This window comes from Hypanus sabinus, chromosome 18 (assembly GCF_030144855.1).
Source record: "Hypanus sabinus isolate sHypSab1 chromosome 18, sHypSab1.hap1, whole genome shotgun sequence".
Taxonomy (NCBI): Eukaryota; Metazoa; Chordata; class Chondrichthyes; order Myliobatiformes; family Dasyatidae; genus Hypanus; species Hypanus sabinus.
This window is the reverse complement of record NC_082723.1, coordinates 28,287,850-28,432,028: the sequence shown is the minus strand read 5'-3', so window position 1 is coordinate 28,432,028 and position 144,179 is coordinate 28,287,850. Positions and strand designations below refer to the sequence as shown.

Sequence of the window (144,179 nt, the reverse complement as noted above, 5' to 3'; positions counted from 1 at the left end):
TGTAAAGAGATTGCAGACTGGTGCAAGAAACATAAGGTTGTGTTAGTAGGTGATTTTAACTTTCCACATATTTTCTGGGAATCCCATACTATGAAAGGACTAGATGGGATAGAGTTTGTCAAATATGTTCAGCAAAGTTTCCTTCATCAGTAAGTAGAAGTCCCAATGAGAGAGCGTGCGATACTGAATCGGCTATTTGGGAAGGAGAGATGGCAGGTTACAGAACTTTGTGTCGGGGAACACTTTATATCCAATGACCACAATGCCTTTAGATTCAAAGTAAATATGCAAAGAGATAGGTCTGGTCCACGGGTTGAGATTCTAAACTAGAAAAAGGCCAACTTTGATGGCATCAGAAAAGATCTGGCAAATGTAGATTGAGACAGTTTTCTGGCAAAGGTGCATTTGGAAAGTGGGAGGCCTTCAAAAGATAGCATGCAACAGAGAATCTAGAAAGAACAGGCAGGAGATGAGGCTTAATCACAGCCAGTGGTGTGACTTACAGGGCAATAGAGGCATAATGCAGTTAAAGCAGGAAGCAACAAATACTGGACTGAAAGTGTTAATATTTGAATGCACGCAGCATAAGGAATAAAATGGACGATCTTGAAATTCAGCTACAGATTGGCAAGTATGACATTGTGGCCATCTCTGAAACTTGGCTAAAGGATGGCTACCATTGTTTGGATAGGTTCATGGATAATAGGGATATAGAGGCCTGTGGTCCCTGTGTCTGTCATTGGAAGTAGACAGTTTAACTGGTTTTCAGCATGGACTTGATGGGTCGAAGTGCTTGTTTCTGTGTCATTGGGAGCGGAACGTCCAAGGATATGTGGTGTATCGGAAACATAGGTTAGTAGGCAGAGGGGTTGGTGTGGTCCTGTGTATAAGAAATAATATTAAGTCATTGAAAGAGATGACATACGAAGCTGTAGGGTCTCTATGGGTTGAGTTAAGAAACACCAAGGGTAAAAGGATCCTAATGGCAGTTGTATACAGGCCTCCAAACAGCAGCTGGGATGTAGATTACAAATTACAATTGGAGATAGAAAAGGCGTGTCAGAAAGGCAATATCATGATATTGGGAAAACCAGGTCAGCACTGGACCGCAAGAGAGAGAATTTGTAGAATGTCTAAGGGTTGGCTTTTTAGAACAGCTTGTTGTTGAGCCGTCTAGGCAATCGGCGGTGCTGGATTGGGTGTTGTGCAATGATCCGGAAGTGATAAGAGAGCTTAAGGTTAAGGAACCCTTAGGGAACAGTGATCACAATATGATTGAGTTCACATTGAAATTTGAAAGGGAAAAGATAAAATCCAATGTGTCAGTATTTCAGTGGAATAAAGGAACTTACAATGGCATGAGAGGGGAACTGGCCAAAGTTGACTGGAAAGGGACATTTGCAGGAAGGACAGCAGAGCAGCAATGGCTGGAGTTTCTGTGAAAAATGAGGGAAGTGCTAGACAGGTATATTCCAAATAAGAAGAAATTTTCAAAGGGAAGAAGGACACTACTGTGGCTGACAAGTGAAGTCAGGGCCAAAGTAAAAGCAAAAGAGAGGGCATACAAGGAAGCCAGAGCTGGTGGGAAGATAGAGGATTGGGAAGCTTTTAAAAACTTGCAGAAGGAAACTAAGAAGGTCATTAAGAAGGAAAAGATGAAACATGAGAGGAAGCTGGCAACTATTAACAAATAAGCTTTTTTAAGTATATGGAGGGTAAAAGGGAGGTGAGGGTAGATATAGGGCCAATACAAAATGAAGCTGGAGATATTGTAATGAGAGACGCAGAGATGGCAAAGGAACTGAATGAGTATTTTGCATCAGTCTTCACAGTGGAAGATGTCTTCAGTATACCAGACATTTAAGAATGTCAGGGAAGTGAAGTTTGTGCAGTGAAAATTACAACTGAGAAGGTGCTCAGGAAGCTTAATGGTCTGAGGGTGGATAAATCTCCTGGGCCTGATGGAATGCACCCTCGGGTTCTGAAGGAAGTAGTTGGAGAGATTGTGGAGGCGGTAACGATTTTTAAAGAATTGATAGATTCTGGCATTGTACTAGATGACTGGAAAATTGCAAATGTCACTCCGCTATTTAAGAAGGGTGGGAGGCAGCAGAAAGACAGTATTAATGGATTTGTGGCTAAATATGCCAATGATACACAGATAGGTGGAGGAAACAGAGAGACTTAGAGAGTTTAGGGGAATGGGCAAAGAAGTGGCAAATGAAATACAATGTTGGAAAGTGTATGGTCATGTATGTTGGAAAGTTTATTTGGTGGAAGAAATAAACAGGCAGACTATTATTTAGATGGGCTGAGAATTCAAAATCCAGAAATGCGAAGGGACTTGGGAGTTCTTGTGGAAGGTACCCTAAAGGTTAACCTCCAGGTTGAGTCGGTGGTGAAGAAGGAGATTGCAATGTTGGCATTCATTTCTAGGGGCATAGAAGATCAGAGCAGGGATGTGATGTTGATGCTGTATAAGGCACTCGTGAGTATTGTGTGCAGTTTTGAGTTCCTTATTTTAGAAAGGATATACTGACATTGGAGAGGATTCAGAGAAGATTCACGAGAATGATTCCAGAAATGAAGGGGTTACCATATGAGGAATGTCTGGCAGCTCTTGGACTGTATTCCCTGAAGTTCAGGAGAATGAGGGGGGATCTCATAGAAACATTCCAAATGTTAAAAGCCCTGAACAGATTAGATATGGCAAAGTTATTCCCATGGCAGGGAATTCTAGGACTAGAGGGCATGTCTTCAGGACTGAAGGACATCCTTTTAGAACTGAGATGTGGAGAAATTATTTTAAGCAGAGGGTGGTACATCTGTGGAATTTGTTGCCACGAGCAACTGTGGAGGCCAAGTCATTGGGTGTATTTAAGACAGAGATAGATAGGTTCTTGATTAGCCAGGGCATCAAAGGGTATACGATGAAAGCAGGGGAGTGGGAACGACCGAAAGAATTGGATCAGCTCATGATTGAATAGTGGAGCAGACTCGATGGGCCAAATGGCCTACTTCTGCTCCTATATCTCATGGATCTTATGGTCTTATATGCAGCATTAACGAGGTAAACATAAACTTATATTTAAATTGTTCTCAATTTTTACAAGAAAGAACACAAAGTAGTAATTCCATTTTCAGTAAGGTGGTCAAAGTGCTGATAGTGTTTTTAAACTTGATCAGGGTTGCACACAAAATTGCTGGAGGAACTCAGTAGGTCATGCAGTATCTATGGAGAGGAACAAACTGTCAACTTTTCAACCCTTCATCAGGCCTGGAAAGGAAGAGGGAAGAAGGTGGGGGTGGGGAAGAAGGACAAGCTGATAGCTGAAGCTGGGTGAGTGGGGGGTGGAGAATGAAGTGTGGAGAAGGGTGGAGGTGATAGATGGAAAAGGCAAAGGGCTGAAGAAGAAGGAATCTGAGAGGACAGGAGAGTGGACCACAGGAGAAAAGGAACAAAGAAGTAATTAGGGTTGTACTGGTTGTTTAAGGAACCAACTGGTTGAATGGAAGTAGCTGTACTTGAGCCTGGTAGTGTGGGACTTCTGGCTTCTGTACTTCCTACCCATTGGTAGCCTAGAAAAGATGGTCAGCCGGCATATGTGGGGGGGTGGGAATGGACAGTTGACATTTCAGATCAAGACTCTTTATCTGGAGTAATATCCGGAAAGGTCAACTATCCATTTCCCCCCAGAGATACCACTCTGCCCATTGCATTCCTGCAGCTGATTTTGTTTTGCCCCAGATTCACACATCCGCAGTCTCTTGTGTCCCTATGTTACATGTAACACTTCAGCAATGTACAATTTGAACTTCAGTCTCCCAATGATTCTACAAGATGCAAAAGATCCACTCGCTCTTTTAAATAACCCGTTGAAGATTCAGCTTCAGAGTGAAAAAAGTAGCCTTGCCAATGGGAAGCAAAGGGGGTGTGACAGGATAGAACACAGAGCACTACTGCACAATGTATGAGATGAGCATTTAGGGCCTGTGCAGGGTGCCAGGTTGGCCCTGAGCTTTTTCAGAGCACCTGAATTGGTTAATTGTTGTTTTACAAGAGTTATTGATTGTTTAGAGTTCCTTGTTTTTTCTCCCCTCAAACAACTCGTTCTTTGTAATGCTGTCTCCTGGTGCTTTCTGTTTCAGCTTATTAAGTTTATTTTGATAGGGTTTCCATTTTAATTGTATTATTTAAGGGGATGCCTGATTAGCATTTATCGCAGGGTCTTTGTTTCGAGAATGATTCATATTACAGCATTGTTTGATATTGTGCCGAACTTTTAACCTGCTCAAGCTCTCCTACATAATCCTCTATTCTTCTGTAATCTATCAGCCTATTTAAGAGTCCCTTAAATGCCCTGGATTAACTGCCTCTACCACCCGTGGTAAGGTGTTTCATGCAAATACCACTCTCTGTGGGGGGAAAATCTTACCACTGGCATCTCCCCCTATACTTTCTTCCAGTCAGTGACATTTTCTCGGAGATTTCCACTGTCACTCAGATGTCCCTTTTCCAATTTGTGTAATATTTATTCTGTTAACCCACTCTGCAATATTGTACCTTGCCATTCGAGTGGAAGACAAAGATGTTCATTGATAAACTGCAAAATAGAAACAGGCAATGGCAGCAGTAGAAAATATGCTACATCCCGGGAATCTTTCTGAGAGCCGATGCGACTGTAAATTTATTCGCAGTGAGAACAAATTCACTGCCATTCTTCCCACAATGGAAGGACATGGAACAGGGAGGCAGAATAACACACACAAAAAGTGCTGGAGGAACCCAGCAGGTCAAGCAACCTCTATGGAGAGGAATAAACAGTCTACGTTTTGGGCCGAGATCCTTCATCAGACCTTTGCAGAAGGTAATTTCTAACTATCTTCCATTTGACTTGTTAGGACTGCTCAATATCCATGCATTTGAAACACAGGAGATTCTGCAGATGCTGGAAATCCAGAGAAAAACACACATAAAATGCAGAATGAACTCAGCAGGTCAGGCAGCGTCTATGGAAATGAATGAACTGTTGATGTTTTGGGTTGAGACCCTTCGTTGGGATTGTAAAGGAAGGGGGAAGAAGCCAGAATGAGGTGGTGGGGGTAGGAGGAAGGAGTACAAGCTGCAATGTGATATGTGAAGCCGGGGGAAGTTAGGTGGCTGGTGTAGGGTGACAATAGCCTGTTGGTCTGGAAGGGGTCCTTTTCTAGGGGTAAGTAAAAGGAGGTTTCTGAGAGTTGTCACTTGGCCTCAGCAAGGTAGATGTCAGTCTGCCAGACTACGATAGTGCCCCTCTTTGTCCGTAGGTTTGATGGTAAGATTGGGATTGATATGGAAAGAGTTGAAAGCAGTGCGTTCAGGAGGGGCAAGGTTCAAATAGGAGACATGAGTACTGAAGTTGAGACAGTTGATGTCTTGTCAGCAATTACAAATGCTGAAATTGGGCCAGTTGAAATTGGCCATCTATCTTCCCTCCTGGCCTTACCAGCTGGCATTCCTTCTCCTCTCCCAACTCGTTATTCTGGCTTCTTCCCCTTTCTTTTTCAGCTACGTCTCTTCAACTAATCAGTTCTTTAACCAAACTGGCACGACTATCATTACCTCCACCTTCCCTTTCTCCCTTTGGTTCACTCTCCTCTCCAATCAGATTCCTTCTTTTACAGCCTTTCACCTTTTCCACCTATCACCTCCCATCTTCTTACTTCATCCTCTCTTCCCCACCTTCTTATTTTCGCTCCTTTCCCCCTCCTTTCCAGTCCTGATGAAGGGTCTCAGCCCGAAATGTTGACTGTTAATTTCCCTCCTTCAACGCAGTCTGATCTGCTGAGTTCCTCCAACATTTTGTGTCAATTTCAAAGTTCAAAGTAAATTTATTATCAAAGTACATCTATGTCACTATATACAACCTCTGAGATTCATTTTCTTTTGGGAATTCACAGTAAATACAAAGAAACACAACAGAATCAATGAAAGATCACACACATACTGTAACAAGACCAAAAAATGAGTAATGTGCAAAAGACAACAAACTGTGCAATTGCAAAAAGAAAAAAGTAATAATGATAACTACGAAGGAACAAACATTGAAATCATGATATGAAGACTTCTTGAAAGTCAGTCCGTACGTTGTGGGAATAGTTCATTGAGTGAAGTTGAGTGAATAGGTTTGGACCCCTTATTTTAGGAAGGATGTGCTAAAATGCAGAGGTTTCAAAGGAGATTCACAAAAATGATTCCAGGATTGAACAACTTGTGGCCCAGGGCCTTTGTTCAATGAGGGGTGACTTCACTGAAACCTATCGACTAATGAGAGACCTTGATAGAGTGGACATGGAGAAGGTGTTTCTAATGGTGGGAGAGTCTAGGACCAGAGGACCCAGCCCCAGAATAGAGGGGCGTCCTTTTAGAACAGAGATGAGGAGGAATTTCTTTAGCCAGAGGTGGTGAATCTGTGGAATTCGTTGCCACAGGAGGCTGTGGAGCCCAAATCTTTATGTATATTTAAGGCAGATCTTGATTGGCCAGGGAATGAAGGGTTGTAGGGGGAAGGCAGGAAATTGGGGCTGAGAGGGAAAATGGATCAGCCATGATGAAATAGTAAAGCAGACTCAATGGTCCAAATGGCCTAATTCTGCTCCTATACCATATGGTCTTATGGTCTAACAATATGGATCTGTGGTACTGCAGTAAGCAAAGTCCAACAACTAGAACAATTTGCAATCTACACTGGGGTCAGAATGAAGTATGGAGCTGATAGTGGTTGGATTGATGTCAATTTCTTGCACTAATGTCTTCAGTTATCTGACTGCTGTTAACTGCTCTGTAATAGTGTCTCTTTGTGTTTACCACTATACATACGATCTGAAAGCTCAAATAGTTCGACATAACTAAACAAATACTGTATATAGCAAAACAACAGCTTGCAAAACAGCAGGGTTGGGAACTGTGGTACCAGTACTGATCTTAAAGTCAGACTACAGCAATTATTTTACAGTTTCACATCTAATGAGTTCCTTTATACAATACAACAATTAGCACTTTCACTACTACATGGCATGGGATATTTAAGCACCCATTTCTTGTCCTAGAAATAACACCTTACTTTCAAAATTTGAAAAGAAAAGCAGAAAATGCAGGAAATATGGTCAAATGGTCAGCCCACATCTGTGGGAACGGAAACAAAACCTGAATCAGGTTTATTAGCACTGGCATTGTGAAATTTGTTGTTGTGTGGCAGCAATTCATTGCAATAAATAATAAACCTGTAAATTATAGTCAATGTATATATTTTAAAAGTTAAATTAAGTAAGTAGTGCAAAAAGAGAATAAAGAAACTAGTGAGGTTCAATGTCCATTCAGGAATCTGATGGCAGAAGGGAAGAAGCTGTTTCTGAATCGCTGAGTATGTGCCTTCAGGCTCCTGTACCCCCTCCCTGATGGTAGCAATGAGGAGGGCATGTCCAGGGTGATGGGGGTCCTTAATGATGAATCTCACCTTTTTGAAGATGCCCTGGGTGCTGGGGAGGCCGGTGCCCATGGTGGAACTGACAGAGTTCACAACTCTCTGCAGCTTATTTTGATGTTGTGCAGTAACCCCTCCATACCAAATGCTGATACAGCCTGTTAGGATGCTCTTCATGGTAGTTCTGTAGAAGTTTGCAAGTGTCTGGTGACACACCAAATCTCCACAAACTCCAAGTGAAATACAGGCAGACAGACATACTTTATTGATCCTGAGGGAAATTGGGTTTCGTTACAGTCGCACCAACCAAGAATAGTGTAGAAATATAGCAATATAAAACCATAAATAATTAAATAATAATAAGTAAATTATGCCAGGTGGAAATAAGTCCAGGACCAGCCTATTGGCTCAGGGTGTCTGAGACTCCGAGGGAGGAGTTGTAAAATTTGATGGTCACAGGTAGGAATGACTTCCTATGACGCTCAGTGTTGCATCTCGGTGGAATGAGTCTCTGGCTGAATGTACTCCTGTGCCTAACCAGTACATTATGGAGTGGATGGGAGTCATTGTCCAAGATGGCATGCAACCTGGACAGCATCCTCCTTTCAGACACCACCATCAGAGAGTCCAGTCCCACCCCCACAACATCACTGGCCTTACGAATAAGTTTGTTGATTCTGTTGGTGTCTGCTACCCCAGCACACAACAGCAAACATGATAGCACTGGCCACCACAGCCTCGTAGAACATCCTCAGAATCGTCCGGCAGATGTTAAAGAACCTCAGTCTCCTCAGGAAATAGAGACGGCTCTGACCCTTCTTGTAGACAGCCTCAGTGTTCTTTGACCAGTCCAGTTTATTGTCAATTCGTATCCCCAGGTATTTGTAATCCTCCACCATGTCCACACTGACCCCTTGGATGGAAACAGGGGTCACCGGTGCCTTAGCCCTCCTCAGGTCCACCACCATCTCCTTAGTCTTTTTCACATTAAGCTGCAGATGATTCTGCTCGCACCATGTGACAAAGTCCTGTACTCAGCCTCATCTCCCTTGCTGATGCATCCAAAAAGTCATCAGAAAACTTCTGAAGATGGCAAGACTCTGTGCAGTAGTTGAAGTCCGAGGTGTAGATGATGAAGAGAAGGGGAGACAAGACAGTCCCCTGTGGAGCCCCAGTGCTGCTGACCACTCTGTCTGACACACAGTGTTGCAAGCGCACGTACTGTGGTCTGCCAGTCAGGTAATCAATAATCCATGACACCAGGGAAGCATTCACCTGCATTACTGTCAGCTTCTCACCCAGTAGAGCAGGGTAGATGGTGTTGAATGCACTGGAGAAGTCAAAAATCATGACCCTCACAGTGCTCGCCCACTTGTCCAGGTGGGTGTAGACACGGTTCAGCAGGTAGACGATGGCATCCTCAACTCCTAGTCAGAGCTGTCAAGCCTTCTTTGTAACTGCATCGATATGTCGGGCCCAGGATAGGTCCTCTACGATGCTGATACCCAGGAACTTGAAATTGCTCACTCTTTCCAGTGATGATTCCTTGATGAGGATTGGTGTGTGTTCCCTCATCATATCCTTTCCGAAATCTACAACCAATTCTTTAGAGAATTCCATATCCATACTTTAACCTCTAACTTCATTCCTTTATTTCTTACAATTATTTTTGTTACATGTCATGCCAACAGGGTGGTGAATCTCCGGAAGTCATTGCACAGGTGGCTGTGGAGGCCACGGCCAAGGTATATTCAAAGTGGAAGTTGATAGGTTCTTGATTAGAAAGAGCATTAAAGGTTATGTAGAGAAAGTAGGAGAGTGAGGTTGAGTGGGATAATAAATTAGTCATGATGGAGCAGACTCAATGTGCCAATGCTCTAATCCTGCTCCTATGTCCTGTGCCTTAGCAGACTGTAAGCAACCTTCAAGAGGACCACAACCTTGTCATGGTTTGGATGCTTATGTGCCTCAATGATCCAGAGGGCCATGTTGGCTCGAGTCAGGGTTTTATGCCAAACAGGTCAAGATGTAGAACCCAAAGGCAGTGGTCCACCAGTCCTCCAGGTTCAGGGGTTCAGCTCAGGGTTAACAACCTCGACTGGTAAAACAGAATTGTTACGGGAACAGCAATGAAGAATCCTTCTACATCTGAGTGCAGCGATATTCCTGCACCCGGGACTTGCATGGCTGCCAGTAGTGAAAACCAAGAGGAAGCTATTGATCCGATGAAGGAAGCCCTGAGCACCAGTGACATTACAGGCGGTAAGAAGATAGTACTGTACAGAAAAGTCCCAATACACGTAAGTGTATATGGTGCATAAAGTTGATAAAGAAACAATTGGTACTTTGGGCTGAAAACACTTGATCCGGACTGGGAAGACTAATCATATAATGAAGCAGGGGGGTATGGGGAATGGGGTAACTTAGGGGAGAATTCAGAAATAAGGTCAATGAATTGTGAAGTAACTTTTGTTTTAATTTAGATTTCTTGTTTCTACTGTCCTTATTTACATTATTTCTAAATTTTGGCTGGGAAAATTGTAATTTTTGGGTGGCAGGATGGAGATATGTATCTACCAAAGGAGGTGTAAGGCATTCTTTTCTTTTGCTGCCTGCAAATCACCCTTGGACAAGGTGCAGCACCTGCTTAGCACCCCCCCCCCAACCCCCAAAATCAGGGTCACGTGAAGCCACGAGAGCCGGTGGTGTGTGGTTGTATGAGCAGCCAGTGCAGATCACAAGTCCTGGTTATGTGACCACCGATTGTCACCAGGCAGACAATCTCCAAAGAGTATTGATAATGGCTGGGGTCACCCGTCTTGTAAAGACACTGCCCAGAAGAAGGCAATGGCAAACCTTCTGTAGAAAAAATTGCCGAACAATCACATTCATGAGACCATGATCACCTATGTCAAATGACATGGCGCATTATGATGAAATTGCAAATTGTAACATTATTACCTGATCGATGAATGAATACAGCAGATATATACGTGGATGCATACATAGATGGATGGGTGGATAGATACATAGGTGGAGAGATAGATAGATAGGTAGGTAGATATATAGAGAGGTAGATAGATAGATGAAAGGAACAGTACAACTCAGTTTTAAGGAGATTATACAAATTATTACACAAAAATATAATTGCTTCTACCCTATTATAATAAGCTGGTCTTTTGACCTCACAATCTGCCTCGCTATGATCTTGCATCTTGTTGTTTACCTACACTGCTCTTTTTCTGTAACTGTGACATGTTATTCTGCATTCTGTTGTTGTTTTGCCTTTTATACTACCGCAATGCACTTTAAACAGATCAAACAGATGTTTTCACTCTACCTCAGTGCACGTGGCAATAATAAACCAATCTCTCAGCCTGGCTTACTATTGTCACATATCGGGGCAACATGGTGTAACTCAGGTACAATGCCAGCAACCCGGAGTCAGTTCCTGCTGCTGTCTGTATGTTCTCTCCATGATCACATGGGTTTTCTCCGGGTGCTCCAGCTTCCTCCCACATTCGAATTGGTGTACCAATTGGTGGATTAGTTGGTCACATGGGTGTAATTGGGTGGGGCGGACTCATTGGGCCAGACGGGCCTGTTACTGGGCTGTATCTCAAAGTATGATTCGTTTGTTATGTGCCATGTTGTATGACGTGGGCAATTGTGGTCTTTCCATGACCATGATTGTTCTTGGCAATTTTTTCTACAGAAGTGGTTTGCCATTGCCTTCTGGGCAGTGTCTTTACAAGGCGGGTGACCCCAGCCAATATCAATACTCTCCAGAGATTGTCTGTCTGGCATCAGTGGTCACGTAACCAGGACTTGTGATCTGCACCAGCTGCTCGTACGACCATCCACCACCTGCTCCCATGGCTTCATGTGACCCAATCAGGGGGTTAAGCAGGTGCTACACCTTGCCTAAGGGTGACCCGCAGGCTAGCGGAGGGAAGAGCACCTTGCACCTCCTTTGGTTGAGATGTATTTTCACCCTGACACCCAGATCTCTAAATATACTGTATTAAAATAAAATAATTTACCAAATGCCAGATTCAACAAGCAAACTCCTGGAGGAACGCAGTATCTGTGTTGGAAAATGGACAGTTGGGATTTCAGGCCAAGACCTTCACCTGGACCGTTGTCCATTTCCTCGCCACAGTTGCTGCTTGGCTGGCTGAGTTCCTCCAGAATGTTGTGTTTTTTTAAAAATCCAAATGCCAGCGTTTGCCACCTCTTGTGTCTCAATAATGTCAAGTTCAGCTGCATGTCCACTATTGCACCTTGTCTGATATAAAGTCTAGTATATGTTGGGGCGGGTATGTGTGTTCAGACCTGCCAGCTCCCCCAGCACATCATCGGGTGCGTTGGCTGTTAACACCAACAATACAGTTCACTGCCATCCTCTCATCACGCATGAAGCCCAATCACTTTTAAACTTGTGTCGTATATGCAACTAATTACTAGTTAATTTATTTGTGGTAATATTACTTTATGTTTTATGTGTGTGCAGTACATGTACTTGGGCCAGAGGAACGTTGTTTAGTTTGGCAGCATGGATGGGGATAGTTGAATGACAATGAACTTGAACTTAAATCTTTTGAAGTACATGTGATAAATAAATAAATCTGAATCTGACTCTAAAGTTGAATCTTGCACAAACGCAAATGTTTGGTTGGAAGTTCTGAATTTTAGAAGTACTGGGTATTTCTACACCCTTTCTTGCGTGGTTTTAACGTTGACCAAAGACTGATGATATCTGCCACTCCAGGAAGTAGTTTTGAGGGCACAGTAAGAGTGCATTGTGAAGCCCCGTTCGGGGCTCTCAATCTCCGCGCTGACCAGAAAGGTTTAGAAAGACCACAACCCAATTCAGTCTGTACAGAGGGTTCTGGCACAGACAACGGTACAGAGTATTCAAAGGGGTATTGCTAGATGGGATGCTCTGTCATTGTAAATATGTAATTCTGAAGATTTACTTGACTCCTTTTGAAATGTTAAAGTAGATCAACACACACACAAATAAACAGTCAACATTTCAGGCCAGGACCCTTCCTCAGGACTGGAAAGGAGGGGGGAAGATACCAGAGTAAAAAGGAGGCGGGTGGGAAGGATGACGAGCTGGAAGATGTCAAGTGGGTGGGAAAGGTAAAGGGCTGGAGAAGAAGGAATCTTGCAGAATCTTAAAGTAGGTTACTATAGCAATTAGAACCTTCATTAATTGCTTATTGTTATCTTTGTGTTGAAGAAGTAATGAGGGAAGTAGGATTTTTTTTACACAGTTTGGTGTTTGAGAGGAGTGCACTGCCATGGGTCCAGATTTGAGGCAGATACATGAGGGACATTTAAGAGGCTCTTCGATAGGCACATGATGAAAGAAAAATGAAGGGCTCTGTGGAAGGGCAGGGTTAGATTGAAACATGAGGAAGTCAGCAGATGCTGGAAATACAAAGCAAAACACAACAATAACCAATGTGGGGAGAAAAAAAACAACAAACTATAGAAATAGAAAAAGAAAGAGAAGCAAAGATTAGATAGACAGACAGATAAGCAATAAATATCCAAAAGGTGAAATGAAGAGTCCTTGAAGGTGAGTCCATAGGTTGTGTGTGAGAACATAGCTTGAGTGAAGTTATCTCCTCTGATTCAAGAGCCTGATGGTTGAGGAGCAATAATGTTTCTGAACCTGGTGGTGTGAGTCCAGAGGCTCCTGGAAACCTCCTTTCTGATGACAGCAGCAATAAGAGGCGTCAGATGGATAAAAAGGTCATAGCTTCATAGAGGCATTTGCTGCAGAGCCCTTTCAGCCCACTCATCCCTGCCCATCGAGGTGCACATACAGACTACGTTGTTCTGCCATTAGATCCGAATCCTCTTTCAGACCGTGGAGAAACTCTGCGAGCAGCATCTGCGGAAAGAAAGGAGTTGTCGGCAGTACAGCTCGAAACCCAGTATCAGGTTACCCCCTACAGATGCTGCTCGACCCGCTGAGTTCCTCCAGCAAATTGCTTTGCTCCTCCAGATTTGACTGTCTGCAGTTTTTTGTGCCTCGCTTCACAACTTCCCTATCCAAATGGCGAAAATATGATTGACAGCCTCAACAGTTGGAGCTTAAAACAATACTTGCATTTATGTAGCACCTGCATCGTCTCAAAGCACTTCAGGGTTATGTCTTGAAGTGTTTCGGTAGTTTCTCAGTAGAGAGCTGGGGCCGGCGGTCTCCTGTGGCGAAAGTCAATGCTATCCTTTGCATTTTCTGAATTGGGGTTCGTCTGCTGGGGGACTCGCAACACATAGAACTTGGCTACTTTTTGCAACTAACAACAACTCAACAAATCGCTTCCCCGTTGTGCACTTCAGTAATATCACACCGTTCAGTGCGTTGTCAGCAGAACCAACTTGATGACAGCAAGGCTGTAGAAACACTTGTCAACACTATTCAGGAGTACACACAATCACACAACAAGCTTTAGAAGTCTGCTTCTCACCTTATTTATACGTACAACATATTTCCCTAATACCGAGACCGACTTCTAATTTAACATCTGCTTAACTGGGCAAATGCTGGCTGATGTTATTAATCACCCGAAAACAAATAGAACTGCAGATCCTGGAACTGCGACAAGAAATTGGCTTACTTTTGTCACATCTGCCAAGTTACAAAGAAAAACTTAAACACAAGAGGTTCTGTAGATGCTGGAAATCCACAGTAACGCACACAAAATGCTGGAGGAACTCAGCAGGCCAAGTAGCGTCTATGAATGAGAACAAATCGTCAACATTCCAGGTTGAGGCACTTCATCAGGACAAGGAAAAGCTTTTGCAGATCATTCCATTAGGGCAGCACGATAGGCGACAGCACCAGCTGTAAGATAGGGGTTCGATTCCTGCCACTGTCCATAAGGAGTTTGCAGGATCTCCCCACGATCATGCGGGTTTCCTCTGAAGCTCCAGTTTCCGTCCCCATTCCAAAGAACTACAAGTTGGGGTTAGTGAGTGGTGGGCAAAACGCGTTGGCGCAGGAAGTGTGGTGACACTTGTGGGCTGCCCAGCACAATCCTCGCCGATTTGATTGGATGCAAACGATGTATTTTACTGCGAGTTTCGATGCTTCTATATACACTACATGTGACAAATAAAACTGATCAACCAAGTACAACGGTGCATTGAAGCAGTACAGGGGAAAACAATAACGTAATGCACAATAAAATGTTACAGATGCTGTACAGCTAGGTGCAAACCATAACAAGGCAGATTGTAAGGTCCAGAATCCATTTTACCATATTATGGAATTGTTTGATACTGCTAAAACAGCAAGATAAAAGCTGTTTTGGGGTTATGGGGTATGGGGGGGTAACACCTCTGGTGAAGGAGCTTGTCATGTCCATTCTGGGATATGCTCACCCATCTTTGGTCCCCACCAGACACTCAGCTCTCACCCGTGGCTCTAAGTAGCAGTTTACTCGTGACGAGAGACTGCTCCCCGGAATACTGCTTCGACAGGCGGGCTAAACCGGGTGAAGGTAGGCGGCACCCCAGTGAGACAGGGACATGTCTACCCTGGCATGTGAAGCCGGCTCCGGCGGACGAGGCTGACGAGGTCCAGCAGCCGGGAAGGTGGTCACTTCGTGGAGAGCAAAGGGCAAGACGAGGCACAGAAGTCACTTTGACCATCTACTGCAACCGAGGAGGACCCCAGTCTGTGAAGATTACTCGTGCCACTGTACCCGGACTTCCTAGGTCTAGAGAGTGGAACTGCCCCAGTGCAACGACTTTTCCGCTTTAAAACTCTCCCGCGCAGGTCTCCTGTCATCGTTGAATAAGATTGCCAAATATGTGTACGCACAGGTACAACAAGAAACTTACTTGCAGAAGCACTTAGATTATGTTAGATTTGATTCATCACATATACATTGAAACATGCAGCAAAATGCATCATTTGTACAGACGTAAACTGACCTGGGGGCAATCCAGTCCGCAAATGTCGCCACACAGTTCTTTAGATTATTGAGATGCAGCACGGGGCCTTCCTGCCCTTCGAGATGTGCCACCCAGTAACCCCCTGAATCAAGCTGAGTCTTACCAGGGGAAAAATTACAAAGACCAGTTAACCAACTGGTATGGCTTTGGACAACGGACAGAAACCTGAGCACCATGCAGTCACAGGGAGAACGTACAAACTCCTTAAAGTCAGCCGAAATTGAATCCGGGTTGCCTGTAACGTAAAGTGTTGTGCTAACTACTACGCTACCATGCTGAACAATCTGGTGCCAACGTAGCATGTCCACATCACAGGCACATAACATCAGGTGCACAACGTTCACAAGGAAAAGAAATATAAACGGTGGAGAATTATACCAAAAGGACATAATACAAAAAACCATTGTAGAGCACAGTGATCAAAGTGATGGAAAGTGGTGTCGCTATGCTGTATGATGAAGAACTGAATGGTTGAAGGAAAGTAGCTGTTCTCGATCCTGGTGGTTTCTGTGCCTACCGCCTGCTGGGACTGTGAAAAATATAGCATGGCCCAGATGATCAATGTTTCAGGAAATGTAGAGGAGGCTTGATCCAACAGCAGAGTAGTAGAGAATATTCAATAGTGAATGATAACCTTAATAATAGACAAGTGACGAGGGGGTCTCAGAACGGGGGAGAACAGAAACTAACCACAATAGGCAATAAGGTGACTTTAGGCAGGGAAAATTAATGTTAGAAACAATAGGTTGTGGTAGGCTGGTTCGATTAGTGAACAAGGACTGCGGATCAGCACTGGGGTTAAATAGGCTGTAGGTCAGGAGTGTGGAACAAGCCACTGGTGAATCTTATTAGCTGGGTGGAAAGTGGGAGGTGCCTGCATGTGCAGGCTGGAAGGTATCAGTGGTAGCAAGTCTGACGCTAATCACATATAATCAATACAGGAGCGTGCAGAGAGAAGGGCTACGTTGAGAGAGAATGGGCCAGTAACAAAACAAGCGGCCTTTTCTCCATCACTGTCCATCCATTACCTTGTCGTCGTCCCCCACATCCAGTTTAATCCAACCATCTTCAAAGCTTAAAGTTCAAAGTAAAAGCACAGTGGTTAGCGCAGCGCTTTACAGTTCCACTGACCTGGTTTCCGTTCCCACAGCTGCCTGTACGGAGTTTGTACATTCTTCCCGTAGCTGCGCAGGTTTCCCCCAGCTGCTCTGCCTTCCTCCCACAGTCCAAAGACGTTCCAGTTGGTAGATTAATTGGTCATTGTAAATTGTCCTGTGATTAGACCAGGGTTAAATCAGGGGTCACTGGGCTCAAAGAGCTGTAAGGGCCTATTCCGTGCTGTATCTCAATAAATAAATAAAATAAATACATTTATTATTGAAAAAGGATCTAGTGCTTTTATCTTTTTCATTATTCTTCACACATGGTAGGAATTATAGTTCGAGGTGTCAGAGTTCAGAGTTCAATTCCGGCTTTTAACTGATTGTAGCACTGACATTTAATCGAGACGGGGGCTGCTATACCCAGGCCCAACCCTCCTACTTTCTCAGCCGGGGCTTGGAACTGTCCATGGTGGAGTTACGTTAAAGTTCAGTCTATTGTCATTCAACCGTATACATACACATCTTCAAACGAAACAACATTCTTCCCGAACAAGGTGCACAACACCGTACATACAACTCACACGAACACCTAAAATAATATTACCACAAATAAATTAACACATAATAAGGTGCATTTACGATACAAGTTAAAAAGTAACCAGTTTAACACCACTTGTTCTTCATATATAATGAGCTCTGGGTGGTGACAGGGAGCTCAGTAGTCTCACGGTCTGGGGTCTAACGGTCCTTGTCCTAATGCTTCTGTCTGATAGTAGGTGGTGGTGGGGAGGAGAGGGAACAAAGAGATTGTCGGACACTATGTTGTAATGTCATACAGTACGGGAATAGGACCTTCCGCCCATCTCGCCCATGCTAACCTGGGCTAGTCCCATTTGCTCGTGTTTGCCCTACATAAACCTGTCTTGTCCATATATCTATTCAAATATCTGGTAAACAGTTGTAATTGTACCCTCCTCTACCCCTTCCTCTGGAAGTTCGTTCTCCATATACACCTGTCCTCTGTGTGGTTGATCTGCTTTTGCTGCGAATGCTGCTGCTGTAATGAGATGTGCCTGTGATGATGCTGCTAGAGGGATTTTCGTACTCGTGTATCCGACTACAAATTCCTCTTTGAGTCTAGAAACAAATATGCCCGTTAAATCTTTCCTCGCTCACCTGAAGCAATACTCTCTAGTTTCAGACTCCCATGCCTTGGGAAAATGAGGAATATTACTAATAAATAGCCGGTCTCCCCAAACTATCCACCACCTGCCATTGTGCCCGACACCCGCAATCCTCCAGACATCGCCTCAAGGGCCACGTTAGTCAAGAAAAGAACCGTGACGTGGAAAATTATTCATAAGGCAGTGAAAAGTCAGTCTACAAGATCCAGATCCACAATAATTATTTCTCTCTCTCTCCCCCCCCCCTTTCTATCTCCCTCTCTCACTCTCTACTCCCCCACTCTCACCGTCTCCCTTTCCTCCTCTGCACTTCACTCCCTTTCTCCTACTTTCCCTCTGCCCTCCCCTCCGCCTCTCCCCCCTTTCTCCCACCTCTCACCCCTCCCTCCTTCCTCCCCACCCCCTCAGGTTAATAGCGGAGATGGTGACCCGGACGATTTATATTGTTTTATACAAAATAATTGAAACAATAAACTGGATAAGTTTCATTGGCTGCAATGTACAGCCAGTGTTCTCTGTACAGCGAAACAGGGATAAGATCAGTTACAGTGTGCCAGCCAAACAGTGTGAGGTTGTAACAGAGTCTAAATGGGCTCCTAATGCCCACTGGGCAGACTTTTAACAACATGCTAATCCGGTGCTGTGGCAGCCATAGGTGAGGTTTATGGAGCTGTGGCGGAGAGGATCGGATCTGAGTTTAGGACGCGTTCGCGGCTGTGCTTCACTCTCTGCTTGACAGGGCAGTCACGCCAGGAGTTCTACCTACCAGCTAATCCGAACCGGGGTGATTTAGGTGACGTAGAAAACTGCAAATGGTGTAAATCCGGAGCAACACACAAAACGCGGGGGAACTCAACAGATCTGGCAATATTCATGGACAGTCGGCGTTTCGGACTGCGGCCTTTCATCGGCCCCAGAAAAAAAGAGGCTCGGCCCGAAACGTTCACTCCTCATTTCCCTCTGCAGTTGCTGCCCGAACTGTTGCGCTCGTCCAGCATTGATTTAGTGATTAATTTGTTCGCTCCAACAGTCTAGCGAGGTGGTGAGTGAAATCAATGGACCGCCAACTCCCCTGTTGGGGGGGGGGGGAGCAGACGGTCAAGGGTCAAGGCAAGGGACGAAATTTATTTTAATTCAAGAACAAGAGGCGGGGAAGAAATAAACAAAGAAATTGGCAATTTGTAAGTGTTTATATTGTTCAGTGGCCACTTTATTAGGTACAGCTGAACACCTGCTCATTAGTGCCAACATCTAATCAGCCAATCAGGTGGCAGCAACTCAATGCAAACAAGCATGCAGACATGGTCAAGAGGTTCAGTTGTTGTTCAGACCCAACATCAGAATGGGAAAGAAATGTGATCTAAGTGTCTTTGACCGTGGAATGACTGTTGGTGCCAGACGGGATAGTTTGATTATCTCAGGCACTGCTGGTCCCCCTCGGGTTTTCACGCACGACAGTCTCTGGAGTTTAGAGAGAATAATGCAAAAAAAACCACACACACACACACAAAATCCAGTGAATGGTGCAAAAACACCCTGTTAATTAGAGGAGAATGGCCAGGCTGGTTTAAGCCGACAGGAAGTCGACGGTAACCCAAATAAGCGCACGTTACTTGAGCAGAACAACATCACTGATAGATCACCTGCGTTTATCCACCAACACAGCCCGCCCCGAAATACCTCGCAGCCAATGAAGTACTTGTTGAAGTGCGGCCGCCGTGGAGAGTGGCGCGGCGACTCCGATTCCACTTGCAATTCCTACTTTAAGGCTTTAGAAATGATTGTCGTGGAGAAAACGGGAGATTCGGGAAGGGAAGGTGACAAGGAATTTAGCGATGAAAATATGAATTTTGTTTTCTAGGAAAGTGAGCACGGGATCGCTAGGCGGGGCTGATCGCAGTCTCGCTCTTAGTTCGCAGAAACTAAGCTAAACTACATTGAACACAGCGAGCATGATTGTACCTTAAACTTGTTCACTGAGTTAAGGCTGGCGTTCAAAGATACCTTGTATCCGTCGCTTGCTTACACATGAAACACCCGTATTTTGAGAAATGATGGAATTCAATTAGTTACATTCTTGCTTCTAGATAATTGCTCGTCGGTGAAAACGCTAAATGTCAATAGCGTCTTTTACTACTGAATTATCAATAAGTCCAAAAGCAAAATCCTCCCAAACCAGTGCAAAGCATTCGTCTTAAGCATTCAGGATTCAAGATTGTTTAATGGTATTTTCAGTACAAAAGTGTAAAAGAGAACGAAATAACTGTTACTCGGGATCCGATGCAGCACAAATAACCACAGTAAGGTAAAGGAAACAATAGTAAAAAGACAATGAATATAAATACATACATATACACTGAGTGTCCATAAAGTGATAAGGTGACAGGAAATGATAAAGTTTTGCGGGGATTCTCGTGAGGTGGGTCAGTAGGGGAGCCTAGTGATCAGAAACAACCCAAAAGTTTAGAGTTCAAAGTAAATTTATTTATCTAAGTACACAGATGTCACCACATGCGAACCTGAGATCCATTTTCTGGCGGGCATTCACAGTAAATAGAAACACGATAAAATCAGTGTTAAACCTCGCACCACAGAGGCAGACAAACAACCGACTGTTTCTGACAGTCGTGTTATTAAAGTACGGGGTGGTTAGTGATTGAAAGGGAGATCTTCCCTAGCCGTCATTTGTAAAGATACATTTAGGAACAATTATAAGTTATTTGCTGCTGGGCGGTTGAATTTTGACGAGGTAGAGGTGGTCTGGCAGGAGCGGGAAGGATTTTATTGATGAATGGGGAGAGGTGGCAGACAGTGGGGAAGGACATTGACAAACAGAACTGCTGGTTTTAGGGGCCAATAGAGGAAAACCCCTAAAGACCAAGCGGCCTGCCCATAATGAAGTCCCTGGCTTTTAAATCCCGTTCAGACTCCGAGAAATGGTCCCGGCCTTTGGCGATAATTTAACCGTCAGAAACAAAATACCATAAACGCCTGGAGATCAGGGAGTACTTGCAATGGGATTTATTTTTTTTAAATCTCCTCCCACTCGTTATTTGTCAGTGCATTGTGTAGGCTGAGAGAGGGAAGAGGGTGCAGTAAAGGCTGGCATTGTGTGGAGATTTCGTGTTACGGACTGCCTCGTTGTACTGACCCGCTACCAGAGCTGATAATATATTCATGGTGTAGGAAGAGCAGTTCCTCAGAATGCGATACTTCCAAGTACGAAAAATATTCATAATACTGCTCGTAATTCTGTTCTGGCATCGGCTATTAAGTTTAATGCAAATTTAGTACGAACATCACTAAAGCTCCCTGTAGCTCACGGGAAGATTGTCCCGTATTTTTTTAAAGAAATAATTCATCTTAATCCCTGCTGTTTCCTATCGTTCAAGGATTTTGGTTTTTTTTAATATGTATGTTTGTATTAAACACACACACACACACACACACACACACACACACACACGTGACGATGTAATTCCTTTCTGATGGACCCTGGTGCACCCAGCTTTGTTTAATGAGCGCATCCTCGGTGACAGATTCATTATTTGCATTCAGTTGCTTGAAGTCAAAACACATTAGTTACACTTACATTGCAATACAGATTTAATGATTTACTGTTTAACACCAATTTATTTTGATTAACATCTCGCTATTGGCAATTGTAAGTCCAATTAAATGCAGGACAACAGCGATTATGCGTTGTATAAATTAAAAATTCCGCAAACAGCAAATGTTACACGTTATTAGTATAATTTTGCCTGTAATTTCACATAAGAAATTGTATTCAATGGAATGTTGCAAAGGGCGTCGAATAAAATTAAATCAGCGATTATTAAATATGTTTTTTAAAAATACCGTTTCAATATCCGACATATGCAATTTGTATTTCCAGTGTGATGCTTAATACATTAACGGGACATGAATAGTTGATCGTTTTTGTAAAAATTGGCGAGGTATCTCCCGGTGCCAAGATACCGGGCGACGCGCTGTTTTGCAATTTATGAACTTCGAGCCAGGATTTCTGAAAATGTCAATCATTATAATGTCATTTTTAATATATCATGTGAAAGATTCAGGGTCACCAGCGCCTACACAGGAGAGCTGGTGGTAATTTAAAGCAGAGAGTCCTGCTGCACGGTGTATGCTAATGTGGGATGGGTGCAGGTACCACGGAGTGAGCATGAAGCTGCCTCTTACATTACCGCTTCAGCGCTGTCATACGTTGTGACTTTAAGCGAATTCATGTAATATGAATGATGTAAATGCAGAAGGTGTTTACCATTCTTGTCACCTCCAAAGAGACTGTTTTCAAAATAATGACACTTCACAGAACTTTCGGAAAGGCTATGTTGGAAAAAACATATGAAATGTTCATTTACATTCTAAAAATGTGGATTGTGACAGCGTGTATTTAAGACGGTTCTCGGGGCGGAAAATAATCTAATTGCGTAAATAAAATAAAAACTGTTACAAGATTAAGAACCAATACCAATTACAAAGTCCCCCAAAGGAAAAGCTATTTTGCCCATCAAGTGTTGCGTGTTATAGCAACAGCGGCTTCTATTCAGTTCCGTCTTCGCTCCCCCCCCCCCCCCACCCACCCCAGCCCCCACACACAGACTCCACTAATGCTCAAACTCACGGAGAGCCCTGCTCTTCCGCCGAAAGTTTGCGGATTCTTTTGCAAAGGCGATACTTTGTCACCCACAACGACTTATTTGTCCTTAGGTCAACGCTGTGGTATGGAAGAGGCGCCGGGCTTTCAGTGGGTTCTGCTCGATGAGGTGACTAGCTGTAAAAGCTAATCAGAACCATTTGTTAGAGAGAGCGAACAGGACTTTTCCGACTAATAGACGTAACCGACGTGGAAGAATAGTTATTCGTTTCCGGTATAGCACTTCATCGGAAGGATTTTATTTGTACTGACTAAGGCCAGGGGAAGTAAAGGTAACGGGCATGTCTTGAACTTATTAAACGGGCCGTGTAAGGGGTCCTTTGCAACGTCCAGACAGTCTGACTGTGAAGCAATCATTCAGAGGATTTTGTCCGAGGTAGTTCCCAACTCTTCCGATACTCCCTGCAACCTATACGGAGCTCGTCAAGTTAATTAGAGAGGGTGATAAAATCGTCTTTTCCTTTGTCAAAGAATTCGCAGCCGTTGCGACCGGGAGAGAAAGAGAGAAGGAAAAAAGTATCTGACGAAAGCGAAGGATGTTGCAGTTGGCGATATCAGATCACGATCAAACGTGATTGACTTGTCACGGGGCATGTTTAACAAGGAAAGTCAGCCAGCGCTCAACAACAAGAAAAAAAGTTCAGAAATGGAAGAAGAATTGATACGGCGGCGGAGTTTGACGCTGCAGGTGGGTCAGAGGTCAGATATACACAAGGATTATAAAGGGAGTGGGGGCTCTGGATTACAGCTGTATGTGGCGTTCCGTCTGGGTTACTGGCGATCGAATACAGATTCTCCAATTGTTCGTAAACAATTAGGTTACAGTCCTGCCAGGAGAACAGGTCTGGCGGTGTTACCGCAGTGGCGAAACTGGCTGGCGGTAAGACATGATTTATCCTGTGACGGCGTAATATTGTTCGAACCAACCTCAAATTTATTAGACTGTGAAAATTTAGTAGGCTGATTAATTTATGCTCGGTTGATGCATTAATCGCTTGTGAATGTTGCAATATCATATTTCATACACGCCTGCGGACATCCTGTGTATAAGAATGATGTATAATGTATAACCCAAACATCTAGACGTTATAATGCCCCGATAACATGCGCCTATATTAAATATGTATTTATTCAATTAAGCATTCTGCATGTTTTAATTTGCATGGGGCCCGAGTAAGCGGGAGCCGATCTTTAAGCAGTTGCTGTTTATTATGTAGATCCGTAGACGCTTTAAGGTTATTGATTTTAATCTTAGCAGCACGAAGCAGAGTTGAATAGACAGTTAGACTAAATAGTGTACAGCGATTTCAATTGCAATATATATATATGACTACCACTATATACTGGATTTATACGCTTCATGTACGTTAGGCAGAAATAGTTTTAGAACCTCTTGTGTTTAAAATATTTTAGAGGGATGATTCTGTGCTTTGCTCGCGTGGTGACCGATCCGTGTTGCGCGACGTTGAAAGAAAATTGTACATGGTAATTTAAATCTGGTTGTGTAGTGGGGATCGACCCTTACGAATATAACAACAGACAGATCGTTTTGGAACGGTTAATCCATGTAAGGTTGAGGGTTCTTTTGTTTTGGAATTACACTGTGGATTTTTGTCCCGTTTTTAATACCCGCTTGACGGACCGTTCGGTGGTGGCTAATTATTCGAATGTCGCTTGAAGATAGTTTGACTTCCTCTTACAGCGTTTTCCCTGTATTGACAATGCCATAGATAGTGTCAGGGCTCATCAGACAGCACGCCACCCTCGTGTGCTTCTGTTCATCAGCCGAGCTCTATCCACGTTTTAACGTGTGGGCTTTTTAATGCCCACATTTTGTGATCTATTTATTATCATCGATTCTAACATGGTGTGGTCAGAAATACAAATAAAGCGAATAGCTTCATAGGAAATCCTGGATATATTTCATAGTGATATTTATGTTAAAATAAACTAGCGTTATAAAGACTGATGTACAACGATTATTTATTCTAGTTTATGAAATTACTATGCCTATTGTTTAAAATGTGAACGCATGTAGCCGAAATAATACCGCAAAAACAATGCCTACAAGGTTGCTAAGCATTGTTTTTGTGCTCTCCGAGATCTTGGGTATAATCTGATATTTTACGCAATACTCTGGATACAAACTATCTTAATCTTGACCCCCATGCAAGGTAAAACTGGTCTTTGAAAGTAAACATTCTGGGTTTTTTTGTAATCTCCCCTCTATGTACACATTGTTTTATGTAGAAATTTTGTTTTCTGCCTTCGAGCTAACATTAGTTACGAAGTTAGAAGCGAGCCTGTGTCTGAAAGAAATTCTAAAACAGCCCTCACAATGTATGGCCGTTTTATAAACCACTTCCTATTGAAGTATTCAGTCCAGCAACCAACAGTGTTAGTTAAACTGGTTAGGATAAACAAAGCGCGATTGTTTAGTTAAACTAGTTAGCATAACACAAAGCGCGCTGGTGAACTCAGTCCTGTAATATCCTCATTATAAACGTAGAGTGTAAATATCTGACTTCTAGGCATCAGCGATACATATAGAGTCTATATGTATCGCTGATGCCTAACTTAAACCGGACGGACAAGTCTGTTGAAGAGGGGGTGGGGCGGTGGAGGTGGGGGGGGGGGGGGGAAACAGGTCCGGGCTGCTCTGCTTGTTGCCCAGAGTAAACCATACAATGTCTCGTACAGCAGGGCTGTAGTTAATTTGGCAGACAAGTCAAGTGTACCATCAAATAATCAATCGGCTTTAAAGTCGTCAGAGCGAACTTTCCCTCGTGTGTTCAGATTTTGCGAATGCTAATTCATTCCCCAGCGTAAGTTTGGAAATCAGGGGGCCAAGTTGGCAAGATAGAAACGTATTTCATCCTCTATTAATTGTTACTAAAACTGCCCTAACTCGGGTTATTTGTCTTTCTCGCCTTAATGCAATGCTCATTCGCAGGATGAATTTTATGTTGTTAAAATTGGGTCGTATTTGTCCGCCAGATAGTCTATAAAATAAAGGGAGCCGGAACCATGGAGTTAAAATAGCCGGCACTTTGAGTAAGCTTAGTCTTTGACTGATGAAAGGTCTCAGCCCAAAACGTCGACTGTTTATTCCTTTCCATCGATGCTGCCTGTTCTGCTGAGTTCCTCCAGCATTTTGTGTGTGTTTGTCTTCAACTGTGTGACTTGTTCACTTTGTAGTTATAAGCGGGTGGGAGAAATTCTGCTGATTGCACTAGAAGGTAGTTCTGGAAAGCGATTAGAAGATGGGAATTGAAATACGATGGGCCAAGGAGGCCGGGGATAGCGGATCGGCAGCCTGCGTTGTAGATTGATCCACAGACCGTGTTAATGAATCAAGCGAGGAATGAATTGATGTCACGACTAAAGTGTACAGCATAGATCAAATTATCAGACAACATAGGACACGCCAATTGCTGACAGCTTGCATTCGCGTGTTGATAGATCGGAAAGACGCTCATTCACCGTCATGAATTATCAAGTATGATTGTAAGGCAGTTAACCAGGCGGAAACCGGTCCTTCGCACTGGAAACCTCTCCAGCGACTAATAATTTAATTGTAGTATTAATATTAGTGTTGGTTGATACTTGTATTCCATTCATATAAATATTTCTCACGTGCTTTAATGTTTCAGTAGATTATAAACATTGCCCAGGACTGCCCAGTCTGACTAAAATTAAACAGGGAGTCCTGTCGAAACGTTGACTGTTTATTCATTTCTACAGATGCTGCCTGACCTGCTGAGCTCCTCCAGCAATTTGTGTGTGACTGTGTGTTGCTCCGGATTTCCAGCAGAAGCTCGTGTTTTAAAATACCTAGGATCCGTCTACTGACGCGGATAAATTGCCGGCGCCACCAGTGCTTGCGAGAACAATATTCACCGCCTACCCTCTAAATTTTGAGCAACTATTTTAATCTGAATCGTTCATAGTTTCCACTTTAATCTGAAATGTTCTTGGTTTCCACTGACAACGAGGAGAGAGGTCTCGGGCTGTAATAAATGACATCTTTTTACCAGAGCACGAGGGGGCAGGTGCAGAATAAACTAGGTATCCTTATGCAAATTAAGGAATGCAAATATTTACAACATGCTTTCTAAAACTGTGTTTTCTCGGTGTTTGCCACTGGATTGGTTCCCGCCACGCCAACCTGTACTTGGGGAGATCCCAATAGTTCTTCTCAATATTTGTCAATACATAGGAGCCATCGTTAACTCAAGCACCTCCTATCTATTTTACTCAAAGTAAATTTATAACCCAAGGTACATGTATGTCACCTTATCCTACCCTGAGATTCGTTTTCTTCTGGCCATTCACAGTAAATACAAAGAGAACAATAGATAAATATCGACAAAATGAAATGAAGAGTCCTTGAAAGTGTGGGAACAGTTCAGTGTCGAAGTTATCCCCTCTGGTTCGAGAGCCTGATGGTCGAGGGGTAATAACTGTTCCTGAACCTGGTGGTGTGGGTCCTGAGGCTCCTGTGCCTCGTTCCTGATGGCAGCAGTGAGAAGAGAGCGTGGCCGATGGGGTTTAAATCGTTATTCCGCTGTGGCAATAAATGTAATGGGGAGATGTAGCTCAGACCCCTGGTGCCCAATTTCATGGACTACCTATAACATCCCATTGGCCAGAATCCAAACCTAAATCTATCACTGGCGTAGTAATGTTCAGCACAGTTGACCCTCTCACCCTCGCAATGTTAACAGACAGTATTAATTATTCTGGTTTACTGGTTTGACCGGCCAAGTCTTCCCAATCGATTAACTAAAGTAACTAATGATTTAGGGTCCAATATGCTTGAACTGTTTTTAATCGGTCCAGCCGCCTTGTTAGGGTGGAGAGGGAACAACTGGACAACAGATGTCAGTCACGCTGATATAATGATTAATCTGTTGTACAGCAGGGAGTAGTTACTCCGGCAGAGTGCGAGCACGTCCGGCACCAGACGCCGTCAGTGGACATTTTCCAATACAGAGTACAGCTGATACTGGTGCCTGGCCCGTGCCTCCTGTAACATCTACTCCGGTGTCAAGCGGACTAAACAAGCCAATGGGTTGACAACACACACAGAATGCGGAACTCCTATTTCAGAAAGTGGGAGGAGCCGAAAGAGCAATTGTTGAGGATGAAGACCAGTTCCGCCGGACGGTGGAGAACCGCATGGCTCTGTTGTCAGGAAAGAAGTCGAGAGCTTTAAGGCCTTCTTGATAGGATGGGGTGGGGGGGGGGGTGTATACTGACCGGAGATGCATGCTGAAAATGAGGCGACCACGGCTATGGAATGCAAAGCTGTTGAGGGGATCGTGAGCATGTGATGTGTCGCGGATGTGGGCGGGAAGAGACTGAACCAAAGGGGATTAGATGGAGTCGAGGTTTTGCGGACACCAGTTCAGTGGGGCAGGAGCAGGCTGAAACAATGGGTCTACCGGGACAGGCAGACGCTGCCCGACTTGCTGAGTTTCTCCAGTGTCCTGAGTGTTGCTCTGGATTTCCAGAATCTGCAGAATTTCTTGTGCCAACGGGGTGTCGGTTGTGCCACGAGTTAAACTGCTTCGCCAACAGTGGCGTGCAGTAAAACTCAGCGCAGGTTTCATAGTCCACGTGGGCTTAGGGGCGAACAAGTCAATTTCACAGAATGATCCTTGCGGTGGGCGCGCTATTTCCAGAACTCTACTAAGATTCAAGATTGTTTAAAGTCATTTCCAGCACACAAGGACGAAATAATTGTTACTCCGATCCGGTGTAGCACAAGAAGATAAAGAGCACTGTGACCATGAAAACACAATAAATATAAACACTGTGTGTGTGTGTCAGAGTGAGAGTGAGAGTGAGAGTGAGAGTGAGAGTGAGAGTGAGAGTGAGAGTGAGAGTGAGAGTGAGAGTGAGAGTGAGAGTGAGAGTGAGAGTGAGAGTGAGAGTGAGAGTGAGAGTGAGAGTGAGAGTGAGAGTGAGAGTGAGAGTGAGAGTGAGAGTGAGAGTGAGAGTGAGAGTGAGAGTGTTTATAAATTCACACTAAGCACAGGAGTGTCCGTACATAGGTGACTGACAGGAAGTGATAAAGTAGTGGTGGTTGGGGGTGTGGAGGGGAGGGTTGGTGGGTGCAGGTGTTGATCAGCCTCACTGCTCGGGGGGAAGTAACTGTTTTTGAGTCTGGTGGTCCTGGTGTGGATGCTACACAGCCTCCTCCCTGATGGGAGTGGGACAAACAGTCCATGCGCAAGGACTCATGGGCATTTACTAAGTTAAAGTAATGAACACCATTCAGTAATCTCACAAACAATAAGAGCTTCTGTTCATTTTAGATAAACTTGTGATATATAATTTGAGACATTAGCTGTCTTTCGGCCCGGGGCGTCTTATAAATTGTAAACTGAGTTCGCATTGATGATCTAATATGTACACAGGTGACGTTTCGTGCCGAGACCCATCCTCAAGTCTTAAGGGTCTCTACCCAAAACGTCGCCGTTTTCTGTCTTTCCATAGATGCTGACTGACCAGCAGCCTGTCCAGTATCTTGTGTATGTTACTGTGAATTTCCAGCTTCTCTTCTGCTTCTGATATTTAATTCGAGTTGTTAGCCGTCTCCGGGCCTGGGGCGTCTTTGAAATTGCGAATTGAAACAAAATAAAACCTTTAAATTTCTGAAGCGAGAATTTGGTGCCTGTATTTCTCTCAAAATACAATGAATTCCTGATGAATTTCAGATCACAATTAAAACTGAGTTTGTGCCGTCTAGAATAACACAAAAAGACACTAAACTTGATGCTTGCTGGAGCTGATTAAATGATAGACTCCACTCCACGGTCCTCGCTTAAAAACTTAATTTAAACAATTGGAATAAAATACCGTGTTCGATGTATTTTTTTTCGAAATTGAAATGGACAGAATCATCAAGTTCCTTAATCTAACTTTTAAACAAATCACTACAAGACGGGCCCTATCATTGGAATAGTACAACTTGACCAGCAGAATTAGTGAAATGCAAACACAAACGGAAGCACCTCCCAATTTCTTTTTTTTAAATCTTGTTTTAGTACAAACTGATTCTGCTAAAACATACAAAAACAAAACTCCGCCATGGACAGTCCCAAGCCCGGCTGTGAACGGTGGATGGCTGGTCGTGGGGCTGGCAACTCATCCCGTGAAGACCCAGAGCTACAGAAACTCCAAAGAACTCATCCCTGGGTGAGGGAGGATCTTCGAAGTTGGGCTACACCTGGGGGCAACTTGAAAGACTGGCCCAGGCCTGAGGACTCTGGCGAGCTGCTGTTGGCGGCCTTTGCCCCAGTAGGGAGATGGCTAAACACAACGACATAATGTGAATAAGAGAAACGAGTGCGTTGCGAAATACAGAATTTGTCGCTACATCGACATGTATAGTAACACAAAAAAAACACATTGCCTTCTTACGTTTAACTTCGAACTTCTTACATTTAAGTGAGCAGAGATGGTATTTTAAAATATTCCACCATCACTTCAAATTGGCCTCAGAAAACGTTTGCAATCTTTCCCAAATTCTTCTTAGTTTCATGAAATGTAAGTCTAATCAACGAACCAATCAGGTTAAACAAAATGAGGCCAAAATTTAAACATACCTCTGCTTGGATTGAAATTGAACTTGCGAATGACAAGACCCGTTCTTACGAAAGCAACGTTTAAGTAGCGTTGGGGCTCCCAGCGAAAGATGGGGAGCCTTAAAGTCGTCACAATCAACTCGATTAACTGACCTTTCACCTTGTTATGTTTGACCCGGCACTTAATTAATCTGCTTTCTTGTAGAAGATGTTGACGTGAAGATCAGAACTAATCTCATCAAACCAGCAGTTTTTTATTTTTAAAAGACGCAAAATCAGTGAATTTCCAGCTTCTCGGTGAGAATTATGGAGAAAGTTTGCTCCTGTGAAAAGGGCGCAGTGGTCTGTCCTCAGTGAAAATCCGCCAGGAGCACTTAATTAAAGAAACGACCAGCTAATTGCTCCTCGCGTTGATACGCAGAGATGTTAAAGTGCGTTGGGAGTAAGGTCGGTTCAATGTGTGAAGTGCGTACTTTTAAATTTTGTTTAAAAGCGTTTATGTGTGTGCGTGTGTGGAACCCTGAGCATTTTGGCCGCCGCCTTCCGATCATGAGGCAAGCGTGACATTTAAGTGTTCAATTGAGTTTTAATTAATGGAACTTCTGCAGCCCGACCTATTAGTGTCATGACCGATATACTGAAGCGTTTTATTTAACTTTCGGCAGGTGGCTCCGTTAATGAGAGAATGAATCATAGACTGGTTAAAAAAAGGCGATTAAATTTAAAATGGGAACCTAATTCAATATAGGCGTTCGGTACTTACCATCAAACTGAGGAAAACATAGGCATTGTAAAGATTTATCTAACCTCTCCTGCTGCACGGATTCTAAACCAACTGCAGAAGACAATGGCATCTTGACATCTTATTTCCTTGCTTCTCATGACGCTATATAGTTAATAGCACAGAACTCGCGTTGCGCTGGTTTCTGGTTATTTATCTATTACAATCGTTAAACTGCGTGTGTCGTGCCCAACTAATTCTGTATACTTCCACGCTCATCCCCTCCCCCCCCCACCCCACCCCGCTTAGTTCCCGAGTCCGATCACAAAGTTTCACATCCCGTTATCTACCTGTAAAAGTAAATTCTCAAATATTGCGTATTGAGTATTCAAGAAAATGCTTGAGTATTGGGAGCACTCACCCAGTGAACACCCCCCCCCCCCCAGAACAGCCACCCAACAACGTAAAGTTAGCGGGCAGAGCGTATGTCGTTAAATGCCAACCTGAAGTTCGGTTTTTAAAACAAATCTCCGGCTGTAACTCCAGAATCCTTCTTTTATCTGCTTCGGATATATTCAGATCAGGTCGATCTCTCTCAGGCTGCAGTTATTTTAGTAACCTTTTACAGATGTTTCATGCTAAACAAAAGGATTTGGGACTACCCCTCTGAATTGTATTTACTAGATTTCCGCAGGACAGAAATTCGCGTACAATCACATATGTGTATATTATTTCTACAAATGTAAGTATAAATGCATATAAAGGCCCATGCAGTACATATGGGCGTACCTACATGAAACATACACGTGGGCGACACAATAGCATAGTGGTTAGCACAATGCTTTACAGTACCAGCAATCCGGGCTCATTTTCCGCCACTCTCTGTAAGGAGTTTGTACTCTCTCCCTGTGACCCTGCGGGTTTCTTCCGAGTGCTCCGGTTTCTTCCCACAGATCAAACACTTGATAGAAATTGGTCATTGTTGATTGTCCCATGATTAGATCAAGGGTTAAATCGAGGATTGCTGGCCTTGAAGGGCCAGAGCGACCTATTCCGCGCTGTATTTCAATAAATAAAAATAAATAGAAACTTATTCAAGCCCATATATATTAAAACACACACAAGCACGCTCATAAACACATACATACAAAAAACTCCGACTAAAGTTGAAATAACATATACAATTGCACACGCATGTAGACCACATACACAGCGGTGCGCACATACACACGCACTCACATTCAAACTCGTATACATACATGCATCTACTTTAATTCCGGATGCAAGGGAAAACTAAAGACAATTTCGCCCTTTTGTTGTGATTTCTAACCGAGCCGGCCCCTTGCGTTGGGGGCCAGCCCCGCGGAAGTAATGCGATACTGGGCTCTGCTGTGCTAAGAAGAATGCGGATACATCCAACACTCCAAAAACACTTCTGCGTCTAAAAATTTCATTTGCAGACAGATTTCCCGCAGACGAATACCCCCTACAGCCATCCTCATAACCTACTCATAAAAATGGAAACGTGCAGAAACACATCAAATAAAAAGAGATTCTTTACTTAATATTTCCCTGAGAGGAGACGTTAAGTGTGTTGAATCCTTTTGATGTGGAAAGAAAATTATGAGAAATGGCCAGTTCCTGCAGTCTACAGTAAACGCGTCCAAAAGTTTCTCTCTGAAAAGTCTGATGGTTGTTGGAATCCCAAACGAGTAACATGCCCAGCAAGGGGGTGTTTGGGGGGAAATTGTCCAAAACCAGGCACCGTTCGCATGCGTGTTCTCTGAATAGCTGCTTCGTCCTGCACGCGTCAAAAACTCGGCTCCAAGATCAGTTCCAGCTCCTCGCTTAGTTGCCACGTTTACCCTACAGGGGCACTGTTTTAATTGTGAATTTGATGCTGAGGAAGCCTGTATTATCCGGTAAGGACAAATTGTTACTGTCCCGGTAACAGCCAAAGCGGCTAATTAATTCAGGTCCGGGCTCTCCACATTTTGCAGACGGACAGCAGGGAGAGCTGGGTGGGGGTGGGGAGGGAGGGTGGAAGGATATGCATGTATACACACAAACACACACACAGACAAACACATACACATATTCTCACACACACAAACACAATCACATTCTCACACACACAAACACAATCACATACTCACACACACAAGCACACACACATACTCACAGACAACACACACACAAACAATAAAACAAGTGCGCGTACACACACAGAAACACGCCACAGACACTGTTCACACACCAATACTTAAATTTTTACACTCATCGCCCCTCGCAAAAACGCACGAGGTTCACACTCGTACACGCTCACACCAAGGCGCACACTTGCGCAAATGACGTAGATTCGCATTTTGACACAGCCCACAAAATCGGACACACAAATACAGACACAAACACACCCTCATTAGATGCACATCTCTCTCTCTCTCTCTCTGTCACACACACACACACACACACCCACACAAGGATTTGCATTCATACCTGCGTACAGGCAGAGACATATCTACACTAAACTACAATCAGTCTTTTCTACAGATTTACATTAACACACAGAGTGCCGAAGAACTCACACTCACAAACAAAACAGGTCCACACATACATTCAGATTTACAGAGACTCTCTCTCTCTCTCCCTCAGTCTCTCAAGCACAGAGACACATCTACACAGATTTAGTTATATATCTACATACTCATACACACCCAGACAGCACACTCAGACATGTAGAGATTTAATCACAATACCTACACACAGACACACTCATACGCCACCATATACACAATCTCTCTCCCACTCTCACACATGCATACTCACTTTCACAAACACGGGAAATCTGCAGATATTGGGAAGCTTCTCTCTCTCTCACACACACACACACACGGTTAACGAGGATAGGTCAGTTCAAGACGACCTGATTGTGTAGCAAGAGCGTGCGGTGAGTTCAAAGCTCACTCAGGAAAGGGGCTACTGGCTTATAAGGAGGTTGCACTGTCGTTTGTAAGTTTACCCCCTCAACCATCAGGCTCTTGAACCAGAGGGGATAATTGCACGCAACCACACTCACCCCAACACTGAACTGATTCCACAACCTATGGACTCACTTTCAAGAACTGTTCATATCATGTTCTCGTCATTTATTAGATTTAATTTATTCATAATATTATTATTTTGCGTTTCTTTTTTAAACTGTGAAGGTCCACAAGAAAACGAATCTCGGAGTTGTATATGCTGACATATAACTAATTTCGATAAGAAATTTACTTTGAACTTTGTGTGAAATTGGCGCCCGTTATTTACTAACCAGATATTTACACGGGGATCTTCACAGTCACTGAATAGGGCGTTTTGAACACGGACCGAAGCAGCCCACGCTGTTCCAAACGCAAAGTTTAACACAGGAGAAATGAAAAGAAGCTTTCAAGGTCGGGTCACATGCTACCTTCCTTGCGCTGAGGTTTCACAATAATGCGTCGATATTTTGGACAAAATAATTCAGTTTATATTTACTTATGATACTGCGATCGTGAGACCCCGAACACGCTCTCGCAGATTTCCCATAGCATGTGTTCCTCGTGTCCAGGGAACCGGTTTGTGCAGTGAAATATTGGCGCTGAAAACTCGACAAATGAGCTTGTCAGTAGGCAGTAACTTCTGTTCAATTAAGGCAGGTAGATTTTACGCCCCTCCCAGATATATCGTGACATCTACGCGCTATCCAATTTAAATCAAGTCGCTGATATTTACCAGGAGAGGATCGTTCAAGTGTTTTACGACTATTTAGTTACGAAAGAAGCCTCTCGCTCTCTCTCTCTCTCTCTCTGGGATCAAATGCTTACAGAAACCTACATTCAATTCGAGACTTTCCGAGGGGATTGTAACATCTCCGGTTGTAACATTGCCGGATGAACGAGGTCTGCTTCAGCTGGTTGGGCGCACCCTCGGTCCGTGCTCGGCAGCGCCTCCTGCTGGCAGACTGCGCGGCGTCTCAGCACTGGAGACGGGACAGTACTGGAGGGGTGGGAGTTCTAGCGGCGGACAGGGCCCGCGTGAAGGTAATAGGCCTCGGGGTTTTGTAAAAGAAAGACTCTGCTCCAGCGCCCACCTCTGCAATTATTTTAAGCAATGGGGACAGTGAATGAAACGTTGCTGATGTACCTCGGGATGTTTCTGTGACATTATCACGTTATTGAAGTTTGGCCATTTAGCAGGCAAATCGACTTAGTGTTGACAACACTGAAATCTTGCCCTCCTACTGTCTTTCAGTGTTGACAGTTCCTTCCCCTATTCCCCCGTGCTTTTACAAACTTCAGCTCACTGTCAAAGAGCAGTACAGCACAGAAACAGCCCTTCGGCTCCTCTAGTCCGTGCCGAGGCCCATCGACCTGCACCCTCCATTGCCCTCTCATCCATGTACCTACTCAAACTTCTCTTAAATGTTGAAATCGAATCAAAGCCACCTGTTCCGCTGGCAGCTCGCTCCACACCCTCATCACCCTCCGAGTGAAGACGTCCTCCTCCCAACCCCACCACCGGCCCAGGTCCCACTGTTTTTAGATGTTATAATCAGATTTTTTTTCATAGAAAAAGAAACAGCCAATCTTCAGCAAAGCAAATCGCGTCGGCGTGAAACAGCTCGTCCACAGCTGAAGGGGACTTAGACAGAGCAACTGGCCCGCACGCAGTCGGTCGGCGGAGGTTTCAACTGATCACAGTTTGACATCAACGCGCTGTTAAATCATTAGAATAAGCACATTACATGTAATTTAATCTAATATCTCGTATTTTCATTTGGAAAAAAATACCACGTGGAAATAAAATGGTGGATTATTGCACTCGAGAAAATTGCTGATGAGGGTTACAGAATAAACCCATACTTACAGCAGAAATAACGATGATTAATTATACCTTGTCAATCACTGTGTATGAAGATATAAAGCCACCATCAAGCAGTATATTAAGCGCCTAGAGCAATTACAGGTTTTAATTCGCAGTTCAATTTATATCAAATTAAGTACTTGAATTTTAAATTCAGATAAAATCATTTAAGTGAAGAGTAATATGGTGCTGGTTCAGTCGCTTAATAATATCAAGAGATTTGCTGGATCACAGTATCTAGATTACAACCTGTCATTTATCAGAGCGGAGCTCGGTCACGTAGATTAAGCAGTCTGCGCCTGGAGTTTTATTGTTTGGAGTTAGTCACGGTTGCTGGCTGGTGGTACCTTTGTGTGTTGGTGTGGGGAGCGGCTGCTAACAGATGGTAGCGGGGAAGGTGACGTGTTGTTGCTGAGGTTGCATGCGGCCTCTGCAGTCAGCTATTCAATTCACCTATCAACTCTTACCCCGCGCAGGAGACACAATCTGCGATATCAGCAGCATTTCCCGAACAGCCCCGCTGCCCTGAGCGCGTGGATAGCAATGTCTTTATCAACCGCCCCCACCCCCCCGTTTATTTAAATCCGAGGAACCGAGTCTAATTCGGTGCTTTCCAGAAGTAGGTAGAACGTGCATGTCACACACGTGACAAAATAAAGTTACAGGTATTAAAGTTATAAAGATTTATCTTTCACATTATTGGGAGAAATGAGTAATAATCCCCCCCCCCACAACCTCCCACCCTCCACTGAGTTAAGCCGCTGAAACTAGCAACACCGCCAAGGCCTACCTGTACTCGTGAATCCCACCCAACCTTGTAAACTGCAGAAACAAATGCGATACGGAGGGTAAATGGACGGATACTTTATATAACACCTCAGGACCTAAGAGACAAATTGAGCCACTCGGTCCATCGACCCTGCTCCGCCATTCTACCATGTCTGGTTTATTGCCCCTCTCAACCCCATTCTCCTGCCTTCTCCCCATACCCTTACTAATCAAGACCCTGTCTTTTTGACTGCGAGTTAGGAGTGGGTCCGGCGAATTGCATCTGGGTTCAGGGTGCCGCTGACTCCTTTGTGACCGGGGTAGAATGCCTTGATTTTCAAGTTTAATCTTGTTCTGATTGGGCACCGTGCGCTCCCGAGACTAACAGGATTATTCCTGTTTTCTCAGGCGATCTTGTAGTTCGTATTATTCGAGGCGCCCAACACCCACCCACCTACGTTCCGCTTAAAGGCGAACCCTAACAGCTATATTTCAAATGCATGCCGTGAAAATATTCCAATAGGAATTATTTTAATTGCAATCCAGAGAAGAAAAAAAGATCAGACGTCACGCCTGGCATCCACGTTCTGGGGATTTAATGATAACATGGCACTCGTCCAATACCTGGTTCATTCATCAGTAACCTCAGGATACAAAATCTTGACTGTTATGGGAAACTCAGTATACGGCTCATACCGCCGTTAGACGCTGCTAAAATTGATATTGCGGAGAAATTGGTTCCCGACATGATACCTAGACCAGGATGTACTTCACAAGGTGGGTAAGGGGAGGGAGGAAGAGCTCTCAACTGTAGAAAGCGCGTCCGCCACGCTCATTTGCCTCAGATCACTCCCGCGACGGTTTCAATGCACCCCCTCTGCCGCCCTTAGTCACTTACAGGGAAATAAACCTTCTTATCAAAAATGGTTTGCAACGGAAGCACAAGTAAGTAGAAAAGCAACCTGTTTATTTTTAGATTGTTCATACATGCGTTAACAACTTTGTAGTGTATTTACAGACAAATAGACTGTGCATTATATTACTCCCGGTACACCATCTACGCTGTGCACTAGGGCTATTTGCATTTCACGTTTGCAATATGCGGTCCCCACCAATGGCGAACGCTCATTCACACTTCCAGTTTATGTAGAGTTAAATTAAAGACGCAGCGCTTCGGTTTATTAATCTTCTTGTGACCATCCAGTTGAGAGGAGTAATCTTTTCCTTTATCTGTCAACTTTCTCCGGTGTTCTGCGTTTAATGTCGAGAATGCCAGTTCGGGGATTGTCATCTGAGAGAGGTCCCGTTGTATTCGGTAGCGGGTTTTGTTTTCAGAATTAGTCCTCCCCCATAACCGAGCGGGCGTCATCAATACCACCCGCAGTAAAACAGACGTCGCTGGAGAGGGGCAAGGATAGTAATCGCGAGATTGTTATAAACGTTTTATTTATGGGCTCTATAATGTAAATTGCTGAACATTCAGCCAAACAACGATCTTCTCTCCTCGCTGTATCACATAAACAAAATATACATGTACTGATTGTTCAGGAGCTGTATGTTAAGCAACAAGCGGCGTATCCGTGTTCGTAACTACACCCCACTCTCCGGGGTTATACAATCAGAATCTGAAGACTTGTGCGATAATACTCATAGTACTTTATATATAAAGCTCCTTCATACACACACGCGCATGCGGTATAAAGAACGCTGGGCCTATGTATAGGTGTGCGTATATGTATACATGTGTGTATACTGTATATTTCCTATGTACATATTAACAACGCTTTGCCCATTTTCCTTTCTCCGAACGATATTATATCTACTTGTATAGTTTTAGTATGGACAGCTGGTCTTCGTCCTTGCGTGAAACCAATTGACTGACTAGGCCAAAGTGTCAGTGACTATCAAAAACCTCTGTGCCACGGATCATTCGCGACCCGCGTTTATCGCAGCCCAGGCCAGCAAGACAACCCTCTGCCAGAGGCGAATTCCGTCTCTTGGCTGTTTTCGTCCCGACGTGGAGCTCCATGCAGCGGAGCAGGTCCAAGCGGTTATCTTTGTATGCGTTCTCTCTGCTTACAAATATGCAATTTGACAACTGACTCCGGCCGCCGTGTTCTCCGATAAAACAATTATATAAACAAATCGAATTCAGCATATACACCTGAACAACTAATCAGTGCCCTTCACTGTACAGGACAGCAGCGTGGCGGGCAACAATTAGTGGAGCCCGTTATCTTTCTCAGAACTAATAATAAATCGATATGAATGAGCAAAAATCGTCTGCAGATAAACAAATTTCGAGCACTGTTTAATTGCTGCCAAGTATAGAGATTGAAAATCTCTGAAGTTGCACCATTCCTTGCCACGGGGATCGATTAGATACCTGGGATGTTTAGGAATAAAGTTGCGGTTATTTGATACTCGATTTCCGGCAAACTTACAAACCTTGGGCATTACCAGTGGAAAATGAACTTCTTTCTGCATTTCTCCAAGATGTACTGACAAAAATATCTGTTTAAAAAAAGGGATAAAATTTCAATGGCGAATATTTGCCGTTTGTAACGACAGCAATCAGGGGAATAAAACTGGGCTTGTGGTGCTTGGTGTGTATGGGAAAGGGCCAGAAATGCAAGGCCAGTCTTTCTCATTTGGGGTCACGCCTCTTCCCGCTCAATCCACAAATCCCATTCCACTTCAATACAATTCATGATTGTAAAGTTTTGGTTAAACCCCATTTCGCCGCCGCATGTAGTATCACTACCGATTTAAATGTTGGATATAACGGGAGTCCATAGTTCAGGAGCTTCGCTGCCAACTGGTTTTCTTAAGTCCGAAGCTCTGCCTTACATTCTGAAGCAGATGCTTCTTTGCAAACCAGTACTTTCGAGTTAGTCAGGGTAATTATTGCAATGACCCGAACGCGTGTGGGTAGGTTTGCGATTGACTTAATGGGGCAAACTAATTAGGATTCTGCGTCTTTAAGGGAAAAATCGTTGAACTTTTAAAAATGTTATTTTTCCATGCAGTCTCCCTTTAAATTTGAAAGCCCCCAGCACGCGTTGCTATAATAGGAAGGCGGTGGCGTGGAGACAGCCAATGGGCGCACGCGGGGGGCGGTGACGTGTCGTCCCGGTAGAAAAGGCGCGGAGCCGGCGATGGCCGCTGCTGTCAATCACGGAGAGAAAACCGGGTGCAACAGAGCGGCGTTAAAGGATTACACCAAATTCAGAACTAACCCCTCCTCCCCAATTACTCACACAAGACTTCGCTTTGCACAAGAGTAACTTACTAAAAACAACAAGCCATCAAGTCTGCAGCTTTTTGCATCGAGATCAGACATTGTAAAAAAATAACCTGTGTTTTTTACCCTCTGTGATCGAGCCTTTGTACATCTTGATGCGAGCTATTTAACAGGAGCGGGGTACCTTCCCCACTTAAAAAAAAGTTGCAAGTGACGTGATTTTTTTTTGATATTCTTATTTTTTTTAAACCGGTCCTGTGGTCTGACCTCGCTTTTGTTTCTGTTGCTGAGAGAGCGAGAGCGAGAGATTTGGGCATATCCGCGTATAAATGCATGGCTTAAGTCTCCGGCTTATGGAAGTTCTGAGTTCGAAGCCTGAGCAAGACACGTGTAATTTCCGCCGCTCAGCGATGCTTTTCCACGGAATCTCGGGGGGTGAGATGCAGGGAGTTATAGAGGAGATGGAAAGACGGTCGAAGATGGAGCCAGCCAACAGTGCGGGGATAGAGATGGGGGAAAAAGACACGGTAGGCACCACGGGTTTAACTATCCTAGAGGACTGCGCTGGGATTGGGCAATTGTTATTTAAAACAAAATCGTTTTATGCACCCACGCCTAACGAAGTAAGTTATTTTTAAGATTAGTTTTCTTGCTATAATCTTTTTAACCGGGTGCTAGAGCGACTGCTTTGAATCTGAGTATCACAGACTCGGTCGTGGTGGCGGGTGACTGATGTCTTCCGGAGTATCCATCAGATGGAAGGCTTTAATCAAACGTTATCATTAATCAGATTTTTAAAGGAAGATGCCTGCGCTTGTGAAATCAAAACTTTGGAGAAAGGCAGACAATGTGTCGGACCCTGCCCACGAGCAGGTCGGGTGTGTTCCGCGTGATAACCTGGGCTCTGCCGCTTGTGTTTAGTCTTAAAATTTCACCAGGCAAGCAACAGAAAAAAAATTAAGAAAAACTAGGGGCAGCTCGATTTCGTAGTCTGAGTAACTTTATTTTCGAACTGAGACAGACATGACTGCGCACGGATTAAACAGACGGTAAGAAATTGCAAACACGGGCTCAAGGTGTCCGGCTGTCCTGGTGAGAAGTCGCCTGGAATAAGTTGTGGAGCAAATGAGTCTTAGAGGGGATTGCTGCGAAATTAAACCCCACAAATTACCGATCGGATGGTATTAAAACGTTCACAATGATTTTCTGGAAAGGAACCGATGTTGCCTTTCTTTTTAAAGATGGGGTTGTTTCAAATCGCTGGTATTCAGGTTCCAAAGTACTACCCTCAAAGAGATGTTTCTGTGGGATTGCAAAATAACGGTAGGCCTGTGTTCATAAATAATAAAACTTGTCATATAAACAGCGACTTTAAACCTGACGGTTATTGAAACAGAATGTGATTAATAGTTTGGCAAAGGATCAGTGATACGTGTTTGTGGAAATGAAGGCGCCCTTTGTATTGAGCGAAATTGTTAGCAGGAATATTTTCATTAAAGCGGAGATGAGGTGTTTTAAACAGTGGTTGTGGTGGCGGATAGAAGAAGCAGAAAGATTCTGTGTGACGAGGCTGTTAGCCCGCAGCTGCTTTGAAGGTTGGCAAGGATTCGGAAGACAACAGGACAAAAAGAGCCGCTTCGGTAATATTCAGCAGCAATCAAGTTCTTGTTAACCACGTAATTTAGTCCAAGTCAAGAATCAAACAGGGCAGCATCTAGATAATAACCATAGTGGCGTGCATGTAACGTATCAAAAGTACAACGCTGTAGTGGAATTAATCAGACCGTAATCCGTGTTTGAAATATATATGGTGTGAGCTCTTCCCCGGCTGACAAGGTGTAAATATCTATCGCTGTTTCTGGTGCGTGGTAGAGTGGACGCTGACGGGGTAACCGCTTCTGTTTTTCAGACTATGCCGTCTCTTAGCGGCGACCGGCCCGCTCTCTGCGCCGGCTGTGGGGGCAAAATCTCAGATCGTTACTACCTCCTGGCCGTGGACAAGCAGTGGCATATGCGCTGCCTTAAGTGCTGCGAATGTAAGCTGGCCCTGGAGTCCGAGCTGACTTGCTTCGCTAAGGACGGCAGCATCTACTGCAAAGAAGATTATTACAGGTACCTTAAAACACAATGTTAAAATCGCGGCCAACACGCCAATCCCAGCCCGCAGCAACACGGGGGCTACCGCACTGAAAGAGAGAAGACACGAATTTCCACCTAATTAGTCGGGATGGTCTAACTTGGAATGATATAGCCATAATTAGCGTTAAACATTATTGTCTGAATCACTGTGCGTCAGTTAAAGACCTTTTTTTTACACAAAGTGCTTCGAAATAGATACCACGCTCAAGCAGAGGGCACGAATGCCTTTTCCTTGATAAGTAAATGCTTTAATTCCATCGGATACTTAGATACTTTTTTGCTGTTTCCCTGTCAGAGGGTCAGAAGTTTAACAGTGAGATGATAATCCGTCTATGATCAAAACGGAATATTAAATCCAAACAAGCAATTAAATTGTTTTGCGATAGTCGAAGTTGTTTGAAACCTGTTATTGGGTGGACGGTGTATAAATAAAATCACATTAGCTCTTGTCACGCCGTAAGTAGACCACAATAGAAACAATAAAACGAGGCTTGTGTTAATACTCTAATTAAGTTTAATTGTGTTCTAACTGTGTTAAATAAAATTTAATACCAGCGACAGCGATTCTTGCAGTTAAATATAATGGAATGAACGACATCCAGCAGTTACAATAACCCGGCTGGGCACGGTGTCTTCCCACTGTACCAGGCGAAAGCGCTGTTTCTGCCGCTAGTCAGTTTCCTGGTATCGGGGTCTTAGCTACGGAATTAATCCGAATCGGAATCAGGTTTATTATCACTGGCATATGTCGTGAAATTTGTTATTTTGCGGCAACACTACAGTGCAATACATAAAACAAATTTCACGACATTGTGCCTGTGATATTAGTGCTAATTCTGATTTTGATTAAACGGACTTGTGAATTTAAATTGGGGCAAATATAGGCAGTCCGGTACCGGAAAGATCTGGGCTTTTTGCTTTTAGCCAACCGTGTGGTTACTGGGCACGAACAGGGAGAAAAGAACAAGCTGGAGAAGTTTCACACAGGGGAGGTTACTACGAGTTAACGATGTTTATTTTTGAATCTTGGGAAGGCATATTTGCCGTATTTTATTGCAAGGCCGCGAGACAGTGATTCTATCTGGCATTGATAGCGAGAGAGAAAAAATACCCTTTGCAAACCTTTGAAACGCTTACAACGACGGGGAAATGATCCCCTAATCCGCATTCGGCGCGAATAAGTGTAGGTTTAAAACAGGATTCTGCTAGTAATAAGATTCTGCGGCGCTTCAGGACGGAGCTGGTTAGTTGAGATTTCACGCCTAGTCTCGACTTGGTCCGTAAGCTATTTCTGCAGAGCACTCTTATACTTACAAGGGACATATAAATAGTTAATGTTTTAAATCATGCAGCGTCATATTTTTCCAACGATTTTCTAATTTAAGACCCGCAACACAGTTTAAGGCAAACGGACCGAGATATAACACGAATATTTATTTCGGTTCGCGTGCTCTCGGGCAGGCGAAACGTCAGCCAGCCAAGCTCAGAGAAGCAGTTTTACGGGCGTAGTGATTTCCAAGTGGAATATGTGGGAACAAGTGCAGGGGACGCCAACGAATTATCATAATTTTTCGGATGGGAGGGGTTGCTAAAATGTGTGGGATATAATGGAGTCTAAGGAATTGTTTTGCACTATAGTTCCAATTGTTAAACTCCCTCACCCAGTTTGATTAGCGGTTAACGAAGGCGGAAAGGTGGCGGTTTAAATGGAGCTCACCCGTTAACCGGTATCCAGCACCCCCAAGTTTTAAACCTTCAGTTTCAAGGAGGTGGGAATCCTTCCTGAAATAGCCCCCCTGCTGTAAAACGAACCATTTGCCCTTCTGCATGGAACTGTGGCCTAAAGAGGTATAATATTTCTAAAGTTAAGCCAAGTCTCATTGAATAGAAAAGGAGATGGAGTGTGTCAGGCGCCGCTGTGAAGATGTGGCTGACAATCTTTTCAGCGGGGACGGGCAGTATTCTACAACTTCACGCTCAGTCCAACCAAGAGTGTGCAGGATTCTTAAAGCAGGGAGACGGGACGTTTTGAAAGTGGAGTTCAGTCATTTTCTTGATATGTTATTGCAAATATGACGGTACTGCCAAAACCCCAAACTCTAATAATTCCTGACCAAAACCTTTCTGCAAACCCGACCTTTGCTGGAGAGGGGAATGTGGTTTAGTGCATTGTTTGTATGAATGCTTATGGGTAAGAGTAGAGGTGTGTGTGTGTGTGTGTGTGTGTGTGTGTGTGGGTGGGGGGGGGAGGTTGAGAGAGCTAAAGACAGTGTCTGAGAAACACAGTTGGTGCGTGTGTGTCAGATTGGCGTCTGTATCTGTGTATGAGTGCTGACAGATGTGTGTATGTGGGTATTTGTGTAAGTGTCAATGTATGCGAGAGAGAAGAGAGAGTGTGAGAGAGGTAAAGGCTGACTTAGGAAAAACTGTTAGTGATCGGTTTAGTGTGTGTGTGTATTCGTGTAAGTGTTTAGCTATTTGTGCATGAGGGAAAGATAAAGACAGAGACTTTCAGTTCATGTGATAGGTTTTGTGTGTGTCTATGTGTATGAGTGCTCGTCTATCAGTGTGTGTATCTATATTCCAGTCTGTGTGTATTTTGTATGGGTGTCTACCTGTCTGTGTGCGTGTACCTGTGGTTTGAGGCATACTCTCCAGACAACACCACCACCTTGGTTCTTCACGGGAAGTATCTGATTGTAATTAGATTCCACACCACGGACGAAGCGTTAAACTAACTTATGAACAATTGACATAAGACACCAACAGGTTTTATGTGTAACGTTTCCCTTCGCACTCCCCGCAGGAGATTCTCCGTACAAAGGTGCGCCAGATGTCACCTCGGGATCTCAGCGTCGGAGATGGTGATGAGAGCCAGGGACTTGGTCTACCATTTGAACTGTTTCATATGTACCACGTGCAACAAAATGCTGGCGACCGGAGATCACTTCGGCATGAAGGACAGTCTGGTGTACTGCAGGGTGCACTTCGAGACACTGATTCAGGGCGATTTTCAGGCGCACTTCAACCACGCGGACGTGGGCTCCAAGAGCGGCGGCACTCTGGGGTTACCCTTCTACAACGGCATGAACACGGTGCAGAAGGGCCGGCCGCGGAAGAGGAAGAGCCCAGGGCCCGGGGCTGACCTGGCGGCTTACAACGCAGGTAGGAACCTGGCAATACTCTGTCTGGGCTGGTTATATCAACTGGTGAGAATGTCAGCCAGATGGGCGCTTCTTGTGAAAGCAGCGCCCACTTCTACCACAAATAGGATGGAGGTAGACCCATGTCTGAATGCCACTTTTGCCCCTTGTGTTGCTCTATGGCAGGTGGCTGTAATTGCGAGCACCCGTGGTTGGTAACTAAGTCCTGGACTTAGAAGTCGTAGAACATTAAAGCACAGAAAGAGGCCATTCTGCCCGTCTAGTCCGCTCCAAACCATTATTCTGCCTAGTCGCCTCGACCTGCACTCGGACCATAGACTTCCACTCCACATCTGTGTACCTATCTAAATCTTCCTTAAATGCTGAAATCGAACCCGCATCTACCAGTGCTGCGGGCAGCTCGTTCCACACTCTCACCGCCCCCGAGAAGGTCCCCCTCAGGTTCGTCTTCAGCATTTCATCTTTCACCGTGAACCCGTGACCTCTGGTTCCGGTCTCACGCAACTTCAGCGGTGAAAGCCAATCTATACCCTTCATGATCATACACTGTGTGAGGTGGTACTGTCCAATCACAGAAAACAATGCCCCACACTTTAAAGTGGGGCGCACAGCCTTCTCCTCCTGGGGAAAGGGAACAGGAGAGATGTGGTTCCACACCCATCACCTGCCCTTCCATGGCAGGCTATTTGTCCAAGATGCGCCTAAGCTTGGGGCAAAGTTCCTTATGAGAAACTTATAGTTTTGCTGTCTGTAGTTGCTGGGAGCCGCTGGTGTCGACCCAAGATTCCCTCCCACGTGTGTGCGTGTGTGTTTGTGTGAGACAGAGAGAGAGATCGTGTTTCTGTATTAAATGTGTGTACGGTTGTAGTGTGTGTTGATGTGTGTATGTGAGTGTGTGTGTGTGAGAGAGAAAGAGGGGAGGAGATTGTTTATGTGTGAGAGATAGCATTTGTGTGTGTGTGTACGTGTGTGTGTGTGAGTGTGTTTGTGTGTGAGTGTGTTTGTATGTGTGTGTGAGTGTGTGTGTGAGTGTGTGTGTGTGTGTGTGTGAGTGTGTGTGTGTGTGTGTGTGTGTGTGAGTGCGTGTGTGTGTGTGTGTGAGTGCGTGTGTGTGTGTATGTGCACGTGCATATGTTAGGGCTTTGTGCTTTCCAGCTTTCTGGAGCGACCTTTCACCTCCTGTTTACTGAGCTATTTTTACACGTCAATATTCTTAAAGAGACACTCTCTCAGTTCAGGCCCAACTCTCCAGTGACGTTCTGGGAACAGTCCTGAAGACAGTTTGCAAATTGTTTCAACCACTTTGCAAAACACATACTAACTCAAGAACTGAGGCAAAACGATGAGGTACGGGAGTGGTGGGGGGGGGGCGGAGGGCCGTATTGATGAAGGAGGCGATTGATTTGGAAGACGGGTTCTGTGCGGGTGGTGTGGGGCGGAAAGGGAGTGATATGGGACGCGTTTTCCATCTCACTCCCTCTAGATGCCCCTCATAGTCGATAAGTACTTAATATTTAGGGGCAGAATTAAGCCATTCTGCTCGTGGAATCTGCTCCGCCGTTCGATTAGGGCTGATTTACTCTCCTGCTCAGCCCCATTTTCCTGTCTTTTCCCGGTAACTCTTGACGCCATGAGAAATCAAGAACCTTTGAACCACTGCTTTCAATAAACCCGCTGACTGGGCCGCCAGTTTGAGGAGGACGACCTGACAGGGGTTCATTTGCCCTGTTCTTGGATAAACAACCCCAAACCCTGTCCAGCTTGCTGGCGAGGTGAGCGCGGCGTTTTCCTTCGGGTGAATAGGGATCAGGAGAGATGTGACGCCACAGCCCAACCATGGCAGGGCATTTTACCAAGACGCGTCTAAACCCGAGGTGAAATTGTATGTCGGGAACTGTTAAATTGGTCTATTATTGTAACAGATACCGAGATACAGTGAGGCCCATCCGTTCAGGGCAGCAGCGAGCGGATAGTTTCTCGATTAGTAAGGGGTTATGGGGAGATGACAGGAGAATGGGATTGAGAGGGATAATGCATTAGCCGCGAGTAAATGGTGGAGCAGACTTGATGGACCGAATGGTCTGATCCTGTTCCGAAGTCTCAAGGTTGGAAGCAATAACAGAATACGGGATAAAATGTTAGTTGCAGAGAAAGAGCAGATCAGGTCGACAATAAGGTGCAATGAGGTAGATTGTGAGGTCAAGTGACTATCTTATCGTACTAAGGGAGCGTTTAATGGTCTAACATCGGCGGGGTTGAAGCTATACTTTAGCGCACTTCTCGGGGGTTCTCAGCGGTGTTAAAGCGAGCGGGAGAATCTCAAAAGAAGGAAAAAAAACGGAATATCATAAACTGAAACATTTGTAAACTCTGGGATTCAGCTGCCCAAAGCCGAGTGCCACTCGGGGTGGAATCGGGGCGAGAATTTGACAGTGTAAGTTTTGGTGCGTTTTACAGTCGATTGCGGCTCAAACACGTGTGGCGTTCTGAGAACCGGTCAGAATCGGGTTTAAAAACAGGCATTTGGCGTGAAATTTGTTGTTTTGCGGCAGCAGCAAAACACAGTAAAACAATAAATTACAATAAGCACACGGACGTATATAATTAAGTAAGTAGAGCAACGAGAGATGAGTAGTAGTCAGGTAGTGCACATGGGTCCAATGTCCATTCAGAAATCTGACGGCAGAGGGCAAGAACTGTTCCTGAGTGTGTGTCTTTAGGCTCCTGTCCCTCCTCCTTGATGGTGGCAATGAGAAGAGGTGATGGGGGTTCTCAATGATGGATGATACCCTTTTGAGACATCGAGTTTTGAATGCTGGGGAGGCCGGTGCCCATGATGGAGCTGTCCGAGTTGACAATTTTCTGCAGCTCTTTCCGATCCTGTGCGGTGGGGCCCTGCGCACTAATGATGGTCAGTTCTGGCGGGAAGGACTGTCCGATCCTCTCTAAGGGTCTTCACAATGGGGAGCGTCAGCCCCTCTCAACCCAACTGGTACTTTCTGCCCCAGCAGTCAAACATACACGACGTCCGCCAGGAAGTTAGTGTAGATTCCTAAAGCGAATTGTTGTTAGTAAATAATTGTTTTTTTTTCTCTCTCTCTCTCTCTGTTTCTGACCACAACGTGGAACCTATAGTGCAGGTCCACGTTTTAGCGCACACTTGCGTAGATCCGAACTGGACACCGTCAAGACGGAATAAGGTCCGATATCACGGAACCGCCTTTGCTGCGGTTGCTTTAGAAGGCACCAATTTGCTTTCAGAGATTCCATGAGTTTACTGGAGACTATTACCGCTCCGTGCTTGGTCTTTAGAGAGCTGGAGGGGGGGTGGGGGGGGTGGGGAGACTCTGAGGAAGGTTTGAGACAAGAATGGAGATTGACAAGTGGAAAACAGGTCAGAGATCCCGGGACTTTCTTTGCTAAGGGTTTCTCTTTTTATACTCCCATTTTCTGCTCTTCAGTGGGGTGGCGATGGGAGGGGGGGGGGGGCGGGGGTTCATTTTTGGCGCCTTTCCGGGAGAGAGCCAGTGTTTGTGGCCAGTAACATCAATGAGTGAAATCTTGTGGAACGACGGGCTGGTTCGGAGCGGAACACCTGTGCAATCTAACAAATCCCTCGGGGTTTCCCAACGAGCGCGGAGAAAACTTCACACCAAGCTTTTCTTTTCGTAACATCTTCGCTAAATTCATACCAAACAACTGCTTAAATTTCATTTTGAAGAAGGGCAATTAATTGATTCAGAATTGCGTAATTATTGATCAATAGTTACACGTTTCTCTCTGTGAACACTGCCGCTATTACTGAACACAGATCAAAGCAATTGGAGAGGTTATTTGTATTGGATGCCCGCATTTGTATTTCTTTAATTTTGAAAGTAGCCGTTATAGGGAATGATAATTTCCCCCTAACAACCTGCAAGCTGCGAAAATGATTAAATTTATTTGCATAAAGTGACGAATTTGCACATGTTCGTATTCCTTCCCGTTCGGCACCATTTAGCTTTACAGCAGAAAGCCGAGTAAGTAGCGGCTCCAGCAATCACATATGTAATCGACTGTTCCCCCGAGTCTCTGTAACTCCCCAAGTCCTCCCAGAGTTTAGAACGACGCCTGTTTTTTAAAAAGAGTCAACATCTGTAGACCCGCTCATTGTAGGAAACTGCACATTAACAGTTTAAAATCACACTGGCGAATTCCTATTATTTTACCCCGCAGTTTTATTGAGTCGAACCTATTTTTTCGACCAGAACTTTACTTATTTTGGACCTTGTAAGATCCAGGATCAACTTTATTCGCCGTATACATTTGCCATGGTGTGTTGGCCAACAAAAACAACAACATTCAAAAATTATCAAGAACAAAGAATTATATACAAACAAAACTTATAACGAATAAATAAAATAAAATAAAGTGCGGGTATGGGATAAACCGTATATAAATACAGGCGTGTATTTACAATGTAAAATTCATTATAAAAAGAGGTTTAAAGTGTTTTACAGTACAGTGCAGTGACGGGGTAATAGAGAGGTTTTGGAGGGTTAACTAGAACGATTCTTCTATTAAAATCCGACCAGCCTCGTGAAATTGCGGGTTTTCTTTCTCAGAACGCAGTTTTCTCCCGGATTCAGCGGAAATTTGTCAATATATTCATGTTTCACTCATTATATGAATTACTTCATCCACTAGCTTCAGTTATGCTAATTAAAGTCTATTGCCTACTAATTTACATATTCCAGTCACCAAACACCTTGTTGTTATACATAAAACGCGCACTACAATTCTCTCAAAGAAGAGTACCAGTCGTTTAATTTAACACCGCGCGAGAGGAGAGAGAGAAAAAACCCCATTTACAACAAAAGGCTTTTAGGCAAAAGACAAAGAAAGGCGATTTGATATTTCCTTACACGCCAGCACCCAGTTATATTTAATGTTTACCACATAGATTTTTTCCCGCTCTTGGAAGTAATGATTAAAATCGCGAGCTTGCAGTGAGAGGGGGAACCCGGCTAACAACCCTGTGTTTTGACAATCTCTTTGGGTCACTCGTTGGTGTCTGGCGCCGTAGTTTTCACATCTATTCCTCAAAGCCCCGGTATTGAGCTGAAGTAGGTGATCCAGATGGAAATTTAAACGGCGATCGTCTTAGGGGCTCTGAATTCTCTTAAAATTGGATTACATCAGAAAATCTGATCAAATCGGAGGGTCTATGACCCGGACGTGCGGTGTGAGCATCGCCTTTACGCGGCAGATCGAGGTGGCGGTTAATACCTACAACAGGGTTATAATTTAGTTTTTGTTACGGGGGGGCAAACTGGGTAGCAAGAATTTCTACCATTTATTAGAAAGTGGCATCAAATCGGGTTATACAGCCCCCTTTCCCGCGCAAGACTATATTCAACAAGTGTTCTGGGTTTAATTGGGAATGTGTAAAGGCCGTTGGTGTTATCTATCCAGATATCATTTCAAAACGGTGGGCCGGTTTGCGGTAATTCAAGGTCTTGAGTGGCGATCAGGAGCTGTTAACCCTTTGAAACTTCTGTACATTGGAAGAATCTCCCTCCACCTCAGAAAACACCTTCCTTGCTTTTCCAAAGCAGGCCTTAAACGTTAGCATTATCGTGCAGTGGACCACGTTTAATTTCACAACGCGTGTGATATAATTAGAGTTCTATAAACAGACATATCTAACGTGGGGAGAGTCAGGTGGTTGAAAGTGCAACACTGATCGGTAACTACGGGGTTATAATTTTGTGATATTTATTTAGCTGGTATTTTGCAATCAGTACGGAGACTTTAATTTCTTTCTTCATTCGTGTTGCTGGAGGAAGGTTAGTTACGGTTATGAAAGCGGACACGGATTCTAGACCACTATCTCCCCCTGGAGGCAGTCGCGGGACCTGCAAACTATTTACTGGACAGTCGACGGGGGAGGCCAGATAATCTTCTCCCCCTGAACAAACAGCATTGAAAAATCCTCGATCCATTTCCCCTTGGTAGAGCGACAGAAAAGAAAATCCTAAACTTTCAGCCTATAAGTAGGAAGGCTGAAATAAACTTTTGTTTTATTTCATTAGACACAGGGTTGTGAATTTCTGGAGTTCAGACGACAGTGGCGGCCAGGTCATTGTGTATGTTTACAACGGAGGTTAGTTTCTTGATTAATCAGAACGTCAAAGGTTATGGGCAGAAGAAGGAAAATGGGGTTGAGAGGGGTAATAAATCAGTCATAACGGAGCAGACTGGATGGGCCGAATGGCCTAATTCTGCTCCTTTGCCCTACGGCCTAATGGTTTTTTTTTGTGTCTTTCAGAAGTTAAGACTCCCAATGATTTTTGCAAAGATTTCTTAAGCAGGGTTCTGTGCAAGGGGTGCCTAACTCAATTTGGATTTGCAATCTTAAAATGCAGATCTGAAGTTGTAGAAGGAAAATGGCTCCGTGTTACAAGTCATTTCCACTCCCTTGGCCGACTCCACTCTGACCTACCTTTCCGCAGCCTCCTCCACTGCCAGGGTGAGGCCGGATGCAATCTCGGGAAAAGCCAGGGTCGGAATAACGTTTAATATCATTGGCATATATTTATTGTTTTGCAGCAGCAGTACGTTGCAATACAAATAAAAATATATAAATTACAATAAGTATATATACTGTATATTAAAATTAAATTAAAGTATTAGAAAAAGAGCAAAAAAACGGGGAAAAAAACAGTGAGGAAGTGTTCACGGGTTCTTTGTCCATTCAGAAATCTGATGGTGGAGCCATTCCTGAAGTGTTAAGTGTGAGCCTCCTCCCTGATGGTAGCAATGAGAAGGGGGCATGTCCTGGGTGATGGGGGTCCTTCATGATGGATGCACCTTCTTTTGGCATTGAATTCTGAAGGTTTCCTCGATGTTGGCGAGGCTGGGGCCCAGGATGGAGCTGGCTGAGTTTACAACTTTCTGCAGCTTTTTCCGATCCTGTGCAGTGGCCCCTCCGCACCAGACAGTGATGCAACCGGTCAGAATGCTCTCCACGTTCTAACTGAGTAATCTTCAACATGAACGCTGAATCCTCTCATTTCGGGTATCCTGCTCCCTCTCTCCACTTCTGATCCACTCGGTTCCTTTAACACATCTCCTTTCCCAATGTTCCAACAAAATTTATTATCAAAGTTATCATATACAATCTTGAAATTCACTTCTTGGGAGCATTTACAGAAAAAAAATGCAATAGTTTATGAAAAACTATATATAAACAGACAAAGACTGACACACGACCAATGTGCAAAAGAAGACGAACTGTGCAAATAAAAAATAAATACTACTGAGAACTTTGCAGGTCAGGCAGCATCTGTGGAAAGGAATGAAGAGTTGCCACTTTGGCCAGAGACCCTTCATCAGGTCCTGGGCTGAAAACTTTGACTCCTTGTTTCTTCCCATCGATGTTGACTGACCTGCTGAGTACCTCCAGCATACTATGTGTGCTCCTCTGGATTTCCAGCGTCTGCAGAATCTCTTGTATTTATAACATTGAGAACATGATTTGTAAAGAGTCCTTGAACGTGAGTCTGTAGGTCGTGGAACCCGTTCAGATTTGTGGTGGGTGAAGTTATCCACGCCGGTTCAGGAGCCTGATGTTGGAGAGTAATAACTTCCTGAACCTGGTGGTGTGGGAACCCAGTGAACCTGGAGGTGTCCACCAACAACTGCTGACATAGTTTTAAGGTGATTGGAGGAAAGTACAGGGGGGATGTGATGGGAAAGTTTTTTTAGACAGAGAATGGTGGGTACGTGGAACACTCTGCCAGGGTGGAGGCAGATACATTAGGGACATTTAAGAAACTCTTAGATAGGCTCATAGATGATAGAAAAATGGAGGGCTCTTCAGAAGAGAAGGGTTAGATTGATCATAGGTTCGGTTAAACGGTCGGCATAAAATCGTGCGTCAAAGGGGCTGTGCTGTAATGTTCGATGTGCTGTGTTTAAGGTTCCACACAGAAGAATAACATTTTTCAATAGGTTGGTTGGTACTGGAGCAAGATACGATGGCAAGAAACATTTAGGGATTATTTCATCTTCTCCAAAGGGCTTCATGAGCAGGAGGATGTGAATAAGGCAGGAAACCCAGGATACCAGGAGCATTGATGGAGATAGTTTTATTGCTGACTTCCCTTTGACTTAAAGGCACTTTAGGAGTGATTGACAAAGGAACATAACCAGGCACAGAAATTATAAAATTAATCAGAATCAGGTTCATTATCACTGACATATATTGTAAAATCTGTTGTTTTGCGGGAGCAGTATGGTGCAATGCATAAAATATGTTCTAATTACAATAAGAATATCTATTTTTTTTACACAGAGTGGTGGATGCATGGAATGCACTACCAGGGGTGGTGACAGAGGCTAATACATTAGGAGCATTTAAGAATCTCTTAGATAAGCACATGGGTGATAGAAAACTGGAGGGCTGTGTGTGAAGGAAGGCAAGAATTGATCTTGGATGAGTTAAAATGTTGGCATAATCTTGTGGGCTGAAAGGCTTGTACTGTGTTGTAACTAATGTTCTATACATTGGATTTTAAAATAAGACTGCGAGTTTGTGGGTGAAAAGTATTAATTTTAATCTGGTAATTTGTAAAATTCAAACCAAATAAACACCTTTCCAGGATAGGAGGAGAGACAAACCTTTTTGGAGATGAATTGTCTACAGAATTTTTGAATTTCTCTGGGAAATAAAAAATAACAGATTAGATCACTTCTGGGACAGTTAAGCTGAAAGAAATTGGGTACAAGGGACATTATAGATGGCATCTTATTAAACAAGCTGCTGGAGGTGTTCGATGGGGCGAGCAGCATCTGTGGGAGGAAAGGAATTATTGTCATCAGAATCAGGGTTAATATCACTAGCATATGTCATACAATTTGTTGCTTTGTAGCAGTAATACATTGAGGAGTAAAAATAGCAAGGTTGTCTTCATGGGTTCAATTTCCATTTTTAGAAACTGTTACTAAAAATGATGAGGTGGTTGTCTTCATGCTCCTGTACCGTCTCTTTGATGATAGCAACGTCCTGGGTGATGGGGGTTCCTTAATAATGGATGCCACCTTGTTGAGGCATCTCCTTGTGACAATGTCCCCCATGCTGGGAGGCCACTGCCCATGATGACGCTGGCTGAGTTTGTAACTTTCTGCAGCTCTTACTGGTCCTGTGCCGTAGTCAACACCCTGGAACTGTCCAGATGAAAGGTTTCGACTGGAAATTTCAACATGGTGTTTCCTCCTCCAGATGCTGTTCAAAGTCAAAGCAAATTTATTATCAAAGCTCCTCCATTGTCACTATAATGCCCCTTCATTTTCTTGTAGGCATTTACAGGGAAATAAAGAAATATAATAGTATTTTTTGAAAAACTACATAAAAAAGATGAAAAAACAACCAATGTGCCAAAGCAGATAAATTGTGCAAAAAAAGGTCCTGAGAATGTGAGTTGTAAAAAAGTGCTTGAAAGTGAGTCCCTAGGTTGTGGGAACATTTCAAATGTGGGGCAAGTGAAGTTGAGTGAAGTTATCCCCTTTGGTTCAAGAGCATTATGGTTGAGGGGTAATAACTTCCTGAGCCTGGTGGCTCCTGTACCTCCTTCCTGATGGTTGAGGGGTTATAACTGTTCCTGAGCCTGGTGGCTCCTGTACCTCCTTCATGATGGTTGAGGGGTAATAACTGTTCCTGAGCCTGGTGGCTCCTCTACCTCCTTCCTGATGGTTGAGGGGTTATAACTGTTCCTGAGCCTGGTGGCTCCTGTACCTCCTTCATGATGGTTGAGGGGTAATAACTGTTCCTGAGCCTGGTGGCTCCTCTACCTCCTTCCTGATGGTTGAGGGGTTATAACTGTTCCTGAGCCTGGTGGCTCCTGTACCTCCTTCATGATGGTTGAGGGGTAATAACTGTTCCTGAGCCTGGTGGCTCCTGTACCTCCTTCCTGATGGTTGAGGGGTAATAACTGTTCCTGAGCCTGGTGGCTCCTCTACCTCCTTCCTGATGGTTGAGGGGTTATAACTGTTCCTGAGCCTGGTGGCTCCTCTACCTCCTTCATGATGGTTGAGGGGTAATAACTGTTCCTGAGCCTGGTGGCTCCTCTACCTCCTTCCTGATGGTTGAGGGGTTATAACTGTTCCTGAGCCTGGTGGCTCCTGTACCTCCTTCCTGATGGTTGAGGGGTAATAACTGTTCCTGAGCCTGGTGGCTCCTGTACCTCCTTCCTGATGGTTGAGGGGTAATAACTGTTCCTGAGCCTGGTGGCTCCTGTACCTCCTTCCTGATGGTTGAGGGGTAATAACTGTTCCTGAGCCTGGTGGCTCCTCTACCTCCTTCCTGATGGTTGAGGGGTTATAACTGTTCCTGAGCCTGGTGGCTCCTGTACCTCCTTCCTGATGGTTGAGGGGTAATAACTGTTCCTGAGCCTGGTGGCTCCTGTACCTCCTTCCTGATGGTTGAGGGGTAATAACTGTTCCTGAGCCTGGTGGCTCCTGTACCTCCTTCCTGATGGTTGAGGGGTTATAACTGTTCCTGAGCCTGGTGGCTTCTGTACCTCCTTCCTGATGGTTGAGGGGTAATAACTGTTCCTGAGCCTGGTGGCTCCTCTACCTCCTTCCTGAAGGCAGCAGTGAGAAGGGAGCACGACCTGGACGATGGTTCTTTTGATGGGTGCTGCTTTTTTGTGGCACCGCTCCTCGTAGACGTGCTCAGTGGTGGGAGAGTTTTGCCTATGATCGATACTCACAATAAATCTATAGATTTATTGATTATGCCCACAAGAAAATGAATCTCAGGGTTGTATATGGTGACGTATATGTACTTTGATATTGATTTGCTTTGAACTTTGATTTCCTTCAGCAGATTGTCTGTTGCCCCAGTCTCTGCAGTCTCTTGTGTGCCTATCCTATTGAGATCATTTGATCAAAGTATTGAGAAGTCTTTTCACAAGTGAGATCATTGCGGCAGGTAGTGTTGCTGCTGAGAACTTCTGTGACCCAGATTCAATCTTGCCCTCTGGTGCTGTCAGTGTGGAGGTTGCATGTTCTCCCAGTGACTGCGTGGGTTTAGACCATAAGAAATGTGAGCAGAATTAGGCCATTCAGCCCATCAAGTCTGCTCCATCATGGCTGATTTATTATCCCTCTCAACCCCATTCCTCAGCCTTCTCCCTGTAAGTGTTGACACCCTTACTAATCAAGAATCTGTCAGCCCCCACTTTTAATATACCCAGTGACTTATCCTGCACCGCTGTCTGTGACAGTGAATTCCTCAGATCCACCACCCTCTGGCTAAAGAAATTCTTCCTCATCTCTGTTCTAAACAGATATCCCTCTGTTTAGACTCACCCACCCTATTAGGCTTCACAATATTTAATAGGTTTCAATGAGATTCCCCCTCCCCAGTATAGAGGACCTTTCTCCCTCTCCCCCTCCTCTAGGTATAGAGCACCTGATATGTTAACACTTTCATTCCCTGGATCCTCCTCAGGTTTTCCCCAGTTGCTTTAGTTTCCTCCAACTTCCCATCAATGTGCAGATGTGTTGGTTGCTTGGTCACTATAAGTTCAAAGTTCAATGTAAATTTATTATCAGTGTAGATATATGTTACCATTTTCAATTTGAAGATTCATTTTCTTGAAGAGGATAACAACCATAACAATATCTATGAAAGACTGCACCAACTTGGGTGTTCAACCAGTGTGCAAAAGACAACAAACTGTGCGAATACAAGAAAGAAATAATAATGATAAATTAATAAGTAATAAATATCGAGAATGTGAGACGATGAGTCCTTGAGAGTGGGTCCATTGGTTGTGGGAACATTTCAGTGATGGGATGAGTGAAGTTGAGTGAAATTATCCCCTTTGGTTCAAAAGCCTGATGTTTGAGGGGTAATAACTGTCCCTGAACCTGATGTTGTGTGTCCTGAGGCTCCTGTACCTTCTTCCTGATGACAGTAGGGAGAAGAGAGCATGACCTGGGTTACACACAGAAAATGCTGGAGGAATTTAGCAAGTTAGGCAGCATTTATAGACAAGAATAAACATTTGACATTTCAGACCAAGGCCCTTATTCAGAACTGAAAAGGAAGGGGGAAGTCCCAGTAAGAAGGTGGGGGATGGTAAAAGTATGATCTAGAAGGCGATAGGTGAGACCAGTTTGGGGAGGGAAGGTTGGCGGATGGGAGAGGAGGGATGAAGTAAAAAGCTGGGGGGTAATAGGTGGAAGAAGTGAAGGACTGAAGAAGAAGAAATCTGAAAGGAGAGGAGAGTGGACCATGGGAGAAAAGGCAGGGGAGAGGAACCAGAGAGAGGTGATAGGCAGGTGAGACGCAGAGAAGAGGTGAGAGGGGAACGAAAATGAGGAATGAAAAAAAGAGAAGGGGTGTGTTGTGTATTTAATATTTCAGTAATATATGAGTGATATTGTAAATATATTGTTTGATTAAGCATTCTTTGCTTGCATAATTCATTATAGTTTATATGTAAGAAGTACGTGAATGGCAGATGTCATTATGTCACCACATCGTTCGCGTGCACCTCACTGAAGTAAAACAAAATAGACGCGTTTCCCCTTTCTCCCAAGTTTTACTCCCAATCTTCTCCTGGAGTTACAAAACATAATGGGGGATGGGGGAAGGGAGAAATTACCGGAAGTTGGAGAAATCGATGTTTATGTCTTCAGATTGGAGGCTAAGCTTTGTGGAATATGAGGTGTTGCTCCTCCAACTCACTTATCAACTCTTTGTCCATAGCTTTGCATGTGTTGATGATTCACGTACTCAGGCAATGAATTACCCGTTCCATCAACCTCTGGGAGAACAAGGTTCTTCTTCTTTTTCTTTTCTTTCTCAATCTTTTTATTATTATTAATAATATGAACAAAATACAAATGATATATTATTAAAGAAATTACAAACATACAAATTCCCATTACAGATGAAAAAATACATAAGCAATGGTTACAGTATAAATGAGTTTACCAAAACATGAACCATACAGTATATATATGAACATGGTAAGTCTAGATATTTCGTAATATATGATATTAAAAAAAAACAGAAAAAAGAAAAATATATATATAATGCAAAATTAACTAACCTACTAATCTAATAACTAATAAAGAAGAAAAGTTCTTCTTCATTTCCCCTCAAATGCTCTTACCCCTTCTTTGCTGTGTAGTTGAAGATATATCTGCTCTAGAAAAAGGTTTCCCATTATCTATTTTCTCTGTCCTGTTGATAGTTCTGGTTATCAGATGCCCCTCAGTACCTCCCACTCAATGGAAAACAAACCTTATTTTTCCAATCCCTTTCTAGAAGTATGCCTGCAACATTGGCTAAGTTCCTACCACTGTTTGTACATTCTCCCTGGACTGCTTGCATTTCCTCTGACAGTTCTGGTTTCCTCCCACATTCCAAAGACGTACGCGTTAGTAGGTTAATTGGTGACACTGGCTTGTTGGGCCAGAAGGGCTTGATACTGTGCTGTCTCCTTCTTAAGCCCATCAAACCCACTGAGGCAGAGGCCACCGACAGCAGCTCGTCAGAGCCCTTAGTCCTGGGCCGAGGGACGATTGATCTATCCTGTGGCTTCCTCTTTCGCTACACAACTTCATACATCTTCTGGGTGAAGATCCTTCCTTTTCCAGGGATGAGGGCTTTGGAACTTTGTCGTGGTGTTTCTGTAGCTCTGGGTATTTATGGGATGGGATTGCCAGCTCCATGCCCAACCTTCCTCCTCTCGCAGCTGGGCTTGGGACTGTAGAGTTGTTACCGAGCTGTATCTCTAAATGAAACATTTATAAAATGCTCCCCCCGCTGATACTCCACACACCCAGTCACATTTGCTCAAGTGACTCTTGACCTCATGATCTACCTGATTGTGATCTTGCACTTCACGGTCTGCCAGTTCTGTCCTTTCTCTGTAACACACTGTTATTATTTTACCTCCATCTACTGTTGTAATGACTTGACCTATATGGAATATATACAAGGGAGTATTTTAAAGATTAGATTTATTTGTCACATGTGCATCAAAGTATACAGTGAAATGTGTCATTTGCTTCAATGATCAGCACAGTCCGAGGATGTGCTGGGGGCCGCCTGCAAATGTTGCCACCAACCTAACATGCCACCGTCTTACTAACCCTAACCCTCCGTCTTTGGATTGTGGGAGGAAACCAGAGCACCCGGCGGAAACCCACGCAGTCACTGGGAGTACGTCCTTCCAGACTGTGGCGGGAATTGAACCTGGGTCGCTGCTGCTGTAATTGTGTTATGCTAACTGCTACTTTGCTGACCATTTTTTTTCACTATACCTCAGTACATGTGACAATAATAAGACAATTTACTAGTGAATTCGGCCCAATCACACCATGCTGGCCACGGTGCCCACACAGCTAGTCCCGATCTCCTGGGTTCCGCCCACATTTCTGCCCAAATGCTTGTTAGATGATGTTATTGTAACTGCCTTGATCACTTCGTCTGGCAGCTCGTTCCATTTACTCTCCCTCCTCTGGGTGCAAAAGTTGCCCCTTAGGTCCAGTTTAAGTTTTTCCCCCTCACCCAACACACACATCCTCTGGTTTTGGACTCCCCTGTCTTAAGACTTTAAGAGCATAAGACATACAATCATTACTCCTGTCAGAGTCACCTTCTGTACAGACACTCCTGTGCCTGGTATCTCTTTATGGACATACTATCAGTCTATGTATATAACCTATCGTGGTTTTTGCACTGCGTCATATCTGGAGTAATAATTATTTTGTTCTCCTTTACACTTGCGTACGGGAAATGACGTTAAACAATCTTAACTCTTGAATCTAGAATCTATGAACCTCTGCTTTAAATATACCCAATGACTTGTCCCCTCAGTCGTCTGTGGCAATGAATGGATCCGGAGTAAAGACTGTCACTGACCACCTTGACGGTGCCTCTCAAAATCGTAAACATTTCTATAACCTTTCTCCCCGCTCTCCTACGTTCCAGGTGATAAACACCTGGACTGGCCAGCACAGCATTGTGGGCCGAAGGGCCTGTTCCGATACTGAACTGTTCTATGTTCTATTTCCCGCCGACTCTCAGCAAATACCGATATACCAACAGCAAAATGACTGATCCCTTTCTGTTCCCAAATGCTACCCAGGTGGCCTCATCTGACGAATCTTGCAGAAATTTTTTTCTTTTTACTGCAGCGATCATTAAAAGCGCAAAGGCATCTCCTCTTTTACCTCCCGCCGTCAGACCTGATGCTCCTGTACCCTGTTTGTTGAGTGGCTGACCGTGCTCTTCCTTAAACCGTGTCCCTGTCACGTAGGAGGGAAGGTTCAGACGCCGTCAGAGTTGGATGATCATGAGCAGCAACACTCAGAATCCGGTTTATTATCACTGACGTATGTGGTGAAATTTGTTTTGTGGCAACAGTACACTGCGACACATCAAAATTACAAGAAATAAATGAATCGTGCGAAAGAGAAATAATGAGGTCATGTTTCTGGGTTTGTGGAGCGTTCAGAAATCTGATGGTAGAGGGGAAGAAGCTGTTCCTCAAACACTGAGTGTGGATCTTCAGGCTCCTGCACCTCGTCCCAACGGCTGTAATGAGAAGGGGGGCACGTCCCGGATGGTGAGGGTCCTTACAAATGGATGCTGCCTTCTTTAATTAAAATGTGCTCTGTGTTCAGAATCACAGTTAGGTTTATTATCACTGGCACATGTTGCAAAATTCGCTATTTTGTGGCAGCAGTACCGTGTAAGACATGAAAAAAACCACCGCAAGTTACAATAATAAATAAATGAATAAGTGTAAAAGAGGAGCGGTGAGGTAATGTTTATGGACCATTCAGAAATCTGATGGCGGAGGGGAAGAAGCTGTTACTAAAATGTTGAGTGTGTGTCTTTAGGCTCCAGTATCTCCTCCCTGATGGTAGTAATGAGAAGAGGGCAGCTCCTGGGCTGTGAAGATCCTTAATGATGTAACCTATGCATTGGTACCCCCATACTACAGACAGACGGACAGATGTACTTTATTGATCCCGAGGGAAATTGGGTTTCGTTACAGTCGCACCAACCAAGAATAGTGAAGAAATACAGCAATATAAAACCATAAATAATTAAATTAGAATAAGTAAATGATGCCAAGTGGAAATAAGTCCAGGACCAGCCCATTGGCTCAGGGTGTCTGACACTCCGAGGGAGGAGTTGTAAAGTTTGATGGCCACAGGTAGGAATGACTTCCTATGACGCTCAGTGTTGCATCTCGGTGGAATGAGTCTCTGGCTGAATGTACTCCTGTGTCTAACCAGTACATTATGGAGTGGATAGGAGTCATTGTCCAAGATGGCATGCAACTTGGACAGCATCCTCTTTTCAGACACCACCATCAGAGAGTCCAGTTCCACCCCCACAACATCACTGGCCTTACGAATGAGTTTGTTGATTTTGTTGGTGTCTGCTACCCTCAGCCTGCTGCCCCAGCACACAACAGTAAACATGATAGCACTGGCCACCACAGCCTTGTAGAACATCCTCAGCATCGTCCGGCAGATGTTAAAGGACCTCAGTCTCCTCAGGAAATAGAGACAGCTCTGACCCTTCTTGTAGACAGCCTCAGTGTTCTTCGACCAGTCCAGTTTATTGTCCATTCGTATCCCCAGGTATTTGTAATACTCCACCATGTCCACACTGACCCCTTGGATGGAAACAGGGGTCACCGGTGCCTAGTTAGAATATAATTTATGGTATATCTGTAGAAATTTGCTTGAGTTTTACCAAATCTACTCAAACTCCTAATGAAGTAGGCACGCTTTCTTCATGATTGCATCAATGTGCTTTGCCCAGGATAGGCTTTCTGAGATGTTGAAGCCCTGTGAGGGGGGCTGCTGTGTCCTCTCCTAACTTCCCCTTCCTGTAAGTCTTGTGTGTGTTCAACTGCAGGGAAGAGCTGGGAAATGTGTGGTGAGGCCTTACACGCACAGGAATCAACAACTTCAGGAGGCTGCAGCTACCCTTGTTGTGAGCTGGGAGCACAGTCCTGTCTTATTTGTGGGATTCTCCACCCTCATGGTCCAAAACTCGTGTGTCCATGTCACAACCGCAGAGTCTGGGCACTCTCACAGGCGGGCAGCTGATGGAAAATGACAATCACACCTGCGAGGACACTCGCGTTCCAGCCAAATAGGGTTTCTTCGTAAGTGTGTTCAACTCTCGTCCTTTGGTTTCAGTCCTGTCGAATCTTGATTCAATCACAGCGACAACAGTGCTCCCTGCTTACCTTAGTATACATTTCAGGAAAGATCAGAGGTTTAGAGAGAGTGATATGAGTTTAGTTCCAGGTTAGTATTTTTAAGCCACAGTGACATGTTAGTTTTAGTTAGTTTGAGTGTTTTTGATAGTAGCCAGTTGGCTGAGCATTTATTATTATGTTTTTTATCTGATTATGGTTTTTTCTGCTGCGTCGGATCCAGATTAACAATTACGAAGGGTCTCGGCCCGAAACGTCGACAGCGCTTCTCCCTATAGATGCTGCCTGGCCTGCTGTGTTCCACCAGCATTTTGTGTGTGTTGTAACAATTATTTCATTCTCCTTTACACTTGTGTATTGGAAATGACATTAAACCATTCAGAAGCTATCAAGCTCCATTTTAAATATACCCAATGACTTGGCCTCCACGTTGTGGACATCTGTGACAGTGAATGGACCATTGTCCACCTTGACGGTGCCTCTCAAAATCGTAAACATTTCTATAACCTTGCTCCCCACTCTCCTACGTTCCATGTAATAAACACCTGGACTGGCCAGCACAGCATTGTGGGCCGAAGGGCCTGTTCCGATACTGAACTGTTCTATGTTCTATTTCCCGCCGACTCTCAGCAAATACCGATATACCAACAGCAAAATGACTGATCCCTTTCTGTTCCCAAATGCTACCCAGGTGGCCTCATCTGACGAATCTTGCAGAAAATCCTTTCTTTTTACTGCAGCGATCATGATGAGTGCCAAGGCATCTCAGTAGACGCTGTTAAAGGAACGGTGTTAACTTAGTTCTAGGCTACTGCTTTCGAACTGCAGCGATGGCATCAGTTTTCAGTTAGTTGGAGAGTTTTTAGTAAGCAGCCCTGTTGGCCTAATGCTTACTATTTTCCTTTGACCTGCACAGTTCTTGTTAAACCTCTGAGAACTGTTAACCGTGTCGGTGTCACTCCCTCTGCACTTGGCCCATCACTGGACTCCCATCTGCCCACTGTGCCAGATGAGCTCCCTGGACCAGTACAACAAACTGTTTCAACATCTATCTGCAAACAAACGCATTCATGGATTACAATGGCCAATCGGTTATCAAGTCCTCAATTCAGCTGAATCCGATCGGGGTAGCTTAGGGGTGAGAGTAAAGTTTTACAGTGAAAGCCATTCGGGACCAATTCATGGTTTGGTCATGAATCGATCTATCCCGGGCCCAACATATTAATCAATTACAAAGAAGGCATGATAGCAGTTATATCTTCTCCTGAGTTTGAGGAGACTTGGTATGACACCAAATACTGTAGCAACTTTCTACGGCTGTACTGTGGAGAGCATTCCGACAGGTTGCATCGCTGTCAGGTACGGCTGTACAGCACCGGAAAAAGCTGCAGGGATCTGCAAACTTAGCCAGCTTTATCATGGGCACCGGCCTCCCCGGCTTCGAGGATATCTTCACAAGGCGAAGCCTCAAAAAGAAGCATCCATCATTAAGGACCCCCATCGCCCAGGACGTGCCCTCTTCTCATTGCTACCGCCAGGGAGGAGGTACAGGAGCCTGAAGGCTCACAGTCAATGCTTCAGGAACAACTTCTTCCCCTCTGCCATCAGATTTCTGAATGGACAATGAACACTTCATCAGAATTTGTTTTTCTCTCTTTTTACACTGATTGTTTAATTTTTAAAAATGTTTTTCATTGTAATTTATAGACTTTTGATTATTATGTATCGCAGCGTACTGCTGCTGCAAAACAACAAATTTCACAGCATGTACTTGACATGTATCCGATTCTGATTCTGACTCCGGGTGCTCGGGTTTCCTCCCACATTCCAAGGAGGCATGGGTTGGCTTTAGTAAGTTGTGGACACGCAACGTTGGAGCCGTAAGCATGGAAACACTTGCAGGCTGCCCCAGGTACAGCATCTACCGGTGTTGGCCATTGACACAAGTAACGGTTTTCACTGTATGTTTCGATGTGCATGTGTCAAATAAAGCAGGGAACAGAACTATCAAAGCAGATCTGGAGAGGCGAGGGGGGGTTGATTTGGGATAAACAATTGGGGAGTAAGGGGCTTTTGGGGGAAGAAGGGTTGCCTGTGGGTGGTGGAGAGTGAGAGGGCTATGAGGTGAGTGAGGGAGAAAGGGAATTGATGGGTTTCTAATGAGAGATAATCGGATTGTCAAATGATTGCGCCTTTTTGTGGGATTGTCATGCTGGTTTTCGAGAGACTGAAGTGAAGATCTGGTTAATCTAACACAGTTAAGGAATTGTATGGGTGACTCACACTGTATGGGGAGAGAGCTCACTCACATCCTGGGGGAGTATTCTGGAGGCTCCAGCATGGTACTCTTTGTGAATTCCTGGGTCAAGCCTGAGGCCTAGACTTTACCACTGAGCCCGTTTGTCTAGAATATTCTACTGTTAAAAGAGGACTCGTGCTTTAACAATTTTGAACTTTTCAGAGCACTGTTAAAAGACTATTGAAGGGTCCCCTAGGACTTTTGACCTCACAGTCTACAGTACTGTGGAGCGGAGAGTGAGTCTGTAACTATGGTGGGAGCATAGGACATTGGGAATGGTGAAAGTTGACCACCTCAGGAGGGGTGTGGGTCAGATAGAGGAGAGTAAGTGCCAGGGGTGGGGGGGGGGGGGGGGGTTGGGTGTAGACACAGCAAGCCACGAGACACCAGGCAAGGTTATTTGATTCCAAATAACTGGTTTATCGATCATTCCAGAATGGATCTCTGGTGCTTCCTGCTCGCTCCCCTCTCCCTTCACCTTTTCCCAACTTCGGTTCCCCTCTCTGCGCCCCCTCCCCACTCTCAGTCGACAAGAGAGACCCATATCAAAATCGGGTTTGCAATTGCACACGTACAGTATGTCATGAAATTTGTTTTTTTTTTGTGGCCACAGTACAGTGTGAATTACTACAGTATAATACATAGAATTACTACAGTACCATGCAACAGTCTTGGACATCCCATCCATAAGTATGTGCCTCAGACTTTGCACAATGCTATACCTTTGGTATTTGTTTTGGAATTGGTTTATTATTGTCAGAAGTATCAAGATCCAGTGAAAAGCCCATCTCGTGTGCTGTTCTTACAGATCAGCTCATTATACAGTATATTGTAGAGCAAGGTAAAGCTGTTACCATGCAGCATAAAGTGTAACAGCTACTGAGAGAGTGCAGTGCAGGTAAGCAGTAAGGTGCAAGGTCATAATGAGGTAAATTGTGAAGCCAAGAGGTCCGTTCAAAAGCAATATACCATCTAATTTTGTTTTAGAGCTGTGCAGACCAACTATTGCTCTGAATAGGAAAGTTTTACACTTCCTGAAAACTGCACAGCACTCCAGATGACTTACTAAAATATGCATACAGTGAATATGGACTAAATGGCAGTTTATTAATAATGAGCTAACTTCTTCCATTCTGTGTTTATTGTCACAATTCATAAAAGTGTTCAAACTGGAAACGCTGACAGTGAAAATGTGTTGAAGCTCTAAAATGTTTCAAGCTTATGGCATGTTTATTATCTAGAAAAAGTATGAATTATATTCGTGAACACAATTAATTACAGGGCATTCACAATTATATTAACATAGATTTCATATTATATTAACATTCTATAAAAGAAAATCCCAGTTGTGTTGCAGCAAAGACTATGTGCGTGGGGGCATTTCAGTTTTTGTGTGGCCACACACCTGTTCAGCTAGAGGGAACAGTGTTCAAGAGTCTGATAGAGGCGAATAGAAACTGTCCTTGAGCCCTGTGGTACGTGCTTTCAGCTTTCGTATCTTTAACCTGACGGGAGAGGGGAGGAGAGAGAACGTCTGGGGTTGGTGGGATTTTAGGTAACACTGGCTGCTTTACTGAGGCAGTGAGAAGTGCAGGCAGCGTCCAGAGTCCATGGAGGGGAGGTTGATTGCAGTTTCTTGTGGTCCCATGCGGAACAGTTGCCTTACATTATTGTCTACCTACACTGTCCTTTGTAACACTTTATTCCACATTCTGTTCTGGATTTCCCTTGTACTACCTCAATGTACTGATGTGATGAACTCATCTGTGTGGATGGCATGCAAAACAAAACTTCATCGTGACTTGGTGAAAAATAATCCATCATCAAGGACCTTTGCCGTCCAGGCCATGCTCTCTTCTCACTGCTGCCACCAGGAAGGAGCTACAGGAGCTTCAGGTCCCACACCACCAGGTTCAGGAACACTTATTACCCCTCAGCCATCAGGTTTCTGAACCAGTGTGGATAACTTCACTCACTCAACACTGAACTGATTCCTCACTCTGAAGGACTCTACAACCGATGTTCTCAGTGTGATTTATTTGGTATTGTTTTTATTTGCTATTATTTTGTCTGTTTGTGCAGATTGTCTTGTTTTGTCCATAGGTTGTTTGTCAGACTTTGTTTGGGTGTAATTTTTCATTGATTCTATTGGATTTCTTTGTTCCACTGTGAATGCCTGAAAGAAAATTAATCTCAGGGTAGTATACAGTGACATATATGTACTTTGATGATAAATTTATTTGGAACTTTGATCTTGTGAACTGATTAACTAATTTAGCTGAACACACTCTGTAACACGCCTTGTACGCGTTGTTTCACGAGGAGCTAGGATGAGCATTTATTGGCACCACTAACAATCCTAAGCAGAAGGAACACTTCTGATGATAGATGGTAGTTGAGGTTTGGAGTTTTCACATGATCTTCCTACGGGACTCTAGCAGACCAGTCTGTTTCTACAATGATTCAGTTATTATTGGGCTGCTTATATAACTCTTTGAGAAATAGAAGCGCAGAGAAATGTACAATGAAGGAGGCAGTTCGGCCCATTGTGTCCATGAGAAATAGAACAGCTCGTCTAACACCACCTAACAGCCCGGTCCCCACATTGAGCACATCGACAAGGAGCGCTGCCACAACAAAGCAGCATCTGTCATCAAGGACCTTCCTTGTCCAGGCCACGCTCTCTTCTCACTGCTGCCATTGGGGAGGAGGTACAGGAGCCTTAGGTTCAGGAACAGTTATTATCCTTCCACCACCAGGCTCCCGAACTGGTGGATAACTTCACTTACTACCAGGTTTAGGAGCAGTTATTGCTTTCCAAACCTCAGGCAGCTGAACTGGTGTGGGTAACTTCCCGTACTTCAATACTGAAATGAATCCACAACCCTTGGACTCATTTTCAGGGACACGACAACTCATGTTCTCAGTATTATTTAGTTACATATTTCTTATTGTTAATATTATTATAGTTTTTTGTGTTTGTACAGATTGTCTTCTTTAGCACATCAGTTGTTGTCTTTGCGTGTAGTTTTCCATTGATTCTATAATATTTCATTGTTCCACTGTGAATGCCCGTGAGAAAATGAATTTCAGGGTTGTATATGGTGACATGTACTGTACTTATTTTGATAATAAATTCACTTTGAATTTTGAACTCCTGCATTCTGCCTCTCAGTCCCTAATTCATTGTTAATCCATTAAACATCACAAGGGTGTCTGCCTCTGCCACCCACACTCAGGCAGTGAGTTTCAGACCTCATCCCTCTTCGGCTGAACAATTCTCTTGTCTAATCCTTCCCCCAATTAACTTAACTCAAGCCTCCTGATTATTGGTCTTCTACCAAGGGAAATAGGTCCTTCCTGTTTCGGCCTCTTAATTAACATCTCGGTTTAATCTCCTCTCATTCCCAAAGGAGACAGTCTCAACTAAACCAGTCTCTCTGCATTCTATAATCCTCCAGCCCTGACAACATCCTCGTAAATCTCCAACACACCTTGCCTGGTGTCTTCGTGCGGTACAGTGAGCAGACCAGCATTGAACTCCTACAGCCTTGGCCCAACTGGGAGAATAATGCCCAAACTTTTAATGCAGGATTTATTTTATTAAGCTGAATCTAAGAGCTGTGGTGGGAATTGAACTAATGTCTCATGTTCATTAGTCCTGGATTACAAATGAATGGTTGCTATGCATCCACATAACAAGCTGTGGCGTGAGGTGACAAAGGAATCGCTACCTTTATTTAGTTGGCTAGGGAGGTAAAATGATCTTAAGGTCAGTCATAGTTAATTACTTGCTTACTTACTGCCCATTACGCCACTGGAATTTAGGGCAGCAATGAACATCCTCCATCTTGTCTGTCCTTGGCCATCTGCTCTATTGTGCCCCCGGTGTGGTCCAGGGCCCTCAGTCATGCACGGATATAGAAGGCTTCTTCATTGCTGTTCACATAACAATTTTTTTTTGACCAGTCAGATTTGATAGCCCTGAGCTGAACCCTGAACCTGGAGGACCAGTGGACCACTCTGAGTCTGTCCTCTACCCTTTGTCCTGTTTGGCAGATGCAGGCCCACCAAGAGGCAATGCACAACACCCTGGCTTCAGCCAGCATAGCTCTCCGGGTCACTGAGGCACGCAAGCCTCCAAACCCTACACCAAGGTTGTGGTCCTCTTGGATGAGCTATAGGTAATTGTAGGTATTAAAATCACTATTATAAATAAGCAGCGCACACAAAATGCTGGGGGAACGAGCAGGCCGGGCAGCGTCTATGGAAAGGAATAAAGAGTCATGTTTCAGGTCGAGACGCTTCATCAGGAGTGGAAAGGAAGGGGGAAGGATACTGAACCCAGAAAACAAGACAGAGTGCCGAGGTCATCAGGGCTTCGTCAGGTCTCGGCCCAAAACATCGACTGCACTCTCTTCCATAGACGCTGCTTGACCTGCTGAGTTCCTCCTCCAGTGTGTGTGTGTGTCGCTCTGCATTTCCAGCTTCCCAGAACCTCTGGTGCCTTGAAATGATACTCCTGTATTCTAAGGCTGAAAATATGAAAGAAGTCTTTTCTTGGGAGGGGAAATTCATTTTAATATTACATTCCCCAGAAGTGGTCGCTGCTACTAGGATGCACTTAGCCAAAACTATTTAGAAAGAATCAGGGAACCCGACCTTTGGCCCATCTAGTTCGTGCCAGTTACTTTGCCTAGTCCCATCGATCTGCATATAGACATTACCCCCCATACCCCTCCCATCCAGTCCTTAAGTGCTGAAATCAAAATCACATTCACCGCTTCCACTGGCAGCATGTCCCAAAAGATGATTAAGATGAAAGTTTTATACATATGCATAGAAGATAAAGGTTAGCTTTATTCGTCACATGTACATTGAAACATACAGTGAAATCTGTCGTTTTTGCGTCAACGGCCAACGCAGTCCGAGGATGTGCTGGGGGTTGCCCGCAAGTGTTGCCATGCTTCCAGTGCCAACGTAGTGTGCCCACAGCTCACTCACCCGCACATCTTTGGAGCAGGGGTTCCCCACCTGGGGTCTACGGACCCCTTGGTTAATGGTAGGGGTTCATGGCATAAAGAAACATTGTGTGGGAGGAAATCAGATCCCTGTGGATATGGGGAGAAGGTACAAACTCCTTACAGGAACGTTTGGACTATTCTAGTGGTGTTTAGTATTGTGGCTTTCTGGAGATTTACATCAATATTGCTGTGTGGGCCTAGTTGTTTAATGCTATTGTGTAGTGACTTTGGGATGCTACCAGTTGTAGATATTACGATTGGGACTTTTATGTGAACAGCCATAGGTAGGTAGGTAGGTAGGTATGTCGCATCCAGAATTATTTCCAGGTAGTGGACACGATTTCCTTTCACGCCGCTGTGACGTATTGGGAAATCGCGTACTAGGCAAGTTACTGCAGTGGTTTGCCATTGCCTTTTGCTGGGTGAGTTTCTTTTTAAAGAGATCACTAGCTCTTAATGGGATACAATTACTATTATTAAGATAAGGGGAACATTCACCTGATTTGTTGCATGAAGTGATGATTGTTTGATGGAATAGGGAGGTGATATGATATGATCTTAAAGTAATTTACAGGTAAATGTAAATATTAAAATCAATTATTATAACCATATAACAATTACAGCATGGAAACAGGCCATCTCGGCCCTTCTAGTCCGTGCCGAACGCTTACTCTTCCCTAGTCCCACTGGCCCGCATTCAGCCCATAACCCTCCATTCCTTTCCTGTCCATATACCTATCCAATTTTACTTTAAATGACAATACCGAACCTGCCTCTACACTTCTACTGGAAGCTCGTTCCACACAGCTACCACTCTCTGAGTAAAGAAATTCCCCCTCGTGTTACCCCTAAACTTTTGTCCCCTAACTCTCAACACATGTCCTCTTGTTTGAATCTCCCCTACTCTCAATGGAAAAAGCCCATCCACGTCAACTCTATCTATCCCCCTCATAATTTTAAATACCTTTATCAAGTCCCCCCTCAACCTTCTACACTCCAATGAATAAAGACCTAATTTGTTCAATCTTTCCCTGTAACTTAGGTGCTGAAACCCAGGTAACATTCCAGTAAATCTCCTCTGTAATCTCTCTATTTTGTTGACATCTTTCCTATGATTTGGTGACCAGAACTGTACACAATACTCCAAATTCGGCCTCACCAATGCCTTGTACAATTATTATAACATCACAAACAATACTCCTTTATTCTAAGGCTGAAAACGGGATTTAAGCCTTTTCATGGGAGAGGAAATTCACTTCAAAATTACAGAAGTGGACGCTGTTTCTAGGTTGCACGGATGTTTGTACTGTCAGGAAGGAGGTACGGGAGCATGAGGACTAGGACTGCCAGGCTGGGGATCTGCTTCTTCCCTCAGGCTGTGACTGAGGTCTCGTCACTAGGACAGCGAGCTGTTTACTGTCTATCTGTGCAGTTTGCAGTCGCAGCATGCAGTTTGAATGATACTTCATTGACTTATCTACGTTAATATTTTGTTTTATGCATTGTGTGTGCGATATACGTATTGTGGGTGCCACTGTGGTCTGGAGGAACGTTGTTTTGTTTGGTTGTACAGTCAGACAACGATAAACTTGAACTTGAACTAGAGCTTGTAGAAACTCCTCACAGATGGTGAATCTTTGAAAGTCTCCGCCACACTGCATTGTGGAGGTTGGAATCGGGGGAGGGGGGGTTTTAGAGTGGACGTACATACACCTGGAGTTGGGATTGGTTTATTATTGTCACATGTGCCAAGGTTCAGTGATAAACAAGGTATGGGAAACAACAGGGCAGGGTGGTTAGCATAACACGTTACAGTGTCGCTGATGAGGGTTCAATTGTTGTAAGGAGTTTGTGACAGCTTGGGATTCCTCCCACGTTCCAGAGGTGTTCGGGTTAGGGTTAGTAAATTCTAAACACGCTACGTTGGTGCTGGAAGCACGGCCACACTTGTGGGCTGCTCCAGCACACCCTCAGCCTGTGTTGGTTATTCATGCGAAATGACGCATTTCACTGTAGGACATGAGTTCCCAACCTGGGGTCCAAGGACTCCTCGGTTAATGGTAAAGCTCCATGGCATAAAAAACGTTGGGAACCCTGCTATGTATTTTGATGTAATGTGACAAATGGTGTCATCGAGTTACGGAGTGCTACAGCACAGGAACAGGCCTCGGCCTGTCTAGTCTGTGCTGACCTGTAACTCTGCCGAGTTCCATTGACCATGACGTTCCATCCACGTAACTACCCAAACTTTCCTTAAACGTGAAACCAAACTCGCGTTCACCACTTCCGCTGGCAGCTCGTCCTGCCGATAGGGCAGCACGGTAGTGTAGTGGTTAGCACGACGCTACACAGTTCAGGCGACCCAGGTTCAATACCCGCCGCTTCCTGTAAGGAGTTTGTACGTTCTCCACGTGACTGTGAGTGGGTTTCCTCTGGGTTCCCACAGTCGTACAGGGTAATAGGTTAATTGGTCATAGTAAATTGACTTGTGGTTCAGTTAGGATTAAATCGGGGGATGACTGGGCCTGTGCCGTGCTCTATCTCAATAAATAAAAATATAAAAGTAATGCTAATCTGTTCACCCTGGGATGTGGGAGGGAACTGCAGTCCCCAGAGAAAGTCTATGGGGATAACGTGGGAAGTCTGTACAGGTAGCCGCCGGAATTGAACCTCGGACACTGCACGGCAGTGCGCGACCCACTGTGCCCAAATATGAGGCATTGAATTCCCTTTCCCAGCTCTTGCTCTGTCACCCAATAGGCAGCTGTACCTTTAAGAACCTGCTGGCTATGTTGGGAGGCTCATTCAGCACCGAAGCAGGCCCTTCGACCCATCAAGTCTGTGATGGCCATCAAATACCCACCATCAACCCTGAGCAACGCACAAAATGCTGGTGGGACTCAGTAAGCCAGGCAGCATCTATGGAGGAGAGTTTTCGGGCCAAGTCCCTTGCCCACTGATTCCATTTTATTTTCTCCTCTGACTGTTCAGCATGGGCTAGAGGGGCTGAAAGGCTGTTTCCATGCCACGGTGTCATGTGACTATTCAACCACTCACGTACTCACCGCAAATATTTGACAGCAGCCAGTTAACCTACCGACCTGCCTGCGTTCAGGACGTAGAGGGGCAAGCAGTGAACCCGGGGGGAGCGGTGCCATCTCGGGGAGAACGTAGACAGCTTCCGAGCTCAGAACTGAAGCTGGGTCTCTGGAGGTCCAAGGCAGCAGGCTGTACTCAGCAGGGAATTCCGAATCCTGCTTGTTGACAGCTCCTTTCCCTTCCATGACACGTTACCTTGGACGCAAGAGATTCCCCAGATGCAGGAAACCCAGAGCTTTTTGCATGCTGTCTCACAGCCTTGTTTAAAATCTGACGTAAAACTATATATAGAACATTACAACACAGTACAGGCCCTTCAGCCTTTCTATCATCCATGTGCCTATCTAAATGTCTCTTAAATGCCCCTAATGTATCTGTCTCTCCCATCACCCCTGGCAGGGTGTTCCACACACCCACCACTATCTGTGTAAAAAATAAATATGTATATATTCTTTTGTAATTTATAGTATAGTTTATATATAGCACTGTATTACTGCCACAGAACAACAAATTTCAATGTTCAAGGTTCAAAGTACATTTATTATCAAAGTCTGTATACATTATACAACCTCGGGATTTCTCTCCTTACAGGCAGCCCCAAAACAAAGAAACCCAATAGAACCCATTGAAGAAGACTGTAAACACCCAATGTGCAGAAAGAAAAACAAATTGGGCAAACAATAAAAGTAAGCAAATAGCTTTCAGAACAAAAGTGAGTCCACAGACACAAAGCCAGGCATCACTGCCAGCGGGTAGGCCACAGCCTTAGTTCACTGCAAAGCCGAGTACGTATCGCAGAGCAAGGAGCTGATCCAGCCCGTCCGTCACCTCTGGCCCTGACACCCTGACCTTTCCAATCGGTCCCAGCGCTTAAATCGTCCAAGTCTCGAGTCGTTCCTTGTTCTCGGACCGGGGCCCTGCCGTTTTCAGATGCTCTCAGGCTGGTGCCCCACCACCTTTCCACCAATTTGGAAAGGCATTTAAGTCAATCAAACCTCATGTCTATCCCTATTCCTGAGCCTGGACCTGGGCTCTGCTTCACCTCCACTCACTTCGCCTCGGTTCTGCTGCATTGACTTGCCTCCAAGTCTGCTATCACAACCTATGTCAGTGATAATGAACCTGATTCTGATTAATTTTATAATTTCTATGCCTGGTTATGTTCCTTTGTCAATCACTCCTAAAATGTCTTTAATCAAAGCGAACCCAGCAGTAATGCTCCTGGTATCCTCGATCTCCAGCCTGACTCAGATCCTCTTGCTCATGAACCCATTGGAGGAGAAATAATTCCTAAATATTTCTTGTCATCATATTTTCCCCAGTGCATCATTTGGAAACCAACCTATTAGATCCCAAAACATAGACTCTTTATTCATTTCCACAGATGCTGCCTGACCTTCTGAGTTTCTCCTGCATTTTGTGTGTGTTGGCTTTGGATTTCCATCTTCTGTAGACTTTCTCAAATTTATTACTGGAAAATGTTATTCTTCTGTGTGGAATTTTAAACTCAGGACATAGAACGTTGCAGCACAGTATAGGCCCTTTGTCCCAGGATGATGTTTGGCCTTTTCACCAAACCCTTCTCTCCCACATAGCCCTCCATTGCTCTATCATCCATGTGCTTAAACAACTCTAATGTATCCACCTCTATCACCACCCTGGCAGTTTGTCCTACATGCCCACCACTCTGTGTAAAAAATTACCTCCGACATCCCCCATACTCTCCTCCAACCACATTAAAATGATGCTAGGGGTTGTTGGCAGACACCACCAGGTTCAGGAGCAGTTCTTACCCCTCAACCATCAGGGTCCTGAACCAGCGTGGATAACTTCACTCACCACCAGGTTCAGGAACAGTTCTTACCCCTCAACCATCAGGGTCCTTAACCAGCGTGGATAACTCCACTCACCACCAGGTTTAGGAACAGTTCTTACCCCTCAACCATCAGGGTCCTGAACCAGCGTGGATAACTCCACTCACCACCAGGTTCAGGAACAGTTCTTACCTCTCAACCATCAGGGTCCTGAATCAACGTAGATAACTTCACTCACTGCAAATCTGAACCGATTCCACAACCTACAGACTTGCTTTCAAGGACTCTTTACAAATCATGTTCTTAGAATTATAAACACAAGAAAATCTGCAGATACTGGAAATCCAGAGTAACACATAGAAAATGCTGCAGGAACTAGCAGCACCTATGGAAAGGAATAAACACTTGAAGTTAGAAGTCTATAACATTATAAGAGGTACAGGTAAGGTGAACAGTCAGAATCTTTTTCCCAGGATAGCATCAGATTCTAGAGGACATGCATTTAAAGTGAGATGGGGAAAGTTTAAGGGATGTGTATGGGACAGGTTTTTTACACAGTGAATGCCTGGGACAGGTTGTTAGTGGCGTAATCACAGAACCTTTGAGCACTACAGCATTGAAACAGGCCCTTTGGCCCATCTAGTCCTTGCTGAAGAGTGGCAGTGTGGAGATACGTCTCTACCAAAGGAGGTGTAAGGCATTCCTTCCCTCTGCAAACATGCAGGTTACCCTTGGGCAAGGTGTGCCACCTGCTTAGTCACCCCGATCAGGGTCACGAGAATCCGCGGCAGCAGGCGGTGGATGGTCGTACGAGCAGCCGGTGCAGATCACAAGTCCTGGTTATGTGACCACTGACACCAGGCAGACCATCTCTGAAGAGTATTAATAATGGCTGGGGTCACCTGTCCTGTAAAGAAACTGCCCAGAAGAAGGCAATAGGAAGCTACCTCTAGAAAATTTGCCAAGAACAATCATGGAAAGACCATGATTGTCTATGGCACATAAAGAATAAATGTGTCCATGCTGAACTATTGTTCTGCCTAGTCCCATCGACCCACAACTGGACCATAGCCCCCTCTACCCCTCGCATCGACGTTCTTAACCAAACTTCTCTTAAAAGTTGCAGTTGAACCTGCAACATCTGTTGGCAATTCCTTCCACAGCTGTACAACCCTCTGAGTGAAGAAGATCTCTCTCAGGTTTCCCTTAAATATTTCACCTTTCACCCTTAACCTCTAATCTCTAGAATGATAGAGGCATTTAAAATAGACGAATGAATGAACTGGGAATGGAGGGATATGAATCAGAAATTGGCAGAAGACATTTTATTTAATCTGGCATCATCTTTGGTGCAGATAGTGTGGGCTGAAGGGCCTGTTTCTGTGCTGTTTCAGGTTGAGATTCATTTATTTACCACATGAACGTCAAGTCAAGTTTATTGTTATTGAACTACATACGTCTGTATAATGTGTATAACCATATAATGCGTATCGAAATGAGACTGTTTGTCCAAACCTGGCTGTAAAACACAGTAGGACACATAACACACGATAACTTATGAAGGTAAGGATAAAGTCTACAGATGAATCAGACAACATAACAAACTGAACTGCATTAATATTAAATATCATAAAGTATGGAACTGATTAACCAATGATATTTTGAATATGATGCAGCAGGGAGTTCAGAAACCCAGTGGCCTTTGGGAAGAAACTGTTTCTCATCCGGACCGTTCTTGTCTTTATGCATTGGAGTCTCCTGACTGATGGTAGAAAGTCAAAGAGGATGCTGGATGGGTGGGTGGGATCTTTAATAATACTAAGGGCCCTGTGTGCGTAATGCTCCTGATAAATGTCCCCACTGATCTTCTCAGCTGTTCTCACAGTCCTTTGTAGGGACCTCTGGTCCGATGGTTGACTGCTCCCAGACCAGATGGAGATGCAGCTTGTCAGGACGCTCTCAATGGCGCTGCTGTAAAACGCAGTTAAGGGGGGGATGGGAGCCTTGCTTGCCTCAGTCTCCTTAGGAAATGGAGACACTACTGTGTCTTCTTGTACAGGGAGGTGATATTAAGGGTCCAGGTGATGTGAACTCCCAGGAACTTGATGCACTCTCTATGGAGGAGCCACGTATCCATTTGTGTTAATAACCAACACAACCAAAGGATGTGCTGGGGGCAGCCCCCAAGTGTCGCCACACATTCTGGCGTCAACATAGCGTACACACAATGCTCAGTGGTTCTATTCTACTGTTCTGCATTCTATAAGTCATCAAAGGGATATATTTTAGCCAGTAGCTGCACTTGTTCAAAGTTCCTTCTTAAATTTACAGTAAATCTTCCTAATATTTTATAGCATTGAGTTGTAATGAAAATGCTGGTGACCACATGGAGAGAGAGCAGCAGTATCCTCCCGCCCAGAAGACAAAACGCATGCGCACTTCCTTTAAGCATCATCAGCTGAGAACCATGAAATCTTACTTCGCCATTAACCACAATCCCGACGCAAAGGACCTGAAGCAGCTAGCGCAGAAGACCGGTCTTACAAAGCGAGTTCTGCAGGTAAGGGAGATCTCCTCAGTTACCGTCTACAAAGTATTGGAAGTTCTGGATAGTCAAATCCTTTCCCCAGGGCAGAACTGGCTGACACGGGTGGGCGTAACTTTAAGGTGATTGGAGCAAAGTATAGGGAGATGATTGTCAGAGTCAGTTTCTACATAGAGAGTGGTGGGTATGTAGAACTCACTGCCCAGGGTGGTGGTACACGTAGAATTGACTGGACTTTGAGAGGATGTTTCCTATAGTGATGGAGATTTCTGGGGCTGAATTTCCCTCTGCAGGAAATTCCTATGTGCCTTAGTAACAAGTGAACATCTCTCCCCCAGTTTTGTAACCGTGTCCCCTCATTCAAGACTCTCCCTCTAGGGCAAACATCTTGGAATTTACCCTATATTGCCCCCTTAGGATTGTGCAGCCTCATTATAGGAAGGAGGTAGAAGCTTTAGAGAGAGCACAGAGGAAGTTTGCTAGGATGCTGCTCAGATTAGAGGGCATTGAGAAAAGATTGAGGATAGGTTGAGTGAGTTAGGGCTTTTCTCTTTGGATTGAAGAAGGATGAGAGGTATACAAGAAGATAACAGGCAGAAACAGAGTGGACTGCCAGAAACATTTTTTCCCAAAGCAGAAATGGCTGAAACAAGAGAGCATAATTTTAACGAGATTGGAGGGAAGTATTTGGGAGATATCGGAGGTCAGTTTTTTTACACGGAGTGGTGGGTGTGTGGAACACCCTGCCGGGGGTGGTGGTAGAGACAGATACAGTACACTAGGGACATTTAAGAATCTCGAAATCACACGGATGAAAGAAAAATGCAGGGCGATGTAAGAAGGAAGGGTTAGGAATCCCGAACGGTTAACTTGCAGGTTGAGTCGGTGGTAAGAAAGGCAAATTCAACGTTAGCACTTTGAGAGGACTAGGATACAAAAGCAGGGATGTAATGCTTTTAAAGGCATTGATTGGTCAGACCGCATTTAGAGCTCTTGGAGTATTGTGAGCTGTTTTGGGCCCCTTATCTAAGAAAAGATGTGCTGGCAGTGGAGATGGTCCAGAGGAGGCTCACGGATGATTCCATAGATGAAAGGATTATTATGTGAGGGTTTGATGGCTCTGGGCCTGTACTTGCTGCAGTTTAAAGGAATGGGGGTGGGGGGATTTCGTTGAAATGCACTGAAAGGCTTAGATAGAGTGGACTTTGAGGGGATGTTTCCTATAGTGATGGAGTCGAGACCAAAGGGCACAGCCTCAGAATAGAGTGATGTCCATTTTGAGCAGGGGTGAGGAAACACTTCTTTGGACAGATGGTGGCAAAACTGTAGAATTCGTTGCCACAGACAGCTGTGGAGGCCAAGTCATTGGGTATATTTTAAGGGGAAGGTTAATATGTTCTTGGTTAATCAGGGTATGAAAGGTTATGGGGAGATGGCAGGAGAATGGGGTCGAGAGGGATAATAAATCAGCCGCTATGGAATGGCGGAGCAGACTTGATGGCCCAAATGGCCTAATTATTCTCTTATGTCTTATGGTTTGACTGATTTTAGTAGATTAAAAGTCAGCACAACATCATGGGCTGAAGGGCCTATACTGTGCTGTATTGTATGATATATAAGCAAAAGTTCCTGGAAATGGTCGGCAGGTCAGGCAGCATCTGCGGAGGGAGATTCTGATGATCTGAAGCACTGAATTCGTTTCTCTCTTCACAGATGCTGCCTGATCTACTGATCATCCATTGAGCAACACACACAAAGTGCAGGAGGAACTCAGCAGGTCAGGCAGCGTCTATGGAAATGAATAAACAGTCGACGTTTCAAATTGAGACCCTTCATCAGAGAGGAAGGAGGAAGAAGCCAGAATAAGATGGTGGGGGAGGGGGGAAAGGAATACAAGCTAGAAGGTGATAGGTGAAGCCAGGTTGCAGAGGGTGGGGGGTAATGAAGTAAGAAGCTGAGAGGTGATAGGTGGAAAAGGTAAAGGGCTGAAGAAGAAGAAATCTGATAGGAGAGGAGAGTGACAATGGGAGAAAGGGAAAGAGGAGGGGAACTGGGGGAGGTGAGAGGCAAGTGAGGAGAAGAGAAGAGGTAAGAGCAGAGCCAGAGTGGGGATTTGAAGAAGAGGGAGGAGGGAAAAAAAGCATCTGTTGGGTCTCTTTTCAAATTCTGTTTCACAGGCAATTTCTTTCACTGAGCAATGCTGCTATTTAAAGCAATACATTCAGATTCACACTTTAGTCTAACACCATCTCACTCGTGTTGCGGTTTTGCCACGTGGAGCAGGAAGCAGTGACTTGGCTCAGCTACTCTTTTCTCAAACACGCCTCCCTGGAGTGCTTTGTTTCAATTAGGATCACGGAGGGTGGAGTACTCATTAGTTCCTGGTAGAACTGTTCCATCAGCCTCATTCCCCACGGGCCTGCTGATGATCTTACCTCCATGTCCCATCCAATTCCCTATCGAAGGCACTTCATAAAACTCTCGTTAAACCACCTCGGGAGTGCTGCATTCAGTCCTGGTTGCCCCGCTACTGTGAGGATGTGGAGGCTTTGCTGAGGGCGTGGACGAGGTTTGTGGCATGGAGTATAATGCAGTACAGTACAGTGCTGGATCTTGATGCTTTTGCAATGCAAAGGGTTTTTTGGAAATCAACAAAGAGGCATAATGCTCATTGCTTACAATCGTTTTGTTGAGTGTAACAAGAACATAGCAGATGAAGAGTAAAAAAGCATGAGGATAAAGAACAAAGGAAGAGCAGGCAAGGAAAGAGCCTAAGGAAAAAGAGGGAGAACAAGGAAGATCTGGTCTTCACATACGACCATGAAAAAGCAGGAGCAGTTAGTTAATTTGGCCCATCAAGTCTGCTCTGCCATTCCATCATGGCTGACGCCCTTACCTATCAACCCCCATAGGGTGGCAGGGTGCAGATACGTCTCTACCAAAGGAGGTGTAAGGCACTCCTTCCCTCCCCTAGCCTGCAGGTCACCCTTGGGCAAGGTGTAGCACCTGATCAGGGTCACATGAAGCTCTGGGAGCAGGTGGTGGATGGTCGTACGAGCAGCTGGTGCAGATCACAAGTCCAGGTTATGTGACCACTGACGCCAGGCAGACAATCTCTGAAGAGCATTTACAAGACACTGTCCAGAAGAAGGAAATAGCCAAGAATAATCATGGTCATGGGAAGACTATGATCGCTTTCGTCATACGACATGGCACGTAACGAACAAATGCTCGAAGTCCGTGCACTGTTGTAATGAATAGTTTAATGGTTCAATTGTATATCAGAGAATGTATACTGTATACAACCTGAAATTCTTACTCTTCACAGACCTCCACAAAACAAGAAACCCCAAAGAAGGAATGATAGGAACATAAGAACCCCAAAGCCCCTCTCATCCTCACAGTAGAAACTCTGACCCCTCCCCCTCCCCTCACGTGCCATCATAAGAACCAACCGCCACCCCCTTCCCCACCTTGCAGGCAACAGCAAAAGCCCCCCAGAGAGACCTCGATTTAGTGCATTCCTCAGCTCTTCGGTACCCTAGACAGGCGTTCTCTCACTAGCAAGGTCGAGAGAGCCGTCACTCCGGTAACAACGAGCAGCAGCTTGCTGTTTCAATGTGATAACCTGCAATGTCACTTCTCCAAGTCCCCCGAGTCTGAGGGGGAGAGGGAGAGAGAGAGGGGGGAGAGGGAGAGAGAGGGGGGGAGGGGGGAGAGAGAGGGGGGAGGGGAGAGGGAGAGAGGGGGGAGGGGGGAGAGGGAGAGAGAGGGGGGGAGGGGGAGGGGGTGAGGGAGAGAGGGGGGAGGGGGGAGAGGGAGAGAGAGAGGGGGGAGGGGGGAGAGGGGGGAGAGGGGGAGGGGGAGAGGGGGGAGAGGGAGAGGGGGGGAGGGGGGAGAGTGAGAGCCGTCACTCCGGTAACAACGAGCAGCAGCTTGCTGTTTCGATGTGATAACCTGCAATGTCACTTCTCCAAGTCCCCCGAGTCCGAGAGGGAGAGGGGGAGAGGGGGGGAGTGGGGGGAGAAGGAGAGAGAGAGGGGGGAGAGAGAGGGGGGGGAGAGAGACAGAAAGAGAGAGAGGGGGGAGAGAGAGAGGGGAGAGAGAGAGTGGAAGGGAGGGAGAGAGACAGAGAGAGATGGAGAGAGAGAGGGGGGAGAGAGAGTGGGAGGGAGAGAAGGAGAGAGAGAGTGGAAGGGAGGGAGAGAGACAGAGAGAGAGGGAGAGAGAGAGGGGGGAGAGAGAGTGGGAGGGAGAGAAGGAGAGAGATGGGGAGAGAGAGAGAGAGAGAGAGAACAGAGGCCTTTCTTCTGATAGCAGCACCTCTGCCTGCTCTCCTGGTGTTTCAGTCTCCCACACAGAACAAAGTTTCTTACTGTATCTTGGCATATATAACAATAATAAACCAATTTATCAGTTTCCCACAAACATCTTTACCAGAGGTTTAGGGTTCTCTAGGTAAAATAGTCTGCCATGGTGAAGGGTGGAGGTGATGTGGAATCACACTTCTCCCGTTCCCTATTCACCAGAAGAAATCTCCGCCTGCTCCCTTTACAAAGTTGGGAGGGGGTTTGATTATTCTGTGCTTTGTACAGGGATCAAAATCAAGGTCACTCCCATCTGTTGGAAAGCAAGGTTATTCTACTGCCTCTCACCAGAACCTTCAACGCCCTTACTAATCCAGAACCGAATAATGCATTTAAAATGCCGGGGGAGCTCAGTAGGTCTTTGATCCTGGCAAGTGGAACAATTGCCACAACTGCCTCAACTCCTCCCTCACCACCATTCAAAGCTCCAAGCAGTGCTTCCAGGTGAGGTGACACTTCATCTGTGAGAACTTTGGGGTCATATACTGTATCTGGGGCTCTCGGCGCGGCCTTCTGTATATGAGTGAAACCCAACGTAGATTGGGAGACCGCTTCACCGAGCACCCACCAGAGAAAGCGGGATCTCCCAGTGGCCACCCATTTTAATTCCACTTCCCATTCCGACATGTCAGTCCATGTTCTCCTCTACTGCCACGATGAGGCCACACGCAGGCTGGAGGAGCAGCACCTTCTGTTCTGTCTGGGCCGCCTCCAAACTGGTGTCACGAACCTCGATTTCGCTAACCTCCCCTTCCCCATCCCCCACTCCCATTTCCCTCTCTCACTTTACCTCCTTACCTGCCCATCACCTCCCTCTTGTGCTCCTTCAACTTCCCTTTCTTCCATGGTCTTCTCCTCTCCCCTGTCAGATTCCCCTTCTCCAGCTCTTTACCTCTTTCACCAATCAGCTTCCCAGCTCTTTACTTCACCCCTCCCCCTGTCCAGGTTTCACCTGTCACCCACCACCTTGTACTTCTTCGTCCCAACCCCCCCACCTTCTTGCTCTGACCCCTCATCTAGTTTTCCAGTCCTGGTAGGGACTCAGCCTGAAGTGTTGACTAATTTACTCTTTTCCACTGATGCCTTCTGACCTGCTGTGTTCCTGCCGTACTTTGCGTGCATTGCTTTGGATTTCCAGCATCTGCCAACTTTCTTGTGTTTGAAGAACCTATTAACCTCTGCTTTAAATGTGCCCACTGACCACTAATACCATGAATTTCCATTGATAACATTGACCAATCGGATAGCCAGATTCGAGTAATGTGATACCCACCACTGACCAGTCGGATTCAAGTAACGTGACACTTGCCACTGAAATCAAGAAGTTTCCAAAAAAAAAACAGAGGCAACTTTAACCACTGAAAACTCATTGAACATGTGTGTATATTGGTGATGATGTAAAAATACAAACAAGCATAAGAAAGTTAAATCACGGGAACAGCAACAATTCGACAGCCCAATCCAACAACAGGGACAGGTTTTTTGGCCTATATTGAGGTGTTAAAATAAATTAGTAATTAAATGTTAAACTTAAACTGAAGAAAGGAAATTGTTGGCCAGTTACCCTGATCTCAGTGGTTGGGAATATGTTGCAGCTTATTATTAAGAATGAGGTTTCAGTATGGTTTCCTTAAGAGGATTTCTTACTTGTCAAATCTATTGAAATTTTATCAGGAAATAATGGGCAGGGTAGACAAAGGAGAGTCAGCAGATGCTGTTTACTTGGATTTTCAGAAGGCCTTTGACATGGTGCCACACTTGAGGCTGCTTAACAACATATGAGCCCATGGTTTTGCAGGAAAGATATTAGCATGGATAGATGATTGGCTGACCGGCAGGAGGCAAAGAGTAGCAATAAAAGGAGCGTTATCTGGTTGGCTGCTGGTGACTAGTGGTTTTCTGCAGGAGATGGTGTTGGGTTCACTTCTTTTCATGTAGTATGTGAATGATTTGGGTGATGTAATTGATGGTGTTGTGGCCCAGTTTATGGACCATATGAAGTTTGCTGGAGAAGAAGCAAGAAGTCTGCAGAAGGACTTAGACAGACTGGGAGATGCTGAAGCTTTATAAAGGCACTGATGAGATCATATTCGGAGTATTGAGAGCAGTTTTGGGTCCTTTATCTAAGAAAAGACGTGCTAGCATTGAAGAGGTTCACGAGAATAATTCCAGAAATGAAAGGGTTAACATATGAGGAGCACTTGATGGCTCTGGGCCTGTACTTGCTGGAGTTTAGAAGAATGAGGGGGGATCTCATTGTAATCTATCAAATATTGAAGGGTCTGGATAGAGTGGATGTAAGCAGTATGTTTCCTACAGTGCGTGAGTCTAGGGGCAGAGGACGCAGCCTTAGACTGGAGGGATATCCATTTTGAATAGAGATGAGAAGGAATTTCTTTAGCCAGAGGGTAGTGAATCTGTGGAATCCATTGCCACAGTTGGTTGCGGAGGTCAAGTCACTGAGTACATTTAAAGTTGAGGTTGATAGATTCTTGATTAGTCAAGATATCAAAGGTTATGGGGAGAAGGCAGGAGAATGAGATTGAGAGGGATAATAAATCAGCCATGATAGAATATCAGAGCAACTTGATGGGCTGAATGGCCAGAGTCTGCTGCTATGTCTTATGGACTAATCTCATCCCTTCTGCCTACACCATGTCCATACTCTGTATTTGTGCCAATCCAGTAGCAACCAGCATGATGCTGTTACAGCTTGCGGTGTCAGAGTTTGGAGCTGAACTCCACCACCGCCAGTAAAGAGTTCATACGTTCTCCCGGTGATCGGCTTGGCTTCTGGTTTCCTCGCACATTCCAAAGACGTACTGGTTAGTAGGTTAAATTGTAAGTTGTCCTGTGATGAGGCTAGTGTTAAACTGGCAGCCGTTGGACAGCACAGCTCAAAGGGCCAGAAGGGTCTGTTCCATGCTGTACCTCTAAATAAATAAATAAAATCCCAGCTTTTTGGATGTCCCTATTGTATTTGCCTCCATCAGCATCCCAGACAGAACATTCCATGGGTGGGATAGATCAGAAATGCCAAGCACCAGAAGACAAGCTTTTCAGTTTAGATTGGGACCTGAGGCACAAGTTTGTTTAGTCAGGCTGGAATCAGGCAGTTTGGTGGAGTTTAAGGTGGCGACCCCTGAATGTGAAGCTTTGGATGAAGTGTTGTGGCTCGAAATGCCGGCTCTGTATTCTTCATAGATGCTACCTGACCTGCTGAGTTCCTCCAGAATTTTGTGTGTGCTACCAGGATGCTGCCTTTTATAGCGAGCATGTGCTATAAAGAGAGGTTGGGCAGACGAGGATTGTGTCCCGTGGAATGGTAGAGTTTGAGGGGATGCAGGAGAGTGGGGCTGAGAGGGAAAATAAATTAGCCATGATGGATGCTGGAGCAGACTCGATGGGCCAAATGGCCTTAGTCCTTCTCCTATGTCTTATGGTCTTTTAGAGAGCTGATGGAGTTTATAAAATTATGTGAGTTATTGATAAGAGTTGACAGTATTGTTTTTCTCAGGGCTGAAATCTCTAATACCAGAGAGCATGCATTTAAGATGAGAGAGGGTAAGTTCAAAGGAGATGTGGGGGACATCTGGGGTGGTGGTAGAGGGGGATATACAGGTATTTAAGAGGCTCCTAGATAGGTACATGAGTATCCAGAGAACATTTACAGGCAGAAAGAATTAGTTTGATTTGGCATTATTAGATTAATTGGTTAGGCACAACCCCGTGGACTAAAGCTGTACTGTCCTGTGTTCTACACTCAATGTCCTCTTTGTTAGATATCTCCTGTACCTAATAAAGTCGCCACTGAGTGAATATTCATGGTCTTCTGCTGCTGTATTCCATTCACTTCATGGTCCAACATGTGTGTTCGTAGATGCTCTTTTGCACACCACTGTTGTAACGTGTGGTTATTTGAGTTACTGTCACCTCCCTGTCAGCTTGAACCAGTCTGGCCCTTCTCCTCCGACCTCTCTCATTAACGAGGTGTTTCCACCCACAGAACTGACACTCACTGGATTTTCTTTTGCTCTTTGCACCATTCTCTGTAAACTCTAGACACTGCTGTGCATGAAAATGCCAGGAGATAAAGCACATTCTGAGATACTCAGACCTCCCCATCTGTCACCAGCCATTATTCCATGGTTAAAGTCACTTGATCACATTTCTTCCCCATTCTGACGTTGGGTCCGAACAATAATTGAACTCTTGACCATGTCTGCATGAGTTACTACCACATGATTGGCTGATCAGGTTTTGCATTCACGGGCAGGTGTACAGGTGTACCTGATAAAGTAGCCACTAAGTGTATGTGCTGAAGTTGAATCAGTTTCACCCACCCCTGGTGATACTAGTTTCCACCTGATGAATTACGTTTCCCTGAGAGCCCCTTTGTCCGCTGCCTATCCCTGTCAAATGAGTGCACAGGTCAGCTTTGCTGAGAACGTGCTGCCTGATATTTACTCCTGTGGCTGGTTTTGTTATTTCAATCCATTACCAGAGGCTGTTGTTATGCTGATGCACAGACACCTCTTTAAAAGTGCCTAGGAGTTATTCTGCAGGTTCTGTTTATACCCCAAGGACTATCAGCGGATGGTGACAGTGGGATACTTGGAGACTGGAACCAGAATTAGTTTTTTTTTATCATCACATGTACAAAGATACAGTGAGAAGTTTGTCCTGCATACTATTCTTGCAGGATAGATCATTACATAGCAGACTGAGATATTACAATAACAGACTGAAGAATAAAGTGTAACATCTACAGAGACAGTGCTGTGCAGATAGACAACAAGATGCAAGGTCATGACAATGTAGATTGTGAGGTCAAGAGTCCATCTTATCATACTCATGAACTAAACAATAGTCTTATAACTGTAACACACACAAACTACTGGAGGAGATAAGCAGGTCAAGACAGCGTCTACGGAGAGGAATGAACAGTTGATGTTTTGGGCCAAGATGAGGGGTCTGGGCCCTAAATATCGACTGCTTATTCTCAAAGTTCCAAGTTCAGTGTACACTTATTATCAAAGTATGTGCTGTTTATTATATTTTCAGATGCTGCTTGACCTGTTGTGTTTCAATAGTGTTCTGTGTGTTGTGCTCTGGATTTTGAGCATCTGCAGAATCTCTTGTTTCTGGGATAGGATGCGGTAGCTACAAGTGTGATTCAACATTGCAGTTAGAGAGGTTCCACTGCCACTACGATTACTCTTTATACTGTTCCTCCCAATGGTAGGGATGGAGGAACCAGCCTGAGCCTCCACCCTCACTGTTATAATTCAACCATGTTGGAGCACGAACTACACGTGAGACATGAAAAACAGAATCAGTGGAGGCCATTTGTCCCCTCTGACTTCCTCTGCTATCCTGTAAGGTCATGGCTGATTTGAAAAGAGGCTTCAGCTTTCCCATCCTCCCTGTTCCTTGGGTAGCTTGGAGTGTTGGAGGCTGAGGGGTGACCTTATAGAAGTGGATACAATCAGGAAGGGCATAGATAAGACCGTAAGACTATTGGGAGCGGAATGAGGCCATTCAGGCCATTAAGTCTGCTCCACCAAGCCGTCATGGATGATTTATTATCCCTCTCATCTCCATTCTCTTGCCTTCTCCCTGTAACCTTTGATGTCATTACTAATCAAGCTCTGCTTTAAATATACCCAATGCCTTGGCCCCCACAGTTGTCTGTGGCAATGAATTCCTCAGGTTCACCGTCCTCTCTCGAAAGGGACGTCCCGCTATTCTGAGGCTGTGCCCTCTGGTCTGAGACTCGCCCACTATAGGAAACATCCTCTCCATGTGCAGTTTATCTGGCCCTTTCAGTATTCAATAGGTTCCCCCCATTCTTCTAAACTCCAGTGAGTACAGGCTCAGAGACATCTAACGCTCCTCTTACATTAACACTTTCAGTGCCAGGATCATCCTCATGACCCTCTGCAATCCCAGCACATCCTTTCTTAGATATGGGGCCCAAAACTGCTCACAATACTCCAAGTCAGGTCTGAGGTGAAGGTAGGGTTGAGGAATCAACAACGAGAGGGCACAGGTTTAAAACGAGAGCGGAAAGATTTAGGGGCACTTCAGAGGCAACTTCTTTTACACAGCGGGTGATGCGTATGTGGAATCGGCCAACAGAGGAAATGGTTGCTACAATGACAACTTTTAAAAGACAGTCGGACAGTTAGACGGATTGAAAAGGTTTGGAAGGTTTACGTGCCAAACACTGGCAAATGGGACTCGCTTGGACAGGGCATATTAGTTTGCTCGGAGTAGTGGGCCAAAGGGCCTGTTGCCCTCACCAAACACTCTGACAAACTTCCACAGGTGCAAAAGTCTCAGGCACAGGTGAACAAAGTTCTGTAAAGTGAAGATGTTTTCAAAAATAATGAAGTGAAAAATTTCTAAATATAAAAAACCATAAAGAACAGTAAATTGTAAATATTAAATCAAATCAATATTTGGTGTGACTAGCATTTGCCTTAAAAATGGCATCAATTCCCTTAGGTACATTGTTGCGCAGTTTTAAAAGAAAATTAGCTGGCAGGTTATTCCAAGCATCTTGGAGACTTTGCCACAGTTCTTCTTCAGACTTTGGCTGTCTCCTTTGCTTCTGTCTCTCCAGGTAATCCCAGACAAGATGTTGAGATCAGGGCTCTGTGGAGGCTATGCTACGGAAACCATACAAAATCTAGGGTGCCTGCACAGTACTTGATGCACCATCAATAACTCACACTGAGACGTAAGGCGAGATATCGGCTTTTATTGACTGGAAGAAGGAACCAGGAGTGAGTGTCTATCATACAAGGTCTTGGAGACTGAGGCCGAGCGTCAGGCCGCAGATCTCCTTTATACAGGGGCCTGTGGGAGGAGCCACAGGAGCAGTCAGCAGGGGCGTGTCCCGACAGGCACATAGTTCACCACAGTACTGTAGGAGGTGTCCTAATTGGTTGCATCTTGGTCTGTTATGGAATTCCAAATGCACAGAGACACAAGAGAGTAGTGGACTTGGCCCAGGAATTCACAGGCACATCCCATCTCCACCATTCCGATTCTGACTCTGAACATGAAGCACTGCCTCAAGGTGGCAACATGTTTCAAAGCAACACACACAGAATGCTGGGGGAGCTCAGCAGGTCAGGCAGCGTCTGTGGAAGTAAATAGACAGTGGACATTTCAGGCCGAGACCCTCCTTCAGGACTGGATTGGAGGGTTGAAAGGTAGAGGGCTGTAGGAGAGGAGAGTGGACCACAGGAGGAAGTGAAGAGGAGGGGGCCCAGGGCGAGGTGATAGGTGGGTGAGAAGAGGTAAAAGGTCAAAGTGGGGAATAGAAGAAGAGGGGAGAGGAAGGGGGATTTTTTTTAGTGGAAGAAATCGATAATCAAATCATCAGATTGGAGGTGTTGCTCCTCCACCCTGAGGGTGGCCTCATGGTGGAACAAGAGGAGACCGTGGACTGGGAACGGGAATGAGAATCAGAATTCAAATGGGAAGTTCTGGGTTGGAGCGGAGGTTCTCGATGAAGGACGTCACTTTAGAACAGAGATGGGGAGAAGTTCCTTTAGCTAGAGGGTGCTGGATCTGTGGAATTCTTTGCCACAGACGGCTGTCATTGGAAGTCTTTAGACTCTTGATTAATCAGGGCGTCAACAGTTATAGGGAGAAGGCAGGAGAATGGGGTTGAGAGAGATAATAAATCAGCCATGATGGAATGGCAGAGCAGGCTTGATGGGCTGAATGGCCTAATTCTGCTCCTATGCCTTTAACGTTTTAGATTCCCCACAAAAGAGGCAATGTCTTCTTGGTAGCTGCCCTGCTGAAGTCCCTCAGAGTCTTATACATCACAGGAGGGGATTCGTAGCAGTGCCGCTGGTTACGAAAGTCTGTTCAAACGCTGTTCTGTTGGAACCATTTCCCTGAGGATTGTTACCTCAGCAGTTGCTGTGGGAATTGCTCTGGAGAAGAAAACTGGAATGGGGGAGCCTTCATTTTAGTTTGAATGTCTTAATATTTTGAGGGCAACATACTATCGATAATTCTTTCTTAAGATGCTCAGTTGCTTGATGTGAGTTCACTGTCATGGTGGTGTAAGCTCCCCAGTTATGTAACCACACACACAAAACATTGGAGAGGCTCAGCAGGTAAGGCAGCATCTGTAGACGGGAAAGAACACTCGACATTTCGGGTTCAGACTCTTCATGGAGACTGGGAAGGAAAGGGGCAGGAAGCGGAATAAGAAGACGGGGTGACGGGAAGGATTGATTACAAGCCGACAGGTGATGCTTGAGACCAGGTGAGGAGGAAGGTGGGTGCATGGGGGAAGGAGGGGATGAAGTGAGAAGGTGAGAGGTGGAAATGGTAAAGAGCTGAAGAAGAAGGAATCTGATAGGAGAGGGCAGTGGACCATAGAAGAAAAGGATGAAGGAGGGGAACCAAAGTGAGGTAATGGGCAGGTGAGGAGAAGAGAAGGGGTGAGGGGGAAACCAGAATGGGGAATGGAAAGGAAGAGAAGCGTGAGACTGGTGAGAAGTCTCAGGCTGAAACATCGACTGTCTATTTCCCTCCACAGTGTTGCCTGACCTGCTGAGTTCCTCCACCATTTTGTATTTGTTGATCCAGATTTCTGGCATCTTCAGAACCCTTTGTGTGTCCTTCCAGTTACAGGGCTACTTTTTTCCCAGCCAGAGTGTCTTGGGTGAGAGTTTCTGGGCTGAGGTCCCTCTGTCCTACCACTAAGGCACAGTGACACTGTTCTGAAAGTGCTGGAAATGGTAGAACTGAGGAGGTGAAAGAATGGTGAGTGGTAATGTGGTCAGATTTTCTTCAGATCACACTTGCAGTGTTTTGTTCCATTCTGGTCATGATAGGAAGGATGTGGAAGCTTTAGAGAGGGTGTAGGAGAAACTTACCAGGTTGCGAGAGCACATTTATGCGTTTAGGTTGTGTGAGCTAGGGCTTTTGTCCTTGGAGCGAAGTTTCTATGTTTCTATGTTCTATGAAGAAGAATGAGAGGTGCCTTGATATAAATGTACAAGATGTTAAAAGGCGTGGATAGAGAGGACAGCCAGAGAGCTTTTCCCAGGGTGGAAATGGCTAATATGAGGGGAAATAGTTTTAAGCTGATTGGAGGAAAGTATAGGGGAATGTCAGAGGGAAGTGTTCTTTATGCATCGAGTGGTGGGTGCATGGAATGCGCTGCCGAGGCGGTGGTAGAGGCAGATACATTAGGAGCATTTAAGAACCTCCTAATGGGCACATGTATGATAGAAAAATGGGAGGCTATGTGGGAGGGAAAAGTTAGAGTAGGTTAAATGGTTAGCACAACATTGTGGGCTGAAGGGCCTGTACTGGGCTGTATTGTTTATGCTCTATGTTCTATGATTCCTGGGGGAAAGGGAATGGAATAATGGGTACAGTCTGGATTCTGTCCTCATTGCAAAGATATGCAGCTTTAGTGGGTGTTGTAGATGGAACTTCGAGTTCAGGTTCACGGTTCCCTGAAAGTTTCATCACACGTAGACAGGGTGGTAAAGAAGACTTTTGGCCTGCTGGTTTTATCAGTAACACCAGCCTCCATCTATCAACATATCATTCGCAAACCTGGTCACAAAGCCATCAATTCCTTCTTCCTAATCATTGACATATAATGTGAGAAGAACCGGTCCCAGCCCTGACCCCTGCGGAACACCACTGGTCACCAGCAATCAACCAGGAAAGGTCCCATTTGTTCCCATTCTTTGCCTTCTCCCAGTCAGCTAAACTTCTGTCCATTCCTGTAACTCATACACTTTGCACAATACCATGGAGCTGCTATGTCTGCACTTTGGATTTAGAAATTAAATTAAGAGTAACTCTAAAAGTAACAGAGGTACTGCAGATGCTGCAAATCTAGAGCAAAACACACAATGATAGGTTAGGCTGATGAAGGATCTCGGCCCCTACATAGATGCTCCCTGAAAATAATATGGTTGGCCTCTCTTTATTTTTTTTGCATTGTAGAAAATCAGGAGAAGCTGGGTGCTAACATTTCTGATTAATGCCAAATAAAACACATTTAGATTTACAACTCTAAGTTATAACTTGATACTTAAGGAGGTAAGACAATATAAGAAATACTTGGCATACTGATGTACTCTAATAGACACACTCACTCAGTAGCCTTCTTCACAATAGGAGCTGGTTATCCCTGTACAGGAATGCAGCATGCAGAAGTTTTCCATGGAATTTCTCTTAGTTTTACACACAGCAGGAGATCCACAATCAAAGGCAGTTACAGCCCCTGGGGCAAGAATTTATAGCACTTCAGTGTAATGTAGTCAAAATTGCAATGACATTACCAAAAGTTTTGAAACACAAAGTCAAAGTAAATTTATTGGCAAAGTATGTCTGTTACCATACACTACCTTGAGATTCATTTTCTTGCAGACATTTACAAGAAAATAAAGAAATACAATAGAATTCATGAAAAACTGTACATAAATAGACTGGGATACAACCAATATGCAAAAGTAGACAAATAATACAAATAACAAATTAAATAATACTGAAAGTATGAGTGGTAGAGTCCTTGAAATTCATGTTCTCAGTATTATTGACTCTTTTCAGTATATGTTTAGTATGATCAAGGACTGCACTCACTTCACAAGCCTTTTGTACAAGCGCACACATTTGAATATAGAACATAGAACACAGGGCACCACAGTAGCATGGCAGTTAGTGCGACACTATTACAGGTCAGGGTGAGATTATGCGGGCAGTGGGCTAAAAAGCCCTCTTGTGATTTTTGATCTCCTCACTTGAGATTCCGTTTCACGTGACCCTGCCACTTTGATCTAGCCCACGCCTTCATTAACCAGGTCCCACAATTGCCTTTGTTGAATCTTGCCCCTCTCGACATAGGATATCCGGTTTGTAGGGGTTTAGCAAGGGTTAATCGGGGAGTGCCTAGGGTTTGTGGGGGTGTGTGCCCCTTTTGGAAGTTGCCTCGGGATTGTGGGGGTGTGTGCACCTTTTGGAATTTGCCTAGGGTTTGTGGGGGTGTGTGCCCCTCTTGGAATTTGCCTAGGGTTTGTGGGGGTGTGTGCCCCTTTTGGACTTTAGGATTAGGTTTGAGTGTAGGGCTGGTGGATGTACATGTTTGGCTGGCAGAGGTTAGGCTGCACAATTTGAAGTATGAGTTGCTATGCTGGCTAGGCTTGTACAGGGAAGTCAGGTTAATCTGGCCCATGCCTTTCATTATCGTGGTCCGACACCACTTGGTTCAGCGAACCGGGTGTGCACTGGGGCACATCATCAGTAGTGAACATTCGGATACTCAGCAGTTTCGGGCCTTTAATCACTAGACAGCCTACAGAAGCGGTCCAACAGTGTCCGACTCAGACACTGCTTGTGTTTTTCCCAGGGACCAATAATGAGAGGCATGTAATTCTGAGGGTAATGATATTTTGAAATATCAATACCTAGCACATGTATGCCTGGGATTGCATGGGTTAAATTGAAAATGTTTACTGGGCATTCAGCAGAGCTGTACCTGAGTTTAGCACTGACCTGTCTGCCGTCCCCATCCAGGGTTTAATTTACTGGTTCTCTCTCGCCTTGTGTGTGTCTGGGCTTTCTTATTGGCCTTTCGTGGGCCGGGAGAATGAAGAGCGTGTCACTGATAGGTTAGGTTGAGATTATGCGGGCAGTGGGCTAAAAAGCCCTCTTGTGATTTTTGATCTCCTCACTTGAGATTCCGTTTCACGTGACCCTGCCACTTTGATCTGGCCCACACCTTCATTAACCAGGTCCTCACCACAACATCACCTATAAGAAGTCCTCACCACGATTCATCGGGGCGCTCTGGTTTCCTCTCACGGCACGAAGACGTACTGGTTAGTAGGTTAGTTTGTCATTGTAAATTGTCCTGAGGGTAGGCTAGATGGGTTGATGGGTGTTGCGGCCTGTTGGGCCAGAAAGGCCCGTTCCATGATGTGTCTCTAAAATAAAATAATATAAACATTACTGCATAGTACAGGTCCTTTGGCCCATGGTGTTGTACCGACCTTTCAACCTACTCTCAGATTGGTCTAACCATTCCCTACTATATAACCCTCCAGTTTTCTATCCAAGAGTCTCTTAAAGGTCACGAGTGTATCTGCCTCTACCCTCAGGGCATTCCAGGCACCCACCACTCTCTGTGTAAAAACCTTAACTTTCACCTTCCCCCCCTATAATCCCCCTTCTAATCACATTAACATTAAGCCCCCGGATATTAGACATTTACTTTCTTAATAACAAGATGAAAATCAGAGTATTTAGTGTTCCAGGGTGTGACTTGCAAGCTCAGATCTTGTGCTGGTCCTGCATGTGCTGTGAAGTTTAAATTGATTGGCCTTATTCTAATTACACAGACCTCTTACAATGAAAAATTAAATGGTGAGTATATGAAGACTTGTCTACGCGAGGGGTTTCTTATACCAGTATAGTAGGATTCATTGTATCCCTAAGCTCTTTCCTCTTTCCAAAGTAAAATGTCTAGATATTTATTTCCATAATACCTTCAGTTCACAGGGAATTGGGAGATGTTGTAACATGTATATTAGCAAGTTCTTTTCTTGGGATTGGCTTGTGGACAAAATTTGTTCTGTAAACTCTAACACATTACATCAATTCACCAGGCAGTGTGACTGTGCACCAGATTAACTTGGCATAAACCATATTTATGTAATCCACATGTAGACTGATGTGTTACTTTACAGCCATGCTGCTGATAGTTGTATTGAGAAAGGCAGGCAGTTTCTCATCACTGTTCATCAATGGGTTGCATCAAGCGACATCATTGGTGGGAATAACCTCTAAAACGTCATGGATAACAACATGCAAAGAGAACTTTTGGCACACTGGCCTTCATAAATCAAAGTATTGAGGACAGCAGTTGAGAAGTTATGTTGAAGTTATATAAGACATTGGTGAGGCCTAATTTGGAGGATTGTGTTCAATTCTGGTCACCTAACTACAGGAAAGATAGCAATAAGATTGAAAGAGTGCAGAGAAAATCTACAAGGATGTTGCCAGGACTTGAGAATCTGAGTTATAGGGAAAGGCTGAAGAGGTTGGGACTTTATTTGTAGAACATAGGAGAATGAGGGGAGATTTGTTAGAGGATGTGAAGGGTGTAAACAGAGTGAAACTGGGTGAAACTAGAACTAGAGGTCTTGGGTTAAGGGTGAAGTGTTTAATGGAAACATGGGGGAAAGCTTTTTCAGTCAGTGGGTGGTGAGAATGTGGAATGAACTGTCAGTGGAAGTGGAGGATGCGGGTTCGATTCCAACATCTACAAGAAATTTGGATAGGTATGTGAGTGGTCCAGGTGCAGGTTGATTAACAGGCAGATTAACAGCCTGGTACAGACTAGATGGGCCAAAGGGCCTGTTCCTGAGCTGCTGTGCTCTAAGACTCCATGACTCTACAGCTATTTTGTCATTTCTGTGCCTGGTATGGATTTAAAATGATCCTGGAAGCTTGTCCCGATAAGATCAGACCTTTACAGCTGGTCATCTCAAAGTTATTTTAAATAGTTTATTTTAATTTTTATCTAAATAACCTTATTTAAACAGAAATTTGTCAATAAAGTGCAGAAAATTCACTAAAAACCCTGAAATATGAGAATTTTGTTATGTACTTACATTGGCTTAAAGTCTAAACTTAAGATAGTCACTAACACTAATGGTTAATAATGTCAAAATCAAAAATCTATTAATTTGTCAACACACAAAATGCTGAAGGAACTCAGCAGGCCAGGCAGCATCTGTGGAGGAATGAGCAGTGGACATTTCGGGTGAGATCCTTCATCAGGGCTTCGTCAAGAGTTGTTGCTCTTTGGGGGAGTTGAGAATGCGGGTTATTTATTGTACCTTTGATTCCTATCGTATCTACAATCATCTTAGAGGGGTGGATATATCATAACGCTGATTTAGTCGTTTGTTTCTTCAAAATTATTTGCATGCTTGGCACTTTTTGCAATCACAGAGCAACCCAGGTAATGGTAAATCTCTTCAATCAACTTTCTTTATTAAAATATTCCTCCCTCCCCTTTCAATTTGTTCCTCGACAAGACCAGAGTTTTAAGAATGGCTCTTAAATTGCTCTCCTTGATTCAGAGAATAAATTCAAACCTATGGGGCCTTACAGACCAGAAATGGGTCACATGTGGTGAAAAAATTCAACTTCTTAAGTCTGATTAAAATCTCTACCAAAGTATGACCTCTGTGATAATAGAGCAAGTGTTTTCCGTCGCGATCGTTTTACTGACTTTCTGCTCGCTTGTGTGGGTTCAAAACTGGTACAAAATTACATCAAATTGGTTTGCAGGTTTGGTTCCAAAATGCACGAGCAAAGTTCAGGAGGAATCTGTTACGGCAAGAAAATGCAGGGGTTGATAAAGCATCCGACGGCACTTCGCTTCAAGCAGGAACGCCGTCCGGTCCAGCGTCAGAAATTTCCAACGCCTCTCTCAGTCCTTCAAGCACCTCCACTACATTAACTGACTTGACTAACCCTTCTATGCCAACCGTGACGTCGGTCCTGACGTCAGTGCCTGGTAACCTTGAAGCTCACGATTCCCGAAGTCCCACACAAACTACACTAACAAACCTTTTCTGAGAACACTCTTTTACACGATTCCCACGGAGAAGAGGAAATTCCTAGTTTAATTATAACTGTATTTTTAATAGATACTTTGTACAACTGACTAATAGCACTATGGATCTATACTGAAAACTGATTCAAATCTGGGAAAAAAAAAGTTTACAGTCGGCTGCGGAGAAGCTTTGGAGAGTTAAGATGGATCCCCTATTGTGTAACTGTACAATTCTGTGGACTGAACATGCAATGAATTCAAAATCTGAACCATTAAATAAAGTTGGCTAGGAATTATGTGTAGTTCTAAGTTTTCAAAGACTGTCATGTGCCTTAATACACTGTCTTATAAACACACAATGGACTGCATCTGCGTTCAATTCAGATTTATGAGGACGGCTCTTAACACTTGTCTTTCTGGTGCACTGGAAGTTCAGAACCCTTTCAGAATGTCACAGTGAAAGGTCAGTTTCAATAAAGTTGTGCTAACGTTATAAAACAAAACACAAAGCAAGAGCTTTTTGGACATTGAAATATTGTGGTTGAAGAGATGGAAGTGTCTGTGTAAGCCTTCGGGTTCATCCCTGTTTGCTGGAGTTCAGGGGCCTATTATCGCTAACTAGAAAGGTAATATTTGGTTTTATTGGGTATTTTCAGCGTCAGACCGCCAGCCATTTCCTTCTGCTGCTGTGCCCCGCACACATTTGTTTTGCGTTATTTAATATATTCCAGCCTGAGGACAGAAGCATTACAAGCTATCCAGTTCAGGTAATGTACTCTGACCGTCCTTTCAAGAATCCAAACCTGCCTGTCTTCTTGCCGGAGATGTCTGTAATGAGTTTGAGCGCACACAGCGTTAATTTTAAACACCTTCTGCAGTGGATTGTTAACTGGTGATTTGTGGCAGTGTATTGCTGGAAGCTGAATGCATAAGACCATACGACATAGGAACAGAGTCAGACCATTTGGCCCATCGGGGCTGCTGCTACATTCCATCGTCTTTGATTTATCATCCCTCTCAACCCCATAACCTTCTTTCTCCCCGTAACCTGACTGATCAACCTCTGCTTTAAATGTACCCAATGACTTGGCCTCTACTGCCGTCTGTGGCAACGAATCCACAGATTCACCACCCTCTGGCTAAAGAAATTCCACCTAAGTTCTGTTCTAAATGGACGTCCCTCTATTCTGAGGCTGTGTCCTCTGGCCCTAGACGCACCCCACTATGGGGAACATTTTCCTCACACCCACTCAACCCAGGCCTTTCAACATTCGATAGATTTCAGTCAGATCCCCCGCATTCTTCTAAACTTATCTTTCAAACTCACAAACAGACGATGAGAAAGAATTTCTAAATGAACCTGCATTATGAGAGAGGCTGGGATGTGATTGGTTCTGACCGGCAGTAAAGTTGCTGGGATTTCGTTCTTCAATGGGATCGATGTACATGAAACAACTGACAGGTAGATTCCAATAACCTAAATGAACGAATCAAACCCCACCTTCAGTCTGAATATTTACACACCACTCCCGAATTAATCTCAGGAATCCATGGAAACCCTAGGTGAAAATAGATCGGTTTTGGAGCTCATACCTTTTAATTTTAGGATTCAAACATTTTAAAACGTAATATGTGAATGTTATCAACGCGTATAAGGTAAATTTAACATTTCCTTTTTTTATCTGCCACGGGACTCAAAAGTTCTAAGTAACTTTTATTATCAAAGTACGTATACGTCACCAAAAACTACCCTGAGGGTTGTTTCTTACAGGTATTCACAGTAAGACAGAGAAATACAATAGAGTCAATGAAAAGCCACGCACACACACAGACTGACAAACAACCAAGGTGCAAAAGACGACAAACTGCCAACAAATACTGATCTCAATGCTTGAATTCAAATATTGAAAGTTAATACTCTGAGTATCCAGTCAAATTGAACTTTACTTTTGAACGAAAGTTCTTATGTGTATATCGATTTGTTTTATTTCACCGTTGTCGTTGGTCGGGTGCTTGAGCGAGGTTAGCGCTGAGAACTGCCGGCGTCCCCCCCAGTCCGGCACAGGCTGCAGCCCCCTGGCGTCGAGCCCCTGATTCAAGCAAAGTTCAGCGGCAGGTCCGAATGTCTGTTAATCTGGTTCACTGGATTTCTTTTCTGTGCGCTTCCAAGTTCTTTCAATGGCAGCAGCTTACCGGCAGACGTCTGCAAGGTTGCTGCATGAATCAGCAACAGATCTATTTCAGTCCGGGGATTGATCTGAGAAAGAAAGGCTGCTTAGATTGGAGGCAACTGGCACAATAGATACTACTTTGGAGAGGATACAGCTCAGAGCCAAGCCACTGCTGCTACAGAGAGCTCAACTTCTTCCAAATAGATTAATTGGCACGGAACGAAAAGAAAACGGAGAGAGTGTTCTGATGTCAAAGTGCCATGCCCGAGTTCGATGTATTCAGTATTTACTGGGATGGGATTCAGCGCTTCTTCCGCTGGGGCCGTAACAGCATTCATTCAACAGCAAAATAGTCACACCAAAAGGTTTGTGTTAGATGTCCTAGGCACCAGATGCCAAGGCAATTGTGTGTCTTGTATAGTACCATCCTGCAGGAGTGAAACAAGTATTTAAATTGTAACCCCCAATCAGTTCGGATTGGCATCAGCACAGGTGCACCACAAGGCTGTGCGCTGAGCCCCCCGCCCCGCTCTACTCGCTTTACTCCTCCGACCACCGCTCCCGTCCCGCTCCATATTGACGTTTGCTGACGACACCACCGCTGTTAGCGAATCAAAGGTGGTGCCCGATCAGCACATAGGAGGGTCAGCAACTTTAAACTCCTCAGTGTTGTGATTTCAGAGGACTTTAGCGCAGTTACAAAGAAAGCCTCTACTTCCTCAGAAGTCCGGGAAGATCTGACATGACATCTGAAACTTTGGTAAACTTCTACAGATATGTAATGGAGAGTATGTTGACTGGCTGCATCACTGCCTGGTATGGGAACACCAATGTTTTCAATGGAAAATCCCACAAAATGTTGTGGATATGGCCCAATTCATCACGGGTAAATCTCTCTCCGCCTTAGAGCACATCGACAAGGAGCATTGTAGCAGGAAAGCAGCATCTGTCATCAGAGACTCCCAGGACATGCTCTCTTCTAGCTGCTGCCATCAGGAAAAAGGTACAGGAGCCTCTGGACTCATACAATCAAGTTCAGGAACCCCTCAACCATCAGGCTCTTAAACAGAGGGGATAATTTCACACAGCTTCACTTGCTCCATCACTGAACTATTTCCTTTCAAGGACTCTTCATCTCATGTTCTTGATATCTATTGCTTATTTATTATTATTATTATTATTTCATTTTTTTCTTTTTGTATTTGCGCAGGTTTTTTTTGTCTTTTGCACACTGTTAATCCGTCCTGTTCGTGCGGTTTTTCATTATTTCTAATATGGTTGTTGGATCTGCTGAGAATGCCCACAAAAAATGAATCTCAGGGTTGTATATGGTGACATAGATGTACTCTGATAATAAATTTACTTTGAACTTCAATTTGATCAAAACAACCAGAAAATAACAAGCACAAGGGATTCTGCAGGTGCTGGAGATCCAGGGCGACACACACAAAATGCTGGAGGAACTTGGCAGGTCAGGCGGCATCTGCGGGGAGAAATAAGCAGTGAACGTTTCAGGCAGAGACCCTTCATCAGGACTGGCAAGGGAGTGGTAGAAGACAGAATACTGAACACAGAATGCAAAAGCCAAAGCCGGAATTCTGGCTTCTTCCCCCTTCCTTTCCACTCCTGGTATTTATTTATTTATTTATTTATTTAGTGATGCAGCCTGCAGTAGGCCCGACCAGCCCTTAGAGCCAGGCTGCCTCAGCATACCCTCCCCCCCCCCCGTCAAAGCCAATTGGCCCTAATCTCATCACAAGACAACTTACGATGATCAGTTAATCTACCCAGTACGTCTTTGGACTGTGAGAAGAAACCAAGGACCTGGGGAAAACCCACCCATTCCGCGGGGAAGGACTGTCAGGGACTCTACAGCATGGCACTGGAATTGAAAGCTGAGCTCCAGAGCGCCCCATGCCGTAATAGCGTCACACTGACTGCTATGTTACCGTGTCACCTGTGACTTTGTATTTCTAGTCCCAGTGAAGGGTTCGGGCCTGAAGAGCTGACCGTTTATTCGCCTCCACAGAGGCTGGCTAACCTGCAGCATTTTAGGTACGTTCCACCAGTAAGTAACATGTAGCCAGACTGTAACCTTCTGATGTAGTAAAATTTTGTCGCCAGTTTGCCGTTCTGTGTGCAAATGTGCTATCACTGGATTATTTTTAAATGAAGGAGTTCACGTTCTTGCTGGGCTAATGTGGACAGATGTGGCAGCCCCTCGAAATGAAGCTTCCATGTCTATATAGGCGATGACCACATAATTGCATTAATTTTATTTTGATTGTATTTTTTAGAGATACAATGTGGAACATGCCCTTCTGGCTCAGCGAGCTGCATCCCCCAGCAACCCGCTTATTAAATACTAGTCTAATAACAGGACAATTTACAATGACCGATTCATCTACAAACCAGAAAGCCTTTGGACTGTGGGAGGAAGCCCATGGGGAGGACGTACAGAGACTCCCTACAGACGGCATTGGAATTGAACTCCAGAACGCTCCGCGCCGCAATACTCTACCGCTAACACTAGGTTACTGTGGCGCCTATCAATTCATTGGTTTTAATGAATTAAAAAATAAACTGTTCACCGTCGTTAAAAAAAATCTAGAGCCGTAAACAGAACAAATAATCAGATACAGTAGCAAATTCTACTCAAATTCTACCGTGAGCTTGAGTGTGCAAACATTTTCTCCCTCTAAGTACTTGTGGTATTTTTTCACAGCTCATGGGACATAGTAAGAATCCAGTGTTGCATTTCCCTTGTCTGAAGAGACAGGCAGATGTAGAATTATCTTTGCCTTTTCTTTTTAAACCCGCAAATGGTGACAGGAGGATGACAAGGCTGCTCCTTTCAGATAAAAACAACACCGTAGGAAGTGGTGGCAAATGGAAGCAAGTCTGCAACCATTGACAGTGTGACTGATAACAGGATGCAAATTATGGACTGGTTACACAGGCACCATTGATATTGTTTTCCTCATGTCCAGCAAAATAAAACCTCTGAAAGAGTTTGAATAAGCTTGGTAAAGAAAAGTGGAAAATATACTATTACTTTTTGAAGGAGGTGGATTAGTTTTGAATCGCAGGAGATTCTGCTGATGCTGGAAATCCGGAGTAAAACATACAAAATGTTGGAGGGACTCAGCAGGTCAGGCAGCATCTATGGAGAGGAATAAAGAGCTGAAGTTTCATGCCAAGACCCTCCATCACGACAGGAAGGGAAGGGGGCAGAAGACTGAATAAGAATTTATTTATTTATTTATTGCGATACTGCGCAGAATTGGCCTTTCCAGCCCTTCAAGCTGGGCTGCCCAGAACCCCTTGATTTACCCCTTGCTTCATCACGGGACAATTTACAATGATCAATTAACCTACCAGCTGTTAAGTCTTTGGCTGTGGGAAGAAACCTACGAACTGGGAGGAAAACCCATATGGTCAAGGGGAGAACATATAAACTCCTTACAGACAGAGGCAAGAATTGAACCTGGGTCACTAACACTGTAACCATGAATGTGATCATTGGCTCATTATACCCTCTCCATAGATACTGCCTGGAGTATGTTTGAGGTTTCCAAGCATTTCTGAATCAAGTATCTCATTTCCATTGGGTTCACTACGTTGAGGTTGGTCCCTATTCTGAATCCTTCACTTCTCACAGTTCAAGACTACATTGAGGTCATTGCAGCTCTGATCATTCTGGCATTACTGACCCAGTTTACAAAAGCAACCTGATCTAGAAGAAGACTATTAGGACGCGATGCAGTTTCGTACAAACACTTTAATGATCTTTGCCGACCCTGTATATTGTTTTGATGCTGTGGTCTTTGTCTGATTGTGAAAAGCACGCTGGCTTTGAATGCTGTACATTTTCTATAATATCAATTGTACCCGTCCTGTACACATTGTTGTGCAGTTGAATGTGATGTATTTGAACAGTCTCCATTTTTGTTGATATGTATAAATTAGCATAAAGTAGTTCTAATTTTTAAAGTGTTCTCTTGGCGGTGAATTTAATCCACAAAGCGTACAAGTGAAAAGAATGGCAGACATGATTTCCACCACAGTCACACAGACAGTGGCTGCACACTTTAAAGACTTGAAGTGTAAATTTTTACAGAGGGTGTGACGTCATTGAAAACAGGAATGACACATCTTTTCCAGTTAGTGTCGGTACATCTTATTTATTCTCTAAAGGTACAACACGGAACAGGCCTTCCAGCCCAGTGAGCTGCACTGCCCAGCAATCCCCTATTTTGTTTGTTCATTTACACGCCGTGTCGTATGACGTGGGTGACCTTTGTCTATCCCTGACCATGATCATTCTTTGCAAATTTTTCGACAGAAGTGGTTTGCCATTGTCTTCTTCTGGGCAGTGTCTTTACAAGATCGATGACCCCAGCCATTGTCAATACTCTTCAGAGATTGTCTGCCTGGTGTCAGTGGTCACATAACCAGGACTTGTGATCTACACCAGCTGCTTAGATGACCATGGCTTCTATGGCTTCATGTGACCCTGATTGGGGGCTAAGCAGATGCTACACCTTGCCCAGGGTGATCTGCAGGCTAGTGGAGGGAGGGAGCACCTTACACCTCCACCCTGTCACCCAACTCGCAATTTAGGCCTAGCCTAATCATGTGACAATTTACAATGGCCCATTAACTGCTTTGACTTTGGACTGTGGGAGGAAACCAGAGCACACTGAGGAAGCATATGACAGAGGAATGTACAAGCTCCTTGCAGTTGACACTGGAATGAAACTCCCAAACTCCGACACCCTGACCTGTCGTGCAAACCACTACACTATCTTTCTGGAGATACAAATACTTCTTAGGTAGAAGTAAAAGGTTAGAAGGTATTTAGGGGGCTAATCACTTTGTAAATATGATTTTTTTTTGCAAGTAGAGCAAGTACTTGGAGCAATTGAAGCTGCCAGTTCCGAGGTTTGAAATGTCCTATTGTTAAAAAGAATGAAAGTTGTAAGCCTGGAAAGTAGGTGACTTCAAGACGGAAGTTATTTGAGAAGTGAGCTGTCTTGATTAGTTCACTCAGCTGCCGATGAAACGATGTAACTTGGCTGTTGGGCATTTCTTTTTTCAATTCAAGATTATTTTATGTCATTTCCAGTACAAGGAGAATAAAATAATGGTTATTCCAGATCTGATACACCACAAAAAATACACAATAAGATAAAGAACAACATAATCATAAAAATGCAATAAATATAATTACGTAAGATGGCTTATATACATATATATGTTCATAAAGTGACGCTAGGCACAGGAGTGTCTGTACATAAGGTGACTGACAGGAAATGATAAAGTAGTGGTGAATGGGGGTATTGATCAGCCTTACAGCTTGGGGTAAGTAACTGGTTTTGAGCCTGGTGGTCCTGGTGTTGATGCTGTGTAGCCTCCTCCCTGACGGGAGTGAGACAGACAGTCCATGAGCCGAGTGGGTGGGATCCTTCATGACGCTAAGGACAAAGGAACTGATACAGAGATATTAAGTTCAAAAGTTTAAAGTAAATTTATTATCAAAATGCATACTGCATATGTCACCATATACAGCGCAGAGATTCATTTTCCTGCGGGCATACTCAGCAAGTCTATAGAATAGTAACTATAACAAGATCAATGAAAGATCAACCAGAGTGCAGAAGACAACAAACTGTGCAAATGCAAATATAAATAATGAGAACATGAACTGAAGAATCCTTGAAAGAGAGTTCATAGGTAGTGGAACATTTCAATGTTGGGGCAAGAGAAGTTATCCCCTCTGGTTCAAGAGCCTGATGGTTGAGGGGTAATAACTGTTCATGAACCTGGTGGTGAGAGTCCTGAGGCTCCTGTACCACCTTCCTGATGGCAGCAGTGAGAAGGTGGCATGACCTGGGTGGTGGGGGTCCCTGATGATGGATGCTGCTTTCTTGCAGCATCACTCCATGTAGAATGCTTACTCTTGCTGCAAAAGGCAAGTAGTGCTCCCAAATGGGGAATGTGTTATCAAATATCAGCACAAAGGAATTCATGAATAACAATAAGACTGTCTCTTTCACAGTCTTCCGCTGTTAGTTCCTGCTTACAGTGTAATACCTGTGATAGAGCCTATCAGTTGTTCTTTATCAAGACTGTTGATTTTTTTTTCATTCTCTGTTGTGGAATGATGCCTAATTTTAAGCCTTTCTTCACTAACAGCCTTCAGTGAATCAGGTAAGTGCACTCATTGGCCACTTTATCAGGTACCCCCTGTAAATAATAAGGTGCCCACTGAACACAAGTCTGTGGGCTTCTGCTGTTGGAGGCCACCCATTTCAAAGTTCAACATGTGCATTCAGGGACGCTGTTCTGCACCCTGAATCATAGGAAAGCGCAGCACGCAAACAGGCCCTGCAGCCAATCTTGCCCATGCCAAAGCACTGAAACTGCCTCAATACCCCTATCCTAGCTTCTCTGAAACTACTGCTGCAACATCTGAGTTACCGTCACTTTCCTGTCAGTTTGAACCAGTCTGGCCACTCTCCTCTGACCTCTCTCATTAAAAAGCTGTTTTCACCCACAGGACTGCCGCTCACTGGATGTGTTGTGTTTTTCACACCATTCTCTGTAAACTCTAGAGACTGTTGTGTGTGAAGATCCCGGGAGATCAACAGTTCATGAGATACTCAAACCATCACATCTGGCACGAAAAATCATTCCACGCTCCAAGTCATTTAGAAGGCATTTCTTCCCCATTCCAATGTTTGATGGGAACAGCTTCTGAGCCTCTGGACCATGTCTGCACACCTTAATGAATCGAGTTGCTGCTGTGAGATTGGCTGATTAGATAATTGCACAAATGAGCTGGTGTACCTAATAAAGTGGCCACTGAGTGTACCTCTTGGCTGTCGTTAGATTCATAAATCAAAGGGTTAGTATGTCTCATGATGAAAGAGGTCCTATTGTCTGGTTTCACTTGGCATGAATAACTTTAGATTCCTGGGTTCTTTGAAATATTGGATGAGAAAATCGGGTTATTTATTATAGTTCTTGTGAAGAGTTTCAATGAGTCATGAAAGATATGCATGTAGGGTGTTCAACAGAACAAAGCTGGCATAGATACCATGGGTGTTCTGGTGCTTCAGAAGGCATGGCAGTGTAATAACTAGTGGGATCCTAAATAACGCCAGTGATCGGGGTCTGTTTTCCGCCGCTGTCTGTGCGGGTTCCCTCCTGTGTCTCCTCCCACATTCTGAAGATGTGTGAGTTAGGATTAGTAAGTTTTAGGAATGCTGTTGGCATCAACATTGCATGACGACTCTTGAAAACTGCCACCAGCTCACACTCAGAGGGAGAGAGAGAAAGAGGAAGAGACAGAGAGAGAGAGAGAGAGAGAGAGAGAGACAGACAGACAGACAGACAGAGAGGAGAGAGAGAGAGAAAAAGAGGGAGAGAGGGGGAGGGAGAAAGAGGAGGGAGACAGAGACACACATATAGAGAAAGAGAGAGAGACAGAGGGGAGAGGGACACACAGTGAAAGAGAGAGAGAGGAAAGAGAGAGAGAGACACACACACAGTGACACAGATAGACAGAGAGAGAGAGAGGGACACAGTGAAAGAGGGAGAGAGGGGGAGGGAGAGAGAGGCAGAGGGAGAGAGAGGGGAGAGAGAGGAGAGAGACAGAGACACACATATAGGGAAAGAGAGAGAGAGTCAGAGAAAGAGGGGAGAGAGGGACACACAGAGAGAGAGAGAGAGGGGAGGGAGAGACAGAGAGAGACACACACACACATTCATATAGAGACAGACAGACAGAGAGAGAGAGAGAGAGAGGGGAGAGAGAGACACACACACATATAGAGAAAGAGAGAGAGACACACACACACACACACTCACATTCATATAGAGACAGACAGACAGACAGAGAGAGAGAGAGGGGGAGAGAGAGACACACACACTCACATTCATATAGAGACAGACAGACAGAGAGAGAGAGAGAGAGGGGAGAGAGAGACACACACACATATAGAGAAAGAGAGAGAGACACACACACACACACTCACATTCATATAGAGACACAGACAGAGAGAGAGAGAGAGAGAGGGGAGAGAGAGACACACACACATATAGAGAAAGAGAGAGAGACACACACACACACTCACATTCATATAGAGACAGACAGACAGACAGAGAGAGAGAGAGGGGGAGAGAGAGACACACACATAGAAAGAGAGAGAGAGAGAGAGGCACACAGAGGGGGGGGGGGGGAGAGAGAGAGAGAACGAAAGCTGCCTGTTCTGAAGGCACAGGAACAAAGAACACAGCACAGTACAGGCCCTTCGGCCCATGATGTTATGGCGACCTTTTGACCTACTCCAAGGTTACTTACCCCTTCCGTTCCACATAGCCCTTCATTTTTCTATCATCTATGTATCTATAAGAGAGTCTCTTCAGTGCTCCGATGTATCTGCTTCTGCACTTCCCCTGTGAGCACATTGCACACAGCCACCACACTCTATGAAAAAACCTACTTCTGACATCCTTCCCCCATACTTTCCTCCAATTACCTTAAAATTATGCCCCCTTTGTACTAGCCATTTCTGCCCTGAGAATAGGCCTCTAGCTGTCCACTCCTGTCATCTTTTATACCTCTATCAAGTCACCTCTCATCCTGCATCTCTCCAGAGAGGAAAGCTCAACCTGTCCTCATAAGACACGCTCTCTAATCCAGGCAGCGTCCAGGTGAATCTCCACTTTTGAGAAATCAAGCTGTGGTCAGAGATAGGGTACTGCATGTCAAGGGGGGAATGTCAAGTTCCACTTTCTCAGCAGGACATAAATGATTTCCAGGGAGAAGAAGAGTCAAGAAGTTATCTCTGGCATTCTGACCAATTCTTAACCATATAACAATTACAGCACGGAAACAGGCCAACTCAGTCCTTCTAGTCTGTGCCGAACGCTTACTCTCACCTAGTCCCACCAACCCGCACTCAGCTCATAACCCTCCATTCCTTTCCTGTCCATATACCTATCCAATTTTACTTTAAATGACAATACCGGACCTGCCTCTACCACTTCTACTGGAAACTCATTCCACACAGCTACCACTCTCTGCGTAAAGAAATTCCCCCTCATGTTACCCTTAAACTTTTGCCCCCCCAACACTCAACTCATGTCCTCTTGTTTGAATCTCCCCTACTCTCAATGGAAAAAGCCCATCCATGTCAACTCTATCTATCCCCCTCATAATTTTAAATACCTTTATCAAGTCCCCCCTCAACCTTCTACACTCCAAAGAATAAAGACCTAACTTGTTCAACCTTTCTCTGTAACTTAGGTGCTGAAACCCTTAACTAACCCAAAAGCAGATGGCCTGGTCATAGTCACAATACTGAGTATGGGAGCTTCCTGTGCACAAAGTGACCACTGTCGCTTACGATGATTGCTAGGTTTCAAAAGTGTGACAATGGTCACAGGATGTCATGGCCACCCCAAGGTAATAGCTGCTGGTGTATGCATCAGAGTCTCCTCATTTACCTGATGTCGGGTAAACTGAAGAATGACACCAAGGAAGAAGAGAACTGGACCTCCTCACCCGCCCATCACTTCCCTCTGGTGCCCTTTCTCTTTCCCTTTCTCCATGGTTCTCTCTCCGCTCCAATCAGATTCCTCCTATTTCAGCCCTTTACCTTTCCCACCTATCACCTGCCAGCTTCTCACTTCATTGTCCCTCCCCCACCTGGCTTCACCTATCCCTTGCCAGCTTCTCACTTCATTGTCCCTCCCCCACCTGGCTTCACCTATCCCCTGCCAGCTTCTCACTTCATTGTCCCTCCCCCACCTGGCTTCACCTATCCCCTGCCAGCTTCTCACTTCATTGTCCCTCCCCCACCTGGCTTCACCTATCCCCTGCCAGCTTCTCACTTCATTGTCCCTCCCCCACCTGGCTTCACCTATCCCCTGCCAGCTTCTCACTTCATTGTCCCTCCCCCACATGGCTTCACCTATCACCTGCCAGCTTCTCACTTCATTGTCCCTCCCCCACCTGGCTTCACCTATCCCCTGCCAGCTTCTCACTTCATTGTCCCTCCCTCACCTGGCTTCACCTATCCCCTGCCAGCTTCTCACTTCATTGTCCCTCCCCCACCTGGCTTCACCTATCCCCTGCCAGCTTCTCACTTCATTGTCCCTCCCCCACCTGGCTTCACCTATCACCTGCCAGCTTGCAATCCTTCCCCTCCCCCCACCTTCTTTTTCTAGCTCCTGCCCCCTTCCTTTCCAGTCCCAACGAAAGGCCTCGGCCTGAAACATTGGCTGTTTATTCCCTTCCGTACGTGCAGCCTGACCTGCTGAGTCCCCCCGGCATCCTGTGTGTGTTGCCAGGGAAGAAGAGAATTGGTTCAGCTGGGGGAGGATCAGGTCAGGCCGCTCTCCAGCCACGATGAGGCCACTCTCAGGATGGAGAACCAAAACGTTATGTTCTGTCTGGGTAGCCTCCAGACTGGTGTCATGAAGATCGATTTCTCTAACTTCCCCCTTCACCATTCCCCATTCCTACTTCCCTCTCTCACCTCATCTCCTTACCTGCTCATCCCCTCCCTCTGTGCTCCTCCCCCTTCCCTTTCTTCCATCACCTATCAGATCCCACCTTCTCCAGCCCCTTATCCACCAATCAACTGCCTGGCTCTTTACTTCACCTCCTCCCCTCTCCGGTTTCACCTATCTCCTGCCACCTTGTACTTCTTCCTCCCCTCTCACCACCTTCTTACTCTGCCTCATCTTCTTCTCTAGTCCTGATGAAGAGCCTTGGCCCAAAATGTTGACTATTTACTCTTTTCCATAGGTGCTGCCTGGCCTGCTGAGTTCCTCCAGCATTTTGTGTGTGTTGTTCTGCATTCTCCTGCCAGCTCTTTACACTGGCCATCTCCCCTCTATCTTTCACTTCAGATGAAGGACCTCAGTCCATGGATCATTTCCTTCCACAGATGCTGCCTTCAGCTTTTTGTGTGTTGCTCCTGGTTCCTGCATCTGCCATCTCCTGAATGTCCAAGGAGCTGATGTATGGGGGGAAGGTGTGGTTGGATGCGAACGCAGTTCCATGCCGACAATATTTTTGTAAAATTATTTTGCACAGGATCAGGGAGAATTTCCTTGTGGAGGTTAAGATGTGAATTTAAACTTCAAAAAATCATCTATGTCTCAAAGAGCTTACATAATTTAAACTTGGGTAATATGAAGAAGGTGAGCAAAATTCTCCAGAGGAATTTGAGTCTATTATTAGATGTGTGGGGACCACTGGTGCGTATCTAATGCAAGTGGCTCCATCGCACCTAGCAACAGACAACACAGTTGTGTAAACAAAGACAATTGAAACCATGCTTCATTAAAATAAAATAATAAAACACTCATGTCAATTTTAGTGATGAATCACGTACAGGGTTGAACGTTGCTAATATGATGTGTAACCATTGCAACATCTCCCCAAGTGAGGACAATGTACTAAAAGGAATGGGAAGAGGTGTGGGTACCAAGGAAGATTTGATGATTAAAAATTGATCACCCGCATATAACCATCTAGTTTAATGTATGTTGTCACCATATACTACCCTGAGATTCATTTTCTTATGGGCAATTCACAGTAGGTGCAAAGAAACACAACAGAATCAATGAAAAAGACGGACAAAGAACCAATGTGCAAAAGAAGACAAACTGCGCAAATACAATAAATAACTAATAAAATAACAAAGTAATAAATAGATAATAAATAAATAATAGATAAATGAATAAATATTAAATAATATTGAAAACAAAAGTCGTAGAGTTCTTGAAAGTGAACCTGTAGGTTATGGAATCAGTTCCACGTTGGGGTGAGTGAAGTTATCCTCTCTGGTTTAGGAGTCTGATGGCTGAGGGGCAATAATTGTTCCTGACCCTGGCGGAGTGGGACCGAATGCTTCTGTACCAAATTTTCTTGTTAGAACTGACATGGACTCAACAAGCCAAGCAGATGACTTTTGTTCTATAATGATTCTGTGAAACTGGCTATAGGGATGGACTTTTGTACTTGATTCAAAGAGATATAGAGTCATAGCACAGAAAGAGGACATTTGGCCCATTGCCTCCATACTGTTTGGTATTAAGGATCAGGGATAAATTTTATTTGCCATATACATTTACATGTATTAGGAATTTGCTGTGGTGTGTTGGTCAGGGCATGACATGCAACAAAAACCAACAACATTCAACAATCATAAAGCACGGAGAATTATATAGAAATAAGATAGTCTAAAGTACGGAGATGGAATAAAATGTGCATAAATACATAAATAGCAGCAGGTGTTTACAAAATAAACAGTGGTTAATTCCAATAATTGGCCCATACCATAAGTCGTAGGATCAGAATTAGGCCATTCAGCCCATCAAGTCTGCTCTTCCATTCCATCATGGTCAAATTACTTTCCCTCTCAACCCCAATCTCCTTTTCCCCAAACCTGAACTGTACTATACGGTTGGCAAAAAAATGGCACAGCAGCGTGACAGTTAGCATTAACCCAGGTTCAATTCCACTATTGTGCAATTTGTAAGGAGTTTGTATGTTCTTTTTGTGACCTTGTGGGTTTCCTCCAGGTGCTCCAGTTTCCTCCCACATTCCAAAACGTACAGGTTGGTAGGTTAATTGGTCACATGGGTGTAATTGAGTGATGTGGGCTCATTTGGCTGAACGGACCTGTTACTGTGCTGTATCTCTAAATAAAATAATTTAAAAAACTAAGCCAAAAAATATCATGATGTATACGTCAGTGAAAATCAATCTGGACACAAAAGACTTGCATTCGTCGGAAAACTTGAACAACACATACAAAGTGCTGGAGGAACTCAGCAAGTCTGACTGAGTCAGGCTACGGAGAGGGTTAAATAGTTGATGTTTCGGTCCATGATCTTTCATCAAGACAGATTTCATTAGGGTAGCTTCCAACCTGATGGCATGAACATCGATCTCTCCAACTTCAGGAAGTTTCTCCCCCCCCCACCTCTTTTTCCATTTCCCATTCTGGTTACCATTTCATTCTTCCTTCCTTTTCTCCCATGGTCCACTCTCCTCTCCTATCAGATTCCTTATTCTTCAGCTCTTTACCTTCTCCACCAATCCCCTCCCAGCTTCTTATTACATCTCCCCTCCCCCACTCACTTTCCCCCTTACCTGGTCTCACCAATCACCTGTCAGCTGGCACTCCTTCTCCCACCAACAGTTCCGATGAAGGGTTTTGGTCCGAGATGTCAACTCTTTATCTCCCTCCATAGATGCTGCCTGATTCTAATGCTTTTCCATGCCTGGATGTCTCACGTGTTTGCCTAGACCCTATGGAGATGTTGTCTGTAACTCTACTGTCTCAGGCAGTAGACAACTCACCACTCTCAGCTCCCCTCTAAATCTCCTACCCCTTATCCTGAGTTTACTGTATGTTCTATTTAATTTTAGAGATACGGTGTTTAACAGGCCTTTCCGGCCCAATGTGCCACACCGCCTAGCATCTCACTTTTTAACCCTAGCCTAACCACAGGACAATCTTGTGGTGAACTACATATACCCGTCTGGACATGCCCCTCTGCTGACTGCTCCTGTGGCTCCTCCCACAGACCCCTGTATAAAGGTGATTGGAGGCACAGCTCCCCCCTCAGTCTCCAGGATGTAGTGTGGTGGTCTCTTGCTGCTGACTGTGGTCTCTTGCAGCTAATAAAAGCCTATTGTTCGCCTCCTGTCTCCGAGAGTTATTGATGGTGCATCAAATCTACTATGATCAATTAACCTACCAACCTGTACGTCTTTGTCCTGTGGGAGGAAACTGGAGCACCTGGAGGAAACCCACGTGCTTGCTGGGAGGACCCTTACAGACAGCGCTGGAATTGAACTCCAGTCTCTGAATCCCCAAGCTGTAGTAGCATTGTGCTGACCATTAAGCGACTGTGGCGTATCTACCTCTGATATTCCAGGGAGTACAAATCCAGTCTATCCTCATAACAGAAACCGTCCAGTCCCAGGAAACATCCTGGTGAATAGTGTCTGCTCTCCGTCCAGCTCTGTCGCCCTCTTCCGGTGGTGTGATCACTGTGTACAGTGCTCCAGATGAGGTCTCACCCCCGTGTTTGCTACAGTTGGAGTAAAACTTGCCTCCTCCTCTACTGCCACCGTGCGGCCACTCTCAGGTTGGAGGAGCAATACCTCATATTCTGTCTGACTCTATTCAGCACAACACTATTACAGCTCGGGCCATTGAAGTTTGGAGATCCATTCCACAGCTGCCTGTAAGGAATTTGTATGTTCTCCACATGACTGTATAGGATTCCTCCAGGTTTCCTCCCACGTTACAAAGACATACTGTACCTGGGAGGTTGGTTGGTAGGTAATAGGTGAATTGTCCTGTAATTAGGTTAGGGTTAAATAGGTGGGTTGATGGATGGTGTGGCTCATTGGGCCTGTTCTGAGCTGTATCTCTAAATAAATAAATAATCTGATGGCATGACCTTTGATTTCTCTCACTTTGCATAATTTCAACCCCTCCCCTCCTCTCTTTTTCTATTCCCCATTTTGGCTTCCCTCTCACCCCTTCTCTTCTCCTCACCTGCCTATTACCTCCTCCTTCCCACTCTCCATGGTCCACGGTCCTCTCATAACAGATTCCTTACCTTCAACCTTTCACCTATCACCTACCACCTATCATCCCCTCTCACCCTGCCACCAACTCCCCCCCCTCACTTGGTCTCACCTGTCACCTGCCAGCTTCTCACTTTCACCCCCTCTCACCCACCCACCCACTCCCCCCCCCTCACTTGGTCTCACCTGTCACCTGCCAGCTTCTCACTTTCACCCCCTCTCACCCACCCACCAACTCCCCCCCCTCACTTGGTCTCACCTGTCACCTGCCAGCTTGTACTCCTTCCCCTCCCCCACCTTATTCTGGCTTCATCCCCCTTCCTTTTCAGTCCCAATGAAGGGTTTTGGGCCAAAGTTTGCCTGTTTATTCCCCTCAATAGAGGGTGCCTGTTCTATGCTTTGACTAAAGAAGATCTTATCTAGAAACAAGAGAAAATCTGCAGATGCTGGAAATCCAAGCAACACACACAGAATGCTGGAGGATCTCAGCAGGCCAGGCAGCATCAATAGAAACGAGTACAATCGATGTTTCGGGTCAAGACCTTTCCGCAGGCCTGGAATGGCGACTGTTCCGTCATTTCCCTAGATGCTGCCTGACCCGTTGAGTTCCTCCAGCATTCTCTGTGTGTTGCTCTTACCTTATCTGCATTCTCCAGCTGCAAGGAGAGTAAGACAAAGTTTAAGAAAATTGATTAAAGATTTAAGATTTAAAACCAGAAGATCATAAGAACATAGGAATTAGCAGATAGGAACAGTATTAGGCCATTTGGCCCATTGAGCCTGCTCCGCCATTTCATCATGGCTGATCCATTTCCCTCTCAATCTCACTCCACTGCCTTCTGCCCATAACCTTTCACATCCTGACTAATCAAGAACCCATCAACCTCTGCCATGAATACACCCAATGACTTGGCCTCCACATTCACCTGTGGCAAAAAATTCCACAGATTCACATCCTCTGGCTGAAGAAATTCCTCAGAATCTCTATTCTAAATAGATGTCCCTCTGTTCTGAGACTATGTCCTAGACACCCTCACTATAGGAAACATCCTCTCCACATCCATTCTATCTAGACCTTTCAACATTCAATAGGTTTCAATGAGATCCCCCCCACCCCCAATCCTAATTTCCAGTGAGTCCAGGCCCAGAGCCATCAATCAGTCCTCATATGGTAACCCTTTCATTCCCAGAATCATTCCTGCGTACCTCCCTTGAATCCTCGCCAACAGCAGCACACCCTTTCTTAGATAAGAGGCACAAAACTACTCACAATACTCCGAGTGAGGACTCACCAGTACTTTATAAATTCTCAACAATACATCCTTGCCTTCATGTTCTAGTCCTCTTGAAATGTACACCAGCATTGCATTTGCCTTCCTCACCATCGACTCAATCTGCGAGTTAACTTTTAGGGAATCCTGCACAAGGACTCCCAAGTCTTTTTGTGCCTTGGAATTTTAAATTTTCTGTCCAATTAGAAAATAGTCTACACTCCTGTTCCTTCTACCAAAGTCTGTTGGCAGCCAGTGGCGTAGTGGCATCAGCACTGGACTTGGTGGTAAATAGTCCCGAGTTTGAATCTAGCTGGGTCCCTCCCATGCTTCCCATTCGTGCTAGCTTGAGCATTGAGCGACAACTCGTGAAAAAACAAGTGCTAAGAGAACAGCAAAAATGTCGCCCAATGTGCCACAAGGTGCGACAAGGAACAACAATAACAACGAAAGCGAATGATAATACACTTCTCGACACTATTCCATCTGCTACTTCTTTGCCCAGTCTCCTAATCTGTCTGTCCTTCTGTAGCCTCGCCACTTCTTCAAAACTAACTGCCCCTCACCTCTCTTTGTATCATCCGCAAACATGGCCACAAAGCCATCAATTCTATCATCCAAATGTAAAAAAAAATTGGTCCCAATACTGACCTCTGTGGAACATTACTAGTCACCACCAGCCAACCAGAAAACCTTTATTCCCATTCTTTGCTAGTTAACCAGTCCTCTATCCAAGCTGGTATATTTCTGTGATACCATGGGCACTTACATTGTTAAGCAGTTTCATGTGTGGCACCTTGTCAAAGGCCATCTGAAAATCCAAGTACACAGCATCCACCATTTCTCCTTTGTCCATCCTGCTTGTTATTTCCTCAAAGAATTCCAGCAGATTTGTCAGGCAAGACTTTCCCTTAAACAAAAGCATACTGACTTTGGCCTGTTTTATTATGTGTCTCCAAATACACAGAGACCACGTCCTTGTCAATTAACTCCAACATCTTCCTAACCACTGAGCTCTGACTAACTGGCCTATAATTTCCTTTCTTCTGCCTCTCTCCCTGCTTGAAGTATGAAGTAACATTTGCAATTTTCCAGTCTTCTAGAATCATGCTAGAATCTAGTGATTCTTGAAAGATCATTACTAATGTCTCCACAATCTTCCCAACCACTTCTTTCAGAACCCTGGGGTGTAGAAAATCTGATCCAGGTGAATTTTGCACCTTCAGACCTTCCAGCTTCCCAAGCATCTTCTCTCTAGTAATAGCAACTGAAGTCACTTTAAACTTATGACGCAGTGTCTTCCACAGTGAAGACTGATGCAAAATACCTATTTAGTTTGTCCATCATTTCCTTGTCACCATTAGTACCTCTTCTGCATCATTTTCTAGCAGTTCAAGATCTATTCTCCCTTTGCTTTAACTCTTTATATGTCTGGAGAAACTTTTGGTATCCTCTTTGATACCATTGGTTAGCTTATCTTCACATTTCCTCTTTTCCCTCCTTTTGGCTTTTTAAATTGCCTTCTGTTGGTTTTTTAAAGCTTGCCAATCTTCCAACATCCTACCAATTTTTGCTCCATTATGTAGCCACTCTTTCATTTTTACGTTGTTTTTGACTTCCCTTGTTAGCTACAGTTATGTCATCCTGCCTTTAGAATCTTCTTCAGCTTTGGGATGTACCTGTCCTGCACTGACCAAATTGATTCCATAGGCTCCAGCCATTGCCATTCTGCCATCATCTCTGCTACTGCCCCCTTTCACTCAACTTGGCCAGCTCCAGTCTCATGCCTCTATAACTTCCTTTACTTCACAGTAATTCTGATATATCTGACTTCAGCTTCCCCCTCTCAAACTGCAGGATGAAGTCTATCATATTGTGATCACTGCCTCCTAAGGGTTCTTCTTCCTTATGCTCCCTAATCAAATCCGTTTTTTTTACAAAACACCCAATCCAGAATAGCCTTTCCCCTAACTGGCTCAACCGCAAGCTGTTCTACAAAGCCATCTCATAGGTATGCTACAAATTCTCCCTCTTGGGATCCAACAGCAACCTGATTTCCCCAATCTACCTGCATATTGAAAACCCGCATTGCTAAACTAACATTGCCCCTATTACATGCCTTTTCTATCTCCCATTGTAATTTGTAGTCCATATCCTGGCTACTTTTCGGAGGCCGGTATACAATTCCCATCAGGGTCTTATTCTCTCGCTGTTTCTTAACTCTACTCAACAAGGATTCCAATTCTATGTCACCTCTTTCTAATATTCAATGTCATTTCCTGTACTTAAGTGTAAATAAGAATGAAATAATTGTTACTGTGGATCCTATGCAGCATATAAAACACGATAAATATAAATACATAAAAGATAGCTTATATTATAGCTATTGAAACTATGTCTACAAAATAACGCTAAGCATAGGGGTGTCTGTACATGAGATGACTGACAGGATATGATAAAGTAATGGTAGTGGGGTGGAGGTGTTGATCAGCCTTACTTCTTGGGGAAAGTAACTGTTTTTGAGTCTGGTGGTCCTGGCCTGGATGCTACGTAGCCTCCTCCCTGGTGGGAGTGGGACAAACAGTCCATGAGCAGGGTGGGTGGGATCCTTCATGATGTTACCGGCACTTTCTGGCATCTTTCTGTATGATGGTGGATAGGCTGATACCAATGATGTGTTGGACAGTTTTGACTACCTGCTTTCCTGTCTGCCGCACTGCAGTTTCTATACCATGGAGTGATGTAGCTTGTTAGGATGCTCTCTACTGTGTATCAGGCAGATCAGTAAAGCAGGGTACAGCTTTACAGGGATGTTCCAGGAGGGGACAGTAAGTGAGGAGATGAGAGGGTGAGGTAAATGGGGGAACTAGGGTGGCGGGGTGGAGATATGTCCCTACCAAGGTAGGTGTAGGTCACTCCTTCCTTCCGCTAGCCTGCAGGTCACCCTTGGGCAAGGTGTAGCACCTGCTTATCCCCTCGATCAGGGTGACGTAAAGCCATGGGAGCAGGTGGTGGATGGTCGTACGAGCAGCTGGTGTATATCACAAGTCCTGGTTATGCAACCACAGATGCCAGGCAGACCATCTCTGAAGAGTATATCAATACTGGGGTCACCCGTCTTGTAAAGACACTGCCCAGAAGAAGGCAATGGCAAACCACTTCTGTGGAAAAATTTGTCAAGAACTATCATGGACTTGGAAAGACCATAATCACCCAAGTCATATGATGTGGCACATGATGAACGAACGAATGAGAGGGTAAAGGTAAATGGAGGAATTAATGGATAACTGTTAAAATAGGGGAAATGAGGGCAGCAGTTAATTGAGAATAAGAGGATAACAGTGAGCAGAGTGCATTTTTAAAAAATTCAGTGCCTGCAGAGGGTTTTAAACTCAGTCTTCTCCATAGGCACTAGACTCCCCACTGTCGAGGACATCTTCAAAGGTGATGCCTCAAGAAGGCATCCGTAATTAAGGATCCGCAGCAACCCTGTCATGCCCCTTTCTCATTACTCATCAGGGAGGAGGTACACGAGCCTGAAGTCACACACTTAACATTATAGGAACAGTTTCTTTCTCTCTGCCATCAGATTTCCGAGCAGTCCATGAACATTCACTACTTTGCTATCCCTCTATCTATCCATCCTTTCGTTCAGCCATCTATCTAATTATCTATCTGTTTATTGTAACTTACGGTAATATTTCATGTGTTGCACTGTGCCTCAAAACATCAAATAGCACAACATAGGCCAGTGAGCATCAGAGATCCTGCAGATGCTGGAAATCCAGAGGAACACACCCCAAAGACGGAGGGACTCAGCAGGTCAGGCAGCATCGATGGACACGAGTAAACAGTCACCGATCCAGGCCAAGACCCTGAACAAAAAGGTGGAAGAGAAGGAGGCTGGCTGGAAGATGATAGGCGAAGCCAACTGGATGTGAAAGGTAAAGGGCTGGAGAGGAAGGAGAGGAGAGTGGATCATGGGAGAAAGGGAAGGAGGAGGGGACCCAGGGGGAGGTGACGGGCAGATGAGAAGAGATAAAAGGCCGGAGTGGGGAATAGAGGAAGGGAGGAAGAGGGAATTTTTTCAGTGTAAGGAGAAAAAAATTGAATATAAATGAAATATAAATATAAATCTGGTTCTGATTCTGGTCTTTAGAATCTTATTGTTGCCAGCATTTATTGCACCCCCCCAATAACCTTCATGAAGGTGGATATGAGCTGACAGTATGAACCACTGTAATCTTCTAAATTACAGTGCTGGCAAAAGGAATTTTGTGAGCTGGACACAGTAACAGTGAAGAAGTAACAAGATATTCATTCAAATTTCAATGATATGGCTTGAGTGTTCTCATTACTACTGCTGCGTTTGTGCGTTTGTGTGTAGTGTTTGTCATGGATTCTATTGTATTTCTTTGTTCTAGGGTGAATATCTGCAAGAAAATGAATCTCAAGACAGAATCTGGTGATGTATGTGGACTTTTATTTTGAGCTTTGATATCTCTTGAACCATTGGTGTTTACGGCAATACTGTGGTCTCAACCTTATCCCAATACTGTGTCAAAGCCAATAACACGCTTTGGCAAGATGACACAAGCAATCAATGCAACTGATAGCGATGTCTTGCAGACAGTTCACAGAACTACTTCTTCTCTTAAATATACACCTACTGCTAATCTGTCTGTGATTGGAGCCTGTAATTTACATTTCGATGATGTGTTTTTGAGCGACCTGTCTCCGGGGGGTGGTGGGGGGGGGGGTCAGTGCGGTTGAGAGAGAGTCTAAGAATGGAGTGTGCAGAGTTTGTGTGTTGGGTGTTGATGCTTTCTTTGAACAGGTTCCATGGTGCTCATTTGTTTTGTGGCTGCCTGCGGGAAGACAAATCTCATACACTAAGACCATAAGATATAGGGGCAGAATTAGGCCATTCAGCCCATCGAGTCTGCTCCACCATCCCGTCTTGGCTGATCCCGGATCCCACTCAACACCATACACCTGCCTCCTTGCCATATCCTTTGATGCCCCGTCTGATCAGGAAACAATCAACTTCTGCCTTAAATATACCCACAGACGTGGCCTCCACCACAGTCTGTGGCAAAGCATTCCACAGATTCACTACTCTCTGGCTAAAAAAAATTCCTCCTTACCTCTATTCTAAATGGTCACCCCTCAATTTTGAGGCTGTGAACTCCAGCTCTGGGTCCTCCTAGCACAAGTAACATTCTCTCCACATCCATCCTATTTGGTCCTTTCAACATTTGGTAGGTTTCAATGAAATCCCCATGTATCTTCCTAAATTCCAATGACTGCCAAATACTCCTCGTATATTAATCCCTTCATTTCCAGAATCATCCCTGTGAATCTCCTCTGGACTCTCTCCAATGGCAACACATCCTTTCTGAGATATGGGGCCCAAAACCATTGACAATTCTCCAAGTGCAGCCTGACTAGTGTCTTATAAAGCCTCAGCATTATCTCCTTGCTTTTATATTCTATTCCCCTTGAAATAAACGGGAACATATGAATTTGTCTTCTTTACCACAGACTCAACCTGTGAATTAACCTTCTGGGAATCTTACACAAGGACTTCTCTGCACCTCTGATGTTTGAACCTTTATCCCATTTAGATAATAGTCTGCACTATTATTCCTTTTACCAAAATGCATTATCATACATTTCCCAACACTGTATTCCATCCGCCATTCTTTGCCCATTCTTCCAATTTGTCTAAGTCCTGCTGCAATCACATTGCTTCCTCAGCACTGCCGACCCCTCCACCTATCTTCTAATTAACCACAAACTTTGCCACAAAGTCATCAGTTCCATTATCCAAATCATTAGCAAACTATGTGAAAATTAACGGTCCCAATACTGACCCCTGAGGAACACCACTAGTCACTGACAGCCAAACAGAAAAGGCCCCTTTATTCCCACCCACTGCCTCCTGCCTGTCAGCCATTCCTCTATCCATGCCAGTATCTTCCCTGTAACACCACAGGATTTTATCTTGTTTAGCAGCCTCATATGTGGCACCTTATGAAAGGCCTTCTGAAAACCCAAGTAAATGACATCCACTGCCTCTCCTTTGTCCACCCTGCTTGTTACTTCCTTGAAGAACTGTAACAGATTTGTCAGGCAAGATTTCCCTTCACAGAGACCATGCTGACTTTGACTTATTTTGTCATTAGTCTCCAAGTACCCCGAAACCTCATCCTTAATAATAGACACCAACACTTTCTCCAACCACTGAGGTTAGGCTAACTGGCCTACAATTTCCTTTCTTTTGCCTTCCTCCCTTCTGAAAGAGTGGAGTGACATTTGCAATCTTCTCGTCCTTGGGGACCAGCTAGAATCAAGTGATTCTTGAAAGATCATGACCAATGCATCTGTTGTCTCTTCAGCAACCTCTCTCAGGTCTCTGGGATGTAGTCCATTTGGTTCAGGTGACTTATCCACCTTAAGACATTTCAGTCTGCCTAGTTTGCCGAGCACTTTTCCTTTGTACTAGCAATGGCACTCTCTCCTGCTCCCTGACACTCATGGACCTCTGGCACACTGCTAGTGTCTTCAACAGTGAAAACTGATGCAAGCTACCCATTAAGTTCATCTGTTTTTTCTTTCTCCCCTGTTACTACCTCACCAGCATCATTTTCCAGTGGCCTAGTGGTCTCACTTCCCTTTTACTCTTTATATAACTGAAAAATATTTTAGTATCCTGCCTTATATTATTGGCTAGTTTGTCCTCATATTTCATCTTTTCCCTTCTTATAGCTTTTTTAGTTGTCTTTTGTTGGATTTTAAAAGCTTCCCAATCGTCCAACTTCCTACTCACTTTTGCTACCTTATATGCCCTTTCCTTAGCTTTTATGTAGTCTTTAACTTATCTTGTCAGCCATGCATGCCTACTCCTGCCACTTGAGAAGTTCTTTTTCTGTGGGACATATCTATCCTGCACCCAGAAACTTCAGCCATCTCTGCTCTGCCGTCATCCCCACCAGTACCCTCCTCCAATCCACCTGGGCTAGTTCCTCTCTCATGCCTCTGTAACTCCCTTTATTCCATTGTGATACAGATACATGTGATTTATGCTTCTCCCTCGTAAACTGAAGTATGAATTCTTTTTTTTAAATTGATTTTTTTATGCATTTTCTACAACACTACAAACAACAACAAAAAAACCCCCAAAACAAAGTAGGAAATTAGTACAGTGCAAGATAAACATAAAATAGTAATATAATACAAAATAAAATAATTGGAAAAGCACCCAAGTTGAAGTCATATAAAGTTAGTGTCCACCCCCAAACCCCCAAAACTGTAAATACAATTGAAAACAGAAGATAATAATGCCACTACCAAAAAAAGCTGAAAGCAAGGGACTGAAAAAAAACTTAATTAAAAGGAAAGTTATGAAAATACTCAATAAGAGGTCCCCAGACCTTATGAAACTTTATATCCGAATTAAGAATAGAATAATGAATCTTTTCAAGGTCTAAACAGGACATGATATCGTTAAGCCATTGAGTATGCATGGGTGGGGCAACATCTCTCCATCTAAGAAGAATTAGACGTCTAGCCAGGAGAGAAGCAAAAGATAATGTTCAACATTTAGTCGAACTCAAGCGTATATCTGTCTCACCCAAGAAGCCAAACAGAGCAATTAAAGGGTTAGGTTCTAAATGGCGATTCAGAATACAGGATAAGGTTATAAAAACATCTCTCCAAAATTTCTCTAGACTAGGACAGGTCCAGTACATATGAATGAGAGAAGCCTCACCACTTTTGCATTTATCACAAAGAGGACTAATATTAGGATAAAATCGAGAAAGTTTAGATTTGGACATATGGGCCCTATGAACAATCTTAAACTGTAAAAGACAGTGGCGAGCACAAAGAGAAGTTGAATTAACTGATTTGAGAATTGAGTCCCAAACCCCATCAGATAAAGGGAATATTTAAGTCTTGCTCCCAAGCCATTCTGATTTTATCCACGGGGCATGCTGTAAGGATACTAATTTATTATGAATAAAAGATATTAAGCCTTTACCCAATGGATTAATAGAAAGAAATAAGTCCATAGCATTTTTCTCAGGCATTTCTGGAAAGTTGGGAAATAAAGGATTGATAAAATGTCTAATTTGGAGATATTTAAAGAAATGGGCATTAGGTAGATTGAACTTAGCAGAGAGCTGTTGAAAGGATGCAAAGTGATTATCGATAAAAAGATCTTCAAAATACCTAATGCCCTTTCTATACCAATCATAAAATGTTGAATCATACGTAGTAGGTAGAAAAAGATGATTATGTAAATTAGGACTAGAAAGGGAAAAACCATAAAAACCATAAAATTTCCTAAACTGGGCCCATATTCGCAAAGTATGTCTAACAAGAGGATTAACAATTAGTCTAGACAGACTACTAGGGTGTGCAGAACCAAGAAGTGCAGAAATAGATAGATCTTTAGTGGAATTCAGCTCCATTGCTACCCAATTAGGGTGATCAGACTGGCTATGAAAAAAAAGACCAGAAGATAAGACAACGAATGTTAGCTGCTCAGTAGTATAGACGAAAATCAGATAAGGCCATGCCACCCTCTTTTTTAGATTTTTGAAGATAAACTTTATTAATTCTAGAACGCTTACTCTTCCACAGATAGGACAAAATAATAGAGTCTAAGGAATCAAAAAAGGTTTTAAAAATGAAAATTGGAATAGATTGAAATAAATATAAAAATTTAGGGAGAATATACATTTTAATAACATTAATACGACTTACCAAGGACATAGATAGAGGTGACCATTGTGACAAACTCTGTTTTGTAGAATACAAAATATTGGCAAAATTTTCCTTGTAACTGTAATACCAAGGTAGGTAAATTGATTATCAACTACTTTAAAGGGGAGATCAGTATGAATTCAATCATATGATCACTGCCTCCCAAGGGTTCCTTTACATTAAGCTCCCTAATAAAATCTGGGTTATTACACAATACCCAATCTAAGATAGTTTTTCCCTGAGTACGCTCAAGCACAAGCTGCTCTAAAAAGCCATTTCATAGGCATTCAACAAATTCCCTCTCTTGTGATCCAACACCAACCTGATTTTCCATCCCCTTGCATATTGAAGTCCCTCATTGCAATCATGACATTACCTTTATTCCATGCTCCCTTTGGAATCTCAACCCCACATCTTGGCTACTATTTGGAGGCCTATATACGATTCCCATATTTTTTTTAAACCCTTGCAGTTTCTTAACTACACTCACAAAGAATCAACAATCTCTAACCCTATGTCATCTTTTTCTAAAGATGTAATCCCATCTCTTACCAACAGAGCCACACCATCACCTATATCTTCCTGTCTGTCCTTTCAAAACAAAGTATATCCTTTGATGTTAAACTCCCAACTATGGCCTTATTTCATCCATGACATAGTGATCCCCATGTCATATCGACCAATCTCTAATTGCGTCACCAGTTCATCCACCTTATTCCGAATGTTACATGCATTTAAATACAACACTTTCGGTCCTGCATTCTTTGCTGTTTTGAATTCTTCCTGTGGTATAATTTAGTTCTTTACTCTGTCTGCATTTGTACCCAATCATTGGCTTGTCCTTCCTTGCTTTCACATTACACCCATCATCTACTTGAAAACCTGCTGGCTCATCCTCAGCTCTATCGTACTGGTTCACATCCCCCTGCCATATTAATTTAAACCATTCCCAACAGCTCTAGTAAACCTGCCTGCAAGAATATTGGTTCTCCTCGAATTTCAACTCCCTTCCCCAAATGGTAACCAGTGGCCAGGTGGTCAGGCTGCTGATAAGTTTTGGAATTTGTTCGCCTAAGATACTATGGGTTAAAGGTTGGGAGGTGTAGGCTCTCAGCCCAAAATGTTGGCTCTTTATTCCTTTCAGTCGATGCTGTCTGGCCTGCTGAGTTCCTTCAGCATTTTGTGTGCTACGCTGCAAATCTCTTGTGTATAGTAGGTGGGTGGAGTTAGGTCACAGGCTAACTGTGACCATGTACTCACAGTCCCAGTTTCGAGGGGCTGAATGGCCCATATTCCTGTGTTAAAAGAACATTTTCATGACTAATTAATATAGACTGTTCTGTAGAACAAGGGGGTGAGGTGGTAGTTCATCTCAGCATTACACAAAAGCTTGGAGATAATGGGACAGAAAATTAGGATGGTAATACTTGAGATCTTCGTTAGAAATTCTTTCCCCTGCTAATTTAGTACACGTGCTAATGTATTCAGAATAAACACATCTTGCTGCATTAGAATAGTAGTCAAAACAGTCTGATAAGAACATGTTAAACATTCATGCAACTAATATCACGGTGACATTTCAAGGTTAAATTAATGGATTTAAATTTTTCTCAGGGCATGGATAAGAAAAAGCCACTTCAATAACGATATTGACTATATTGGCCAAAATACCATGGAGAATTTCCCTGAATTTCCTTGCTCTTTGTTGAAATCAAGATTCCAGATGATAAGGTTCAAGATTGAAGATTCAGGACACAAGTTTATTTTTCCCGTGTACAAGGAGACATTCAGTGAATTCTGTGTTGCTTGCATTAATAACCAACACACCCGAGGATGTGCTGGGGGCAGCCCGCAAGTGTCACCACACATTTTGGTGCCAACATAGCGTACCCATAATGCTCAGCAGAACACAACAACAAAATAAGCCCCTTTCCTCCCTCCCATCCACGCACATACTCAGTCCTCTATCCCCAAAGTGGGCTGATTTCTTCGTTCCAGCCTCCAGCGGACTCTGATTCAGGTGTGGGCACACAGGCGTTGGGCCTTCAACTTCCCTTCACAGCCTCAGAACTGATGGACATTCCTTTACAACAGGGATGGGGAGGAACTTATTTAGCCAGAGGGTGGTGAATCTGCGGAATTCATTGACTTGACCTCAAGTCACTGGGTATATTTAAAGCAGAGGTTAATAGGTTCTAGGTTATTCAGGTCAATAAAGGTTACTGGGAGAAGGCAGGAAAATAGAGTTCAAAGGGAAAATAAATCAGCCATGATCAATTTGAGAAGCTGATTCAATGGGCTGAATGGCCTAATTCAGCTCGTATGCCTTGTGAGTTTATGGATTCCGTGGCAGGAGCACCACTGAGCTGTGGACTTCTGGAATGGAACTCTCCTTAGTGAACTGCTAATCTTTTTACACATCATTCTCCCAACTCACACCTTTTACAAGGCTGTACGCCCACACTCAACATATCGATTCCTGAAAGGCATCTTATAAAAGCGAGAGCAGTTTCAAACAGGCCAGCAAAACTATCCATACAGATTAATAATGGCTATGACTTGATAGAGGCAAGGAGTTATTCACATGGAATATTTGAATAAAAGGGGAAAAACAAAATCTCTCTCTGAAATTAAACAAAAGCAGTCAGGTATGTTTGGACATGTACCTCTTTTGAGAATGGCAGTGCATGTTTTTAAGATTTCAACAGCAGACCTTTAACTGGCTGGCTTCCTGATTTTTTAATCTGAGGCAGACATCTATTATGAAAGCCGTTGAATGTGTAACTGTAAAACATGTGTAGCAGCTACCAGTCTGGCAGCGATCTCTGGCTGCAAAGAGGAGATTTAGAATTGTATTATGGCCAAGTAACTGCTTACATGAGAGAAACTGTTTTTAACAAGTGACTCATAAAAGCTGTGAAAAATGCTGCTCTTTCGTTGGAGGGATGTGGGGGACGAGAGAAAAAATTTTGTTCATGCTGCTAAAGTAAGAGAAAGCATCAAGAGAACAAATATAAAATAATTATAATTTTAATAATTATCCAATGTAATAATTATTATTTTAATTACATTATTATGTATATAAGCTACCTTATGTATTTATATTTATTGTGGTTTCTTTTGCTGCTACATCAGATTCAGAGGAAGAATGATCTCGTTCTCATTTACATTTGCATACTGGCAATGACATTAAACAATCTAACAATATAATATTAAATGCACTCAGTGGCCACTTTATTATGTGCCTCCTCTACCTGTATGTTCATGGTCTTCTATTGCTGTAGCTCATCCACTTTCAGGTTCGACGTGTTGTGCATTCAGAGATGCTCTTCCGCACACCACTACTGTAACGTGTGGTTATTTGAGTTACTGTCACCTTCCTGTCAGCTTGAACCAGTCTGGCCGTTCTCCTCCGACCTCCCTCATTAACAAGGTGTTTCCACAGAATTGTCTCTCACTGGAATTTTTTTTTTGTTTTTTTCACATCATTCTCTGTAAACTCTAGAGACTGTTGTGTGTGAAATCTCCAGGAGCAGTTTCTGAGATACTCAATCCACCCCATCTGGCACCTACAATCATTTCACTCTCAGAACCATTTAGATCTAAACAAAATCTGAACCTTTTGACTATACCCATGTCCTTTTATACATTGAGTTGCTGTCACATGATTGGCTGATTAGATATTCAGATTATTAGATAGGTGAATCTAATAAAATGGCCACTGAGTGTTATTTCAATATTACTTAATATTATGTTAGATTTTTTTTGAGTTTTTTCATGTGCTGCTCATCTATTACCCTGCTAAGCTGTACGTCCTCAGAATGTTGGAGGAAACCAGAGCACCCGGAGGAACCCCACACAGTCACGGAGAGAATATATAGTGTAGGCCTCCGTTAGTCTCGATAGACCATGGATTTGCACCTTGGAAAGTTTCCAGACCGCAAGCCCGGGCGAGGTTTTTTTAATGGAAGACCAGCAGTTGCCCAAGCTGCAAGTCTCCCCTCTCCACACCACGGATGTTGTCCAAGGGAAGGGCATTAGAAAGATATATATTAGAACATATATACTCCTTATAAACAGTGGTGGGATTTGAACCTGGGTCACAGGTGCTGTAATAGCATTTTGCTACCTGCGATGCTACCATGTCATCCCCAATTTAGATGGATTTTACATAATAATATAATTAAAATAATAATTATTAAATTAAATAAGCGCCATACCAAATCGGAGAAGTCGGTCACAGGTGGTGGGGTCTAGGCCCCAGTGCATATGGAGGGGAGTGAACCCAATGTTTGGACGGAGGTTCAGGTTCTGGGCCGGATTGAAAAGGTCAGGGTGTTGGGGCCAGAGGCGAGGACATGTTGCTGCTCCACGACTTGGCTCTGCGCTGAACTACGGGACTCTCTGGGCTTCCGTTCAGAACGCTGTTTGCTTATGGTTATTTTTTGCATGGTGTGTTTTTATTCTCTGCACATCGGGTGTCCAATGGAGTTTTTTATATGAGTTCTTTTATCTTTTTATGGTTTTTTTTTGATGGGCATGATGTGTTTTTATTCTCTGCACACTGTGACTTTTTTATATGGATTCCTTTGGGTTTCTTTGCTATGTGGCCGCCTGTTAGGAAACTAATCTCAAGGTTGTATGGTATATACGTATTTTGGTAATAAATGCTCTTCAAACTTTTGAACTTTGAATTTTGATCATGTGGAATGGCTGGTGACCTGGGCTTAGCCAGGGTGGGATTTCAGCTTGAAATGAACCGCATCGTCTCTTCAATCCCCCTTCTCCTCTGGCCAGAGTGAGGTCCTCGTCAGTGGAAGGCCACAGCTGAGCTTCAGTACGTAAAATGCAAGAACAGGCCATTGGTCTATGCTTCGAAATGGCTGCCCTCTCTCTCGTCATCAGCTCAAGGCTGCTCCCTCATCTGTTCATCGAGGCCTATTCACCTCAACCATTACCCGTGTGTGCTAATTCCTCTTGCAAAGGAAGCAAAAGTTTGAATTCTCATAACAGCAGGCTCTAGGACTGCTGCCATCTCTTTGTTGTAAGGCTCTTGAAGTTTCTTGGTGAACCAGCGTTCTCCTCATCCAGCTCGTCATAGCCCCTGCACTTCACTTCAAGATGCAGTACCGTAACGTCGTTACTAGTACGCGAATGTAAAGGAGGGTGGAATAATTGTTACTCCGGATCCGATGCACAAAGACACACAATAAGATAAAATACACAATAATAATTAAAAAACACAATAAATATAAATACATAAGATAGTTTATATACATAGATTGATTGTATGTCCATCAAGTGACACCAGGCACGGGAGTGTCTGTACATAAGATGACTCTGACAGGAAGTGATAAAGTAGTGGTGGTTGGGGGTGTGGAGGGGAGGGTTAGTGGGTGGAGGTGTTGATCAGCCTTACTGCTTGGGGAAAGTACCTGTTTTTAAGTCTGGTGGTCCTGGTGTAGATGCTACGTAGCCTCCTCCCTGATGGGAGAGGGACAAACAGTCCATGAGCAGGGTGAGTGGGGTCCTTCATGATGTTACTGGCCCTTTCCCGGCACCTTTCTGTACATATGTTCTTGATGGCGGGTGGGCTGGTGCTGGTGACGCGTTGGTCAGATGTGGTGAAACTGCTTTGCGCTTTCTCTGTGTATTCCGCATCTTCTGCAAAGTTCAAAGTTCAGAGTATTACCGAAGTATGTATACATCACCGTACACTACCCCGAGACTCGTTTCCATGCAGGCACTTACAACGGGACAAACAAATACGACAGAGTCAATGTGAATCTACACCCGAAGACTGAGGGGCAGCCAATGTACAAAGACAAATAGGGCAAGTACATAAAAAACAAATAGTAATAATAATATTAAATAAATAATACTGAAAACATGAGTTTAGAGGCCTTGAAAGTGAGTCCATAGATTGTGGAATCAGTTCTGAGGAGAGTGAAATTATCCCCTCTGGTTCAAGAGCCTGATGGTTGATGGCTAACAACTGTCCCTGAACCTGGTGGTGTTGGACCTATGGCTCCTGTACCTCCTTCTTGATGGCAGCAGCGAGAAGAGAGCATGACCCGGATGGTAGGGGTCCTTGATGATGGATGTGTTACTGCTTTTCCTTCCGAATTACCTCAGTGTACTTACGTTTGGAATAATTTGGCATGCAAAGCAAAGTTCTCCATTGTAACTCTGTGAGGTGAGATCCTCTGTCAGTCAGAGTTGATCATGGATATTTCATCCTCGCTGTGTAGATACGCAAGTCAGGGCAGTACAATATTGAGAGCAAGCTGTTTCCCACGTAGCAGGCTCCCTCTCTCCATGCGTCTGATGAACCCAAAGGAACGGCAGAGACCAATACGTTTTGGCATCAGTGGCACTGCAAGAGTTGCCAATCAGTGTTGAACTCAATGTAGGACTGCCTTAGGGACTCCCTAAGGATTTTTCCCTCGGGGTTTACTCCTGAAGCCTCCCCCGAATGGTAGCAGAGGTTTGATCGGAGTTTTCCTTCTCCTATACGAGCTGATGAGGCCCGTCTGCCTGAAGTGACTCGGTTTAAGGTGCTTCTGCCCCTTCTCCTGTCAGTAGAAACGGTTCTGCCGGGCTGAGTAGCAAAGCCACGCGTGATTGCCAGGAGCTGGACTGGGTTGTCAGAGGCTAGATGAAATGCACACCATTGGGAGCATTTAATAGGTAGAACTTGTCCACATTACCACCCCTGGCTATAACAACCTGAAAGAACCTGTATCTCCGCACATGTGACAATAATAAACCAATTTACAAATTAAAAGCACAAGAGATTTACAAGACGCTGGAAAACCCGGTGCGACACATTCTGGCTGTCTCCACACACCACCTCTTCTCCTCGCCTGGCCATCACCTACCACCTCCAGGCTTCTTCCTTCCTTCCTCCACCCACCTACCTACCTTGCCCTTCACCCGGTCTCACCAATCACCTGCCAGCTTGTCCTCCTTCCCCTCCCCCCACCACCTTCTTCCCCCTTCCTCTCCGGTCTTGTTGAAGGTTGTTGACCAGAAATATCGACATTATTCATTTCCATTGATGCAGCCTGGCCTGCTGAGTTCCTCCAACATTTGTATTACTACGAATTAAAATATTCGCATTTCACTCACAGGGTCAAAGCATTGCTTCTGAATTTCCTGCTTTTGTGTCATTGACCACCTTACTCGTATTTTTTATCACAGTTGGAAAAGCCATGGCATTCCATAAGGTGTAAGAGCAGAGTTAGGCCATTTGGCCCATCAAGTCTGCTCCACTATTCCATCATGGCTGATTTATCATCCCTCTGAACCCCATTCTCCTGCCTTCTCCCCAAACCTTCGATGCCCTCACTAATCAAGAACCTATCCACTTCCACTTTAAATATATCCAGTGATTAGGTCTCCACAGTCACCTGTGGCTTTGAATTCCACAGATTCACCTCCTTCTGGCTAAAGAAATTCCTCCTCATCCCTCTTTTAAAGGGATGTCCTTGTATTCTGAGGCTGTGTCCCCTGGTCCTAGACTCCCCCACAATAGGAAACATCCTAACAACACTTTAACAACTTTGAACAATTTGCACTAAAATGAACTTATTTTGTTCTAATTATGTTTTTCTCTTATAAAATTGCTGATTATTGATGTTTTTTTTCCTGTGAATGTTGTGATCTGATTCCATGTGCTTGTCGTGCTGCTACAAGTAAGTTCTCCATGGCAACCATGCTTCAGTGTAAGACCGACAGACAAATGAGCAGAATGAGGCCATTCAGCCCATCAGGAGTGCTCCATCATTCCACCATGGCTGATTTATTATCCCTCTCAACCCCATTCTCCAGTCTTCTCTCTGTAACCTTTGACCCTCTGAATAATTAGGAACCTTTCAACTTCCACCTTAAGCGTACCCACTGACCTGTCCCCCACAGCTGTTTGTGGCACTGTGTGCTGTTCATGTTGCAAGAAACACAACTTCGACTTTTGTCTGTGATCTGATCACGGTACCAAACACAAGGCAAAAAGCAAGAATTGCAGGTGAAACTCAGCAGGTCAGGCCACACCAGTGGGAAGAGAAAAAGAGTCAATATTTCACGTCAGAGACCCTTCGCCGAAGTGAAAAGGAAATGGAAAAGAAGTTTGTAAAGCTTTCCCTGACCCCACAGAGTGTTTCCAGAACTTTCCATTAGGATGAAAATTCTGTCCTGATGCAAGGTCGCAGCCGGAGGCGATGAGGGTTTCATGGTGCTGCCTTACCTGCTGAGCTCTGTTAGTATTTTGTGTGTGGGTTGCTTTGCATTTCCAGCATCTGCAGAATCTCTTGTGTTATTATTTTCTGCTATTTTGTTTGAGATTTCCAGCATCTGCAGGTTTTTTTTAATCTTCACAAACCCAAATATTGTGCTTTGCCACTGAGACAAGTCATATTTATTTCTTCTAACTGTGATTTACAGAAATATTCATGGACAGAATCGTTCAGTCTTCCAAAGAAACCTGCCCAGTGTTTTACTGGGCACCGGTTTGGTCTCCTGATTTGTCATTGCTTGTGTTTCTTTCTTTATGGAATGACACAGTAGCGTAGTGGAGCAGTTAGCATGACACTTCACAGTAGCAGCTGTAAGATCAGGATTCAATTCCCCCGCTATCTGGGTGGCCGGGTGGAGCTATGTCTCTACTAAAGGAGGCGTGAGGCACTCCTTCCCTCCGCTAGCCTGCAGGTCACCCCTGGGCAAGGTGTAGCCCCTGTTAGCTCCGATCAGGGTTGAGTGAAGCCTTGGGAGCAGATGGTGGCTGGTCGAGCGAGCAGCTGGTGCAGATCACAAGTCCTGGTTATGTGACCACCGACAGCAGGCAGACAATCTCTGAAGGGTATTGATAATGGCTGGGGTCACCCGTCCTGTAAAGACACTGCCCAGAAGAAGGCAATGGCAAACCAAACCACTGCTGTAGAATTTGCCATGAACAATCATGATTGCCCTTGTCATAGAACGTGGAAAGTAACGATGACGTAAGGAGATTTGATGTTCGCTCTGTGACTGTCTAGAAACTTTCTTCCTGATTTTTTTTCAGCTGCACAGATGAACCATTGCTCTGGACAGGAAGCTTCCACCAGGCCTGAAAAGTGCCCGGCACTTCTTAATGCATAACTATGAATATTTGGAATAAAAACAGACAAATCACATAATTCTGATTTTATTTATTAATTGAACTGTATAATGAAATGCAGTACAAAAAAGAAAATCTTTCATGTTTGGTAAACTTTTTCTCATCTGTCTTTCTGCACGGCAGCAAAGGCTGTGCGCTTGGGAACAGTCCGTGTGGTTTCCCCCCCAGGTGCTTCAGTTTCCTCCCACAGTCCAAAGATGTAAAGGTTGGGGCTAGTGAGTTGTGGGCATGCTGTGGAGGTGCCAGAGGTGCATATTCTTGCTATTTTCCTGATACACATTTACAGGACATCTTCAGAATTCAAATATAGGAAATCACTCTAAAATCTGTCAATCCAAATCTAAGCTACTCCTGGTGAAATATTGTGAACACATCAGTTCCGGCATCCTCTGTAAGAAAGCTTGTATGTTCTGCCCATGAGTGCATGGATTTCCTCTGGGTGCTCCACTTTCCTCCCACAGTCCAAAGATGTCTCAATTAGAAGGTTAATTGGTCATTGTAAATTGTCCTGTGACTAGGCTAGGGTTAAATAGGTGAGTTTCTGGGCAGTGTAACTCATTGGGCCAGAAGGTCCTGTTCCACACTATATCTCTAAGTAAATAATCTTGGCCAGAAACGTCAACTGCATATTCATCTCCATAGATGCTGTCTGACCTGCTGAGTTTTGTGTGTTTCCAGTGTTTTCAGTGTTTGTGTGTGTTGCTCTGGATTTCCAGCATCTGCAGAATCTCTTGTGTAAATAATAAATAGTTCAGATTGAGCCGGTGTAAAGTTGGACAGCTAAACAGGAAACCTTTGTTAGGTAGACAGAGAAAAATTTATCTCTATGCACAAAATTCATTTGGTTGTAACCTTTTGGTTTAAGAAGTAATATTTATCACTTTCTTTTTAGCCAAGTGGGAGAGATATTTGTAGTTAACAGCTTAATGCAATCAATAACAACGTCTGTCACATGCACAACAGATACCCATCCTGTGCGTTGTGAACATGTCCACATATGGATTTTCTTCGCTTGTCGTTTATTGAGTATTGGCTGTGAATTACTGAGAGACTGTCTGAGTTCTAGCTGGTGATACCACTCAGTTTTGTTAGTGCTCGCATGCACGTGCGTATGTGTGTGTGTATGGGTTGGGGTTAGAGTGTGTGTGTGTGTGTTTGTGTGTGTATATGTGTGAGTGTGTATGTAGATGGGTGTGTGTAGAGGTTGGGGAGAGTGTGTTTGTGTGTAGATGGATGTGTGTGTGTGTGTGTGTGTGTGTGTATGCGGATGTGTGCACGTGTGAATGGGTGTATGTGTGCATGTGGATGTGTGCATGTGTGAATGGGTGTGTGTGTGTGTGTGTGGATGTGTGCATGTGTAAATGGGGGGGGGTGTGTATGTGTCTGTGTGGATGTGTGCATGTGTGAATGAGTGTGTGTGTGTGTGTGTGTGTGTGTGTGTGTGTGTGTGTGTGTGTGTGTGTGTGGATGTGTGCATGTGTGAATGAGTGTGTGTGTGTGTGTGTGTGTGTGTGTGGATGTGTGCATGTGTGAATGGGTGTGTGTGTGTCTGTGTGGATGTGTGCACGTGTGAATGTGTGTGTGTATGTCTTATGGTCTAATACAAACTGTGCACAAATGATACCATCCAGTGAAAGACAGACTGCACAAAAGCAAATAGCAAAGACATGACCAAAGGCAAGTCTACTATTGTGTAAAAGGTGTTCTCTTGGTTCTGTTTCTGAGGTTACTGTGATACTGAGGCAATATAACACCAAGTATACGTACATAATGGTAAAACATGGTGGGGGTGAGATTCCACCCCAGGTGGAACCTGGAGAAATTAGTGGGATGTGTTGCAATGGACGTTGTCCAGCCAGGACACACAATGAGATTCTCACCCGCCATGTGGCTGTGCTTTCTGGGATCACCACGCAATCCTGTTATAATAGCACCATGCCATCGTCAGTAAGGAGAGAATTTACTTTCAGAGGGTTTTATTGGAGAACAAAATGGTCTCCAGCATCTATAAACACAAGAGATTCTGCAGTTGCTGAAATGTGGAGCAACCCACACAAAATGCTAGCATAGCGGTTAGTGTAAAACTATTTCAGCACAAGTGATTGGGTTAGGTTCTTGCCACTGTCTGTACGGAACTTAAACATTCTTCCCGTGATTGTGTTGGTTTCCTCCGGGTGCTCCGGTTTCCTCCCACATTCCAAAGATGCGGGTTGGCGGTGGAAATGTGGCGACACTTGTGCACTGCCCCCACTGCTGGTCTGATTTGGAGCAAATGATGCATTTCATTGTCGAAAAGGATCTGGTGCTTTCCCGTTGTACATGACAAACTCTCTTCGAGCTTCCAGACGGGTCCACATATCGATACCTCACCAAAAACAGCCACCATCATGCCTAGAGCGGTTCTTTTTACTTTGGTTAACCATGCAAAAACTACTTCGGACCTGGAGAATCTCCACGAGGAAATAAGACAATTACCGATGATGTTCCTGCAGAATGGCTACAAGGTGAAGGAAATCCATTGGGCTGACGGAAAAACCAGGAAGCCTAACAACAAAGAAGAACCCATCGCTACCACCCACCTTCCCTATATTTCCTCAGTTTCTAGGAGGATCACCAGGGTTCTGAAGAAATACCAGATTAATACCATTCACAAACCTGTAAGGAGAGTCAAATCTCAGCTTAGGCGGCTCAAAGATTCAGGACGGCTGGTGTTTACAGGATGTATATTGGCCAGACGGACGCACGGTGGAAACACGCATCAAAGAGCACAGGAGGCGTATCTGTCTGGGCTACAGTAGCAGAACATTGCTTTCGCAATGGCCACAGGATTGACTTTGACTACTGTGCTGTGCCAATGGCATTTGTGACCGCCTGGCAAAGGAAGCCATTGAAATAAAACTAGAGGAAAAGAACTTTAACAAGGACAAAGGTGTTGTTCTAAGTAAGAACTGGAATTCAATTGTAAACAAGGTGGGGCAGTGGAAACCTGATTGGATGAGGACTATCCAATCAGGAGGGATGAACTAAGGGGGCATGAATACCACTGGACTAGACGTGCCCAGGCACCATCTCAGATGATGATGGCAGAATTTGTCATCGAAACATCGGTTATAATCGATACCTGTACCTGGCTGGAAGCCCGAGAAGAGTTTATTCGTTTATTTCATTGTCTGTTTCGATGCACATGTGATAAAGAAAACTAATCTCTTAAAATGTTGGAGGAACTCAGCAGGTCAGGTAGCATCAATGTAGGGAAATAGAGAGTTGGCCAAGTCTTGATCAGCACTGGAAAGGAAGCCAGAATGAGAAGGTGGCGGAGGGGAAGGAGTCCAAAGGAAAGAGGAACAAATGACTGGAAGTTAGAGAACTCAGTATGCTTAGTAGGAGGACAGATGGGGCTGATTGTAGCCTCCATTTCTGTGCAAATCCAATTGATTTTAGAGGTTTTATGCTCAGTTTGGTTTGTCCATCAGACCCAGAACTCCCGTGGTGTGTTGGAGCACAGACATTGACGGCTTCTGTCCCAACTTGCTGCGGGGAATCCAGATACACGTCACACCTGGATTGGCTGGTCGTAGACCCCCCCTCCATTGGAAGCATCTTCTCCATATCTACTCTATCTAGGCCTTTTGATATTTCATAGGTTTCAACATGATCCTCCCCCCCCCCGCTGTTCTAAACTCCAGTGAATATAGGCCCAAAGCTTGTTTCAATTAGACTGTATCAAAAGCCAGCATCTAAGGAGTTAAATTACCTTTTTAATGCAGTAGCAGCTTTGAGTGCAGAACATGAATGATTTTCCTCTCCCAAAAGCCAAATAAAATTACATTTTTGTTCCAATCATTAAACTCTGATGTAAGTACACCAAGGGGCAGAGGTGTGGTTAAAGGCATCGATTAGAACTACTTACTGGCAAAGTGCGTGGACTCTGCCAGGTCACCAGCATGAAATTTTAATTTTGGTTCCTACCAACTTTCTTCTTAACTTCAGCTTGCTGCAAATGTTTAAACCCAAGTACCATGCGGTGTATTAAATGCTGAACGTCTGTTCTTGAGCCAGAAGCGTCGCTACAGATCTTAAGCTCAGTCAGCAAGTCAGCCATAGATCAAGTTATATTGCTTAACCTTTTGGCGTCTGTCAAGCAAAATCTCCACTTAAGTGCACAGTGGTCGACCTGAATATGTTTTACTGCCTTCTGTTAGCAGAACCTGTCTCCGTTTTAAGTATTAAAAGTGTTACCATGGAATCTAAATCTGAACCGAACGGGATTTATTGGGAATATGAATCGGTCAGGTGCAGATATTTAATTTACAATCTGATGCTGATGGGAGACATAAGAACACAGGACCAGTCCATTCAGAATCAAAATCAGAATCAAAATCAGGTTTATTATTACTGACATGCACTCTGTGGCCACTTTAGTAGGGACGTCTTGTATCTAATAGTGTGGTCACTGAGTATATCTTCATGATCTGCTGCTGCTATAGCCCATTCGGAGATGCTCTTCTGCACATTGCTGTAGAAATGTGTGATCATTTGAGTTACTGTCACCTTTCTGTTAGTTTGAACCAGTCTAGCCATTCTCCTCTGACCTCTCTCATTAATAAAGCATTTTCACCCACAGAGTGACTGTTCACTGGGTGCTTTATGTTTTTAGCACCTATATTTCACTGCCATTTATCCATTTCCTATTATTGCTTCATTGGTATTTTGATTGAATTCATTCTTGTTTAATTGAAAGATTCAAAGTACATTTGTATTGGAGTGCCATGCAGATGCAGGAGAAGTGTTCCCGTGTAAGTCCAGCAAAGAGCTTAAAAAGCCAGTCTCCATAAAACATGGGGCCGTCTAGTGGAGCAGTCGTCAGAGTTGTCTGAGTCAGAGTGGTAAGTCTTTGGCTCAACAGAATTTCAGCGAGAGCAGGCAAGTTAAGTAGGTAAGTTCATTCCTTGTTTCTTTTTTCTTATTTAACCCTTGAGGGAATAGGGGGTATGTCTACAGAGCCAGTGTTCTCTTCTGGGTGTCAGATGTGAGATTTTCAAGAGACTACTTGGCCCCTGATGGCCACATCTGCACCAGATACATTGAGATGCAGCTCTTTAGAGACCATGTTAAAGAACTGGAGATGCAGCTCGATGACCTTCGGCTTGTTAGGGAAAGTGAGGCAGTGATAGACAGGAGCTACAGGGAGGTAGTCATCCCAAGGCTACAGGAGACCGATTATCAGGAGAGGGAAGGGAGAACATCTGATGGTGGAGAATACCCCTGTGGCCATCACCCTCAACAATAAGTACTCTATTTTGAGTGCTGTTGGGGCGGGGGGGTCGATCTACCTGGGGGAAGCAACAGTGGCTGTGCTTCTGGCACTGAGTCTGCCCTGTGGCTCAGAAGGGTAGGGAATTGAAAAGGATAGCAGCAGTAATAGGAGACTCTATAGTCAAGGTGACAGGTAGACGATTCTGTGGACACGAGAAGGAAACATGGATGGTAGTTTGCCTCCCAGGTGCCGGAGCCCACAATGTTTCTGAACGTGTCCACAATATCCTGAAAAGGGAGGGTGAGCAGCCAGACATTGTGTTACATATTGGTACCAATGACACAGGGAGAAAAAGGGAGGAGGTCCTGAAAATAGAATACAGGGAGTTAGCATGGAAACTGAGAAGTGGAACCTCAAGGATAATAATTTCAGGATTGCTGTCTGTGCCGCATGACAGTGAGGATAGAATACAATGAGGTGGCAGATAAATGTGTGGCTGAAGAATTGGAGCAGGGGTTAGGGATTACAATTTCTGGATAATTGGGACCTCTTCTGGGGCAGGTGTGACCTGTACAATAGGGACGGGTTGCACTTGAATCCGAGGGGAACCGATATACTTGCAGGCAGGTTTACTAGAGCTGTTGGGAATGGTTTAAATTAATATGGCGGGGGGATGAGAATCAGTACGATAGAGCTGAGGATGAGCCAGCGGGTTTACAAGTAGATGATGGGTGTAACATGAATGTAAGGACAGACAAGCCAATGACTGGGTACAAATGCAGACAGAGCAAAGAGTTAAATTGTACCACAGAGGCAAAATTCAAAAGGGTGAAGAATGCAGGGCTGAAGGTGATGTATTTAAACACACATAGCATTCAGAATAAGCTGGATGAACTCGTGGCGCAATTAGAGATTGGTGAGTATGATGTTGTGTACATCATTGAGTTGTGGCTGAAAGAAGGCCGTAGTTGGGGGTTTAACATCAAAGGATACACTTTGTATAAAAAAGACAGGCAGGAAGGCATCAGTGGTGGTGTGGCTCTGTTGGTAAGAGATAGAATTACATCTTTAGAAAGAGGTGACATGGGGTCAGAGAATGTTGAATCTTTGTGGGTGGAGTTAAGAAACTGCAAGGGTAAAAAATCCATTATGGGAATGATATGTAGGCCTCCAAATAGTAGCCAAGATGTGGGGTTAAGTTTGCAAAGGGAGCTGAAAAAGGCATGTAATAAGGGTAATGACACAATTGTAGTGGGGGACTTCAATATGCAAGGGGATTGGGAAAATCAGGTTGATGTGGAATTGCAAGAGAGGGAATTTGTTGAATGCCTACTAAATGGTTTTTAGAGCAGCTTGTGCTTGAGCTTTCTTGGGGAAAGGTTATCTTCGATTGGGTATTGTGTAATAACCCAGATCTTATTAGGGAGCTTAATGTAAAGGAACCATTAGGAGGCAGTGATCCTAATATGACAGATTCATAATCAGTGTTCATAATATGACAGGATTCATACTGCAGTTCAAGAGGGAAAAGCATAACTCACATATATCAGTATTGCAATGGAATAAAGGGAATTACAGAGGCATGAGAGAGGAGCTAGCCCAGGTGGATTGGAGAGGAATACTGGTGGGGATGACAGCAAAGCAGAGTTGGCTGAAGTTTCTGGGAATAATTCACATGGTGCAGGATAGATATGTCTCACAGAAGAAGTTGTTCTCAAATGGAAGGGACAGGCAAGAGTGGATGTCAAGGGAAGTTAAGGACTGTTTAAAAGTCAAGGAAAAGGCATATAGGGTAGCAAAAGTGAACAGGAAGTTGGATGATTGGGAAGCTTTTGAAATCCAACAGAAAGCAACTAATAAAGCCATGAAAGGAAAAAGATGAGAGCAAACTAGCCAATAATATAAAACAGGATATTATTTTATTTTTTGGTTCTTTAAAGAGTAAAAGGGAGGTGAAACTTGATATTGGACCACTGGAAAATGATGCTGGTGGGGACCAAGAAATGGCAGATGAACTTTATGGGTACTTTGCATCAGTGTTCACTGTGGAAAACACTAACAGTGTGCCAGAGGTCCGTGAGTGTCAGGGAGCAGGAGTGAATGCCAATGTTATTACAAAAGAAAAAAGTGGCAGGCAAACTCAAAGGTCTTCAGGTGGATAAGTCACCTGGACTAGATGGACTACATCCCAGAGTCCTGAGAGAGGTTGCCGAAGAGATAGCGATTCATTGGTTGTGCAAGTATCACTTGATTCTTGCATGGTCCAAGAGGACTGGAAGATTGCAAATTTCACTTCACTCTTTACAAAGGGAGGAAGGCAAAAGAAAGGAAATTATAGGCCAGTTAACCTAACCTCAGTGGTTGGGGAAGTGTTGGTACCTATTATTAAGGATGAGGTTTCGGGGTGGAGACTAATGATAAAATAAGTCAACGCCAGCGTAGTTTCTGTAAAGAGAAATCTTACCTGATAAATCTGTTAGAGTTCTTCAAGGAAGTAACAAGCAGGGTGGATAAAGGAGAGGCAGTGGATGTCATTTACTTGGATTTTCTTGCAGGCATTCACAGTAAATACAAAGAAACAAAAAACCCAAAGTAATAATATTAAACAAATGAACTAGAGTAAATAAGTATCAAGAATATGAGATGGAAGAGTCCTTGAAATTGAGTCCATAGGTTGTGGGAACAGTTCAATGTTGGGGTGAGTGAAGTTATCCCCTCTGGTTCAAGAGCCTGATGGTTGAGGGGCAATAACTGTTCCTGAACCTGGTGGCTCCTGATCACAGCAGTGAGAAGAGAGGATGGCCTGGGTGTTGGAGGTCCTTGATGATGGACGCTGCTTTCCTGGGACGGCGGTCCATGTAGAGGTGCTCAATGATGGGGAGGGCTTGGCCCATACTGTACTGGGCCAAATCTACTATCCTTCGTAGGTTTTGCCGTTTGATGTTTCCATATCAGGCCGTGATGCAACCAGTCAATGTATTCCCTGCCATGAATCTGGAGAAGTTAATTATCTATTCATTTTCTTATTGAGATACAGTGTGGATGGGCCCTTTTGACCCTTTGAGCTGCACCACACAGCAATCTCTGAGTTAACCCTAGAATAATCACAGGAGAATTCACAGCGACCAATTAACAAACTAACTGGTGTGTCTTTGGGACTGTGGGAGGAAAGCCGACTACCCGGTGGAAACCCACACCTTCATGTGGAGAGGGTAAAAACTCCTTGCAGCCAGGGGCGGGAATTGAACCTGTGTCACTGGTATTGTAAAGTGTCGCACTGACCACTACACTACCGTGCATGGAATACAGAATTGTGTAGGACTGTTAGATTCAAAATTACTTACGTGTCTAAGGTGAAGGTCTGAAGACTGTTTCTAGTCCTGATGCTAACTGGACAAGATAGTGGGTGGATAAACAAGGAGCAGGTGCAATGTATTGTGGAGTAACATGACACTATTGACTTCGGTGGGAATAGAGGAGTATTATTGAAACAGCAATAGATCAGGAAACGTTGCTGCAGGAGAGGATCTGTGTGTCCCCGGGTAACAGACACGAGAGGCACCCAAGTAGCTTCAGAAAGCAAAGTTGACAGAAACGACACATTTCACTGTATGTTTCAATGGACAAGTGACAGATAAAGTAAATCATCTTTATCTTTATACTTATCTCTTGAAGTTACCTGTATGAACAGATTCAGAAGGCAGTTTGTAGTGTTCGAAAGAACTTACTGTAGCTGAGGTCCATGATTAATGGTGTTCTGCATGGATCTGTATTGGGACCTCAGCTGTTGGTGATGTATATAAACGGCCTGGATGAAAATATACATGGGTGGATTAGTAGGGATACAGATGATATGAAGATCGGTGCTGCTGTGGATAGTGTGGAAGACTGGCAAAGACTACAGATGATATAGATCAGCTTCAGATATGGGCAGAGAAATGACAGCTGGAGTTTAATCCAGCCAAATGTGGAGTGTTGCACCTCGGTAGGTCAAATGCAAAGAGGCAGTCCTCTGTTAAAGGCAAGACCCTTAACAGTGCTGATGAGCAGAAGGACCTTGAGGTTAAAGTTCAGAGCTCTCTGAAAGCAGCCACACCGGCTGGTAGGGTGGGTAAGAAGGCAAATGGCATGCTTGCCGTTATTAGTCGAGGCACTGGGTTCAGAAGTCATGAAGTTACGTTGCAGCTTTATAAACGCTGGCTAGGCTGTATCTGAAGCATTGCATTCCGTTTTAGTTGCCCTGTTATAGGAAGGATGAGGACGGTGCGGAAGAGGCTCACCAAGATGCTGCCTGGACCCGAGGGCATGTGCATGAGAGGCTGGACAAACTTGGGTTGTTTTCTCTGGAGTGGCAGAGGTTTTTTTTTAGTACTTTATTTTCAAAATTTTCAAAAATACACAATGAAATCAACAAGAACATACCAGCCCAGACACATGTAAAAATGAAATAAGCAAAAAAAAAGAGCATAACATTAGAGGGATGCCTATTGTACAAAGAGTGGCAGAGGTTTGGGGAGATCTGATCGAGGTTTATAAGATTACGAGAGGCATAGATAGAGTAGGCAGACAATACCTTTTTCCCAGGGTGGAAATGTCTTATACCAGAGGGTATGTATTTAAGGTGAGAGGAGGTAATTTCAAGGGAGATGGTGATTGCCTGGAATGTGCTGCCTGGGTGGTGGTGGAGATAGAAACATTAGGGACTCTGAAGAGATGTTTAGATAGGCACCGGAATGTGAGGGAAATTTATTCATGTATTGAGGTACTGCACAGAACAGGCCCTTCCAGCCCTCCGAGCTGCACGGCCCCTGATTTAACCCCAGCCTAATTAAGGGACAATTTTTAATGACCAATTAGCCTGCTTATCGGACTGTGGTAGGAAACCTGGGCACCTGGAGGAAATCATGCATTCAACGAGGAGAACGTACATATTCCTTAAAGAGGACGTAGGAATTGAATTCCAAGCTCTGATCTTCCGAGCTGTAAAATGGAAGGATATGGACATTGTGTAGGCATTGTGTTTGGCACAATTTCATGTTCCTGTGCTGCACTGTTCTATGTTCTATAAAATGCTCTGTACAAATGGCAAGCAAAATGAATATTTTACTGTATGTGTGAAAATAATAAACCAGCGTATTAATTTACCGATTAATTGGAAGAACTACAGGGTCAAGGTCCTGAGATTGGGACCTCATCTGGATCTTTCCAGTACCAGTTACTCCACGCCTAAACTCTCTCAGTTGTAGGGAGCAGCAGGTGAGATTTAAACTAATCCGAGTAGAGAGATGCAGTGCGTATGTTTGAAACAAGTTCACAAAGCTCTGAGTCACAAGTGTGAAAATATTTTGGGAGTCTCGCTTCTTATCCGTGGAAAGTTATCTGCTTTGTGCCGATGTTGGTTTAGTCCCAAGCTTCCAGTCTGATTGTTTAAAAACAACTCGTTCCCTGGTGCTGGGCCAGCGTAAGCAGGGCTCTCTCCGCTGTCGGTAGTATGTCCAAGCCCTGCTCCATCGATGGAGTTCTAAACTGAAGTTATAATGTGGCTCCGGGAAGGCAGGGTTGGGGGCAGTTCATGATTCCTTTCAACAATCACTGCCAGCGTGCTCCTGCTGGGGTTAAACCTCCCACAGCTACTTTTGAAGATAAGTTGGGGGCTCTTCCTGAAAAACCTGTTCATTGCTCGATGTAACTGAAAAATGGATGTCCTGCTGAAGGGTCTCGGGCTGAAACATCGACTGTTTACTCTTTTCCATAGATGCTGCCTGGCCTGCTGAGAACCTCCAGCATTTTGTGTGTTTCTTGAAAAATAGATGATGTAGTTATGGTAGAACATTGAATATTACAGCTCAGTTCAGGCCCTTCGGCCCACGATGTTGTGCTGACCTTTTAACCTTCTCTAAGATCAATCTAACTCTTCTCTCTGACATTGCCCTCTATTTTTCTATCATCCAAAAAGTGCCTCTCTAAAAAGTCTTTTTAATGTCCCTGATGTATCTGCCTCTACCACCACCCCTGGCAGAGTGTGTTCCAAAAACCCACCTTTCTCTGTATAAAACTTACCCCTGACACCCCTCTATACTTTCCTCCAATCACCTTAAAGTTATGCCCCCTATATTAGACATTTCTGTCCCGAGAGACAGGTGCTGCCTTTTATCATCGTATACACCTCTATCAAGTCACCTCTCATCCCTCTTCACTCCAAAGAGAAAAGCCCTTGCTCACTCAACCTCTTCTCAGAAGCCTTGCCCTCTAATCCAGGCAGCATCCTGGTAAATCTCCTCTGCACCCTCTCTAAAGCTTCCTCATTCTTTCTTAATGAGCTGACCAGGACAGAACACAATACCCCAAGAGCAGTTTCACCAACGATACCTGCTTGATCTGAGTGGTTAAGGGCCCCATGGCAGTTTCTGAAGATAAGGAGAGGACTTCTGGGAAACCTGGCCAATATTAATTCATCGCTCATCAACACTGAGAAATAGATGATGTAGTTATCAAAGCTCAAAGTAAACTTATTGTGAAAGTCGTACACCATACACAACCCTGAGATCCATTTTCTTGCAGGCATTCACAGTAAAGATAGAGTAATTCAACAGAATCAATGAAAGACCACACACAACAGGAATGAACAAACAACCAACGTGCTAAAGACAACAAACCGTGCAAATACAAAAGGGGCAGGGGAAGAAAAACAAACAGACAGATAGATAGATAATGCTAAGAACATGAAATGAAGAGTCCTTGGAAATGAGTCCATAGGTTGTGGGAACAGTTCAGTGTTGGAGTGAGTGAAGTTATCCCCTCTGGTTCAGAAGCCTGATGGTTGAGGGGCACTAATTGTTCCTGAACGTGGTGTGTTGGGTCCTGAGGCTCCTGAACTTCCTTCCTGATGGCAGGAGTGAGAAGAGAGGTGGAGGGGGTCCCTGATGGCTGCTTTTCCGAGCCAGCACTCCCTGTAGATGTACCCAATGGTCGG

The 144,179-nt window shown here is 44.3% G+C and overlaps 1 protein-coding gene across 2 annotated transcripts; it reads left to right on the top strand.

The window, feature by feature from the left end:
* Positions 1–40,018: 40,018 nt before the first annotated feature.
* LOC132407439 (LIM/homeobox protein Lhx2-like) lies at positions 40,019–96,014 on the top strand. 2 transcript variants are annotated; one of them, XM_059993942.1, is made up of 6 exons: positions 40,019–40,150; positions 41,533–41,735; positions 44,569–44,923; positions 56,733–56,737; positions 76,776–76,974; positions 95,682–96,014. In XM_059993942.1, the coding sequence occupies exons 1-6, from the start codon at positions 40,034–40,036 to the stop codon at positions 95,970–95,972; spliced, it is 1,170 nt and encodes a 389-aa protein (XP_059849925.1). In that variant the 5' UTR covers positions 40,019–40,033; the 3' UTR covers positions 95,973–96,014. The 2 variants fall into 2 exon arrangements, with proteins under 2 accessions (XP_059849925.1, XP_059849924.1); XM_059993941.1 differs by lacking the exon at positions 56,733–56,737 and having other exon boundaries at positions 44,569–44,927; positions 76,769–76,974.
* The last annotated feature ends 48,165 nt before the right edge of the window (positions 96,015–144,179 follow it).

Coding starts and splice junctions, on each gene's coding strand:
- LOC132407439 (XM_059993941.1), top strand. CDS start 40,034: ATGCTTTTCCACGGAATCTCGGGGGGTGAGATGCAGGGAGTTATAGAG. Junction 44,928..76,768: donor CCTGGCGGCTTACAACGCAG/GTAGGAACCTGG, acceptor AATATTTTATAG/CATTGAGTTGTAATGAAAAT. Junction 76,975..95,681: donor TTACAAAGCGAGTTCTGCAG/GTAAGGGAGATC, acceptor ATTGGTTTGCAG/GTTTGGTTCCAAAATGCACG.